At 46.4% G+C, this 143,130-nt stretch overlaps 3 protein-coding genes and 1 pseudogene across 8 annotated transcripts in view; all 4 read left to right on the top strand.

The window, feature by feature from the left end:
• The window catches only part of FRMPD4 (FERM and PDZ domain containing 4), a 683,266-nt gene extending 668,460 nt beyond the window's left edge, over positions 1-14,806 (top strand). For 5 of the 6 annotated variants that reach the window (XM_081793716.1, XM_081793714.1, XM_081793715.1 and 2 more), the window contains 6 exons: positions 1,064-1,153; positions 1,723-1,905; positions 3,792-3,930; positions 8,661-9,725; positions 10,133-11,425; positions 13,038-14,806. In XM_081793716.1, the coding sequence (XP_081649842.1) occupies positions 1,064-1,153; positions 1,723-1,905; positions 3,792-3,930; positions 8,661-9,725; positions 10,133-11,425; positions 13,038-14,362 (4,095 nt within the window). In that variant the 3' untranslated portion in view covers positions 14,363-14,806. Of the gene's footprint in view, positions 1-1,063; positions 1,154-1,722; positions 1,906-3,791; positions 3,931-8,660; positions 9,726-10,132; positions 11,426-13,032 lie in introns of all 6 variants that reach the window. The other variant, XM_081793718.1, reaches the window with a different exon arrangement.
• Positions 14,807-61,119: 46,313 nt separating this feature from the next.
• PRPS2 (phosphoribosyl pyrophosphate synthetase 2) lies at positions 61,120-96,943 on the top strand. Its single transcript, XM_081793369.1, has 7 exons — positions 61,120-61,329; positions 67,930-68,113; positions 84,207-84,305; positions 85,175-85,299; positions 91,000-91,173; positions 92,543-92,702; positions 94,399-96,943. The coding sequence occupies exons 1-7, from the start codon at positions 61,208-61,210 to the stop codon at positions 94,489-94,491; spliced, it is 957 nt and encodes a 318-aa protein (XP_081649495.1). The 5' UTR covers positions 61,120-61,207; the 3' UTR covers positions 94,492-96,943.
• On the top strand, positions 73,347-73,499 carry LOC145714802 (U2 spliceosomal RNA; annotated as a pseudogene).
• A 12,865-nt stretch (positions 96,944-109,808) lies between the features above and the next one.
• Positions 109,809-134,148, top strand: TLR7 (toll like receptor 7). Its single transcript, XM_081794206.1, has 5 exons — positions 109,809-110,309; positions 110,475-110,574; positions 110,933-110,964; positions 110,997-111,033; positions 129,654-134,148. Exons 3-5 carry the CDS (start codon positions 110,936-110,938, stop codon positions 132,801-132,803), a joined length of 3,216 nt encoding a protein of 1,071 aa, XP_081650332.1. The 5' UTR covers positions 109,809-110,309; positions 110,475-110,574; positions 110,933-110,935; the 3' UTR covers positions 132,804-134,148.
• Positions 134,149-143,130: the final 8,982 nt, after the last annotated feature.

The raw sequence follows: 143,130 nt of genomic DNA, 5'->3' as shown, positions 1-143,130 counted from the left end.
GATTTTGAGCCCCCCGTCGGGTGTAGAGATGACTAAATAAATAAACGTAAACCCGAAAGATTTTTTTTAATTTCTGTTCTGATTGGCCCAAAGCTAATTTTTTTTTTTTAACTGGCTTGATATGATTTTTTTCATGCATGGCCCACTGGTTTTGTAATAATTGGGATAACTGCTCTAAGATCTATTCATCACTGTTTTTCTATAAAGGTCAGTTTTTCTGGCCAAGAGTAAGTGGTTTGCTTTCAAATCGATTTGCAAAATGCTTTGGGCTTTTGAAGGAAGTAGGATGACTGAACAGTGCTAACAATTGCATGAAGGGTAGTGCATTTTGGTATAGTTAATATTCCAGTATTTTTTAAAAAAATTTTTTAACGTTTTATTTTATTTTTTGAGAGATGAGAGAGAGAGAGAGAGAGAGAGCACGAGCGGGGGTGAGGCAGACAGAGAGGGAGACACAAAATCTGAAGCAGGCTCCAGGCTCCAAGCTGCCAGCACAGAGCCCAATGCGGGGCTCGAACTCACGAACTATGAGATCATGACCTGAGCCGAAGGTGATCACTCAACCGACTGAGCCATCCAGTCACCCCTACAATCCAGCACTTTTTTTATGATGTGTTCAAAACGGCTCCCCCAAACTCTGTGTACAGGTGAGTCTCCTGGACGGAGCCCGCCCCGTCCCTACCCGCGATTGGAAAGCACCACTGGACTCTTGGAGTCCCCGATGACCGATGGTTCGGTGGGAAAACTTACCATCTTGTTTTCATTTGTTGAGCACCCTGGCCCAGTATGTCCATGCTCATGACCCATGCTCCCCTCACTACCACCCCACCGCCAATGCCTTCCCCCCACATAAAAAGGTTTTAATCTGGATTTCTTGTTGCAGCCCTTTCTCACGACACCAAATACACAGCAATTTACTTTGACTCCTTATGAAGAGGCCTTGTCTCACCCCATCTGTTGGTAGTAAGAGCATCAGGGTTTGCCCTTGTTTTTAGCTGGTCTCCAGCAGAAACAGACCCACCCCCAATGGAATTAACACCTGAGGTTTCTTTTCTCTCCTCAGCTCTCTGCACTGCAAGCCAAGGTCCATTATCTCAAGTTCCTCAGTGATCTTCGACTGTACGGGGGTCGCGTGTTCAAGGCAACATTAGTGGTAATTGCTTTTTCTTGCTTTCTCTTGGAAGCCACAGAAGCCTGCAAAATGTCACTGCCATAGGCTGTCTTGGATGAGCTGCCTTTGATGACAAAAGCAAATCAGCTGTGAATCTTTTCCAGCCTTCATTTCTAATCGACTGCACCACAGTCTGAAACTATGAGAAGAAATGTTAAACCAGATAACGCTGCTGCAGAATGCCCTAGAAAAAGAAACATGAAGAACCGAGAGAATTCATGCACGCTAGCAATGGCCTTGTTTTAAATCATTGGGCCAGAAGTTGCTTTCCTATTAAAAATGAAAAAAAAAAAAAAATCCCCATTTCTAGAAGTGTCTCATGATTACGAAAATATGTGCTATGATAACATTTGCTTTCTACATTATTCATAATTTAGCAGAGTCTCGATGCAATCATAATGTCTGGTTCTTCTAATTGGATGATTTGGTGCAATATCACCGAAAAATCCTGTCTAAAGAAAATGTAATCTTATAAGAACAGATTCTCAGGTTCAACTCTGCGTGGTGCTTTAGAGGTCTAGAACTTTTATATTTTTGTCACTATCTCTCAGCAGGCAGAAAAGCGCTCAGAAGTGACTCTCCTGGTGGGGCCCCGATATGGCATAAGCCATGTCATAAACACCAAAACCAATCTGGTGGCTCTTTTAGCTGACTTCAGCCACGTCAACAGGATCGAGATGTTTACCGAGGAAGAAAGCTTGGTGAGGGTAGAGCTCCATGTGTTGGATGTGAAGGTAAGTCTTTCAGATGTTGACACAGGGCCTCGATCTGAACAGCTCATTTGTGAGAACACCGCTGATATTTACAAAGCAGTCAAAATTTCAGTGCGTGCAAAGGATCGGAAATGTGACAAGGTGAGGGGTGGCAGGGGCGGTAGGGGGTGGGTTGGGAGGGACGAAAATCCACCCAACCTGGGCCTGAGGCCTCCAGCCCTCAGTAAAGAGCTGTGTGATTTGAGGACAGAGTACATGAATCACAGAGAATGGGGAGATTTTTCCCTGCTAACCTTCTAGAATATTCATGTACAGAGAGTCAGGGAGATTTTTCCCAACTTTATTTAGAGCTCCCATTCCCTTTTGTCAGATTGAGTCCGTATGTGTTTATTCTTTGGGAAAAGCTGAGTATTTCAGTCAGTCTGTCTTTTTGTGGTGTAGCAGTTAGTACCGACAGCACATCGGGCCCTATGAATGTCATGGCCATTCCATTTAAAATAATAATCTGAGATTGTCGTCAAAGGGGAGAACTTTATTCCAGAAACAGGAAATTGATAGGAAATAATCCGGGTCCCCTGTCCCTACCTTCTTGTCCCAGTAGTAGACAAGTCCTTGGATTTGGGCCACGGTAACGTGGCTGTGTTTCCATGGAGAAAAGGAAACGGCGTGGACCAGGGGGAGTGCTGTGAGAACAGGTGGGGAGGACCCCCTCCCACCAGGGCTCTGTCTACACAGCAAACTGAGAAGCCTCAGTGTCCTCTGCAGCAGGAAGAAGTGACCCTGGAAGGGAGAGTATGGAGCTCAGTCATGGTGGCCACGGCTCGTGGCATTTCATGGGCTGACTTCAGGTCTCCGGTTGACTCCATGACAGTGGAAGTACAAGAACAGATTTGGAATGCCTGGCCCCGTCTGCGAGCAAAGATGCTAAGAACAATGCCCCGCCCCCCGTGGAAAAAGAGTAGGAGAAAGAGTGAAATCGGATGCAGTCATCACATACCTGATAACGGGATAATCTGGCCCGACGGAAGTAGGTGGCAAGACCCTACCAGTGGTTTCCTGCTTACGTGAAAGAATCGTGGGGTGCCTTGAGGGGAGACCTCCCCTGAAATGGAAAGAGAAGGCAGTTCATCACGTAATATGTGGGCTTTTCGTGGGAAGTTAGATTCCATAGCCAGGGCCATCAGACCTGGCCAGGATCCTCTACCCGGGAATGAAAGCAAGAGCCAGTCGCGGACGTTTCTGTGTGTCTCTGGGTGTCGGCTTTTGTCTTGCTCCCTTGTTCCTCTCTCAAGTTCTCTCTCCTTCAACAAGAACAGACCAGTCGGTCATCCTTTCTAATTCAACGAGAATGAATGCTTCAACTGAACACTTCCTTCACCATATGCCCAGGACTCCTCTCCAATTACATGAGAACCTCATTGTTTCCAGAAGGTTTTAGCAAGGCCTTTTCTTAACTCCCACCTCTGTTTTCCTCTCCTGTGAATTTGCAGTTTCTTTTACAAGCTTCCTTTTCCTGGACCTTTTTGTCACTTTTCGTTCAGTCTTAGAAGTAATTTCCGCTGGAATTTTTACTTCTTTTCAACACTAATTTTCACTATGAACCCAAACTTAATCTTCCTGTGATTTATTTTTTATTTATTTTTTTTTTTTGCCCCCAGATCATGGGTTCACATTTGGTAACTGACTCCTTAACTATCAAGTCTGAAAATGTTAACTATTTGGAAACGAGACCAATGTTACCTTTTTTCCTCCCATTCCCATATTACTTGAAAAGATTCAAAATGCCTGTGTTTTCAAGATGGTGTCACCTAAATGTGTTTCAGTAAGGCTCTCGGCGTGATTTCTGACCTCTCGTGTTTGTCCGATGACACGATTGCGCAGTAACCAAAATATTCTCTTTTGCGTAGCCCATCACGCTCCTGATGGAATCATCAGATGCCATGAACCTGGCCTGCTTAACCGCTGGCTACTACCGGCTACTTGTGGATTCCAGGAGGTCAATATTTAACATGGCCAATAAGAAAAACACAGGGACCCAGGAAACAGGTACTCTCTTCCTGAACTCACAAAGCACTGACCCTCCCCTCCCCCCCCCCACCTGACCACAATAAGGATGTATCTCGAAAAGTTAAAATGGTACTCCTACAAAAATCTAGTGTCCAAATTTAATGCAAAAGCCTTCAGACAATTCTGATATGGTCTAATGTTTTAAATGAAAATGTCGATTTTTCCGTCATATTTTACACATCACTCAGAAGTGCTGGGGAATATGTTTCAAAGGCAGTGATTTTCTTATTCTGAAGGGAGTAAACATCTGTCTTTATGACTGAGTTTTCACTGCCTCGCTCTTACAGAAGTCAGGATGCAGAGAACTAATGGCAGGATGCCCAGCAGGAGTTACGAGCCCCCACCTTTAGGGCTTGTCCCTCCTTAAGGGGCCCTAGGCCTCAGTGTCTGGGCACCTCCTCCTACATCAGACTTACATCCGGGATCCTGGGAGCTCTACCAACAGGACTTGGATATCACCCAGCACTTGGACTTGGGCCTGTAGATGGGACCCCAGCAGCCACCTTAGCTCTGTAGGGGGAGCAGGAAGATGGCAAAGGCCTCAGACAAGTTCAGCCACTTGACAGGATGAGATAGCTCACGAGTGAGGACAAGGAGGGCTGCAGTGTTAAGGGTTGCTTTGAGGGTGGGTGGTTTTCATTTGTTTTAGATTTTTTTTTCTTTAGTGTCTGATTATTTTCCTACATCTACAGTGGACACCCAGTAAATGTGGCTGATGGACAGACACTAGCATTCAAACCAGAGCTGCTGACCCATGACAAACTTAGAATCATGGGGCGCCAGGGTGGCTCAGTCGGTTGAGCGCCCGACTTCGGCTCAGGTCACGATCTTGCAGTTCGTGAGTTCGAGCCCCACATCGGACTCGCTGCTGTCATCATGAAGCCCGCTTCGGATCCCTCTGTCCGCCCACCCTCCCTCTGCCCCTCCTCCACTTGTGCTCTCTCTCTCTCAAAAATAAACATTAAAAAAATTATAATCAGGGTTTCTTTTAAAAGAAAGGGAAATTCTTAAGAACAAATTCCATTGCCACTGTTTCTGAAAGAGAGAGGGGGGTAGGAAAATCCTCTCACCTGTAGCCTTAGCAGAAAACATAAATGATTATTCCGTAAATAGATTGCAGGTTATTGATAGACACACGCAACCCAACAGATTTGTGCCCAGTTTGTGATGATGGCTGGTCAGGTGGAAACACTCATAGGAAAAGGGAAACCTGAGAGAAACAGAGAGAGGTAGACAAAGCATGCCAGAAGGCAACTTCGAATTATAACCAGATGTGATCCAGCCCCACCTAGGAGTGTCATTTATTTGCTTGTTTGTCTGTTTCTTTGTTCATTTATTTCTTTTATTTTATTTCTCTATGTCTGGGTTTTCTCAGTTGTAACATCGGAATTGGGAACCTAGCTTGCAAGGAAAGGGTTAGGAAGAAAGTTCCGCACCACACCCAGAAGGATGCCCAGTACTTCTGTCAACAACTGGCAGGGAAGCAGGAGTGGAAATACTTGAGCGTGAAAGTGACGGGGAAGGAACCAAAAGGTGGTGGCGAGAGGGCGCTGGCGTTGGTGGTGAACATTTGTGGGATCACGCGTTTTCACTGAGCTAGGAGATTGTGGACAATTCACCGCTGGCCTGGGAAATTGCGAAGATCAGTTCAGTGGGGTAACGCCATCCTTTTGTTCGGAAAACCGGTTTTCGGCTTTCTATTTTCAAATCTGCGAGTTTATCTTGAAAGTCAAACCTTTTCCTCATGGACTCTTAAGATTGTCCAGGTGCATGAAGAAAACGAAATCCACCATTTCAAAAGCAGTCACAGGAACAAGGGCTCCTGTTCTGTCCAGTTTATAGTGGCTCACAATGTAATGTTTCATCAAATTTTGAGGGGCAAAAGCTTATCCCCATGGGGAAGGAATGGAACTTCAACCTTTCAGCAATCTCTCCCCATTCTCTACACTGAGAATGAGGGTGAGGGCGTGTGCCCCAAATAGCTAGGGGATTCGCATCCTCTGATGGTGGCAAATTCACTCTCCTCTTCAGAAACTCCCCCTGAGACCCAAAAAGTATAGAGCGTGAAGTCTGTTTAGACCAGTTCATCCCTGGTCCGCACCGCCCCCCTCCCCCCCCCCCCCCCCCCCGCTTTATGGGAAACCAGGCCCTGGTATAGACCCCAGTTCCTAACACACATCTTTCTGTGTCTCTAAAATCATCCCAAAAGCCAAGTCCCTACGCCCTTCTAGAAGGAAGCCAAGATTGAGTATTTTCTTGTCTCAAATTGATCAGACCTTAGTCAAGATCTCTAACAAAGAACAGTAAGCCTGCGTTTCTTCCCCATCTTGAAAATTAATCTTTGATTACTTGGATTACTTTCAAAGTCCCTGAACCCACATATCTATGCACCCCTGTGCATTAGGAGGGTCTGAGTAAGTATCTATTAACTTGTTTTAGCCTGCTGACCTATTCAGCTTTCATGTTATACTGAAGCAGAAGCTGGCAAACGATGGCTCATGGATCAAGTCTTGTTCTTATAAATAAAGTTTTATTGGTACTCGCCATGCACATTGTATTTGTTTCCTAGGGCTGCCGTGACAGATTGGCACAAACCCTGGGGCTTAACATAACAGGAACTCATTCTCTCACAGTTTGGGTGGCTACTGATCCAAAACCTAGGCAGTGGCAGAGCCATACCCCTCCAAAGTCCCAAGGGGAGAACCTTTTCTTGCCTCTTCCATCTTTACATGGCCTTCCCTGCTTTTCTGTGGGGCCCAAATCTCCCTCTGCTTTTCTCCTATAGGGACACTTGTCATTGGATTTAGGGCCCACACGGATAATCCGGATGAACTCCTCTCAAGGTCCATAATTGAATTACACTTGCAAAGGCTCTTTTTTCCAAGAAGGTCATACTCACAGAGTGGCTATATCTTTGAAGAGGCCACCATTCAACCTACTCCATGCATTTGTTTATGCGTCATCTATGGCTACATTCGCGTTCCCATGGCAGAGTTGAGTGGTTGCTCAACTGAGCACTTGGCCCACAAAACCTGAAACGTCTACTACCTAGCCCCCCCTTTACAGGCAAATTTTGCCAACCACAAGTTTAAACCTAGAGCCCTGTCACAGCTTCGCTAAACTACTATCCCTCTCCCAGCAATTTACCTTCCCGACATACACGAGCGTGTGCGTCCACACACACATACACCCCCTGCACACAGTCCTAATCGAAATCGTTCATAAAACAATGCCGAACCCCCATAGGAATATTGATTATAAGGTAACATGTAAATAGGGCTCTTGTGTAGCTCAGTGCCTTCGAAAGTATATCTTTCTTGCTATTCATGAAAATAAATGCGTTTAGCAAATGACTTGGAACAACATTCAGCATTGAGTTTATTGTGTATAACTGGGGGGCGAAGGGAGTGAAAACGTCTCCAGTAAAACTGATTTTTTTCCCCATATGCCTTGTACATTCGATGTCAGTATCATCCAAACTTGGGCCAGGGGGCGATTTGAGGGTACTAATGGGAGATTATGTGGCCCTAACACTTCCTCATTAAATTTCCTTATTAAATTTCAGAGCAAACTCTCCACATCAAAATTCCCTATTGGGAGACCCCTGAGGAACAAACAAAACCATGCTTTTTAAATTAGGGTTTTGCAATTTTCATTCACGGGAACATCCAACAAATCTTCGGGAGTTCTCATGTTCCAAATAAAAATTGAAATCAGCCAAACTATTAACTATGTTTACAAATAGCAGAGAGGCAGGGTGCCTGGGTGGCTCAGTCGGTTAAGCATCCTACTCTTGGTTTCAGAGCAGGTCGTGATGTCATGGTTCATGAGATTGAGCCCCGCGTTGGGCTATGCACTAGCAGCACGGAGCTTGCTTGGGATTCTCTGTCTCCCTCTCTCTCAGCCCCTCCACTGCTCGAGCTCTCTGTCTCTCTCAAAGTAAAGAAATAAACATTTAAAAAAATCTCCTTAAAAAAAATAGAAAGGAGTGCATTACCTGTGGCGTCCCAACTTACGCATCGTACATGCATGCATGCGCCCACACATACAGGCATCCATGCTGACGTTTATACGTGAATATATTAACACCCGCTAGGATATAAAAAGTCTCAAGATAGAGGTTTTATGCTATCATTACAATATGACTACATTATATTTTTATGTGTATATTAGATCATTTTTATTATAACATTATTACATCATCATTGCAATATTTCCTAAAATGTGTGGCAGAAGTCTCAGGCTCCTTGACTTTCTCTTAACTCGATAAGGAAAAAGCCCAACATCTTCCTCTACGAAGTGGGCAACATTAGATCTCACTTTACAACGAAAAGGAGAATCTGTTTTCTGGAATAACAGCCTATTAGACTATCGCCTTTATGGATTTTTAAAGACATGTTATATGTTCCCATTCACAGACATAAATGAGGTCTTCTAATAATAGAACCGAGAGTCACGTGGGATTAAGCTGTAGCTCCCTATTCTCGGATGGTATTCTGTTTGATCAAATAGCGGTTGTGTCTCATGCGCGATCAATTTTGGTAATGTCGGTTCTCATGACCAAGAAATCCTTACACCTGACGCCTAAGTTGACGGGTACCATATCTGGGAAGCTGAATAACGGTATTTACAAAAGTGATGCTACAAGCCATTAAATTAAGAAATCAGGTCTCACAGTAACGTGTCTTTGCCTGATTCTTTCTCTTTAGGAACTGAAAATAAAGGAAAGCATAACCTCCTTGGCCCAGATTGGAACTGTATACCCCAGATGACCACCTTTATTGGCGAAGGGGAACAAGAAGCCCAGATAACATATATAGATTCAAAACAGAAAACGGTTGATATTACGGATGGTGCCTTGTGTCCCAAAGACCACCGGCACCTGTATCTAGACAACACCTATAACCCAGATGAACTCAACCAGCCACTGACCCAGCCGGGAGATGCTCCGTGTGAGGCAGACTACAGAAGTCTCACTCAGCGGTCCCTGTTGACCCTCTCGGGACCAGACGCTCTGAAGAAAGCACAGGAGTCTCCGAGAGGAGCTAAAGTGTCCTTTATTTTCGGAGATCTTGCCTTGGATGACGGTAGGAATCCCCCGACTCTTGGCTACGAAAGACTATTGGAGGAGAGCCCAGAACTGCTGGAGAAGCAAAGGAATCTTTACATCAGCGGTGCCAACGATATGAAGGGCCTGGATCTCGCCCCGGATGCGGAGAGCATCCAGTTTGTGGCAAATTCTGTTTATGCAAACATAGGTGACGTGAAACACTTTGAGGCCGCCGAGGGGATAGAGGAACCCCTCCTGCACGACATCTGTTACGCCGAGAACACCGATGACGCGGAGGATGAGGACGAGGTGAGCTGTGAGGAGGACCTCGTGGTAGGAGCGATGAGCCAGCCGGCCATCCTCAACCTGTCTGGGTCCAGTGATGACATCATTGACCTCACGTCCCTGCCCCCTCCAGAAGGGGATGACAACGAGGATGACTTCCTGTTGCGTTCCTTGAACATGGCCATCGCCGCGCCCCCACCTGGCTTCAGAGATAGTTCAGACGAGGAGGACTCTCAGAGCCAGGCCGCCTCCTTCCTCGAGGACAAGGAGCCAGGCAGGAGTCTGCAAAATGACGAGATCCCTGTGTCCCTCATTGACGCTGTGCCCACCAGCGCCGAGGGGAAGTGTGAGAAGGGCCTGGGTAACACCGTGGTTTCCACGCTCGAAGCTCTAGAAGCTCTGTCCGTGTCAGAGGAACAGCAGACCAGTGACAATTCAGGTTCTTTCACGATTGTTACATTTATTCACTGATAACCCTGCATTTCATCCTCTCAAGCCATTTACCCTTGGAGTCCTGTTATGTGCTGTTGTCCATTTCACACATGTCCCATTTCATAAGTGGGCAGAAACTACCATCGTGGGGTTTTCATGTATGTGGTTTCCTTTGTTACTTTTTTTTAATATGTAGCACATCCCCCCCCCCCCCCCCATTTGTGGAACAATTGTGCAATAAACTCAAAGTCCTTACTGAAAAGGGAGAAACTTGGTTTTTGGTTTTTGGTTTTTGGTTTTTGGTTTCTGGTGTTTTGTGGTTTTTTTTTAATAATAACGAGTCCCATTTTCTTACGTGTCTCCTAGTGCCTCTGACGCCTCCATTAATCGGTTCTTGTTTTTCACGGCATGCAGGTGTAGCCATCTTGCGGGCTTATAGTCCCGAGTCTTCGTCAGACTCGGGCAATGAGACTAACTCTTCCGAAATGACTGAGAGCTCTGAACTGGCCACAGCGCAGAAGCAGTCAGAAAGCCTCTCCCGCATGTTCTTGGCCGCTCACGAAGGCTACCACCCCCTTGCAGAAGAGCAGACGGAGTTCCCCACCTCCAAAACCCCCGCTGGGGGCTTGCCTCCCAAGTCCTCGCACGCCCTGGCCGCCCGTCCGGTGACCGACCTCCCGCCCAAAGTTGTGCCTTCCAAGCAGATACTTCACCCAGACCCCATGGAGATGGAGCCCGAAACCATGGAGACCAAGTCGGTCACTGACTATTTCAGCAAACTGCACATGGGGTCGGTGGTGTACTCGTGCACCAGCAAAAGGAAAAGCAAGCTGGCCGACGGGGAGGGGAAGGCACCCCCTAGTGGGAACATGCCAGGGAAGAAACAGCAGGGGACCAAAACAGCTGAGGCAGAGGAGGACGCCAAAGGTAAATTTGGTACTGTGTCTTCAAGGGACAGTCAACAACACCTAAGCACTTTTAACCTGGAAAGAACTGCCTTTCGCAAGGACAGCCAAAGATGGTATGTGGCCACCGAGGGGGCAGTGGCTGAGAAAAGTGGATTGGAAGCGGCAGCCGGGATAACATTTCCAAGAGCTTCCGGTCTGGGGACGAGGGAGGCGGAAGAGAAGGAGGAAGGGGCTCCTGACGGAGAAGCCGGTGAGGTTTCAGGACTTGGCCAGCGGGACCACTTCTTAACGGACGTGACCTGTGTATCTTCAGCCAAAGACTTAGACGACCCAGGGGATACTGACCCGTCTACCTGTGACCATCCTTCCAAGCTTCCTGAGGCGGAGGAGAGCGTGGCCCGCCTTTGTGACTACCACCTGGCCAAGCGGATGTCATCGTTACCAAGCGAGTGCCATTTTTCTCTACAGAGCTCTCAAGGCTCTTCGGTGGACGCAGGCTGTGGCACAGGCAGTAGCAGCAGCACCTGTCCCACACCTGTGGAGTCCCCCCTCTGCCCCTCCATGGGGAAGCACCTGATTCCCGAGACTGCGGGGAAAGGCATGGGTTATGTTCCTGCGGAGGAGAGAGCCGCTGGGCTTCCCAACCATGGCGCCACCTTCAAGGAATTGCACCCACAGGCAGAAGGGATGTGTCCGCGGATGACAGTGCCCGCTCTGCACACAGCTATTAATGCGGAACCCCTGTTTGGCACTTTGAGAGATGGATGTCATCGGCTCCCCAAGATTAAGGAAACCACAGGTACAGCAATGATGGATTTAGCGCTTTGCACTGCACGCCCGAAGCCTGTAAACCAGATTCACAACAAACCGAAAAATATAAAGTTTGGACGAAAAGTCAAAGTTAGAATTGTTTTTGAAAGGTTGCAGAGCTATGGCCAGGTTAAGTGTCCCTCATCGATCCCCCAGTGTTTAGTCAATACTGAAGTTTCTAGGTCTGGAACAGCAGTGGAAATGGCATTTGCTCTTTAGAACCTTGCTCCGTGCTTGCTTTCAAACACTGAAGGGAGCGATCATGTTTTTTCTAAATCCTAAATGTAGATTTTCAGCAGCGCTCGATGCTCAGCAGTGTCTCTAGTTGCAAGACAGTATTACGTAGAGTCACAAACGTTTGATTTCCTTCTCAACACCTCACATTTCTACTTTTGCCCTTTCGTTATTGAGAGGCAAGGAAGGATAATAGAGCGGGGTTGCAGGGAGATGGAAGGAGCTTGGGAAGACTGTTTTCCTTTCAGCAATACTTAACAGATCCCTCCCTCCTCTGTAAGACTCTCTTAAAGACATATTCTGAAGTATCTGGCACACTTTGGTGTCAGGAAGTCTTTCGGGGTACGCGTGATGAGTTGCCTTGTTTTCTGCGAAATCGTAAGATATAGACACAGGGAGAAACAAGAACACAGTCACCTTCTGTGTCCGTCTACACCATGCTGTAACTTGGTGGGGACATAGTCCTCTCACCGATCCACTTGGCCAGCCATCACGTGGCAAAAACAGATGTTCTTTCATCCTCTCAAATATCAGAGTATATCAGTAATATCTCTTCCGTATTAGGTCAGTAGGTGGTAGTGAGATCTTACATTGGTTCGCTTCCATTCCCCCCCTTTTAAGATTATCTGCTTTCACGACACCCGCCACTGGCGTCACCTGCCTTGGGAAACCCGTCTTTGAATGGCCTTTAAGCACACTGTTTAATCTTTTCTGGTTTACAAAGAGCTTTCACCAAACTTACCTCTTCTCACAAAAATTCTGTGAGACGGAAATGTGTTCTTCACGTGACCACTTTTTTGAGAAAAGTTGAGCAACTCGCCCAGGGTCTCTGCTTCAAACCCCGTACCAGGCCAACCCCTGGGGTCCTCTTGAAAAGTTGACCTTATTTAGTGCACATTAATTAAATTAGACCACTTTAAAAAAAAAAAAAGGTAACTAATACCAGGATTAACCTAACTCCCTTGAAATGAACTTGTATGTCATAAATATGTTGGAATAGTGGAGGTCTAGGAGGTCTAGGATGTGTGTTTTCTAATTATGTGTCTAAGCACTGACAGGTAAATACCGGGGACAAGGAAGTCATGAAATGCCATTGTTTCTGAAAATGATTGTGATGGCTAGACAATTCCAAATAAATGAGTCGTTTCGGAAATAGCAGATTCCTAGTATTTCTTGAAATGTACTGAAATGGAAATCTTAGGAGAGCTCAGGAGGCGGTCCTTGAAAAGGAGGGTGATCCTGACGAATTGTAGCCCTTCTAGAATACATCCTTGGGAAATGACAGCCATCACATAGAGGTTCAGTGAAAATGACCACCCATGAGATGCTTAATGATTCTCTCTGTTTTTCTGCTACCCCTAGTGTAGCTTTGACAGAGCCTGGGAAGGAGAGACGAGGAGGCATGCCTTCAGCTTGGTCTCAACATCCTGAAGCTGATCCCATCCTGCTACCATCCAACATTCACTCGGAATCAAAGGTGCCAATTCCAAATCAAGACCCTAATGATTTCTCCCAAGCAAATCTGGCATACGGAGAGGCTGTGAACTGGCGGCCACTGGATCTGAGAGGGGGGAGCCTCGGAACACCCCCCAGCCAGAGGGCTCTGAGACGTAGCAGCAGTATCCTCTCGGGATCTGTAGGTTTGGAGACCTTCCAGGAGAGAACCAAGGGTGCGGTCAGCTTAAAGTGTCCAGGTATCACAGAAGCACAGGAGGCCAGTTCAGAAAGGCGAGCAGAACTCCCCCTGGGGAAGAAGCTCACCAAAAGTTTTTCCCAAAGCTCGATGTTCTTTAGCTCTGAGGGAAAAGTTCACAGAAGGTCCCCGGTGGCTCACAAAGACTCAAAGCTGTATAGGACATTACCCTTGCGCAAGCTGGAAGGCAGCAATTGGAGATGCCGGGGACCTTTCAGCTACTGCTTCCTGAACCGAGGGCAGGAGGAAGACGGTGATGAGGATGAAGAGGAGGGAGAGGCCACCCGCCGGGTCGCTTGCCTCTTTCGACCACAGATGACTCAAGCCATGCCAGAACCAATCAGCCCGCCCCTGGCTGTTGGCATTCAGAAGCAAGGAGGGGAGCTGACCAGAGGTTCAGTGCTAAAGGTCTGGGCGGAAGAGCTGAGTGGCCCAGACGACGCGGACTTCAGCAACCTGGCCTTTGATGCCCGGATTGCAAGAATAAATGCCCTAAAAGAGAGCACATACGCAATGCCTGATGGGTTCCTCGCAGCCCAAAATGATGCCAATGAGCTGCTCTGCCTCGTCAGGGCAACGAAGGGAAAGAGAGAGGAGTCACGCCCTGAGGCATATGACCTTACGCTTTCTCAGTACAAGCAACTGTTATCCATCGAGTCCAGACAGTTGGGAAGTGCCTGTAGGAAAATGGCTATGGCCGAGAAAAGCCCAGAGGAGATGCTTCTAGCTATGACCTCCAGCTTTCAAGTGCTCTGTTGCCTAACGGAAGCTTGCATGCGATTAGTTAAAGTCGTGAACTCAGAAACGCAGCGGCAGGAAATCGTAGCGAAGATCAATGAAGTGGTCATAAACTACATTTGTCTCCTGAAAGCTGCAGAGGCAGCCACTGGAAAGACCACTGGGGATCCTAATGTTGGACTCTCGGCGCGACATTCAACCACCATGGCCGCCCTCGTAAGCACACTAACACGTTCTCTCAAGATGCTTTTAAATAAATAAAATATGAAAGTCACATCATAATCTACCTTTGCAAAGCCATACATGAACTTTTATTTACTTTATGTGTACGATGAACAGACGTCTCCTTTCTTCTCTCTGTATATTTTGTTATTTTATATAAAATAGGAGATAAAAGTCACATTGATGAAATGTTGAAATGTACTAATCAGATGTATTCTGTTTATATTATACATATATATACGTAAAAGAAATATACAAGAAAGTGATGACATTTGGCTATTTTTCGTATAGTTGAAACTCCAGGTATATGATGTGAAATTTTAAATTCTCAGCAAAACCGTGTTAGAGCAGAACAATGAATCCTCTCCCCTTTCCTTCCAAGCAGATACTTGGAGACCATATCATTCATACTTAGAAGTTAAAAAGAGAGAGAGAAAGAAAGAAAGAGAGAGAGAGAAAGAAAGAAAGAGGGAGAGAGAAAGACCACAATGTATATAAATCAGTACTTATGTTTTAAAATTATGATTTTTAAGCATTGGAAATAGCAGAAAGACATTTAAAATCTGAGAAGCTATTATGAATTATTAGAGAATATATATAATAAATTAATTTTTTGCTCATAGTGTTTGGTTATCTGATGCTTTCTTCCAAGAATCCTACATGAAATTTAATTTTCGCTTATGCCATTTGGGCTAGAAATGGGGTGGGGGCGGATTCTATTGTGTCAATACAAATGCTCTTCATGATGTTTCTATAATTAAAATATTTCCCCAAAAGAACAGAAGTAATGATGGGCAGGTTCCTAGGTAAAATGTCTAGAGTTAGAGATTATCTAATTACGTAAAATGAAAGGAATAATGTCAAAATTAAAATGTTTGATGAAAAGAGAGATCTCCTTTGATTAAATGTCAAAATATATAAACCAAAGACATCATCTTCCTCCCCACCCCAACTCAACCGTGAGACGTAGAATTCCATTAAGAGCGACAGAACATTTAGTGAAGTATTTGCAAAATTACAGAAAGCAACATTCAGTGATCATCATAGTAAGTGCAGATCCAGTCATGTGAGTCAAGGCATAGAACTTCGTGCGTCACCTCTATAGGGGCCGATGCTTCCAACCAAATTTGAAATTCCAGCCTACCACTGGGACAGTTTCAAATCTGGAGTGTTCCAGAAAATCAGGGAGAGATGGCTCCTCTAATATGGAAGCCAGGATGAATAAATAAAGCATTTAGCGAATGTTCTAATTTGGATTGGTAGATTGAAATATGAAAGCTGGGGCGGGGGGGGGGGGGAGTTGTGGAAAGACAAGTGGTAAATTTGACCACTGTAGGCAAAACCGATGGAATGCAAAGGAGTTTTCAGAACTGTCCTCTGTCTAAAAATGTATCTCTGGGTCAAAGCAAAAGGATGCGAAACACAGTTGTCAAAGAAAATTGATATGTACATATGTACTTCATGGGTCATTTAGTGCTTAAGCTATACATACTCCTGTTTATGTAGATGGCTCCTTAAAATATGACGGGAGTATGGCAGGTGCAAATACTTCATTTCTGTAGCCTACCGGGCAGGAGGCATCACAGTCTCTTGTCAGTCGTTCCATAGAGACTCAGTAACAAAAGTCACACATATTTATAGATGGTAGCAAACAAAAGGAGTTTAGATGTGTGTTATTATAAATAATGTTTAAATAATACAACATTATTTTCTTATAATTATAAATATTGGTGTTTGATATTGATAAATATTAATGGTGTTTACTGTGGCAATTTTTGGTAAATATTCTGTGTACTAAAATACTAACATGAATAGGATGTGTGTTGTATGTCAGACAATGTGCTAAACATATCACATATATTACTCGATCATCACAACGATCTTATGGTTTGGACACTATTGTTAATTCCCGACGGAGGCAATATGGTGTAATAGTTAAGGACGCGGGGCCTGGGGTCAGAAACTTCCTGATTTAAATTTGGACTCTGCCATTTCCTATCCCTTTCATCTTGGGAAAGTTGATCAATTTTTTTCTGAGTCTCAACTTGCTTACAGTGAAATGAAAATCGATTTCCACAGGATTGTCATGACTTGGAAGTAAAATCGTGTGTGTAAAGGTTTTGCCGCAATGAGGGCATACCTGGCAGGGTATATACTTCCTGTTAAGATCTTATCATCATGGTCATTACGTTAAGTATATTGCCCGAGATAATGTATGGGGGATGTTTGCTTTATATGCATATCGTCTCCTGCCTGTATATGCAGGGTGTGGTATGTGCGTTGCATGTGTATAAAAGAAGCGTACAAGGAAATAGCCATCCTCGTTCAAATCCTATCCAGTTAGAACAGCTTCCCAGTCCATCCTAGTTCTTTGAGAGGCCTCAGTAAAACAGCTCTGGGTCCTTCCAAACCATCTCCCATGACCTATGGGTGCTCCAGTACGTTTCTGTTTCTTATAGACAACCTCCTTAGTACATAGAAAACCTCAAGCCCCCCCGCCCGTTCACTACACATGGGGCTCCTAAGTGGGGTCCAGGTCCACTAGAGTGTAGGAAGAACATGTTAGAATGATCCTTGTGTTTCTTTTTATCTAGCATTTTTTATGTTTGTGTATGTTTTATAATGGCGTAATAGTACGGTGGTATATGTACATCATTTTAAATAAATAAATCAATTAATAAGCATATGCCTGGTGCATGTATGCAAAAATCTTGTCGCAGGTAGGGTGGCACTGACACGAGTTGCGAGGCCACTGAACTTGGGAATACAACTTCCTTGGACTCGAGGTCCTTTGTGTTTAGTCCCCACCCTGGTTTTCCAAGTGTATCGCCTATCATTTTTATTAATCTTTTATGATAAAACTTTGAAACATATACAAAAGTAGACACAATCACATAATGAATCAATATGTACTTCTCACACACCAATTCGTTTAGTGAGAACTTCCTATAGACGAGAACTTATCAACAGAACTGCAATGCCACTTTCACAGTGTCGTGTTTTTTAACGTGTACGGATTTATTTTGAAAGAGAGAGGGAGAGCCCGACACGGGGCTCTATCTCACGAACCGCAAGATCACGACCTGAGCCCAGATCAAGAGTCAGTCGCTTAACCAACTGAGCCACCCAGGCGCCCCCATTTTCACACTTTTAAAAATCAATAATTTCTTAATGTTATCGAGTAAATATTACAGAAGTAACGAAGAAGGGGGAAATTCCTTCAAACCCAACCCCCAAAGACAGTCCTGGTCAACGATTTAGGGCGTCTTCTTTTGGGTTTATACATACTGATGTTAGTATTACTGTGTGGGTCTATGAGTTTAATTTTGACTCAGAGTTGATCTGACTCCATTCGCCCTTCTACCTGAAAGTTCCGGCATGTTTTAAGTCAGTGGATTGGGCCTGAATTTGCTCTGAATTTCATCTTCCATGATGATTTGTCTTAGGAAAGACAGTCTTCATTTGTTTATATTCCTTTTTCATATATTTCCAAGTGCCGGTTATTCTCTGAATGATACTTCTAAGCTACTGAGGAGGTCACTCTAGTTTATTTCTCCTGGATTACTCTTGGTTTGGCAATGGGAGACGCCCGCTGTCTTTGGTTTCCCATTCGTAATTGTGTTAACGGATTTTTAAACAAAAAATGAGCAAATCATGCATGCTTGGTGATTTTCTTTTCCAAACGCTTAGAAATCTTCATAGGGATCAAAATACAAACATAATACATTGTTTCTTTCTAACCTATTTTGGGAGGTGTAGGGGTACATAGAGGTGGGCGGTGTTTGAGTAGTTGTGTGTGTTGGGGGGGGTGTGGAAGAGTAGTTTTCAGTTTGGCTTTATGGATTCCATTGCTAGTTTCCCCTGTGGCCGTCCAAAAACTATGATAAAACGTCCTGTATATAACATCCCAAGTCTTCCTTTAAGGCTATACTGCGGAAGTAGCTTCTCTGCTTTTGAAAGATCAGAGTCGGAACCTAAGCTTTTGAACTGAATTTTTATTCATAAGAACTTGAACATCACTAAGTTGGATACTTTTTAGTTACGTCACCTGTTCCCGGCCTACCCCTCTCACTTTTTAGTTTCAAAGCCTATACATGTCTTTATCAAATGTTTCCGCCGCACCAAATAATGGAATGAATTAAATCCTGGGTCACTGAGAGAAGCAGATAACCGATTACCCCACGTAGCTCATGTCGCCATTCAGCTTGAAATTAACCTGCTGCCTTCAGCTGAACTGTCTCCAATCTTTCCTCTATACTTACCATTGCACCTCAGTTTTCTGTTACACATTAACTTCAAAGTATTGAGTTGTTTGTGGGTCTGTTTGATTTTTTTTTTTCATTCTACGTGTTCGTTCTCATTTTCCACTCTACAGTCTGGAACAGAATTCCGTTTGTGGCATCATCACGCACAACTTTAGGCAGAATTAGCTCTGACAGTGAAGATATGTGGGATTCGGGAAGCTGAGCCTTCTTGTTAACCTCTAAGCAAGTAAGGTTTCCACTGTCTTCATTCTGATGGGTACCCTTTGCACATTTTGCCCTTTCACTAAACAATCCATGGCTCCTTTCTGTCACCCACTTAAAGAGGCAAGATGAGTCCATTCATTCATTCAAATTACTATTAACAGCTTCTTTGGTCCTTGCCAAAGCTGGAACACCCATTCTAGAATGAGTGATCACTTGTCATCCCTCAAGAAAGGAGGGGCTCCTAGAGGGTCAGCATGGCAGGCAATCCTCACCTCGCATGGCGGTGCAGGGCTGGAAAGATGACCAACAAGACAGAAATGTACAAAGTGATCTTAGGAGTCAATGAGATGGGCTCCCGGTGGCTCAGTCGGTTGAGCATCTGACTCTTGATCTTGGCTCAGGTCTTGATCTTGGGGTTGTGAGTTCAGGCCCCACCTTGGGCTCCCGGCTGGCTGTGAGTCCTGCTTAAAAAAAAAAAAAAAGAAAGAAAGAAAAAGAGCCAATGAGAAAAAAAACTACAATTGTTCCATGACCTATAAAGTATTTTTGTCCAAACATTACTATCTTGCTGTCAATTATAAATAATAGAGACATGAAAAATATGGTAAAACTGCTATTTATTTAGTACACGGTAATTTAAAACATTGGAAACCTTGAGAATTCAAGTGGGCCTTTTTTGTAAAGCCTTATAAAGGATAGTTCGAACAGTGCTTGTCTTTTATTCATCATTCAACTTCTAACATGGAGTGAGCGTCTTTTCTATGCTTTCACAAATTGTCCTACTCCTTTTAAATTTGGATCGGCTTCCCATATTTTATCGTTCGTGCTTTCGATGCTGTGAAATGGCTCCCAGAGTTCCTTTAATGTAAGTGGGTTTCTTTTCCAGCGTCACATCCTCTGGGACAGCTTCGCCCTTTTCGTCACGACCACCGTCCTTGCTCATGGCAATAAATTCGCCTTCGCTGCATTCCTCAGGCCAGTCTCGAGTGAAGGCAGCGTTCGTATTCCCATAGTCAGCTACTTCCTCTGTCGCTCCATTTACATTGGATTTTCATTTCACTTCCAGCATAATCGCTTGCTGCTTCTTTGCTGCACTTCACATCTTTGGCCAGTTCCCTCATTCAGTCATCCATGTTTATAAAATGTTATGTGGCTTCATCAAGCAGGGGGAAAGGGCCATAGCACAACTACATGCTTTGCTGTCTGCACATGAGCTGAAGAGCATCGACTTAGTGATCAATCACCAACAGGCTTTGAAAGACGTAATATGATGTATATAGTGATTTTTGGGTTGAAGAAGCTAATAACAAAAGTATGTACTTTGTGCAATGATTCACAGTTAACATGCCATGGTAACTGACATTTAAACCAGGTTGCGGGGGGACTGATGTCTAGCTAAGCCATGGTAAACTGAAATTCGTGCATATCAGACCCATGCAGAATGAGAACTGCCTATATACAAATGTTTAAAACATTTTTTTAATGTTTACTTATTTTTGAGAGAGAGACAGAGTATGAGTGGGGGAGGAGCAGAGAGGGAGGGAGACACAGAATCCGAAGCAGGCTCCAGGCTCTGAGCTGTCAGCACAGAGCCCGACGGGGGCTCGAACTCACGAACCGCGAGATCGTGACCCGAATGAAGTCAGACGCCTACCGACCGAGCCACCCAGGCGCCCCTATATACAAATGTTTAAAGGGTCTGAAGCCACTGGTGAAAATAGCTGGGTGGGCAGCGTTCGGCATGGTCCGATCGAATTTCCTACAATCATGGACATTTTCTAAATCTGTGATGCACAATATGGTAGCAAATAGCCATATGTGGCCCTTGTGTATTTCCACTGTGGCCAGATGACTAAGCAACTGAATCTTTAAGTTAATATAATTTAATTAACTTAAAATGTAAAACCCACCTGTGCCTACTGACACGTGCAAGTCTCGTGGGCCAGCAGGCAAAGAAGAGAAAAAAACACAAAACTGACAGATTGCAGTAAGTTCTAAGAGGGAATTTGATAGGCTGCTGAGAAAGGGACTATATCTAAGTCAGGACTTTGTCTAGATTTGGAATGAAGGAGCCAATTCTGATCAGTTAGTACACGACACCCATTGCACACAGGCCCTGCTAAAGACATTTCAATGGTATATGCAGGGCCCCTGGGTGGCTCAGTCAGTTGAGCGTCCGACTTTGGCTCAGGTCATGATCTTGTGGTTCGTGGGTTTGAGCCCCGTGTCGGGCTCTGTGCTGACAGCTCAGAGCCTGGAGCCTGCTTCGGATTCTGTGTCTCCCTCTCTCTCTGCCCCTGCCCTGCTCATGCTCTCTCTCAAAAATAAACATTAAAAACAAAACTCTAATGGTATATGCGATACAGTAGCAAATACTCTCCCTCATCAGACCACAAGTTCTGACTTACTCAAATCCTTCCCTCAGCTCCAGGTAAGTCCTAGGTCAAAAGATAACCGAGTACTCCCTGAATAATGTGTGCATGCGTGCACGCGCGCACACACACACACACACAGACACACTTGTTCTTAGCCTTTGGGTGCCTTAGATGATGATGTGTGATTTGCACGAATAACTATTTCTTCCCCAAGATCTGAAAATCTGCTGTAGAATTTTGAGTGCAAATTAGTTCGTGAATGATTGACAAATGCACAGGGGTGTGGGAAGTGTGGTGGCAAATATTGACCTAATAGCCAGCAGAAGCAATCTGTTCCCTAAAACATGTCCTTCCCAGCATAGTCTGACTCCACACTAGCCCTTAGCCCACAGCTGGAACTTTCCTCTGCTTTTCCTCATCTTTCTACCAGTTCTTGGGCCCAAGTTGCTTCTTGGTTGGGTTCCAAGCCTGCACCCAAGTCCACTCAGATGTGACCCAAAACGTTCTGCAGTCTAAAATATACATAGGGTAAGGAATAAAGGAAGATGCACACTCAGAGCTTGATGAAAGCCAATTTAAATTTTTTTCAATGTTTATTTTTGAGAGAGAGACCAGATCGTGAGCAGGGGAGGGCCAGAGAGAGAGGGAGACACAGAATCTGAAGCAGGCTCCAGGCTCCGAGCTGTCACCACAGAGCCCAGTAGGGGGCTTGAACTCATGAGCTGTGAGATCATGACCTGAGCCAAAGTCACCCAACCGACTGAGCCACTCAGGCACACCAAAGCCAATTTAAATTTAATCTTCACTATACATTATTTCCTCCCCTTTCTTTCCTCTCTTTATCTTTCCCCACACTCCCCACCTCACCCCTCTATAATAGTTTTGTATTGCTGTGTAACAAGTTAATACAAACTTAATGGTACATTTATTATCTCACAGTTTCTGGAGGTCAGGAGTCTGGGAACAGCGTACCTGGGTCATCTGCTCAGGGTCTCACAAGGTTGCAAAGTTTGGGCTGGGTTGCATTCTCATCTGAAGACTCAGCTGGGGGTGAATCTGCTTCCAAGCTCATTCAGATTGTTAAAATAATTCAATTTCTTTCAGCTATAGGGCTGGCAAGTAGACCTGGTGTTTTACCGCTGGAGGCTGGAGGCTGCCCTTGGGTCATAGAGGCTGCCCACAGTTCCTTCCTACAGGGCATCTCCAACATGGCTGCTTATTTTATCAAGCCCACAAGGAGAAACTCTGACCTCAGGGAGGGTCCAGCCCCTCTTTTATGAGTTTTATGACCTGATTAAGTCAGGCCAACTCAGGATAATGTCTCTTTTGATTATCTCAAAATCAACTGAGTTGGGGGGTGCCTGGCTATCTCAGGTGGTGGGGCATGCAACTCTTGGTCTCAGGGTTGTGGGTTCGAGTGCCAAGTTGGGTGTAGGGATTACTTAAAAATAAAATCTTTAAGGGGCACCTGGGTGGCTCAGTCAGTTAAGCATCTGACCTCAGCTCAGGTCATGATCTCACAGTTCATGAGTTTGAGCCCCACGTTGGACTCTGTGTTGACAGCACGGAACCTACTTCGGATCCTCTGTCTCCCTCTCTCTCTGCCTCTCCCCTGATTGCTCACTCTCTTTCTCTCAAAACTAAACGTTAAAAAATAAAACTAAAATAAAATCTTTAAAACAAAAAATTAACTGGGGCGCCTGGGTGGCTCAGTCGGTTGAGCGTCCGACTTCCGCTCAGGTCATGATCTCATGGTCTGTGAGTTCAAGCCCTGCATCGGGCTCTGTGCTGACAGCTCAGAGCCTGGAGCCTGCTTCAGCTTCCGTGTCTCCCTCTCTCTCTCTGCCCCTCCTCAGCTTGTACTCTGTCTCTCGAAAATAAACATTAAAATTAAAAAAAAAAATTAACTGAGTTGGGACCCTAAGTACATCTCCAACATTACTTCACTGTTGTCACATTCTGTTGCTTAGAAGCATGTCACAGATTCTGCCCACACTCAGGAGGAGAGGGCTGCACAGGGCGTGAACACTAGGAGGCAGGAATCATGAGGGACCGCCTTAGGTTCTGTCAGCCATGCCCTCTAAGGCTCTTCCCTCAGCTACAAACTCAACAGACCACATATTCCTCTGGACAGAAGAAAAGTGTAGACACTTGAAATACAGACTTGAAAGTCTTTCAGGACCCGCAGCCCTCGGTCTTCTCAGCCCTGGCCCAGGACCATCCTCAAGACATATTTCCCTGTTCATATGCCAAGTTGCTCTGGGGCTGCAAACACCAATAATTATGATGTACTGACCTGTGCAGGTCAGAATTTTATTAGTGCTCAGTCCATAGGTAAGCTTTCTGTGGCAATATGCCTTTTTTCATCGCGCTCATTTTAGAGTCAAGTTATGACTTCAAGATCAGGTTAGATCATATAATTCAACCGGCAGATGAATTATTAAAGATGCTGAACTTTAACCAGTGTAACCATGCCTTTCTCAAGTATTTATGAGAAGGGAAATGAGTTGACTCAGACTCCTTGCTCCTATGTTTTTCAGCTGGGAGTGGAGCCCAATCATTCCAGTTCAACTCTCCACCATGACCCCCACTCGGAACTTCTGGTCAGAGTACCCTGAAAGGATGCTGCCTCCTCCATGTGGGTTCCAGCAGAGATGAATCCAGAACAGGGCCCGTTTCTTTCTAGATTCTGTGATCCTTCTTTTTCTCCCTTTATTTCCCAAAGCTATACTGTTTGAATCAGACTTTACTGAAGTCCTCCTTTAGTACTCCCTGGATTTCTGAGAAGGGAGCAACAAGGCGCACACACACACACACACACACACACACACACACACTGGATCACAAGGTATGCTCAATGTGACCAAGATGGTGGCACCTGTCTACACTCCCACAGGGCATTGGTTGACGTCCCAACAGTGTGCATTATCCAGCCTTCTGACTTTGCCTATTTGATGGATTAATGTTTCTTTGTTGTTTTAATTTGCATTCACTGATTGATAAAGGGTTTGAGCTCCTCTTCGTATGGTTGTTGACCATTTGGGTTCCTTTTCCTCTAATTGCCTTTTCGTGTCTTTTGCCCGATTTGCAATTAAGTTTTCGATTTTTCTATGTTGATTTCCAGATTTTTTATGTATTTATGTATGAGGTCCTCGTTGGTTTGGGACACTGCAAATACCTTTTCCCAATCCATCATTTGTAATCTTTGTCCATAGCTTCCTTTCAAAAACAGAAAGCCTTCCTATGGAAGTAACCAATACGATTCTTTAATAGTATGATGTGTGTCTTAAGGGTTCTGTTTAAAAGTCCTTCCTCAGTCCCTTATGGGAAATGTATTTTTCCATCCTCTTCTATTTACTTTATGGTTCACCATTCATATTTCGGTCTTTAATCCATTTGAAATTCACCTTTTCATATGAGGTCAGGTAGAAATCTGCTTTTACTTTTCTCCATAGATGTAGACCATTTCCTCAACATCAAATCGCTGCTCAGATCCTGGGGGACAAGCAGCATATGCTGGGGCTCAGATGGCCAAGTGTGGACAGGTTGGGGATGGTGATTGGTATCACTTATAAGTTATACACATTCTGCCTCTGGTTTACTTGGGACTCTTTGGAGGGAACACCTTTGGCCACGACACAGGGAGCAGATCACAAAGGGGATGAACCGAAGCAGAAGAACATGGCGGATGTTACACGTTCTGGGCAGAACTGTTCGTCAACGCATGTGAGGTACCATCACGAACTCCCAGGGAAACTGGGTGAGACATTAACAGCAAAGAAAAGCCCTGCATTACGAGGTAGGCACAAGACCAACCAAGCCATGGTTTATTGCTATTAAGTCGATCCCTTCCATAACCACACAGTTGATGGGATCAGGGAAATAGAACAATGTATGTAAATTGCATTCTCTACTGTGTGGTGGGGTGAAACTACCATTTATTTTCAGGTTCATTAAATAAGAATTACATTCCTGGGAGTAAATTGCAGTTTGAAAAGAAAAAAAATTTTATTCTTGAAACCAAAGCTGTATATGTCCCCTATTCACGTTGTTACGAGTGAAAGATGACTCTATATTTTAGAATTATTTTTCTATTACACAATATTTATACTGTTAAAGGCAAATGGATATGAGACAAGACATTATAATTATAACATTTAATCATGTAAAAATATCACTAAATCACACGTGAACGTGTCTTAAATAAAATAGCATAATGGAAAAAGTAAATTCGGGAAGACATCTTTATCTGCCTTTGAGAATACAGACCAGAAGGCGGAGCGGAGGTCACAGGTGCCTGGGGAAACACAAGAATAAGGGCAGATTAGAAGTATAATAATTGATTTTTTTGACAAATACTTCTTGAATTTGTAACTATAATTTTAAGTGACCTTTTTTTCAAGGAAAATAACTCTCCATCTTGAAGTGCTTTCTCTGCTTTGTCCAACTAATGAAGTCCTATTTGTTTTTCAAATCACACCGCAGAGGTCACCTCCCCAGACAGCCCTCTGTGATTGGCCCTCCAACCCTTCTCCAGGGCTAACAACTCCTCTTCTGAGCTCCTGGTGTGGTGTTAATGCTTCACTGCAATCCTCACACAGTATGATTTGTTTCGGTTTCGTTCTTAATCTGTTTAATCTTATTCATATTTTATTCCTGGTGCTTAGAACAAAACAGCAGGCACCATATAAATGGGTTTTCTTGGGGTGGGGGGGGCCTCGCTGCCTCAGTCAGCAAAGCATGTGACTCTTGATCTTGGGGTCGTGAGTTCGAGCCCCATATTGGGTGGAGATTACTTAAAGAAATGAAAAAATAAATGTCTTTCAAAAAAAATTGAACCGAAATGCCAAGGACTTTCTTTACGTATTGACATAAACTTGAACGTGCCTATGAATCACCTGGGCATTCGTTAACGTGCAGAAAATGGGGCGGTCTGGAGCAAGCCTGAGAGTCTGCATTTCTAATAAGCTGCCACGTGATACAATGTTTTTGAGCCACCGGCCAAGACACGAAGTTGCAGGACTCTAGTCCCCACTGCCAATCACATGCATGAAATATATTTACAACAGGTGGACGGCTGATCAAGAGGCAAACGAATGTGAAAGTTGACTTTTCCAACCGTCAAAGACGGTGGTTCACAAACCAGTTCCACCAGCATCACCTGGAGGGCTTGTTAGAGCACACAGGTGGCTGGGCTCAGCACCCAGTGCTCCCGATGCAGTAAGTCTGGGCCGGGCTCGGGAACTTGCAGTCCCAAAGGGTTCTCAGGTGAGGCTGTCGCTGCTGGTCCAGGGACCCCACTTTGAGAACCTTTGCTCTACAAGTCACTTTGAAGCCATCGTAATCAATGGCCAACTCATCCATAATCGTCAGAATCCAATCACTCGCGCAGCTGATATTAGAGGACCAGATTGGAGCGCCTCAGAATCGTGTGTCACGTGACAATGAGTCGGTGGCCCGTGATATTAGAGATCCGTCCGCACTTGGCTTCCCGGGCCGGCTTCCAGGTCTGAGTCTTGAACCTGTGACTTCCATCCCCTTGGGAGATTCTGAACCTCCCCAAGCCTCAATTTCTCCGTGTCCTTGAACACTTAGCTGCGCAGCCCTGCCCTGCCCACCTACCAGAACTCCCCGAGACCATTCCGACCTTCCAGCTCCCTGGCCCTTTGGCCTCTCTTCTCCAGTAGTACCACGGCGGGTCTTTATCTCTGGCAACCAAAAGACTCTGTCTGAGTCCCTTGAGGGCAGAGATGAGTTTTATTTTTATTTATTCTCAAGCATCTAGAGATACCCCTGGCAAAGAGCAGGTCCTCATTAAATGTTTGCTATTGAATGAATAAAAGTAATAAACCCTGGGCTCCAAATGGCCCTTTAGGCCCTGGCTTTATGCTAATTCTCTAATTTTAGCTGCTTTGAAGTATGGCTAGAATGGGATGCCCCACCAAGTAGCGCTGGTAATGAGAGACTCATAATTCAATGCTGAATACGACTCTCCTGAGACGGATCCGTGGTTGCCGAGCCATAGATGATTTTTTTTTTAATTTTCAGATTTAATGATACATAGAATTATTTTTGCGGGCAAGTATTTTTACGGCTGCTCTTCATCACAAGCTTTATTAAGAAAAGTTTTCCTATAGGGCCTTGCTTTTATAAATAAACTGGGGCATTTAGCAGTGTAAAAGTTTGCATTAATAAGAGAAATCCTTTTGCACTTAGGTGTTTGTTGTTTAGGTTTTCGAAGTTATTTTTTAGTTACTTACAGACGTGTTCCTGGTGACTAGAGTGATAAATCCGGATTTCTCTCCCCGCCCTGCCGCGTCCCAGCTGTGACTTTGGGTGACGCCCCTGGGTTTTCTGGTCTCTACGACGGGGATAAAGCAGCCGGTGTGTATAAGTCCGATACGGTTGCAAAGCCCCTTGTTTATGACAAAAATGGAGTTGTTTTTTCTGAGTGAAGCTGTTTTGCTAGAAGAGGGACGTCAGCTGAGACAGGGCTGGCGTCACCTTGTCACCCACCTTGTCACCTCCTCCGCGGGCGGTTGGGAAGCGCTCAGGACCTCAGCCCCGGAGGGGCCCCGCTGGGGCTCGGTCTGGGCCAGGCCTCACTTCTAGATCTAGAAAGCTCTCCAAAGACCTTGGGGCATTAGCTCCTGCTGCTGTAAAGGCGACTGTTACAGGCAGTGGCAAAAGCCGGGCAGCGATCTTCTCGCTGTCACCACCGGGGCCTCGATCCCTAGCAACGCGCTCTAAGCAACGGGGGCTGGACGCGAGCTCTGGGTTACCCCCCAGCCCCCCACCCCCACCCCCCACACCCCGCCGGCTCTGCTACCAAGTCGGATAAGGGAACAGCGCAACTGAAATTTGAACTTTATTCCTTTCATCTCCTCTTGGCTGGAACAATGGTGTGATTAATCTGTTGGTGGTTTGGAGTATGTTATTTCTTTATTGGCTTATTAAGAGACATTATGCTGTATGCTATTGGCTTCTGAAATTCCCGCAGTAAACCTGTGTGAAATAAATTACTGGCAAAGGCAAACTCCGTCTCTGAGCGTGAATTTGCTTCCCGAAACAAAACAACCGCTCCTACCATATGGCTTTCATAAGAAATACATGAGTTAATGGGTGTCTTTAGAAGAGTGTCTGGCTTATAAGTCCTAATAAATGTTCGCTATTATTATTTTAAGATTGAGCAAAACAAGCACATTTGAAGGAAGGTGTGGGCTTTCTATTTTTTTTTTTTAACGTTTATTTATTTGTGAGAGACAGAGAGAGAGCAAGAGCGGGGGGAGGGGGGCAGATAGAGAGAGAGAGAGACACAGAATCCAAAGCAGGCTCCAGGCCCCGAGCTGTCAGCACAGGGCCTGACACGGGGCTCGAACTCACAAACCGAGAGATCATGACCTGAGCCGAAGTCAGGCACTCACCCGACTGAGCCACCCAGGCGCCCCAGGTGTGGGCTTTCTAACCGTAGCCACAGGCGATATTCGTCCCCACCTGGATCCCCCACCCAGATCACGAGCCCGGAGCGGGTCTTGTTTGGGTAGTTGCCCCGAGTGCTTCCAAAGTTGAGCCTCCCCTCCATCATTCAGCTGGTGGAGTCTCTCCTTTTGTTCACGGCTTCAGACACAGTGCTTCTCCAAGTCGGGTTTTTCCCAACTCTCTCTGTCTTAGGAGTTCATGAGATCTGCACCTCCATGTTCGTGGCAGCCCTGTTCACAATAGCCAAGACGTGGAAACGACCTAAGTGTCCGCCGACAGATGACTGGATAAAGAAAATGCAGTATATGTGCGTGTGTGTGTACATGTATGTATATAAATGATGCACACACACACACTGGAATATTGTTCGGTCACAAAAAAGAAGGAAGTCCGGCCCCATCCAACAACATGGATGAGTCTAGAGGACATTTGCTAAGTGAAATAAGCCAATCACAGAAGGAGAGATAACGGCATGATTCTACTTATATGAGGACTCTAAAATAGTCAAACTCGTAGAAGCCCAGGGTAGAACGGTGATTGCCAGGAGCTGGGGGAAGGGCAAATGGGCAGTTTTGCAAGAAGTAAAGAGTTTCAGTTACGCAAGATGAGTAAGTCCTAGAGATCTGCTGTACTGTGCACTTGAAAATTTAAGAAGGTGGTTCTCATGTTGTGCCCTCACCACAATTTTGAAAAATGATCCATTAGGCTTATACAGTGTTTTGATTTACGAAGGGCATTCTCAACTGTCCTCTTTTAGTCTCCCAAACAATTGTTATCTCTCTTTCACGCCAAGGAAATGATCTATAAAGAGGCAGAGAGGTTGAAGGATGTGCTCAGGGGTCTATGAAGAGGGAAGGATGGGAGGCAGAAATGGGGCTCTGGTCTATGACTCAGAGTCCTGAGCTCACATCCCAAAACCACCCCGCGTTACAGCACAAGTCATGACCTGTGGACATATCAAGGCTGTAAACTCATCTGTTTTCCAACATAAAGATTCAGATATTGACTAATAGCCCTCATTGGAATCCACCAAAACTTCCTCTGCTATTCCCTTTGCTCACTGTATAGTAGAGGTTGCTACTCACCGGAAGTATCGCCATTCAGGGGTAGGGGCAGGTGGGGAGAGAGGAGAGAAAAATCAGGAAGCCAGGCTGGGCAGAACAGAACTAAGGATTAAAGGGGGTGGTTTCAGTTACCCTAACAGTCTGAGCCCCACGAATTAAGGACAAGTAGGTAGTCGTAATAGCCCACAGGCTGGGATTTTGGCCACACTCAGAAGCTTGGGCGGGGTTGGCTTCTGTCCTTAGGCACACTGCCTCCTGTGGCTGCGTGGCCTAAGGCCAGGAGCACTTGCCCAAAAGCGCACCAGCAGGCAAAGGCAGGAAAACCAGCTAGAAGCCCAGGTTGCCTGAAAATGCCCTATCAGGAAGCCGGAACTATTTTCCAGAGTCAAGGTGTTGCCATGGTAGATAATGGAGGTAATGAAGAAAAGGTGAAGTTAATGGCAAACCAGGGATAGAAGCCCCGGAGGGTGTCGTGATAATGCAGCAGCCTGGCCCATAGGCTAAACACTCAGCACCTGGGAAATCTCAGGCGAGCCTTCTGGGTGAGGAGAGACGCTTGGCCCTGTTGCCCCAATGGGCGACCTCCAGGAACAGAAGGGCCCTGGTGACCTGTCGCTGACCACAGCTACACGAGAGAACCCAGCTGCCACCGTGCCCAGCCTACAGAGCAAACCCAAAGAACCGTGAGGTAAGTAAATGGCCGTTGCATTAAGGCACCAAGTGCCTTTGGGTGTTTGGTCCACGGCAACTGGTAACGGATCCAGGGAACAATTATGGCAATTCAAATATGGACTAGATATCATATGGTATCGGGACCTTATTAACTTTCCTAAGTGTGGTAAGTTGTGATTATATACAAAATATATCCTTATTTTTAGGAGCTACAGGAGTGATATGTGATAACACCTGCAGCTTTCAAGAGATTCAGCAAAAAATATAGGTCGCTTGATAAGTAGAGCCAACATGGTAAAATGCTGTCAATTGTTGAATCTAAGTGATGGCTAGGGTGACTGTTGCATACTTCTTTTTCAACTTTGCTATATATTTGAAAATTTTCACAGTAGGAAGTTGGAAAATAAACTGTTGAAAAATCACCCATATTCCACACTAAACACATATTTAGAATGAAATCGTTCTTACAATTGGCTTTTGAAGTTGGTTATGAGTAATCATTCAATTACCCTTTGCTTATAATGTCTTGCCTCTTTTCAAAAACACTCAGGAATGCCATGGGGAAGAAAATCTAATTTACGAGTTGTTTTCAAATGCACAGAAATTTCTACAAAATTTATGAATTTTTGTGCACCAAATTTGTTTACCAAATTTAACAAGGTGGCAGATTAAATCTCGCGGCCATTTAATAGAATGCTTATTAGTTGATATTTTTTAATTTGAGAGAGAGCAAGCAAGGAAGAGAGAGCAGGAGAGAGTGAGTGGGGGAGGAGCAGAAGAAGGAGAGAGAGTGAGGGGGAGAAAGGGAGAGAGAGACAGAGAGAGAGAGAGAGAGAGAGAGAGAGAATCTTAAGCAGGCTCCACACACAGCACAGAGCTCAACACGGGGCTCGATCCCATGACTGTGAGATCATGACCTGGGCTGAAATCAAGAGTCAGACACTCAACTGACTGAGCCACCCAGGCGCCCCTATTAATTGACTTGACTTGGCAGTTTGATTTGTCCATTTGGGAGCCGGTCATTTTCCTCAGCCCTAGAAGGCTTATCATGGGCTGTGTACGAATAGTGGGTAAAGGACATGGCCATCAGCTCTGTTCCTTAATCACCTGTGAGAAGAAGCCAAATACTTCTGTTGACAGAGGCCATAGAGAGAGTCATTTCGTGTCAGGGACCAGGGAACCCTGGAACTGTGCTCATGGGAGCCAGACAGACCTGCGTTCAAATCCTAGGTATGCTATTTTCCGGGAAGCCTCTTAACCACTCCGAGCCCCACCCAGACTGAGGTTTAAAATGAAGTTAATAATGACTATGTGACTAGATTGTCATGGTGACAGACTGAGAGAATCGCCTGTGAGGGCCTTGTGTGTTAGTTCTTGAGCCGCCATGGTTTTATTTCCTTGAAATCAAATGAGTGCGGAGAAGGAAGACATCTGTTGGGGTTTTCCGCTCAGCCCGCATGGGTCTTGGTGGGCTTGGGATGGAACCCTACAGGAGGGTGTGCAGCAGCACCTTCCAGATCAGCACAGTCCAACCCAGCAGGAGGGGGGGCCGGTCCCCCGGGGAAGCCTCAATAAATGGCTGCCAAATAAATTAATGGGACTTGGCACTACAATCTACACTCCTTGGAGGAGTATTGCATTTGGGCGATGGTCCGGAGGCAAGAGCTGGGATGTTGCTAGCAGAAGGAGCGAGAACACAGCCACTTAATTAACCCCGTCACCACTAGGGTTGCCATTAGTCCAGATGATATCTATGTGCAAATTAGATAAAGGTACACCTTCCCGGGGACGCTCTACCTTACACGTTGGAAAATTGCTGAAATACAGTGAATCTTTTTTAGGCCAACACAATTTATTATTGTCTGCTAGGAAATTGTCATAATAAATACACAAATTAATTATACCTACCTTGTGAACTATGGGTAGGCATGTTATTTACTTGTCTATGGCAATACCGTGGAATTCACATCATCTCTTCCCTGAGCAGCTGGGAAAGTATAAAGTGTCAGTAAAATGTAAGAGACGGATGGGACCAAACTCAGAAGAAAGGAAAAGCAGAATCGATAAAAATATACATACCCTCTCTCTCTCTCTCTCTCTCTCTCTCTCTCTCATAAAACGATTCCTTCTCAGACCTTTTTGGGCACAGACCAGCATTTGTTCCTGGTTTTATTTTTGACCTTCCTGAAAAAAAAATACATTTTAGTTTTCATTCCTTTTTTTTTTTAATGTTTATTTGTTTTTGGAAGAGACAGAGGGTGAGCAGGGGAGGGGCAAAGAGAAGAGGGAGACAGAGCCTGATGCAGGGCTCGAACCCGCAAGCCATGAGATCATGACCTGAGCTGATGTCAGCCACTTAACCGACTGAGCCACCCAGGCGCTCCATTCATTTTTGTTCCTATGGAGCTGTGACCATTCCCAAAAGACGACAGAAAGCAGCCTAGCTGAATTCAGCAGTTTCCCAACGTGACCCAACCTCACGATCACTTGGGAAGCCATCGGGGAAGAAAAAGTAACAGAGAAAGAAACAACACAGACCCAAGCTTCTCACTAGCTTTGGGATGCAGCGGTCTAAGTAAACAGTCCAGTAGGAAAAGATAAGACGGTGATGTCACCTGGAGGCCCTGAGCGCCTTCCTCTCACAACTCCCCTTCCATTTCCTCTCCAGAACCAGCTGGGCTGCCGACGGAGTCTGGTGGCACCTAGAGCCTCAGCTGGGACAGGGATCTCTAAGCTAGGGGTCTGCAAAATGTGGTGCCAACACTCCAGGAGTCATACAAGACCGTTCACTGGGGTGCAAGAAGAAAACCGTATTTATACTTTCTCATCTTCTAGTGTATTGTACACTTGCTACATTAAGTGATTTATTTGTTTATTTTTAGTTTTTGTTAGAGAGAGCATGCACGAGTGGGGGAGAGGGGCAGAGGGAGAAAGAATCCTTAGCAGGCTCCGTGCCCAGCGCAGAGCCTGACTCGGGGCTTGAGCCCATGACCTTGAGATCTTGAGATCATGACGTGAGCTGAAATCAAGAGCCAGATGCTCGAGCAACTGAGCCACCCAGGTGCCTCACGTGATCCATGTATTTAATTTATAAGTAAATGCATGTGATATTTTTGACTCGTGAATGGAATGGTACACGTATGTAATTTCTAAGTGAGCACGTTGATGTACATAAGTATGTATGCGTTTCTGAGGATGCTGAAATTGTTTTTACAAAGGAAGCTCGTACCTGCCATCCCAGAGGAAAGGATGATCACAGGACTTTGTTTTCCAGTGAACCAGGAGACAAAAGACAGAGCTACCTGGCCCCAAATTAGAACCCTACGTATCCCTGGGGAGGAAGTGTGTTAAGGTTTTCAGAGAAAGAGAACCAATAGAATGTGTACATATGCAGAAAGAGACTTATGATAAGGAATTGGCTCATGCGATTACAGAAGCTGGCCCACGTCCGGGGGCGGGGAGCCCAACGCCAGGAGGCTGCTATCGAGCCAGGAAGATCCAATGTCCCAGTTTGGCCCGCAGGCAGGAGAATCCTCTTAACCAGGGGCGGGTTCAGCCTTTTGTTCTGTTCAGCCCTTCAACTGGTTTGGTTGAGGCCCTCCCACGTTAGGGAGGGCAATCTGCTTTCCTCAGTCTACCCATTTAAATGCTTACCCTCACAGAAACACCCAAAATCGTGTTTGACCAAATGTCCGGGCAGCCATGGCCCAGTCAAGCGGGCACATAAAGCTAGCCACTCCTGTTCCCCGACACCACCTTCAAACTTCCGCATCGTCATTTTTTCTTTGCGCCGCTCCCCAAGGGGCCACGCTGCCCCCTTTCCCCGAAGAGGGAGACCGGAGAGAACTTCTCCATAAACATTGGGTTAAGTTTTCAAGTCACCCAGAGCTTTGGTGTAGCTCAGAGCAAGCTTTGCAGACATTTCACGCAGATTCTCTTTCTCAGGAACAGAAGGCGCAAAATACGTTCTAATGAAAAATGTAGAAGTGATAATAGGAACGAAATCTTCTGAAGTTGCTGACGCATAAATCCTTTCCAAGACGTGTGTTACCTGCCTCTGTGAGTATTAACCTAGGCGGGCCCACTGGCTCTTTCTTCTGCCAAAGGCTTCCTCCCCCAAGAGCTTACCTGAGGGTCCACCTTACCCCATCGGTTGGGGGACGGAGTCTTGCCGCCCCCGAGGTGGGGGTTGGGGGGAGATACCAACAGGATCACCTGACGGCAGAAGACGACCTCTCAGCAAATAGAGCCCAGTAACCCCAGAGAGGGAGACCAAAAGCCCTAGGTGAGGTAGCCTCTAGCGAACGACATTAAATGGAAGAGGCATCTGGCCTCTAACTGAAAAAGAGAATCAAAGGGAAGACTTAGAGAAATGTGATTTCAGCGTCAGAAAAAGATTTTCTGGAGCTAAAGTCAGACGCGACAAATGATTTCTAAGTTTTAAAAAGAGAACATGTGGGTTTTGTTCGCTGGCCTATGTTCCTGCTCGTTACACGCTTACACAAATATTCAGTGGATAAATGAATAGAAGTCAATAGGTAAAACGGAAGAGGCAAGGGGAACCAACGAGAAGAGAATCAGTAGCCTCCGAGTAGACCAAAGATGCCAAAACAATGAAGGAAGCGAAAATCAAAATCCCAAGGAGATACCACTTCACACCCAGTAGTTTGATGGCTATTATTTTAAAAACAACAACAACAAAAAATACAAAAAGAACAAAGCAAAACCAAACATAACGAGTGTTGGCGAGGATGTGGAGAAAATGGAATCCTTCCGCGTTGCTGGAGGGAATGTGAAATGGTGCCACCAGTTTGGAAAGCAGTTCGATGGTTCCTCAAAAATTAAACATAGAGTCAGAAGACCTGGGATTCCCCTTCTGGGTTTACACCCAAAATAAACGAAGGCGAGGATTGGAGCAGGTGCAGAACAGCATTAGCCACAACAGTTCAAAGGTGGAAGCGCCCCAAGTGTCCACCAACAGATGAATGTATAGCCAAAGTGTGGTCTATCCATACAATGGAATATTATTTAGCCTAAAAAAGAAAGGAAATCCCAACACATACTACAACATGGATGAGCCTTGAGGGCGTTATGCTCGTTGAAAGAAGCCAGACACCAAGGGGCAAATACTATATGATCCCGCTTAATGTGAGGTATCTAAAAAATTTTTAAGTAAGCTCTGCATCCAACGTGGGGCTCAAAATCACAACCCTGAGATCGAGAGTCACATGCTCTACAGGCCAAGCCAGTCAGTCACCCCCCCCCTTTTCTTTAATATAAGTTTTTTGTGAGGTACCTAAAAGAGTCAAATTCATAGAGATGGAAAGTACAATGGTGGTGGGGGCTGGGAGAGTGAATTGTTTAATGGGCATAAAGTTCCAGTTTGGGACAATGAAAAAGTTCTGGAGGAAAACAAATACCAAAGCAGAATGTAGGAGGAAGAAGATAGGATACATGAAGACAAGAGGCTGGGGACTCTAGTATGTAAGTAACAGTTCTAGAAGCAGAAAGAGAACAAAAGGGAAGTGAATAATTAAAGAGATCATAAAAGCATGATTTTCCTGTTCTGAGGAAAGACAAGTCTGCAGACCGAAAGGGTCCACTGAGGTGCAGATAGGATTAATGAAAATCAAAGGCCCTTTCTTGGCAACGTCTTGATAACATTCCTGAGTTGCATCCAGAGGCACAGAGACAATCTTAGGAGCCTTGTTCAGACTAAAATTTGTACTTCAGTTACAAAGGCAGAAGAATCAGACAGCCATCAGATTTCTTATAAGCAACATTTAAAATTAGAAGGATGTTAAATAACATCCATAAATGATGGGGCAAGAAAGAACTACAGTTGAAGAACCCAACAGCCAGCCAAGGTGGCATTGAACTGCCAGGCTGACATATACATGGTAATAGGTGTGCGATATATAAACAGCAAACACACCAAGTGCTTACTGTGTTCTAGGTGCTCTATCAGCAGGACAGACAATACTCCTTTAAGCCTCCCAACTACCCGAGGGGTAAATACTTGTAGCATGATCCCAATATTACAGATGAGGAGATACACAAAGAAATGACGACAGATGTCTGCGATCACGCAACCCGGAAGCAGCAAAGCCCAAATTCAGATGCTGGTGTTCACACGTGTACATCGTTCTCCCATTTCTAAAATTAGTGGTCTTCAGGGCGTCTGGGTGGCTCAGTCGGTTAAGCGTCCAACTTCGGCTCACGGTCCGTGAGTTCGAGCCCCGCGTCGGGCTCTGTGCTGACAGCTCGGAGCCTGGAGCCTGCTTCGGATTCTGTGTCTCCCTCTCTCTGACCCTCCCCTGTTCATGCTCTGTCTCTCTCTGTCTCAAAACTAAATAAACATTAAAAAAATAAAAAAAAATAATTAGTTGTCTTCATGACAGGTCGAGAAAGGGCAGGGGGAGGAAAGTGTGCGGGGTGGGGGCTTGGGGACAGAAGAGCGGCCGGTGGGAAAGAATGCATATTGTAATACACATGGGGCACATCAAACACAAAATGCTGTAAAACAGTTCGTTGCAAATATATAAAAATTGAAGGTACATATTGAGAAGTAGTAGAAGGAGCTCACACGAGAACACAAATTTGATCCTGAACAGTCTGGGAGTCACTTTACTCTTGGATTTCTGTTATTTCAACAGAGGGTCTGTAATCGCGCGTTCAAAGAGGACAAGAGTTCTGACTTGGGGGACAAGACTGTCTGGCTTCTGATTCTCCTTCTAGTTACTTAGCCGTTGTGATTTGGGGCGGCTTTGGGGTGTTTCACTTTGAGGGAAAGGAGTTGGGGTCTCCAACCTCTGCCCCCATCAGTCATCAGCTGCGGCCGCCCCAGAGGGATGGGTGCTGTGACCTCTCCTGATGTGAAGTGGCTGTGGCTCCAGCAGCCCGTCAGTAGAGCTCACACAAGGTCGCTGGTGGAACTGGGGAGTTAGCTGCAACACTCACGGGAACCGGAGAAGTAGCCCGTGGAACCAGGAAAGTGTCTCCGAGGAAATTTGGGCAGAACACTGAGACATCCGTATGTTCTTTCTCTCCCCTCACCACAAACACAGAGGCGAGCAGTTGGAAGAGGGAGATCGGGGGATGGTGACGCTACCAAGAGACCTAGCGTGCCGGCTTTTGGCTTTGGAGGTTGAGACGCTGCTCAGGTTCCCGACGGAACATGCGTGTTTCCAGCGGAAAGTGGGAAAGGATGACAGCCAAAAGGTCTTCCCCGCCAGCTTCTGCATTTTTGTAATTTCTTCATGTGGGAAGGGACACTCCCAAGCAAACTTCCCCTTTCAGCTCATCAGCCAGAACCGGAAGAAATGCTCACCCCCCACCCCAAACCAGTCAGTGGCCAAAGGGAAGGAGGTCCCCCATGCTGATTTAGACTAATCAGGAGTCATCCCCTGGTGCTGGGGCTGAGACTCCTTGTATCAGCAATGCCGTGGCTGGTGGGTTGGCTGTCAGCCGTCCTTGCCGTTACCCTGTCCCCTAATTGAGACCATGGGACTAATGGGGGTGATGCCATCTGAGGAGAGAGCAGGTAGGAGTCGATTCAGTTTTATGCCCTAGTCTCAGGAGTCACGAAGCCTCACCGCTGCTGTTGTTTGTTCGAAGTGAGCTGTATTCAATAGCTCTCAACCAGAGCCAAGGTCAAGGATTTCCGGGCCTGCGTTAAACCTACCACACAGGACAAGGATACAATTGCCCGGGAGCTCCCAGGCCAGGGATACAAGTTCCTTCAGTGCAGTTACAGGATAGAAAGGATCCCCGAATAATCTACCCACAGAAGGAGTCCAGGCGCGCCCCCAACTGGAGAGGGGCAAGCTTCACTCAACTTCACCTCCCCCCAAGTCGCCCAGCTGATCAAAGAGAGGAGGAATTGGTCGTGTTTTTCCAGAAATTCATGTTTACCGTTCCCTCTGGGTTTCTCACATTCTCTAGCTGGCATCCCCATGCTACCAAATTTCCTGGAGCCCTACCCAAGCAGGTGCAAGCTACCGCATTATTCCTGGCGTTTACTGCAAACCCCAGCGATCCAAGGTCACCTCTGCGGACTGGTCTCTGCTAGCCGGCCCTGGCCTCAGGGCTGCCCACGGCCCTTCAGGCACCTTCTTCTCTCAAATCTATACCCTGCCTGTTTCCAAAGGCTCTGAGGCTCCTCATGTGGGGTAACTAGACAATAAAGAGACCCAGTGACAAAGGAAACCGAGAATTATTGTGCAGCTCTAAGCTTCCAGGCAGGGACACCAAAAAGGCAGAGCTTGGTTTACATTTTTCTTTTCTTTTTTTTTTTTTTTTTTTTTTATTCCTCTTCGGAAGCAAACTTTTTGCCGAAAGTAAGCTCGTTTACCACAACAGTCGACACACGTTTAACTCCAGTTATGTAACAGTCATTGACTGTCTGCATGATGGATTCTTGAATTGACCCTTTATAAAGATTAAAGATACACTATGCCCATTAGGCTGTCTCTGCCAATATTATGTGTCTTAAGTGAGTCTTGCTTAGGTTCCTTCTCTGAAAAATTTATTGAGTATCTTCAGTATGTTAGACACTGTGCCGGCTGCTAAAATAGCAGTCAGTTCATCCTGGAGCCCTCTAAGACAGTACCTCTCAAACTTGAGTGCACAAAGCGATCCCCTGGGGAGCTTGTTAAAACTCTGGGCCCATCTCTAGGGTTTCTGGTTTGCTAGGTCTGGATCGGGCCCAAGCATTTGCATTTCCAACATGTTCCCAGGTGATATTAATGCTGGGTCCAGGGCCCACACTTTGAGAACCATTCCTCTTTTTTTTTTTTTTTTTTTTTTTTAAGATTTTGTTTTTAGGTCCTCTCTCCACACTAAACACGGGGCTCAAACTCACAACCCCAAGATCAAGAGTCGTACGCTCCACCGACTGAGGCAGCCAAGGTGCCCCGAGAACCACTACTCTGAAGTCACCTGTGAAGGTATGTATGCTAAGACGCGGTTTGAAGTTTGTTAAACACTTTGGATGTGAGATTTGAGAGAGGAGGAGTGGAAGAATGCACGTGCATCCGAGGAAAATTAAAAGGAGGGCTTGGTTTCTAGCTACGTGGAAAATGAATTCACTTCATGAGCAGTGTGGGAAATAGTGGGGCCCGTTACAGGACGAGCGGTGGTTTTTCTCAGCCGAGAACTTGGGATCTTTTTAAAAAATGGATAAGGTCCTAAAGTTGCTGCCACACAGCATGGAAGAGAAGTATTTAGGCTGAAAATCGTTTGAAACATCTGTTTCCTTCGTAGCTTAGTCCGCACGAGAACCCCACTGCTGCCTCTAAGAATGTTCTAGCTTTATGAACAATGTCACCTTGATGGACGTGTGGGGATGAATTAAGTGCAAAATGCACTTCTGCGGTCATCTGATGGGAGGTTAAAACATTCCAGTGCTTCCTTAGCACACGTTCTCCAGGTAATTCTCACGAATCCATCATTTGCTATGCAGACCTCAAAGCAGTTCGTTGAAATACAGAGATTTGGTGCTAATTCAAAAATCTGTGAGTGTATTTATGAAAATGCTTGAAAGGGACCACTAGGGCGAATGTGACTCCTTTTCAAAGGACCCTGGGTACGTTTTGAAAAAAAATCACATTTTTGAATTTGCACTCTCTTTTGATCTCTGCTGAAACACACAAATATCAATTTAAGGAACCAGGTTTCCAGCTAAAGACGGTGCATTAAAATTCAGCACTTTACTCGCTTCCGTTCCAAAGCCCCCTAGGCTAAGAATAGGGATTTTGTTTTCAGTTGCATTGAGATACAATTGACACGCAACGTTGTGTGAGTTTAAGGTGTGTGACGCGATGATTTACGTCACCTCGTTCCTTGGCTCTCTGACTCTCTCTCTCTCCTGCCTTCCTCTTTCATCTGTAAGGACCCTTGGGAATACACTGGGCTCACCTGAGTGTCCGGGGTCATCTCTCCGTCTCAAGGTCCTTAGCCACGTGTGCCGAGTACCCTTTTGCTGTGTAAAAGTGACATATTCTCAGGCTCCAGAGCGGAGGGTGAGGACACCTTTGGGAGCCATTATTCTGCTTATCAGCCATGTCTCATCACTCTCAGTGAAACCCTCGGTTGACAAGCCCCACTCACTGGCTCACGACTTTTGCTCCTCTCTTTGCCGCCGTGTCTTAAATATCAGCAGACAGTTTAGATCTCTAAAGACAGTTAATATGTGTAAAGTACTTGAAAGACTTTCTGCCAGACAGTAAGTGCTATAAAAATGTTAGCTTTTATGATTGGATATTATGATCATCAAAGGAAACCTTCTAATGTGAAAATTCAAGAACAAAGCAATCAGGCAGAGGGAAAAAACTGGGGGGAAAAGACAGCGTAGGAAGATGAAAACATACAAAAAAAAAATCTGCCATTAACATTTCCTCAGAGAGAAGAAAGAAATCGTATCCGGGGCACCTGGGTGGCTCAGTCACTTGAACGTCAGACTCTTGATTTCAGCTCAGGTCATGATCCCAGAATCGTACTGAGCCCCGTGTTGGGCTCCTCACTGAGTGTGGAGCCTGCATGAGATTCTCTCCCTCTGCCCCTCTCCCCTGCTTGCATGTGTACTTTTTCTCTCTCTAAAAATTTTAAAAAAAGAAAGAAAGAAATCCTATCTATGAAATGAGAACTGGACACTATCAAAATGAAGGGAAACAGCCAGAAAATAAGTGTGTGCTTTCAGAAATTCAAAATATCTGAAGCATATGAAATTGCCACTTTTTGAGATCGAGAGCCATCAAATATTAGCCATTTCATATGGTTCAACCTAACATGAACACAGAAACCAAAAGCTCAATAGAAGAAAACGCTGAGAAAATTTCGCAGTAGAACAGGAAGGTAAAGACGTGGAAAATAGAAATGATGTAAAAAGCATCTCTCCACGAGGTCCAACAGATGAGGTCAAAGAGATGCTCACAGGAGCTTCGAGAGGAAAAGTGGGGGTAGAAACAACCTCATGCCAAAGATCAGAAGTTGAAATGCTTGGAGCTTCTCAACAGAAACCACAAAAGCTGGAAGTACTAAGCAGTCCCCTCTTATCCGCAGTTTCGTTATCCGCGGTCTGGGTTACCCAAAGTCAACTACGCTCTGGAAACAGATCCTCCTCCTTCTGATCTATCGGCAGAAAGTCAACAGGAGCCTAAGGCTGCGTCCCAGCGCCCGCGACGTTCACCTGGCTTCATCGCCTCACGCAGTTGTTTTATTATGTCACCTCATCACAAGGAAAAGGGTGAGTACAGCGCGTTCACGGGAATGTGCTTTGATTACGGTATATTGTTAGAATTGTTCCATTTTATTATTCTTGCTTCTCATCTCTTACTGTGCCTAACTTAGAAATTAAACTCTATCCAGGTATGTATGTATAGGACAAAACAAAGCGCGTCTAGCGTTCGGTACTCGGTGTGGTGTCAGGCATCCACCAGAGGTCTTGGAACGAATCCCCTGCGGATAAAGGGGAACTACTGTTTCAGGAACGAAGCCTTTCAAATGTTGGGAGAAAACAATTGCCAATTAACAGTTCTGCAGCCAGCCAAGTTTGGAGTTAAGTGTGAATGATGTATGCTGAAGACATTTTCAGACTGGCAGAACCGCAAAAACTTCTTTCCTATGCGTTATTTCTCAGGAAGTTACTGGAAGACAGGCTCCCACCGCCCCCCGCCCCCCGCTCCAACTGAGGGAGTGGGTCCCAAAGAAAGAAAGATGGGTCCAGGAAAATTCTGGAACTGGCGATAAAGGTGCGGCTAGTAGCAGGAGGACTGGGCTTAAGAGAAAAGCAAACATATCTTAAAACAAGGTTTTACAATACGTTGTAAATAACGTAACAGAGAAAACCCTCTGGAGCGGGGGGTCTCATACTTGCACGCAAATTGCCTGGAGGGTCTGTTGAAGCAGCCCACCCTTCCTGGGCAGTAATCGTTCTGTGTATATGTTGTGGAGAGATTCAGAGGTTCACTGGGGGAAGAAACGGAAAGGTTGAAAGTGGTTGTATCTGCAGAAGAAACTCTGATAATCACCAAAGCCGGCCCTGCCAGAAAAATATCTGGCCCTTTAAACCCTTGGTCAACAATGCTATGGCGGGTGAGCCAGCTGCCTATTGTTGGGAATGCAGTTTTCCTGGCACACAGCCACACCCATTTGTTTGCGTATTGTCTCTGGTCGTTTTTCCACCATGAGGGTAGACTTTGGTCGTTGGGAGGGTCCCTGTGGCCTGCAGAGCCTAAAATATTCACCATCTGGCTCTTAAATTAATCTTTATGTATTTTTGAGAGAGAGACAGAGCCCAAGCAGGGGAGGGGCAGAGAGAAAAGGAGACACAGAATCCGAAGCAGGGTCCAGGCTCCAAGCTGTCGGCACAGAGCCCGACGTGGGGCTCAAACTCACCAACCGCGAGATCATGACCCGAGCCAAAGTCTACTGCTTAACCGACTGAGCCACCCAGGCGCCCCCATTTTGAATATTTCTTAAACATTTCTTCATTTCTTAAACATTCCTTCATTTCTTCTCCATCATGAGCACAGGGACATACATTTTAAAGCTTTTTAAAAAAATTTTTTAACGATGATTATTGAGAGATAGAGACAGAGCACGAGCATGGGAGAGGCAGAAAGAGAAGGAGACACAGAATCCGAAGCAGGCTCCAGGCTCCGAGCTGTCGGCACAGAGCCCGGCGCGGGGCTCGAACTCACGAACTGCGAGATCATGACCTGAGCTGAAGTCAGAGGTTTGACAGACTCACCCAGGTGACCCTACCCTCTGGCCAGCATGTCTATACCTGAAACCAATACAATATTTCTGACGATGATTGAACAAGAATAATTAGAAAGTCAGTGTTCATCAAACTGAAAACTAAAGTAAAGAAAACGCAAAGACCAAAAACTGAATGACTGCAGAGTCCTAAAATCTCAGCCCTGGAAGAGATCACCCGCGACTGCATTGTTTTACACGGGAGGAGACTGGGGTGCGCGCCCCGACACTGGTCCCAGGTCCAGGGATGGTGGGGGACCTTGGAGCACGCCCCCACAGCTCTGTCTTCACCAGGCCGCTGCTATCTACCCCCCCCCCCCCCCCATCTAGCGCTGTGTTTCAGTGGCTTTCCATCTAGGCGGGTCATAAGAAGTCGCTAGAGTAAGGTTTTGGGAATGCAACTTGGTGTGCGACTGGGGTCGCGGGGCGCTGTAATTCAGCGTTCCACGACGCAAGCCCAGAGCCCTGAAAGTCATGCAGAACTGACCATTCCAAACTTCAAGATCACAGAGGATGCACAATCAATGCTCTGTTATAGGCGAACCGCTGTAACGAGTGGATCCAGAATGTAACGGCTCGTGCAGATTCCCAGAACACTTTGTTTCTCATTCCCAGAACACTTTGAAGGGGTAGGAGTGGAGGGACAGGAGGGGGTGCAGCGTGCAAGGTTGGTGGGGACAGGGGAGGGAGGGGCTGTGCTCTGCACAGTCACGGGGGCGGGGGGGGTGGGCCGCGCTGATGGCCGCACGGTCATCTTCAGCATGTGGCTTCCAGCCCCACGGCAGCTGCCACGGTTCCCGCCAGTAGGAAGTGAGGAGGGCCGTGGGGGAGTATGTGATGCTCAATGTCACTTCTGCTCCAGTTCCAGTGGCTAGAACTTGGCCACATTCCCACACCTGGGGCAAAGGCAACTGGGAAATTTGTGCATATCTGAAAAACCAGGGAACATAGGACAGGCTTACTTTATTCATTCATTGTTTAAATGTTTATTTATTTTTGAGAGAGAGAGAGAGAGAGAGAATGCACAAGCAGGGGTGGGGCAGACAGAGAGCAGGACAGAGGATCCCCCGCAGGCTCTGTGCTGACAGCAGAGAGCCTGATGCGGGGCTCGAACCCACGAACTGGGAGACGATGCCCTGAGCTGAAGTTGGACGCTCAACCGACTGAGCCACCCAGCGCCCCAGGAAGGGCTTACTTTAAAACAATATTTTGTATACATTTTCAAATAACACGCTCGATATGTTTTCTCCGACTTGCAAACACCGGTCTTCCCCATTCTTGTTGCTAAAGATGACATTAGCCACCAACGCTGGTAAAGCAGCATGGCCTTGGTATCACCTACCTCCTTCCTCCACCGGAAAGTGGAAATGAGTCACGGGGGTGTTCTGCAGGTGCCTTTTGTCCCGCCTTAACTGTCAAAGACACTGAGTCGTTGCCTTAGAAGGGCAGTTTCACTCGACAACTTGGGGGCTGAAAATTAGCAGGCGGGGCTTTTCGTCGAGACTTGAAAAGGACATAGTCTGTCCAAGGACCCGACCTGATCGGAGGCTAAAACACTAAAGCATCAAAAGCCATATTCACCCGCTAGCCCTGACAGGGAATGGCCGGGGATGAAGCGAACTACTTTTCTCTTCCACACCTGCCATAGTTCAGACGTGGAGACAACCCTGACCCCAGGTAACGCGCATGTGGCTGCCTCCACTGCTCACGTGAGCATATGCGTCCTGGATCCTGCAGCAGAAAACTCGCTGTCACCTCCGTCTTGCATAAACTGGCCGGGGAGGGGCGGGATCCACGAGCCGTGTCTGCTACTTGGTTTGCTCTCCCAGGCCTTGCTGATGACCCCAGTGCGGGGTGCGGTCGGGCGGTTCCCTACAGGCATCACAGATAAATGGCACTTGCCTTAAAATACTGCCTGAGCCTGTCCTGTCCTCATCCAGGGGCCATTCACTCGCTTTTGTAGTAAAAATGCTTTGATTCATCATCGGCTTCGGGGAGATGTTCGCTTTGATTTACAAGTTCCTGCCATCTAGTGGCCACGTTAAGAACCCATCGTCTCTTTGGAACAACGATCCGATCCTTGAAATGTGAGCTGGTTTTTAACTGCCTAATGCACGGTAGATGCTCGAAACTATTTGATGCGAAGCGTAGTTCAACCAAAAGTTTCAAGATATGGTGTATGAAACACACAAGAATGTGAAAGAAAGTGGACGGAATTGGTGGCTAAGCTCTTGTCTGTGTTCTAGTCCAGTAAAGGTCTCTGCTCAGAGAGGTTTGTCTGGAGACCCGGGTGGAGGGGCGGGGGGAGGACTGGACTACCCCAGCGGCTTTGACATCTGTCTGCATATTACCATCACCTGGGACCTTTTAAAAATCCCAAAGCCCAGGCCACATCCCAGAGCAATGTCCTGCATTTACACACACACAAAAATGTACTTTATTTAAAGCAAAACAAAGGCAGGAAAATCCAAATTTTTCTGATTATATGAGGTACGATTATTTACTTTGTGAAAGGCTTCCTCTCTTTTATGAAAAATTCACCACAAGATTTCTTAAGATAACTGACTCCTTTTCTATATTGTAAATTAGTCAGTTAAAAAAAAAAAAACAGTTGTATATTCACCTACCTTGCAACCCTTCTTTAGGTTAAAGCTAGGCACATCAAAATATTTGTCCGAGTCATTGGCTCTTTAGGTTTGTACTTGTCCATCCAGCAGACAAGCAAACAGAAAGAGGAACTTTCCAAAACCCAGAGAGGCTCCCCTCCCTCAGGGCTGCTATGTATGGGTACACAGGTTGTGCACTGCACAACTCCAGGCAGCCCGTGGCACATGGACGGCGATGTGAATCACAGTCCCCTTTCTTTGTACAACATGGTGGGGCTGCTCTGATGGCAGGTGTCACAGAAGGAAGAAGCGGGGTGGGGTGGCGGGCATGCCTGTGTTGACTTGTGTTTCTTACACGAGAGCTGACGCACCACCAGCTCACTTTTGCAAGACCCCACAGCCCAACCCAGGGGCCGTCACTTCAAGGCTGTCACTTCAAGTACCGTTTCTCCCGGGATGGCTTCAGGCTGGTTCAGGCCGTTTCTCCAGGTAGAGGAAGAACGTCTCTTTTCTTTTTCTCCTTCTAAAAACTACTTTCTCTGAGAACATGTTTTTAAAAGACCCGTTCCAGCTCATCCATATTCAAGAGAACTTTGTGCCTTGTGCTCTAAACATGAAAACCTCAGCTAACAGATCTTTACTCCCCGGAACAGACACCATGACTCCTTGTCAACCTTCAGCGTCAATCTTGCCTTTCTTCTTCTGAGCAAATACCGATCCTCCCCACCCCCCCCCCCCCATATCCGAATACAAGTTTAAAGTCTTCTCTCAAAAATATTATCAGTTTTGTGTCTCAAGTGGCCTTTGAAATGGGTTTACCTGTAAGTGTGAGCCTCTCTCAGCTGGGAATCACAGCTTCTAGCCAGTGGTTCCTCTGGCCACTAGATGTTCGGTAAACGTCAAAAGCTGTCTCGTCGAATCCGAAGTCTGGGGGTCCCCCCCATCACGCGTCTCTGGGGAATCATACCCACTCCATGCTAACGTAAGTTCTTCCAAATCCCCCGGGTCTTTGGAATCTCGTAGGTTCGGTTTTGCGCATTTCTGACTCCGAGCCTCTGCGACCTGGTTATGAGCCAGACACCGGGGAAGCAAGAGACCCCCGCTTCCTGCTCATGGAAACGGGGACAGAAACATGCTTTTGCTGGCTTTTCTCTTCGCGCGTGGGAATCGCGGGACACCAAGCCGGAGCAGCAGGCAGGGACAGTGCACGCGATGCTTCAGTTGCCGGGCTTGGGAGACCGGATGCACCCGAGTTCAAACCCAAGCTCTGCCACGTGTCATCTGTCAGTGTCTTCCTCCCTTATTCATCTGTAAAATGGGGATAGGGACTCCTACCTCTTCGGCTTTGTGAAGATTAATTGGAATAAGAAATGCAAACACTTAGCCCAGTGCTTGGAGAAAGCATAATCTGGGCTTAATATATATTATAGCCAAATACGATAAATAAGAGGTTGATCGTTTTGTTTCCCGCAGGAAGCTGGACAGCACAACGTGACCGGCTGTTTTATTATTCATCATTCTAATAGAAGGAAAACCTTATTTCCCTCTTGAGGAGTTTCCCCGGTGTTTTTTTCTGAATTCTGGTATCTCGTAACGTAACTGGACTAAAGCCCTAGTTTAATAAGACAGTTAAAGGTGTGATTCGCATATAGTGAACTTTAGTTCAAGATCATGAGGGGCGCCTGGGTGGCTCAGTCGGTTAAGCGGCCGACTTCGGCTCAGGTCATGATCTCGCGGTCCGTGAGTTCCAGCCCTGCGTCGGGCACTGTGCTGACAGCTCAGAGCCTGGAGCCTGTTTCCGAAGTAACTGCTACTTGGGGAGTGGAGCTAAACCTGCCTTGAGTCGGAAGGGAAAGAAAGATAGCCAACCAAGGTTATCTGAAGCAAAAACCGAAATGGAGACAATTCTGTTACTTTTGTTCTTAGCGATGCGTTATTTGTTTCGAAATTGCGATTACATTTAACGCCCTAAAAGTGCAAGGCGGGTGGGAACAGATCCTGTGTCATCGGGAGCACATCTACTCATCAGCGTGGATCTCCATGCCCCCCACCTCAGCCCAGCTGCCAAGGTCGGTTCAGACGGTGCAGAATCACCTACTTAACAATCGCCTCCACATTAAGGCAACATTTATACAGACCTATTCAAAACACTCTTTGTTGTTGTTGTTTTTCCTTCAACAGTAAAAGCACACTGCCTCCCCGGGACGATGATTAAATTCTCCAGATGCACGCGCGTCCCGAGCTGCGGGTCCAGGATAATCGGAGCCGGGTAGCTATTTGTCCTTTAATTTAAATGGGTCCTAAGGCTTAGAGGTAGACAAGGAGAATCAGCCCAGCCGCCTGCGGGAGCCAAGACAGGGATGGAAATGTGCGACTAGGGCATGGCATAATGACAAACGGACCAGAAAGGCACTAGCCTTGACTAGGGGGTAAACAATTGTGGGTCGATGCCAGAGTAGGACCAGAGCTTCAGATCTCTGGATTTTTATTTTTTAAGAGACAGAGAGCGCAGAGGGAGAGACTCTTAAGCAGGCCCCACGCTCAGCCTGCTGATGCTGAGATCGTGACCTGAGCCAAAATCGAGAGCCAGATGCTGAACTGAGCCACCCAGGTGCCCCCAGACTTCATTTTGAAAGAAACTACATAAAATAACATGTGTGAAATATGTTCGATTAGTTCATTCATAATACACCTATTGAGCAACCGCGGTGTCCGGGAACATCACCCATGGTAAGTGTAGCAAGTAAGTAGGAAGTAAGAGTGAAAACACGGCCGAGTTCAGGCATGGGCTAAGGTAAAAATTCCAGAAAAAACAAGATATCTTAACACAAGCAGGTAAACCATTGTGGGTGGGGCAGAGGGTCTGTTAGGGGAGGATTTTGGTGAAAAGTCTGAAAAAACATGAAGGCCAGCTGTTATAGACCCGGATTCTGTGTGGACAGTAGACAATGGCATCATTCATTTGTTATCTCTTTACTTAAACATCGTTGTTTTTTTTTTTAATGTTTACTGATTTATTTTTGAGAGAGAGAGAGTGAGAACAAGCAGAAGAGGGGCAGCGAGAGAGAATCCCAAGCAGGCTCCACACTGTCAGCGCAGAGCCTGATGCAGGGGTCAAACTCACCAACTGTGAGATCGTGACCTGAGCCGAAATCAAGAGTCGGATGGTTAACTGAGGGAGCCACCCAGGTGCCCTGTTTTTTTTTTTTTTTTAATGTTTATTTATTTTTGAGAGAGAGAGAGAGACAGAGTGTGAATAGGGGAGGAGCAGAGAGATAGGGAGACAGAATCAGAAGCAGGCTCCAGGCTCTGAGCCGTCAACACAGAGCCCGACGCGGGGCTCGAACTCACAAGCTGCGAGATCATGACCTCAGCTGAAGTCGGATGCTCAACTGACTGAGCCACCCAGGCACCCCAGGTGTCCCGTTTTTTTTAAGTAGTCTCCGCAGCTAATGTGGGATTTGAACTCATGACCCTGAGATCAAGAGTCACATGCTCCACCGACTGAGCCAGCCAGGGGTTCCAAATATCGTTTTATAATCACGGTAAGATTTCTTTATCCGTTTGTGGTCTACCCATTTCCTAGCCTATGATTTTCCAGGCCAAGTTAATGAAAACTGTAAGGTGGGTCCTAGTCAAGATGAAACAGATGCTAGATGCCAGTAATAGCCCACAAGTTGCAGGAAACAGAACCGTCTCCAGACATTTTCACGCGTCTCCCGGGGGGGACTGAACTGCCCCTGTTCGAGAACCAGTGGCCAAGAGAGAAGCAAATTTATCTAAATCAGGGAACGTGTCCCACAGGTACACCCAGTACTGCCATTCGAGTTGTTAGAACCGTCCGGTCGAAATGGTTGCATATCAGCAATTTTGTAAGTTTCAACCTGACATTGACATATGTGTCTACTGATTGGCAAATGGCAAAATAGTGACTGCTAGTCGTAGTGAAAATAGTGAATAGTGACCTTCGAATACAAACTGGTGAGTGGAAGGTCATCATCATAGCAGCGGTGTGACTCTGTAGATTGTAGAGATATTAAACGTATTAATATCCCAACTGGGAACAGCAGCTGAAAAAACGTTTTCATCCGTTTGCTGTTGGGTCATCAGAAGCTGAGAGTGAATTCAGTGCCGAGAAGAATGTGGCTGCCGTTAACATGTATTTTCTGCTGATTAGATAAGGAGTCACCAGATAACAGAGCTTACTGGCAGTTTCGAAGGCGGGCAATGGGGTGTTGGGGCGGTGCTGGTATCAGGTACCTGGTGATGGCATTGGGGTGGGGGTGCCCAGAAGGCTGCAGCAAGGGGTATTGGTGGCCCCGTGGTCTGCAGAGCCAGAGTTCGGGTCCACGCCGTGTGGAAAGCTGTGGTATTCACAGGCTCTGCCACCTGAGATCCGGGGCACCCAGCATGGTGGTCCCTGGGCTGCAACGAATCCAAGATCTGGGATTGGGGCCCTAATAACATCCATGTAAGGGGAACAGCACTAGATGAGTTCGAGGTGGTTCCTTGTGTGAAATCACCACTCAGACCTCTAGAAGCATCATTTAGCTGGTCAGAGTTGTGTCAAACAAACAAAAAAATCAGGAATGATTTAGAAATTATTAGAATGTCTAATGAGCATTATGCTAGCGCTTAGATGACTGGGTAAATAGTTAGGGGTTGGTATAGTTTCATTTATTCAGAGTATACAGGGAGCACATTTATAATTTTATGTATGTATTGATTTTTATATTAATTTTCTTCCCACTGTAGTTGTAGATATATTTATTCACCTGTGGCTATTATCAGATGTCTGGAGTCCCACTGGGTCCCAAAGGTGAGCTCACCCTATCCAAGATTGAAGACTGAGCAATCATTTTCCGTGTTTCAACATATAAAAAGGAGGTGCCTGGGTGGCTCAGGTGGCTGGGTGTCTGGCTGTTGATTTCGGCTCAGGTCACGATCTCACGGTTCGTGGGATCAAGCCCCGTGTCGGGCTCTGCACTGACAGCTTGGAGCCTGCTTGGGATTCTCTCTCTCCCTCTCTCTCTGCCCCTCCCCTGCTCTCTCTCTCTCTCTCTCTCTCTGTCTCTCTCTGTCAAATACATAGACTTAAAAAAATATTTAAAAATCAAATGTAGAAACAGAAGACAGAGAAAGGAGTTCAAAGTGTTGCCCACCACTAACCTCGGATGCCTTACTAACCTTCTCTGAGCCTCAGTTTTCTCATCTGTGCTGTTTGGCCAGAGCCAGTGGGCTTGGGGAAAGAGCTAAATGTCTCCAGGTGAAAGAATGTTGCACGCAGTAGGGACTCATGTTCCCTCTGGGGTTTCCATTAATGAAGGAATTAATGAGCAACCTTTTTCTATATTAAACTGAAATGATGTATGCCTAATGCTTTGTATTTCACTCAATAGGAGTGTTTATTAAATGTATGTTATGGACTGAATTCAAGCACCTTATAAGGGTCTAAATATTCCAGAGGAGTGTGTTTGCACTAAAATCCCTGGTCGCGGCTACAGTCTGTCTCTTACCTAAGATCGTGTAACCTTGAAGGAGTGCCAGTGGGGTTAATAATTTACTAAGCATGGCTTTTTCCCCAAAGACACTTGAGCTGAGGCTTTTTTCAAGGCTGAAGAAGGTCACATCATTCTTCTTTTAAAAGATCAAGAAAATCACATCGTGTTTTGGAGAACTGATATGTAGACAGTTGTCATGAGTTGGCATTCAGAGAAATGAACAGTTTTATTTTTGTTAAGAAGCTGTCCTTGTAATTCAAATTGTTACATATGATAAATCTTCAGAAAGTACATTCCGAACTCTTTCTCCCCCTTTAGAGTTCTATGCTGGAGAAAAAGAAAAAGGTTTCAAAAATTATTCGTTTTCTTTGTAAAAAAGAAACACTATCTTTGAAAATAATTTTTCAAGTTTATTTATTTATTTTGAGAGAGACAGTGTGAGCGGAGGAGGGGCAGAGAGAGGGGGAGAGCGAGAGAATCCCAAGCAGGCTCCGCAATGCCAGCACGGAACCCGTCGTGGGGCTCGAACTCACGAAACCGTGAGATCACCACCGGAGCTGAAACCGAGGGTCGGACGCTCAAACGACTAAGCCACCCAGGGGCCCCTCAAATAATGTTTTTTGGCAAACATGAAGAACCGTGGATTTCAACATTTCCCCACTACGTTTGCCGAATTAATTAGGTGGCATAAACGCTTTGTGTCTTTTTAACGGACACCTCTGAGCCTGAGGAACAAAAGAGCTTTAGGACGGGACAAGAAAGAGAAATTGTGTTGCCTTCACAGCCCTGATGACTTGGAAGGCAGTGGGAACTGACCATGGTGGCGTAAGGGACCGAGGCAAGAGTACAACAAGCACAGAGTACCTGGGGGGTCAGTCGGTTGAGGGTCCGACTTGGTTTCAGCTCAGGTTGGTGAGTTCAAGCCCCACATCGGGCTCTTCACTGATAGCCTTCTCTCTCGCTCTGCCCCTCCCCCGCGCACATACACACACTCTCTCAAAATAAATAAATAAACTTTAAAGCAATTTTAAAAAAGAATGAAACCAGCACCAGCAAGAACACGTATACTGCTGATGGGGATGCTGTTCTCATGGTCGCGACCCACTCCTCCAAGGAAAAGGATCTTAGTGTTCTGGAGAAAGAGAAGAAAAGGTTGGGGCAATTCAGGATCCAGGGGGACAGAAAGCCAATGGTAGAACTGGAAAGATTTTGGGGGAGGCGGTGTGTGTCCCTTATGATACAATGATCAGATGGATGTGTTTTGTTATTTGTCGTCTACGATCTGTCTAAGAAGTTTCTAGGGGCCGCTTGATATTACTTCCTATTTTATTACTGGAGTGTTTATGAGAGTGGCTGTGTCTGCACAGCGTAGAGGGAAGTGGATCCTTAGGAAGATGCCAAACTCTGAAGGGGCTTTTGGTTTCTGTCTATATTGAACGGGTCAACTGCAAGAGAACCGCATTTTTATTTAACCAGGTGCTGTGCCCTCTCGGGATGCACATTTAAAGAGTGTTGGTTGGAGAACATTTCTCATTTTTAAGTTCTGCCCGGCACGTCTTCTTTATTTCCAAAAAAAGGAAAGAAGGAAAAAGTTGTGAGAATCTGCCAAGGAATGTGCTAGATGAGGGGCTTGCAAACCACTTATGACCAAATGCCTCTGCACGGCCTTGGAGCTAAGAATGGTTCTTACATTTTTAAGTGGTTGGAGGCAAAACAAAAACAAAAACAAAAACAAAAACCAAAACAAAACACCCCAAAGAATAATATATCATGATACGTTGAATAAAATGACAGTTACATGACAGTGTCAGTAACTGAAGGTCTGTGGACACATAGCTGCTATCTGGCCAACTCCTATGCTGGACTTTGAGGACAAAGCTGTGACCAAGATGGACCCAATCTCTGACTCTGTGCTGCTTACAGTCTAGGGGCACACGGAGTCAACATGCGCATAAAAGCAACAAATGACAGCTACAGATTAAGATAAACGCTATGACGGCAGTTACCGCAGGCGGTGATGAGAAAAAGAGACACCGGAGTTGGGCTGGGGGGAGGAAGGAGACTTGTGGTTTGAGGGGAGATTAAAGAAATGACATTTATAAGCTGGCACCAAGAGATCAAAGGAGCCAAGCCTGTGATGGAGGAGCCAGTGGAAAGAGCTCTCTGAGAGAGGAAGGCGCATATGCAAAGGTCCTGTGGCCGGAAGGTTTGTTTGCGTTTTAGGCAGGAGACTAGAGAGGCTGACGGTCAGGGAGGGAAGGGCATATGAAGCTGGCAGATTAGACATGGGCCAGTTCCAAGTACCGTGGGAAGCCATAGGCGGGTTTTAAGCAGGAGGGTGACATTATACAATTAGCTTTGATTAAAAAAAAAAAAACTCTTTCTGACTGCTGTATGGAAAGGGACGGGAGGAGGCTAAGATACTGAAAATGTTGTAGAGGAGGTCCAAGCCCAGGGTGGCTGGTGACCATGGAGGTGGAGAGAAGAGAACAGGCTTGGATGGAGACTTTGCAAACGGAACCAACAGCCTCAGCACATAAAAAGCAGCGGGAAGGTCAGGATCAAGGATGATTTACATATTTTTGACTCAACTGGATAGTTAGTGGTGCTGTGTACTGAGGGAAGAATGGGTTGTTGGGAGGAGAAGCATTGAGTCAACAGCTAAATGGAAAGCACACACACACACACACACACACACACACACACACACACAACATGGATGGATCTTGAGGGCATTATGTGAAGTGGAATAAGCCACTGAGAAAGGCAAATACTGTGCAATCTCACTTATTATTACTATTATTATTATTTATTTTAGAGAGAGAGAGAGAGAGAGAAAGCACGTGTGAGCAGGGTAGAGGGCCAGAGGAAGAGAGAGAACGAATCCCAAGCAGGTTCCACCCTTGGCTCAGAGCCCGATGTGGGGCTTGATCCTATGACCCTAGGATCATAACCTGAGCCGAAATCAAGAGTTGGGTGCTCAACCGACCGAGCCACCCAGGCACCCCTGTATGATCTCACTTATATGTGGAATCTAAAAAAGCGAAAGAGGTACATGGCCGGCTCAGTTGGAAAAGCATGAGACCCTTGATGTCGGGGTCGTGAGTTCAAACCCCACATTGGGCAAAGAGCTTACTAACTAACTAAATGAGCCGAACTCAGAACGACACAGAGTAGAGTGGTGGTTACCAGGGACTGTGGGGGGAAATGGAGACATGTTGCTCAAAGGGTACAGACTTCCAATTATAAGATGAATGAGCCCTGGGAATCAAATGTACAGCATCGTGATTCTAGTTAATAGCACTGTCTTATATACTTGAAAGTGGCTAAGAGAGTGGATCTTAATTGTTGTTACCACAAAACAGAATGGTAATTACGTGATGTGATAGAGGCGTTAGCACTTTGTGCGCCTTAAACATACAGAAGTTCTAGGTCAATTATATCTCAGTGGCACTGGAGGAAAAAAATGCTTCTCATTGGAGAGGCCCAGCTTCTTCTGTAAAGAGCCAAGTAGTAAATATTTACCCTTTAGAGCCACATGATTTCTGGCCAACTCCTCAACTCTGTCCTGGTGGCACAGAGCAGCCGTAGACAACGGGTAAGTGGGTGAATGTGCAAAACTTTATTTACAAAACAGGCCATGAACAGGATTAGTTTGCCAACCCGTGCCGTGGATTTGGATGTTCAAGTCTAGCCCTGGAGAGAGGGGTCGGAGCTGGGGATATAAACATGTTAAGTCATCATCAGGATTCGGTCATGGACCTAGATGACCGTAAGGAGAGCTTATAAAAAGGACAAAGAGGACAAGAAAGCCCAGGATCGTGCTTGGAAGGCATTCCGACAACGTTCCAAAAAATGTTGGGTGGGTGGGACAATCCTTATCAAAATGGTGTTACTGAGATTACTTAGGAGCGGAAAACATGGTCATGGAGAAGAAGTACTCTTTTTGTGCACCGAGTGATCTAAAATGGAAAGCCTTCTTCAACTGCTCCCACTTACACAATGGAGTGACTTAAGAGGCAATAAATAGGAAAAGCTGCCCGGCTCTACTGTGTAGCTGTGTGGCCTTGGGCAAGTTCCCTAACCTCTCTGTTCCTTAGTTTGAAGGCCTGCCATGTGGTGTTACAGACAGGTACAATATCATTATTCCTTCTCTCAGTGGCTCCCTGATTCTAGAAAGGATTTGCCACGACGTGCTCTTACTGGGCCCTACTTAATTTAGACCCCCCCACTTCTCTGTCACTTTGGCTCATGCTGATACGAAGCTCAGTTTAACTGAACTTACTTTATGTTGCTCCTATCATCAGAACATTAGCCCACCTTCTCACAACATTGCAAATGCCGTGTCCCATTTAAGAAACTTCTAGCTCCACTGTTGTAAAACTCCCTCACGCTCCCAGCTCCACCCTGGCTGCTCACTGAGGGCACCAGAGTCTTTATCTTTGATCGAATTTCCAGAAGTGACGGATCCGACCTACATGGAAAGGGCATTCCTCTGGAAGGCATCAAATGCCGTGCAATTACTCAAGAAATCAGCTAATTCCACCTTCACCTTACCTCTAAAGAAAACTTACTCTTGGGCCGCCTGGGTGGCTCAGTCAGGTGGCTCAGTCAAATCCAACTCTTGATTTCACCTCTGTCAATCGTGAGATCGAGCCCCGCGTCTAGCTCCGCGCTGAGGGTAGAGCCTGCTTTAGATTCTCTTTCTCTCTCTCTTTCTGCCCCTCTCTCCACCGTCTCAAAAATAAAAATAAAAATATAAAAAACAGAAAGCTTACTCCTTAATGACCACTGGATTCAAGGGCAATTTACTTTTGTTTGTTTTGTTCTGGTTTTCATTTAGTTGACTACCATCATAGACTCATTGATTTTTATGTATTTGGTACATTTTAGGCAATTATCATTCCACGAATGGTTGCAAATTGATAAAGGGAAGAAAATGAAACTTTTATCTTGCTTCTCCAGTACAAACTGTATTTTGGGATAACAAAGTAGCCCCAGAGGGTGAAGGAAAGCTCTTTTTTTTGTTTTTTAATTATTTATTTATGTTTCGTTTTTTTAGCTTTTCTTTGCTGAGGAGCTCCAGCTAATGTTTGTAGACAGTAACGGATGATAGAACTAGAAAACTGGCATTTTGCAGAGTAGAAAGCCTTATTATGGAGAAATCAGGCTGTCACCACCTTAAAGCAGTGATCGATCTCAATATATCTTAGACATAATAATTTGTTAGACAATGTCTGACATGTTAATATAGCAGATATGATCACAGTGTTGGAATCATGAAGAAAAATGTCCTTATCTTTTTTATTTAGCGGCTCTTACCGTGATATCACTTACGTACTGTTCAGTTCACCCATTTAAAGTGTAAAATTCAATGGCTTTTAGTGTATTGCCTGTTCCGAAAACGGAATCACGCGACATGTGGTCCTTCGTGGTAACCGGCCTCTTTCACTCGGCGTACTGTTTTTAAGGTTCACGCATGTCATAGCATTGCAGTAGAACCTCATGGCTGAGTGATATTCTATTGTGTGGGCAGGTCACATTTTGTTTGGCCACTCGTCGGTTCTTGGACATCGGTGTTGTTTGTTTCTTTTGACTATCACGAATTGTACTCTATGAACGTTCATGCAGACTATTTACTTGAGTACCTGTTTTCAATTCTGGGCTCTGCCCCTAGGAGTCAAGTTGCTGGGTCACATGGTAATTCTATGATTAACTGTTTGAGGAACTGCCAGATGGTTTTCCAAAGCAGGGGCGCCATTTTAAATTCCTGCCAGCATTGTGTGAAGGTTCTAGGTTCTCTACATCCTCATCAACATTTGTCTTATCTTTTTTTTTTTCATAACTAATTTTTTAAATGACAGACTAAGATTACGTATTCATAGCTTATATGATGGGTAAGAGATAATTGGCCCTTACATACAAAGAAGGCTTATATATTTAAAATGCAATAATTTAATAGAAAAAAATCAAAGGTCATAAATAGGTAATAGATGGAAAAAACATATATGTATATATTTTTTCTTCTTTTTAACTTTATTTTTTATTTTTTTAAATTTACATCCAAATTATTTAGCACATAGTGAAACAATGATTTCAGGAGTAGCTATCTTTAATGCCCCTGACCCATTAAGCCCGTCCCCCCTCCCCCCTCCAGCAACCCTCAGTTTGTTCTCCATATTTATGAGTCTCTTCTGTTTTGTCCCCCTCCCTGTTTTTATATTGTTTCCCTTCCCTTATGTTCATCTGTTTTGTTTCTTAAAGTCCTCATATGAGTGAAGTCATAGGATATTTGTGTTTCTCTGATTGACTCATTTCACTTAGCATAATACCCTCCAGTTCCATCCATGTAGTTGCAAATGGCAAGATTTCATTCTTTTTGATTGCCGAGTAATACTCCATTGTATATATACCACATTTTCTTTATCCATTCATCCATCGATGGACATTTGGGCTCTTTCCATACTTTGGCTATTGTGGATAGTGCTGCTATAAACATGGGGGTGCCTGTGTCCCTTCGAAACAGCACACCTGTATCCCATGGATAAATGCCTAGTAGTGCCATTGCTGGGTCGTAGGGTCATTCTATTTTTAGCTTTTTGAGGAACCTCCATGCTGTTTTCCACAGTGGCTGCACCAGTTTGCATTCCCACCAGCAGTGCAAAAGAAATCCTCTTTCTCCACATCCTCGCCAACATCTGTTGTTGCCTGAGTTGTGAATGTTAGCCATTCTGACAGGTGTAAGGTGATATCTCATTGTGGTTTTGATTTGTATTTTCCTGATGATGGGTGATGTTGAGCATTTTTTCATGTGTCGGTTGGCCATCTGGATGTCTTCCTTGGAGAAGTGTCTGTTCATGTCTGCAAATATTTAGAGCTCTTTCTATATTCAGAGATCTCGGCAAAATGATGTGTGGAATACAGGATGTGAAAACGGTTCGCAAAGTCAAATCGGTGTTTGCTCATATCAGCCCTACTGATGAGTCAGTGAAGGTAGAAGCCAACAATGGAAATCCCTTATCATTCTTATATTCTCCGCTAACATTTTATGTTAGAATAATGAATATCGTCCAACTGCCCCAAATCTGAGACCACATATACACATGGCATATGTTCTCTTCATCCTGAGTCTTGAGTCTTTGTATATGTGTCCCATTTTCCTGAAGTCTCTCTCAACTTCACATTCTGTCCAAGCAATGCACTGTGCTTGAGCACTGGTGGACCATTGGACCTACTGTTGATGCCTGTATGTTGTCCCATACCCTACTGATGCTAGTTTGGCCACGTGACTTGCTTTGGCCAATGGGACATTAGCAAATAAGGTAATACCAGAGGCTTGTGAAGGTCTTGCTCATTGAGGCTTCTCTTCTTGGAACACTCCTTCTGGGAACTGTACAGCCATTCTGTGAGGAAGCTGGAAAAGCCCTGAGGAGAGGCCCACATAGAGGAAAGGAACAGGGGTTTGTTCAGACAAGCCGTTCTCAGTCTGGTGTGATTTTATGCCGTAGGGGACACTTGGTAATGACTGGAGACACTTGGTTGTCACGACTGGCGAATGGGTGCTATTGGCATCTAGTGGGTAGAGGCCTGGGATGTTGCTAAACGTCCTACGGTGAACAGGACAGCACCGTCACAAAGGCTTACCCAGCCCACGTGTCAGGAGCGCCAAGGTTGAGAAACCTGCAAAACACCAAGGTTTCCTCACAACACCCTGGGTCCTTTGGGTCAAGGATAAAGGGGCTTGGGAGACAAAGTGTTCACACTTCAATAAAATCGTCTATAGCTGATCTTTGAAGCCTGTACATTTACCAGTGACAGCTTTCCGGGCAGTCTGCGACTCACGATGATTTTCCATGGTCCCCATGTTACATTTCTCCTTGTTTCCCCTCAGCATCTAAGCCTAGTAACTCATCAAAGGGCTGCGCCAACCACGATGTTGTGGGTTGCCCCAGCCTACATATTGTTTCTCCCTGGCAGCATCGAAGTCATAGTTTGTGAGGATTCCACCCTAGCTTCCAAACCCCTGACCATTAACATACTCAGAGACCAGGGGCTTGCACTCACTTCTGCTGCGTTCGAGAGTGCATCAGTTTTGTTACCAAAGAACCATGGTCCTGCCCTGCTGACAAGAGGCCACTTTCCCGCTGAAAAGAACATGTATATAGCTTGTCTCTGAGAAAAAAAGTTGAAGGACCTAAAAATTACAGCAATATTGTTAGTAGAAAATGTTATTAGGAGAGTTTAAAAATAATTACATTAGCAGACTCATTCAGTAAAAATTTTAGACATATGGTTGAGTATGAGCATAAATCTCATTGCCATGGTAATTAACTGTAAAACACAGAGATAACAACTCACTGCAAGGAGGGCTGGGTTGTTCTTTTCTTTTTTAATAATAGAGCACATACACGTCCCCAGGAAGAATGGAAAATGCTGCCAGAATGGGTGCTTTGGACAACTTTTGGGTAAACAGGCGGATTCAGGAGTTTAAAGAAAAGCACGTGGACCCAGATGAAACATCCCAATTACATGAATAATCCCAAGAATCCCCCAAATCCCAATAATATGAGGTCAGTTTACAGCGGGCTACAAGCTGCCTTCTGTGTGGACGGAGGGCCAATTGTTGGCAGCGAAAACCCAGCCATTTATCCGACCTGTTTAATCTGTTGTCATTGAGAAGCATTAAATTGGCCAGCAGGACTAGCACGTGGGGCCCACATTCTCATGTAATACATTCCTTTCCTCTACATTTGATTTGTGCACAGAGGTTGGCATTTGCTTGAGAAAACCTTTCTTGCTCCCTTCTGCAGGGGGAGAGGGGAAGGAGCAGGCTCAGGGGCTATGGAGAGGGGTGGCTGGGGACCACCTGGCGGGAGCGGGCAGGGGGCAGGGTGAGGTTCCTGGGGTCAGGCCAGGAGAACCCACTGGCTGGACGTTGCAAAACTGGCCTGAGGACTACCTGAAGACGAGGAATCTAGAGGGGCCTCGGTTTGCTCCCATTCACCATCAGCATGCAGAGTAACCCTGCCCCTCCATGTGTGGTCAGGTCTCAGATGGCCACTGGCATTGGCGGCTTTTTTCAAGGGCAGCGGGCAATTTTGTAGCAGTTGAGGCACCAGCGAATTTTGACTAAGGACTAGATAGTACATAATTTAGGCTTTGCGGGCCACGAGGCAAAATGGAGAGGTTATTACGTAGGTACTCACACAACAAGAGAGACAACAAATTTTCACAGTGGTTTCATGGACAAAATACAAAAAATAAAAATAATTTAGTACAGCTTTTTGCAGTACGCACCTACTAAAGAGAGGAAAGGATTTATTTATTTATTTATTTATTTATTTATTTATTTATTTATTTATTTAGGGGATACTATTTTTCTTAACTGGGGTGCGATGGCAGGACAGGTACGATCACACAGATTGCAAATGTTCATGTGTAATTACCATGTTTAGCGCTCCGGTAGAAATAGGCAGCGAGGGGGATCCGGCCCCGCGGGTCAGAGTTTTACAGATCCCTGGAGCTGAACACCAGTCGTCTGCAATGGGTATGGGGGTACTCCGTGTTGGGGGGCCCGCTCCCGGTTGCTAGGTACGTCCACAGCCTCTTCCCGCACCCGCCCGCGGTACCCAGTTAATCGGGCTCATTGGCCCTCCCTCTCGAGGCTGGACGGGAAGGTCTAGAACGGGGCCGAGAGCTCTCCCTCTACAGCCCCTCCTCCCCAGCTCCGCTCCCTCCAGCTCCCCCAGCTCCTCCTCCTCCCCCCGGGTCCCGCCGCGGCGCGTTCCGGCTCCGCCGCCCCGCTCCGGGTCCACCAAGCCCCGCCCCCGCGAGCCCGGCTCCGACTCCGCCCCTGCAGCTCCGCCCCCTCCAGCTACTTTCCACTCCGCTCCTCCCTTGGTCGACAGCCGCGCTTTCCCGCTCGCGTCGCAGCCTCCGGTGCCACTGCCGCCTCCGCCATGCCCAACATCGTGCTCTTCAGCGGCAGCTCGCACCAGGACCTGTCCCAGCGCGTGGCCGACCGCCTGGGCCTGGAGCTGGGCAAGGTGGTCACTAAGAAGTTCAGCAACCAGGAGACCAGGTGGGGGCCGCGCCGGCGGCCGGGCCGGGCCGGGCCGGGGAGGGCGCCGGGCGCGCGGCTGCGGGGCCGGGCCGGGCCCGTCGCCGCCCCCCCCCCCCCCCGCCTCCGCTCCGCACCCCGGACCACTCCGCGGCCGCCCGCTCCCCCTTCCGGGGCGGGACGGCCACGACGCGGCCTCCGCGCCACCGCTGCGGCGCCCAGGAGACGCGGAGGAGGGCGGCCCGGGGCCCGGAAGGGCGACCTCGGGGCGGTCACCAGCGTCGAGGAGAGGTGGGCGCAGCCGGCGGGAACCGCCTGGGTGCAGGGCACGCGGCGACGGACGCCTCTGGGTGTGCTCGCCCGGTGCTCCCGGATCCGCGCGTGGCCGGTCCTCTACCCGGCTCCGCCCACGCCCTCTGCCCGCCTGTGCCCTGCATCCACCTGGGGCCCGTCTGAAAGCCGCGTCCCCTCCCTGACCGGGAGCTCTGATCCCCGCGGCGGGCGGGGCGGGGGGGGGGGGCGTGGGTGTTGTAAAAGCTCCCGGGTGACCCTGCGGAGCAGCCGGGGTGCAGAAGTCCGGGTTAGCCAGAGGGGGTGTCTGTGCGGAGGGCTTGAAGAGCGTGAGAGCTCCAGAGGGCACGTGCTGGTGCCCCTGAGCGTCCTCTTCAGTTTTCTGCCCCAAACACGACACACTTTCATCCTCTTCGTAGGCCTGGGACTCTGCTGTCTCTAGCAGCAAGGCCACGCATGGTTCGGGCGTAACTGCCACCTGTGTCTCAGGTCCAGGAGATGCGGTCACCTCTGTTCAGTGACGTCAGGCTGGTGGCCACCCTCGGAAGCGCGACAGGGGCCCCGTTTTCCACCTGCCTGAGTCCACCCAGCTCTTTGAACAATTTCAAATTGCTCTGTTTTTCTTCTCCCCCTTAAATGCTTAGCCCTGTACACACTAAGTCATGTATCTTTGGCAAAGATCCAGTTCAACCAACACTTTCAGCAAGCGATTCTGGAACAATTGATGCAGGCTGCCAAAAACAAACAAACAAACAAACAAAAAACAAAAGCAAAAAAAAAAAACAACAACAGTCCCCCATCTATACTTCCCACCATGTCAAAAATGAACCTGAGAGGCATTGCAGACTTAAAATGTAAAACCTGGAACTAAGCATTTCTAGAAGAAAGCATGGGAGAAAACCTTGACGGCCTTTGGCTTAGTCAAAAATTTCTGAGCTCCTGGGGAGTTCTGTTAATACATACGGGGAAAATGGTGTGTGTCGAGTCAACTTTTTAGGCTATATGAAGCCCCTTCTTGCGGGTGGGAAATCGCAACACGTAGTCCTGCTGATTCTGTAAGTGAAGAAACGTTTGGGAATGGGTAACAGGTGGCATAAATGCCAGGAGTCCTTCAGCCAAAGATTTCCGCTTTGTGGAGTTTCATACAGAAGCCCTGGAGGGCTCTGGAAAAGGAGAGCGTAGCTAGGTTTGAATGTTGTGATGTCTGGCCAGTCCTATTTAGGTCTCAGGAGCTCTAAGAAGAATGGGGTGATAGTTTCTGTTCAAGAGCTGGCGTCGTGTAAGTAGGGGAGAAATGTCTGGGCGAAGTAGATTTTGAAAGCAAATTTGTTGCCCTCCTGTGTTATCACCGTGCAACGCGATCCTGTGCCGCCGAAGAGCCGCAAATCTAGCTCGGAAGTCCGTCGTGAAGTCATTGTTGGATTTCTGTTCCAAATACTGGATGTACTGTTGGGTGCAACTCATTCAGGCATTGAAGTACGATTGTTTGTATGTTTGTTTTAACTCCGTTTTATTTGCTTTCCAGTATTTTATCACCACCACCTGATAAGTAGAAATCGTGAGGTCTGGAAAACCACGAAACAGGATCTCTGGGAATTGCTTCTACAGTCAGATTACATGTTTTTTGTTTTGTTTGTTTTGTTTTTTAAGTAATCTCTACGTCCAAGGTGGGGCTCAGACCCATGACCCGGGGATCAAGAGTCTCCCGCTCTACCGACTGAGCCACCCAGGTGCCCCAATATTATATGTTTTTAGTACTTAGAATATAAAACGTTAGCTTCCTGACTTTTCTCCTTCCCATAAACTGTCTAGGCCCAGGGGTTGATTTGTACAAACAGTCCTGTCTATACTAGCTGTTGTACTAGTGATCTGGTTTTTACTGTGTGGTCCCAGGGATGAGACACAGGGTAAAAGGAAGAGAAAAATGATTCAGCTCACCTAAGACGCCCCTTCCTGAACGTCTCCCCTCAGCTGGGACCAGAAATCTGCTTTGATGTCCTGCTTATCACTCCTTCTGTTCCCCACTTTTTTTTTTTTTTTTAAGATTTTTTTTTTTGTAAGGAGTCTCTACATGGGGCTCGAACTCACAACCCTGAGATCAGGAGTCGCCCACTCCACCAACCGAGCCAGCTGGGCATGCCCACCCCGACCCCCCACCTCATCGGACACACAGGGCCTCCTGATTTTCCCTTCTCATCTCTGAATCATTTGAGGTACAGCAGAGAGATGCCCGCCCCAGCTTCGCTATAGACCACTGAAGTCCCACCGTGAAGGTGTCTGCGGGTCTGTTCTAACATTTTAGCCCCGGTCACTTAACCTGCCCACAGGGTCGTTCGCTGATACCGAGAGACCCCACATTCTGGTTATCTATTGCTGTGTCACAAGTCACCCGGAATTCAACAGCTTAAGACAGCAATTGTTTATTTCACTCCCACACCCACAGCCTGGGCAGCACCCCGTGTGCTGGCATCTGGGGCAGTTAACTGGGGGTGGCGGGTCCACTTTGAAGACGGCTCGCTCACACGGCTGGTGATTTGGTGCTAGCTTTTGCCTGGGAGCTTGGGCCGAAAGCTCAGTCCCTCTCCACGCGGCTGCTTGAGCTTTCCCACAGCACGGGAGGCAGGAAGTGGCCGCAGCCAGTCTCTTAAGGTCTGGACTCTGAAGTCAGTGCATTGTCACCTCTGTCACAATCAGTTGTCGGGCAGAGTCCTCCCAAATCCAGTCCCCCCCCTTTTTTTTTTAGAATTTTTTTTAATGTTTATTATTTGAGAAAGAGACAGAGAGCAAGTGGGGGGGGGAGGGGCAGAGAAAGAGGGAGACACAGAATCCGAAGCAGGCCCTAGGCTCCGAGTTGTCAGCACGGAGCCTGATGCGGGGCTCGAACCCACAGACCGTGAGATCCTGACCTGAGCTGAAGTCGGCTGCCTAACCGACTGAGCCACCCAGGCGCCAATCCCCTTCTTGATGGGAAGAGTTTCAAAGCATCTCTGCAGCCGCCTTTTCATCAATGAGCACACTCACTCATTGTTGAGTCAGATAAACTCATCTGCCTTCTTATTGGCGGATCGGTGAAGATTCTCCATCTGAATGGCAAACGGATGCTGCCTTCTGGCCACAAGTGTTTGAAATTAAGCCCCTACACTAAAGATTGGTCGTGATCATCTTTAGGAGTAGAAGCAGGAAGAAAAGTTGCCATGGTGATAGGATTTTTTTCAGCCTCTGCCGGACTGCTGGTCATGCGGGCCCTGAGGTTCCCCAAGAAAAATAGGCCAAAGAAGCAGGTCTTTTGGGATAAAGCGTCATAACACCAGAGGGTAGCAAGTTTTTTCTGTAACAGGCCAGACGGTAAGTGGTTTAGGCTTTGCAGGCCCGTGCCCTCTGGGTCGCTGCCACATCTTCCGGTTGTGTGGGGTAGAGGTCTGTCACGGGTCACTGCAGTCCTTTCTGGAAGCTCGAGGGGAGAAGCCGTTCCCTTGCCTTTCTCAGCTTCTAGAGGCTGCCTGTGGCCCTTGATTCCTCCTTCCATCTTCCAAAGCCAGCAACGTAGCATCTCTCTGACGCTGCTTCAGTCCTCGTGTGTCTCCCTCTCCCATCTTCAAGGACCCTTGTGATTGCATTGGGCCAACTGGAATACTCCAGGAAAATCCCCCTATTTTCAGGTCCGCTGATGAGTAACCATAATTCCAACTGCCGACTTGTTTCCCCTTTGCCATGGAACTAACATTTTCAGGGATTCTGGGGCTTAGGACATAGACCTCTTTGCAGGGCCATTCTGCCTACCACGCCGATTTCCAAATTGACTTGATTCCACAGTTGAGAGGATGCTCACAAAGGAATTACATTTAGCCCCTTAGAACTCGAAATAGGAGGGAGCACATAGAATTGTGTCTCTCTCACCCTGGGGGTGGTGTCAGACTGGTTCAACTTGAAGTGGGTCATCATTTTCCACTTACCAAAAGTCATTTTCAGATCGGCTCAACTTGAAAGCCTTCATTTTTGTGTTTCGAGAGCCTGACGCGGGACTCGAACTCACAGACCGTGAGATCATGACCTGAGCCGAAGTCGGGTGCTCAAACGACTGAGCCACCCAGGCGCCCCTGTGTTCCGATTATTCTAGTTGAGGTTAGGTAGAAGCTTCTGTTGACTCAATAGACTACTGCATGGATTCCAAATTTTTTTTTTATTTTTAAGAAAGAATCGGCTCTTTAGAGAAAACAATATGATTGGGTCTAGTTGTCATTTAAAATAAGATTCACGATATTTCTTTTTAGAGGGAGCCCCTTTGCAGCTGGTCTTACTGGAATGCTTTCCTAAAAATCATCGTGCTGTGCAGAGTCCTACAATAAAGACCACAGGGCTTATGGGGGAAATGGGGTTGGATGGGGGTGCAGTGATCAAAACTTCAGCAACGTTTTAAAAAGACGCAAATGTCATAGAAATGGTAAAGCACTTTATACACATTACAGGCTTAGCGTAAGCGCTGTTGCAAGTATGGCCCTTTCCTTGGGGAAATGAGTCCGGGGGGGGGGGTGCTGTAGCTTTGGGGTTCTCGTGAGGCGATGGAGGGAGTCTGAAGTGGTATGTCGAGTGGTGATACCAGATGCGGGCGGGTGTGGCCGTTGTCCTGGGGAGGCGGGGCGGCGGCGGCATCGCGGGAGGATTTCTTGAGCGGCTTCTCCATCCAGCTGGGCGCCATCCAGTTTGCTGCAGTCTTATCTCGGGATGAAAGACGGTGGGCAAGCCAACGCGGCCTTCGCGTCCGGCTCGCATTGTTCCTGAGGTATCACTTGGAAGAAGATTAGGCTTTTCAAACCCAGCATCGTAGCAGAGCTGAAGGTCTCCCGGGCGCCTGGCAGTGCTGTTGAAGGACGTGCCCCGGCACGTGCCAGGGACGGGCTGGCCTGCGGGCGTGTTGAGCGCTCAGGATTCTCCGCCCACAAAACAGAAATTGTCCAACATGCAACTTTCAAAGACTTTTGAAGCCCCTCTTCACTCTTTCTCCAGAAGCTACTGGAGGATGCCAACCAAAGTGCAGCAAGAAAGAGGATACAGAAAGTGGGCAATGATGTGTGGGAGAGGGGTGGTGGGATTCCCCCCCCCCCGGGGGGGGGTGGCATCTGTGCACGGGCAGAGAGAACCTGGCTCAGCCTGCGACGGGACAAACACGGGTGGGCCAGTGACATGGATGTCACTCTTGGGGCCTCTGACACAGTGGGAATGTAGACTGTCAGCCAAGCGTTTAGGCCGGAATTTGGATTCACTACTCAGAAAACTTAGCAGGTGAAAAGGTAGGACAATACACTCCAGGGAGAACAGAGCACCGAAAGTTGTGTGTAAAAGGGAAATAGAAACTTGGATTGAAGTTTACTTTGTGGCTCGGCTCTGAGTAGCACTTACACAGTTAACAGTAGCTGTCGTATTTGGTTGGAGTATTGATCTCCGTTGGGATGGTGGGACCAGAAGGCTGCAGGTGTTACAGGCAATGAGAGGTGGGGGGGGGCGGGATAGACTTCTGTCCTCGTCTTCATAGCACGGTGACCACACCTGATGCTTAAAATGAAAAATCAAAATGAAGCTATACAAACTTACTAGTTGGAGGCTTGAAGGGAAATGCCTAAAAACCATACCAAGAGTCCAAACTGGTTGCCTCTGGAATGTTTGTTACAAGGCTTACAGAATGACTTCACTTTGTTTTGTTGTTGTTGTTGTTTTTTTAATTTATTTTGAGAGAGAGAGACAGAGAATCCCAAGCAGTCTCCACACTGTCAGCGTGGAGCCCGACGTGGGGCTCAACGTCATGAACGCTGAGATCATGACCTGAGCTGAAATCAAGAGTCAGACGCTTAACTGACGGAGCCCCCCAGGCGCCCCCAGAATGACTTGAATTTTTTAAGCAGTGTGTATATGTAACTTTAATAAAAGTAAAAACTCAATATACTATTTAGCAGAAAGAAGTCAATGTAACAGGACTGAGACCTATTTCTAACGAGCATAGTGGACCCTCTCCTACATGAAAAGTTCTGCTCACAAGGTGGTCCTCAGCTAGCCTTTGGGAACTTCATTTTGGAAACGGCTCCCCCCATTCCCAGATACGAACAGCTCACCCTACTAACCTGTATGAACAGTGTGGTTAGTGCGGAACACCTGGGGGTCCGGAACTTTGGTACGTGCCGGGCAGATGGAGCCCGTGTGACCAGCCCCCCGATCGTACCCTGGACACCGATGCGTACGGTGAATCCTGGCCACTTATCATACCTAACGGAGCTCCAGGGGACCTCGAAGACAGCAAATATACTTGGCTATTAACAGATGGCATTTTTCTTTTCCCAGCGTCGAGATCGGTGAGAGCGTGAGGGGCGAAGATGTCTATATCATCCAGAGTGGCTGTGGAGAAATCAACGACAACCTCATGGAGCTTCTCATCATGATCAACGCCTGTAAGATCGCATCGTCTTCCAGGGTGACTGCCGTGATCCCGTGTTTTCCGTATGCTCGACAAGACAAAAAGGACAAGGTAGGAGATTTGGGTCCTGTTGGAGGAACCCGCTCTGGGTGAACATCAGCCTTTTTTCCTCCCCTCCCATAGTAACTCAGAGTATCTGGGAAACATTTGCTTTCTATTTTAAGGACTGTGTAAATATGGTATCTCATCCTGGCTTTTCAAAGGTTTGTCTTTGAACCAGCCATTACGTTAATATTTACAGATCTACGTACAGATAAGGCCTATTTTTGCATGTATTACAATACCATATAGCCCTGGTGACAAAATTGTTGTCTATCTCGATGGTGGTGGGTAGAACTAAATAATGCCACCCGCTGAGCACAGAAAACTGGGGAACGGGAATCACATCGCTGGAGCATATCAACGCCAGTATCTCGGTTGTGATTCTATACTATAGTTTTGCAAGATGTTCCCATGAGCCCAAACTGGGTAAAGGGCACAGTGGGACCTTTGAATTGAGGTGAGTCTACAGCTCTCTCAAGATAAAACATGTAATTTAAAAAGATACACCGTTACCTCTTTGTCACCGTTCAAGAAGAACGAAGGTTAACATCGTTGAATTTTTCTTTTAGCAACAGTAGCACTAGAGGAGGCTGTGTGGGTTTCTAGAAGAAATTAAAGATCTAGACCTTGCCTTTGAGGACAAAGAGAGAAGTTGGAATTTCTGGGGAGCTTTAGAAGGGGTTGTATTAGTTTTCCATGGCTGCTGTAACACATCACACGCTGGGTGGCCTAAAACAACAGAAACGTGTTCTGTCACCATTCTGGAGGCCAAGCGTCAGAGAACAAGGTGTCGGCAGGGCCACGCTCCTTCTGGATACTCCGTGCGGGAAGCCTTCTTTGCCTCTTCCGGTTTCCGGTGGCTCCTGGCATTCCTCGGCTTCTGGAAGCGTCACTCTCACCTCTGCCTCTTTCTTCACATGGCCTTCTTCCCTGTGTCCGTGTGTACTTTTCCTCTTTTATAAACAGACAGTCGTTAGGTTAGAACCCATCCTGATCCAGAGTGATCTCATTTTGATCTTTGCCTTACTTCTATCTGCAAACACCCTATTTTTATTTTTATTTTTATTTTTTTTTATTGTTATTTTTAAATTCTCTTTAAGTAATCTCTACACCCAAGGTGGGGCTCGAACTCATGACCCCGAGCTCAAGAGTCGCAATCTCTTCTGACTGAGCCAGCCAGGCGCCCCTGCAAACACCCTATTTTTAAATGAGGTCACATTCTGAGGCTCTGGGTAGACGAGTTTTAGGGGGATATCACTCAAACCACGATAGGGGTCAACCCCTAAGCATTTATCTGCTTTATATCTTACGAATAGGTAGCTGTTCATTCGGGTTCCGTGTGAATCCTTCCATTTTGCAAGACACATGGCTGTTCTGTGATACGGTGACTAATCACGAGAAGGGTTCCCCCTGATACACCTCCATTTATCACCCTAATTTATTTTCTGAAACAACACAGATTTCCAAACAGCATACAAGATTCTCTCATATATGAAAAAAATCCCTTTATAAAGTTGTTTTTCATGTTTACGTATTTATTTTGTGAGACAGAGGGAGAGAGAGAGAATGAATGAATGAATGAATGAATCCATCCCAAGCAGGCTCAGCACTGTCAGCATGGAACACGACATGGGACTTGATCCCACGAACCATGAGATCGTGACCTGAGCTGAAATCGAGAGTCTGAGGCTTACCCGGCTGAGCCACCCAGGTGCCCTCAAAATTCCTTTATAAATTTGAATTCCCATACTGAGGTCCCCCTAAATTATAATGCCTCTTCAGATGTGGTTCCCAGGCCCCATGCTGAATACAGCTGTCTGTTAATTTCTCACTAGAAATTTGATCTCCAGAACTCGATTCTGCAGTTAGATATGATTTACCCTGTATCGATTAGAAGGGGTCAGCATCGTTTTTCTGTAAAGGGGTGTCTGGTCTCTGTGGCAGCAGCTGAACTTGGGTTGTAAATGGCGGGTGTGGCTGGATTCCAGGGCAACCTTTATTTATGGAGACTGAAATGTGAATTTCATACAATTGTCACTTGCCATAAAACGTTCTTCTTTTTTTTTTTTTTTTTTTTTTTCTTTTCATCCAGCTATTTAGTCCTGTAAAAACCATTACTACCTCACAAGCAGCACAAAAACAAGTGGCTGGTCATGAGAGTGGGTGTGTGTGACGTCGTGACCGTGTGTCTGTATCACTTTGTGATGTAGCTTTAGCTGAGGGCAGTGAGAACCTTAAGTCGCATGTGCTGCTGTGAAGTTTTCTCTGCATCTTTAGCTACTAAACTTCCGTTCATTTTTGTCCCCTAAGTATGATCTCTTGTCTTAGGTATTCCTCCCCTTTGTGCGTTTCCATGGGACTGTTAGCGTCTTCACTTTTGTCCATATCACAAAGGAGCCAATGATGTTCTGCTGTTTCTCGTCTGTGTAGCAAGAAGTTTAGTAAATTCGGTATTCTGCGATTTGCAATCGGGTTCTCCTTTTGCTTTGGCATTCAGTGCTAAGATAAGCAGTGCATTGTATCTTCTCGGGTAAATGATTGCTTTCATTGTTACGCGGCCCCTGTCCCGCATGCACATAGCCCTAACTTTTCCTTCACTGATACCAGTCGAGACTGCTGCACGTTTTGCCTGCGAGCATCCAGTTTGCCGTTACTTCTGTTTCCAAGGTTGTGTTTTTCAGACTGTGTTGCTCACGTTCATTCATAATGAACTCTTTGTCGTGTAGACAGACCGGCACTGCTTGGCCCTGGTCCTTTGTGTGCGCCCGTCTCCTGCTTTCCGGGGGGTGTGACCACACTCCTGGCCTCCGGCCTCTGCCAGTGGTGCCCCCCATCCCCCCACCGTGCTGACGAGGACAGCCCTACAGAGTTGCTCAGACACTAGCGGGTTTACCTCTTCTGTGGCACCTGCCTCACTCTTTACCCTGTCTCCTGGTGTGGGACACTTGGGTGCGTGTTCCGTTTGGGGCCATTTTGCACACCTGTTTCCTTTCATGCCGTCTGCATCACATGGTTGTGTGTGTCTTGAAACAACCTGGTACCTATTTTTAGTGTTTCCTTGTGTTTTTTTAATTTATTTTTAAAGTAATCTTGCACCCCATGTGGGACTCGAACTCACAACCCTGAGGTCTAGAGTCGCATGCTCTTCTGACTGAACCAGCCGGACGCCCTTTTTTTTTTTAGGTTTTTATAAAAGCTGTTTTTAGTTTTTAACCCCATCGGACAGTTCCACACTTGGCCAAGCTTAACTGCTGATGGAAGAGATAAGACGTTCATTGTCAACAACGCACAGGCAGGGATGTGGATAGCCATTGAGAGACTGCACGGAGAGCAGCGGAGGGAGGCCTGAATTCAGAAATTGTGTGGCTTATTGTTAGAGATAACTTACTAGAAAAGAAGAAATCGCGGACGGTTGTTGGCGTCCGGTTTCTTTCGCTGCTGTGATAAATTACTATAAACTGGGGGGCTTAAAACAACCCAAATGTTTTCTCCTGCCGTCCTGGAGGCCGGAGGTCGAGAACCGAGGTGTGACAGAGCTGTGCCGGCTGCAGGCTCCAGGGAAGGATCCTGCCTGCCTCTTCCAGCTTCTGGGGGTGGCCTCGCTCCTTGGCTCAAGGCCACATCCCTCCCACCTCTGCTCTGTCTTCTCTTGGCTTCTCTGATCTCCATGAAACCTCCTTAGAAGGAGCGTACCAAGGGATTCAGAAGTGCCTGAGAGAAGTGGCCTGAGCCCGTGAGCAAACTTCATTTACCAGGAACTGGGCTGAGCGATGAGACCCCGAATGTGGGAAAACCCTTCTCCCCACTTTTCACTTTGCTTAGATCGGCTAGAGGCCCTACAGTGTTTGAATGTGACGGGAAGTCACGGGCCACCCTTGCTCTCTGGGCTCAGAAAGAAAATTCTCCTCAGCCACGGGGGGATCCCTGGGCTGCATCCAGCCCACTGGGTTTCTCTAGTCCTTTTCCTTCCCATAGGACTGTGCTACCCATGATGTCTGAGACACGATGAAATTCTGTGTAATTGACCTATTCAGAGTTATGTGCAAAGAAGCCCGTGTGTGTGTGTGTGTGTGTGTGTGTGTATATATATATATATGTATGTATATATGGGCTGTAGCTTTACATATATATGTGTGTGTGTATATATATATGTGTGTGTGTGTGTATACACACACACACATATATATATTTTAAACGTTTGTTCACTTTTTGAGAAACAGAGAGTGCAAGCAGGGCAGGGGCAGAGAGAGAAAGAGACACAGAATTCGAAGTAGGCTCCAGGCTCTGAGCTGTCAGCACAGAGCCCGACATGGGGCTCGAACTCGCGAACCGTGAGATCATGACCTGAGCCGAAGTCGGACGCTTAACCGACTGAGCCACCCAGGCGCCCCGCCCCAGCCTTTCACCCTAATTCAAAACCTGCTTCATGATGTTTAATGTTCCTGCTTCTTTTGAAGCAAGGCCCACACACCTGTAAAGTTTTATTTTTGGTTTCATCTGTATGTGCAAAAAGCCAGGGACTAGCTCAGACAGTGAAGGAAAACTTACGGTTTCGTAAGCCATTACACATCAGCACAATGAGCTGCTAACACGGAGAAAGGAAGCCGATGTAGTAATTGGAAAATGCCTGGTGTATGGTAGTCTGAGCTCTGGGGTCACAACCTTGGAATCAAGTGGACTCAGGTTTGAATTTCAGTACCACCATTGACTCCTTTCGTCCTTTGTAACAGTAGCTTAAACTCTCAGTTTTTAGCTCGCCTGTATATTAAGGATAGTACTGGCTACTTTTTCTGAAGTACTTAGCATATAATAAACATGTGGGTAGACAGACTTTTTCCAAAAAGAGCCGGGTGTCAAATTTTTCCACTCGGTGGACCACCAGATCTCTTGGTCAGCTCCACCATCTTGGCATGAAAGCAGCCATATATGATATGTAGATGAAGGGCTATGTGTCCGTGTTCCAATAAAATTTTGTTGCTGGACATCGCTCTATGAATTTCATGTGTCTTTCAGACATCACAAAGTGTTCTTCGCTGGATTGTGTTTCAACCTGTTAAGAACGTAAAACCCATTCTCAGCTCATAGGTTGTGCAGAAACAGACCACAGCCTGGGTTTGTCTCCTGGGCCGCACTTGGCCGACGCCTGCTGTGGTGGACACTCAATAATTGCTAGTTTCCTTCCCTGGTAAAAACAGTATGACGTGGGCAAAGCTGGAAATCATTACATCTGAGAGGGCAGAAGATTGCTTCTTGGCCTTTTGGCTAAGATCAAGTGTAGTATCTGAGAGGATAGAGGACTTGAGGCTTTTTTCAAAATCATTTTCAAGGTTATGTTCTCTTTTCAATTATCAAATTGTTTCGATTTTTTTACCTGGAAAAAGTGAGCACAGTTATCTTGATGTCAGTTTCTGTAATCTTGTAAATTTCTACCGCTTGTCAAATGTATGCTTTTAGCAGGGCAGCGTCTGATACGTTGATTAAGATCTGGAGCATCCAGAGAATCTTGGTCATGGCTGGGCCGCCTCACAAAATGTTTGACTTTTCTCCATTTTTCATCAGGGGAGTTGAACGTTTTACTTTTGGTTGCTGTTCCTTAACGCTACCTTTGTTGAAATGCCATGCTGATTGTTCTCATAGTGGCTGTAAAGTCGGTTAACTCGCAAATCTTTCCTGCAAGATTTAGTCGGCTCTTGAGCCAAACTCATAGGACAAAACCCAAATTTGTAAACAAGGTCTGGAGAAGGAAATCAGAAAGTATGAGTTTAGAAATGACCTGTGGTTTGGATCTCAGAAGTAGCAAATGCGAGATACCACGGAGGAATGTTTTTGCCCATTATAAAATTGTAGGAAGAGCCCCACTTGGATTAGCGTCGAGAATCAGATTGTATTACAGAGAAGTCCCGGTGATCAATTTGTTCTTCTAATTATCCTGAAATTGTGTTAAGCTAAATCATTCTCACAGTCATTGAGGCAGATAACTAAGCCTTGAAAACTGGACGTGGTAGAGTTTGTGTTATTAGATGTTTTCACTTTCTGGAAACCTCCACTGTTCACATTTTGAGGTTGGAAAGAATGTATGTGCATGTTATATATGTATTGCTGACCTTAAAAGTAGAACTACCAGTTATTTTACTGCAAAAGGTGGGTTTATTCAAGAATTAAAAAACAAACAAACAAACAAACAAAAAAACGTAGGCAGGGCACCTTGGTGGCTCAGTCAGTTAAGCGTCTGACTTCAGCCCAGGTCACGATCTCACAGTTTGTGAGTTCGAGCCCCGTGTCGGGCTCCGTGCTGACAGCTCGGAGCCCGGAGCCTGCTTCAGATTCTGTGTCTCCCTCTCTCTCTGCCCCTCCCCTGCTCATGCGCTGTCTCTCTCCGTCTCTCGAAAATAAATAAACGTTAAACAACTAAACAAACAAAAGTAGGCAATTCTGGAGGACACAGGAAAGGTACGCTTTTGAAGGAGCAAAGGGGGGTAGTTGGGTTGTGATGAGTTAACAACTTCAAGTCAGTTGGAGAAAACTGGGGGTTTGAAGTATGGTGGCTCTTCATCGGCGGAGCTGTTGTCAGGGATGAGGAAAACATTTCTCCCTCCCGCTGGAGTAGTGGAATAATCAGTGTCCATGTGCAAGGTCGAGTCTGCCTCTTCCCGTTGAGTCTGCAATGAAGAAGGCATATGGAAAGGCGTGAGAGCTCCCCCTCCCGAAACCTCCCGAGTCCATTTTCGTGGGGGTTCCCATTACTGCTGTTCACATTCCCCCCTTTTGATCAGGATCTTTCCTTGGAAGCATCGCAGATCAGCAGTCAGGTTCTCTGCATTTAGTGGTTTTATCTCTCGGTGCCAGGAAGGACCTTCTCTGGTGGTCACGTTCTCACCTCGGAGGGCGGGCGAGTACACAGCAGTTGGAAACCACTTAAGCCACACTGAGCAACAGGGAGGGTTGGGAGGGACAGCCCTCAGGCATTTTCCCATCTGAAGTCTGTACCTTCTCAAGACGGTGAGCACTGAGCCAGCATCAGCTTAGGGGGCACATCCTTTCTGCGGGGGATTGATAGACAGCAAGTGCACGGTCAGAAGCAACGTGACCGTTCCAAAGTGTATGTTGGTTCTAAACCAGAACCCTGGGTCTGAAGATATTTACAGGCCCTGTTTGGACTTAGGGAAGAAGGGTTTCTCGCTGTGAAGGCCATCCCGGGGTCATGTTGCCTCCCGAAAGTCATCTGCTGAGGTGGCTATGCACCCAAATCGTGAACTATTGTAAGAGCACACAGAACCGAGTGCATTTGGGAACCTAGGGCCCACCTGTAACCATGAAGCAGTAGTTAGTGAGCCCTTTTGCGAGAATAGCAACACTTTAAGGACGTTTTAAAACCCTGTTGTTCTCTCAGAAGAGCTGTTTAGAGCCTTGTGTGTTGTCAGTAACAGCCCGTAAAGTTGTGGATTCAGAAACCGTGAATCTGGATAAGAATCCAGAGTCCGTTCCTAGTTTAGACAAAAGAATGGCTTTTGTGGATTCTGAGCTTCCTAACCCTTCGGAAACGCTCACCGGATCGTAATGAGGCGGTTGCTGGAAAGGTCATCATCAAAAGAGGTTTCCCCCTTTGGAAGAGATTGGGAAATGCTGATAAAGGGCATTTTCTTTCTTCAAAAGAAGTGACAGTGAGAAAAAAATACACAGGCCTGGGCCAGACGGCTTGGGAAAGCAGTCTCCCCAGATGTTGTCGGCTTCGGTTCCAGGAAATCATGTCACCAGATGGCATGCAGGTCCCGTCAGGGTTTGGGGCTTTCTTTAGATGTGTCACATGGACCTAAGCGTCGGCACAGGGGTCGGTGAACAGATCCTGATAAGGGCCTTTCCAACGAGTTTGAAGACTCTTCGTGGAGGCGGTGTCTTTCCCCACAGACAGATCCTCCAGGTGGCAAAGTGTGAGGAGTTAAGATCATTGTCTCCTGTGCGCCAGGAAAAGATTGCTCTAGCAGAGCATGGGTGTGTTTCATAGAAGCAACCAGACCTTTACGGTGCTGACGATGTCTCCTTTTATCAACTGTGGGTCAAAGAGGGAGGGGCCAGAATGCACGGTCATTCCTCTGTCTCCAAGGGTGACAATGTATGAGTTCCAAAAGGGGGACGATCTGAGACACAGTCATTTTTTCTCACCAAATTTTAGCCGCAGAAGAGGCACTGGCCTGTCTACAGGGGGCGCTTCGGTCCAGTGAGGAAACATACAAACCGTGACTGAAACATACTTCTATCCATGAGATGGGGGGAGCTGCGTGAAATCCATTTGCCAAACCTCAGTTGGTCCACTGAGACAAGCCAAGTAAACCAGACCCTTCTTGCGGCCTTCCTCATATGTTCCCATCGATATGGGTTCGTGAATGCTATCATTCTGTCAGTACGCCGATGGTTGAATGTGTGCGTGGCGGGACATAGAGGGAGCTTTAGAATTTCCGGGAGGACCGGATCGTGATTTGGTCCAAACCCGAGTTTGCTTTCTTTATTCAACCGATAGTTGTTAGTTTTCCAGATATTGACTCTCCTCTGGGGCTAATTGTTGGGCATCTCCGGTCAACTTTTCTCATTTGTCATTTGAAAGAACGTCCCTTTGGAACATGCCAGAGGTCTGGGTGTCAGTCTCCTTGAGAGCAGCACGTGGAAATACCAGCAAGGTGGTATCCCTTGGCCCCCAGGGGGTCGCGTCTGGAACCCCTGGGAACCTTCGTAGCCAGAGCTACCGGCAAAAGTATGGTACCCAATAGAGGTTGGATGCAGGGGCCATTTTTAATCTCATCCCCGCTGGGGGTAAGGAAACCTTGTTGCTGCCGTCACATTCCAGAATCATGAGCTACCCCAAAGGCATACTGACTATCAGTATAAATGTTTGTGGTTTTGCCCTCGGCTAAAATACAGGCTTGAGTAAGAGCATGTAAGTGAGCCTTGTTGGCCGAAGTAGCTGAAGATAAAGGTGACAGGCCTCAGGGACTTCAAAGGGAGTTGTAGTAGCATGTCCAGCATGGTATTTACCATTTTTACTCTTTTTTTTTTTTTTAATGTTTATTTTTGAGACAGAGCATGAGCAGGGAAGGGGCAGAGAGAGAGAGAGGGAGACAGAGAATCCCAAGCAGGCTGTGTGCTGAGAGCAAAGAGCCCGATGCAGGGCTTGAACCCACGGCTTGTGAGATCACGACCTGAGCCGAAACCAAGAAGTCGGGCACTTAACTGGCTGAGCCACCCAGGTGCCCCTCCCATTTTTATTCTTTAAGAACCCTTAGTAAGCTGGGAAAAGTGTGTATCGGTGAGAGGTGTTTCCTGTAAGTTGTCACCCAGAGTCCAAAGGCGATCTGTCAGCCTTAGGCACTTGGGAGGGGCTTCATCAGGGGAGGGGGGAGAAGGTGGCCCAGGTAAGGCTCTCGCAGTGAGAGTTACTTGGATGAGGAGTAGTTAGCAGGGGTGTCTATTAGGTTTGCTCTTTCTATTTCATCAGTGGCCTGGACTAAGAGGACAGTGGCAGGAATGACCCTGGGGCAAGGGGACTGTCCCCCAGCCAGAGGGGCTGGTTGGCTGTAATACCCATTGGGGTGATGTTGGGGGAGGACTCGAGGGCATCCCCTCACCTCTTGCTCACAAAAAGGCAGGTTGCTAATTAGGATGTCTGAGGGCAGGGGCTTTTGGTGGACTTCGCTTTCAAGTCTCAAGGGGCTGTGTCATCCCCCTCTTTGCAAATAGTAGGGTTAGGTTTGTTATTTTTTAGTAAAGCACACAGAGGCTGAGCCGTGCGAGGGACGTTCCGAATCCAGTTTCGACAATAGCCAGCCAGTGCAAGAAAGCCTTGTGATTGGCACTTAGTTTTAGCTTTGGAGAAATTGAGGATGCCTTAGAGTCTACCTGGATCCAAATCTGGTCTGTGTTCTGGGATCGTGTACCCTAAATATCAAAGCCTGAGTTTGAACAAACTGTCATTTTTGTCTGCGGAGACTTTCATGTCCCTTTAAGGCCAAAGGTTTTAACAGGTGGATGTTGTCTTCCCATGTAGAGGTTTGAGAACGGGGACAGAAGCAAAGGGCCTGTGTATTGTGACAAGATAGTGCCGGCAGAAAACTTTGTGTCATCCAAATCATTTTTTAAGGTTTGTGAAGGGTTAAGGACTCTGTGTAACCCTGGGGCATTACTTTCCTGGTGTCTTTCCATCCTTCCCAAATGAAGGTAAAAAGATACTCGCTATCCTTATCAACTGGCATATGGGAACAGATCCCTGGGAATGGATGTCAGTAGCCCGTGAGGGTTGGGAACAGTGGGGTGCCACGGGACCCCGGTGCTGTTCAGTGCTCGGAGGTCCTGGATAGAGTTCTGTCCTTGGCCGTTGGGTTTTCTCACAGGTAGAATTGGGGTGTTACAGGGACCAGTGCAGGGGATAATGAGGCCCTGAGCCTTGTAATCCTCTGCGGTGGGCATGATGCCTTGAAAGGCTTCTTTGTGTGTAGGCTATTAATTCTAGGGATCAGTTTGAATCTTGATGGGAGGTACCCTGTGGATTCTGCTGGTGTCCGTTGAAGACTTTGCCCATAAAGAGGACGGTAGCTGAGCCAGTAGGAATAAATGATCAGCGATCGGTACCCCCAGCCTCTGCCACAGTGCCATCAGAGACAGAGCATAGGAAAAGATGCCAACGGGTCATCGATTTCCCCCTGTTGGCTGTTTTGGTTACTACTCTCAAATTCTAGAATTATTTTCCTCTTTTGGGAGAGAGAAATTCCGGCATATTTTTCTAAGAAATCTGGGCCCAGTGAATGAGTAGGGAGGGGTGGAGGAACCAGGGAAGAAAGGGTGTATATCTCTAAAAGGGCCTCGACAAAAGGGAGCCGGTTCGGAGATGGGAGCCTGTTGAGGTTGACCAGAGACCCCCACTGTTGGAAGTGTTTTAGCGCTCCGGGGCAGGGGCTGATTTACAGCTGTGTCGGGAACGACAGAGACTTCTTCCCAATCTGGATAGTCGTTGCTGCGAGCTGATCAAGAGGGATGATTGGGAAGAACACCTGGAGCTCCTGGCAGCCCCACTGTAGACAGCAAGACGGAGTCACTCCTGTCCGGCAGGGGCCTGCGTCGAGCAATGATACGAACGGCTGAGGGTACTAACAACGGTGAGCTCTCCCCGAGACCGGCACCGGCTGATGACGCCCCAGAACCGATCAGCAGCAGAAGCAGGGGAGGGGTGCAGGTGCCCAGGACTGACCAAATCCCTTTAAAAGGGGGAGGGCTTTTGCAGTGGTCGGGCCCCGCAGACGTGACCCTGAGCGCCTGAAAAGGGAGCTGCCGCCGAAGGCTCCGGCCGAAGAGAGCGGAGAGCCTCCACCGCTTGAACAGAAGGAGCGGGAGGGCCGAGCGCGGACCCGGCCCAGGGCCTCCTCTCAGCTGTGCGCCCGCACACGGACTTCGCGGCGGCCTCGTTCACTTCCTACCGCCTGTGTTATCTCGATCGTCGCGTGCCTCCTCTTAGGTCCTGCGCCGTGTGCGGGGAAGAGGCCAAGTTAATCACGGGCTCCAATGTCACTGGGTCTGGAATCCCGAACCCGCTTTCTCATTACGTTCACCTTGCTTTAGGACCGAGCACAGCTGGCGCTGCGCAAAGACCCAACTCGTGCGTGCGCCTTCACGGCGTGCTCGCGACAGTTGGCGTGGTCGGCAGGGAACTGAGTCACAGCCGAGACCAGGGGAGATTGCCTCGGAAAGGCACTTGGAAGGTTAAGAAGGATTAAACCGTTTGGGGACATTGCAAAGATAAATGCCACTACTGGCCAAGTTAGCCTAGAACTTGGCAGAAACACGCGAACAGAAAATGTGGAAAAACCTGTATACGCATGCGAGGTATAAGTGGGAAATAGAGCCGCACACGGTTCAGAAGTTGTGAATTGCAGCCAGTAGGTTGCAAAAAAGAAAGAAAGAAAGGTCCGGGCACTTGGTAAATACCTAAAAACGATGGTGAAAAGGGCAAAGCCCTTCGTGTCCCAGGCGCCCATTGCACGGGTACCTACCTTACTGATGAGAACCATCCCGCAGTTAGACTAGGAACAGCAAAGGGGTGAGGAGCTAGCTAATAGACTAATAAGGAAGGACAAAGCCATGAATAGTTTAAGTTTCAAGGACGAAACACCCTTGGGACCCCGGGACCCCCATCCTGAGGACCCAGGAGACCATGATGACCCCTAGGGGGGTGACTATCAAATCAGACTCTGCTTCTGCGGGTTAGGGGCTTTGGGGTGTCAGCTGGTGCTGGTCTTGGTGACAATCTTGTAGCTGCAGTGCCCTTAACTGTTGGCATCATTGCTGGATACAGGCTCCTGCTTGACATGAGTGACTCCATCTTGCTGTCTACACCCATCATGGGGAATTAGGACGTTGGAAAGGAAACGGTAGCAGAAACTACGCTTGTGGTTTTGTTTAGGAGCCTTCATCTGTTGGAGCTGAACATTGAAAATTTTAGCCCTCTTTCTTCTAGGTGACTCACCTAGGCAAGCTAGTTTGCCAGGTTAGTCGAATCTGAAGTGGTCAGTTGCCCATCCCATCCTGGTCATCTTAACGAAAGGGGAAAGATCCTGGAGCAGTGATTCATAAACATGGACTTCAATGTTACCCCGATGGATTCAGCACCTAAAGGAAGACCAGAATTTTCTTTAAAGATAGTTTGGAGTCGATTATAATAATCGTGAATGGATTCATCAAGCTTCTGTGTATAAGCCTGAATTTTGTTCCAGTCAACAGGCTTAGGAAAAGCCATTATAATTGCTTACTGGCGATTTCCAGCAAGTTTTCTAGCATCTTGCCAAAGGGTAGGGGTCTGTTTCTCTAAATCCTGCTCAGGATTTTCCCACTGGGCTAGTTTCGCCCAACGAAACTAAGTTTGAATATTTGGTGGTGGGAGGGTGCGGGGTGGAGAAGAGGCCTCAGAAGCCTTTTTTTCTTTTTAATTGTTTGCCTCCTTCAGTTTATAAATTGTATCTTGGAGAGAGGCAATTTTACATTCCCGAGAGTGTTTGGAAGCTTCAAAATACCAATTAAAATAGAAATCCCATTCAGTTTTGTCATTTTCGAACCATGGTTGTTGTCCAATTCAGCTTTGAGAAAATTAAGTTTGGGGAGATTGAAAGTTCCCCATAGTGGCCATTGGAGTTCTAAATTACTTCTGGTTAAGTCAGTCCATTTATTTATAAATGTGCGTGTGGAGGGCCCATAGTGCTTAAACATAAAACCGGCCAGAGTCCCAGTGGGTGGCAGGGCAGTGGGTGTCCTCAAAGCGCTCAAAACATTTCGGTGACTGGGATCCCATTTCTTAGAGGGTTTTCGGGAGCCAGCCTGGTTCCAGAAGGAATCGGATGAAAGTCCCGCACAGCTCTGGGAGGCGCAGTTCCAGTGGAAAGTCTGATTTTGAAAATGAAATCAGACCGAAGGCCAGCCTGGTTCTGAAAGAGGACTTCAACCGTCTGCATTCTTTCCTCAGTCTACTTTCTAATTAAGTTCTCCTCTCCAGCTTATCTCTTTTGTTTTATTATTTTTTTAATGTTTTATTTAGTTTTGAGAGGGCATCAGTGGGGGAGGGGCAGCGAGAAGGGGGGAGACAGAGGATCCAAAGCGGGCTCTGCGCTGGCAGCAGCAAGCCGGACGCGGGGCTCGAACTCACAAACCGGGAGATCGTGACCTGAGCCCAAGTCTGACGCTCAACCAACTGATCCACCCAGGCGCCCCTCCAGCTTCTCTCTTAACTCGGGCAGAACGCCCTGAGGGCACAGCATCCCCTGATGGGAACCCAAACTTACTGCTCAAGCAGTAAGGACCTCCCTGTGCCAGCAAGACCCCCGTGATGGACCCCAAGACAAATGATTGGTTGCCCTGACCTTCACTACCCACCTGCATGTACCCCCCACCTTTGCCCCGCATTTGCCTTACTTAAACCTAGAAGTGTTCCTGGCACTTTGCAGACAGTCTCCGAGATGCTGGTCTGCTGTCTTCCCAGTGGTGGCTTCGCTCAACTAAATCCCTTTCTTGTTTCACTACCGCTCGTCCCTCTGCCTTTGGATTTTGTTGGTGGCCAGTGGCCGAACCTGCTCCGTGGGTAGTGCGCCTGTTTGCTCACCCGCCCCGCAGCTGTCGGGGGTCCTCTCTGGATCTCCCCTCTGCTCACGAAGTAACGTTAACCTTAAAAATAGACACTGCCAGGGACTCCTGGGTGGCTCAGTCGGTTGAGCATCCTACTTCGGCTCAGGTCATGATCTCACGGCTCATGGGTTCAAGTCCCATGTCGGGCTCTGTGCCGACAGCTCAGAGCCTGGAGCCTCCTTCAGATTCTGTGTCTCCCTCTGGCTTCCCCTCCTCCACTTGTGCTCTCTCAAAAATAAATAAATATACAAAAAAATAGACACTGCTAGTTATTTTACCAGCAACAGATGGGTTTATTCAGGAATAAAAGAGAATTGCGAAGAAAGAAGCTGTGACAAGATTGTAGGCAAGTCCGGGGCATAAAGGAAAGGTAGGCTTTTGAAGGAGACAAGGGGGGAGTTGGGGGGCTCTTAGGAACTAAAAGTCCATTGGAGGAAACTGGGGGTTCAAAGAGTGGTGGCTTCTCATTTTCTGAACTGTTTCCTGGGCACGGGGAAGGCACCTCTTCCTTCTGGAGTAGCAGAGCAGTATCCATGTGCAAGGTCAAGTCTGTACAAGGTCACATCTGCCCCTTTGGTTGTGTCTGCAATTGACTAGGAGTGGGAGGGCGGGAAAGCTCCCCCTCCCAAATCTCCTGACTCCATTTTTGTGGGGATTCCCGTTACGAATGTCCACCATATGTTATTATAAAGTAATGTTTGTTTGCTTTTTAAGAGTATGGTGTGTCAGAGAAAGTACACATGATCTGTTGACATTATGATGTAATTCCTTCCCGTGTATGCTTTTACATGAATCTACTCTATACTCTGTGTATTTTGTAGGGATGGTTCATTTGTTACTATTGTGATTGAAATGTTTTCTTGTTGCCAGTTTGAGGTGTAATTGACATAACATTGGGTGAGTCTGAATGAAATCTTTTAAGCTTATATATATATATATTTTTTTTTTTTGAGGGGTTGGTATATGAGCATATTCCTGTTTACAGTAAAATGCTGACCTCTTTTCCTAGCTTCAGTCTCTGTGTAGTCTTTTATATAATTTTTGATGTAGACAGTTATTGGCCAGGATTTATGATGGCGGAACTACAGCTATGGAGAAGTTAGGTAACTTTAAAGAGGATACAGTGTCAATAAATCACCTTGCATCCCTTCTTGAAAAACCAAAGTTTTAATCACCTGAAGTTGTTCTTTCTTCAGTCTGGTTTTCGTGTAGTAATTCGTGACAGCATTCGGCTTCCAGCTGCAGTATATCAAGTCTTCTTGAAGACCCGACCTTGGCTTTCAGCTGGCCCCTGCCTCCCTTGCCAGCATTCCCTTACACTCCCTCTTGGACCAGTGCCTGTGGCCACCCAGCTTTCAGTCCCCAGATGTGACCTCCTGGCCTCGGTGCCGTCACACGTGCTGCTCTTTCTGGAACACTGGTTTCTCCCCTCTGCTGGCCACACCTTAAAAGCAGTTTCCTCCAAGGGGCCTCTGATGATAACCAGTCTCTCTCTCTCCTTTTTTTGAATGTTTATTTATTTTGAGAGAGAGAGGAAGAGAGCACAAAGAGAAGAGAGAGGGAAGCGAGAAGAGAGGCAGAGACAGAAGTACAGCAAAAATCCCAAGCAGGCTCCACATGGTCAGTGCAGAGCCTGACATGGGGCTCGATCCCACGGTTCGTGAGATCATGACCTGAGCTGAAATCAAGGTTGGATGCTTAACCGACTGTTTCATTGTTTGCTTCTGTGATACTTGTTCTCGCTGCACAGTGTCAAGCTGGTAACATTGGGTGAAATAAATGGAATGAAGAACTTTTGTTGTTATGATGTAAGTTTCTTCCTTGTTATTAAGAATTAATTAATGTAAATGATTAAAGTCTTAAATGACTTTAAGTGGTTAATGCTGATTTTGTTCACATTATCTCTTCCCTTCTCTTCTGCTGTTATGAAATCTATGCCTTTATTTTTTAGAGCCGTGCTCCGATTTCTGCGAAACTTGTGGCCAATATGCTGTCAGTGGCTGGGGCAGATCACATCATCACCATGGACCTGCACGCCTCTCAGATCCAGGTTCCCGCCTTTTCTTTCTTGCCCTCGGTTGTGATCGGGGGCTTAGTGCAAGTGGTTAAATCCTGATTCTGTTCAACTGTTTTCGAGGGAGGTAACGTTACTCGTGGTCGCGTTTGTATACGGTGGCTCTCTGGGATTTTCGTCTTTACTGAACTTGGGACTATAGTTCAATGTAGTTATCACCTGACTCTGCCACCAACCTCTGTCCAAACAGTTTTGGGGCGGTGGGAATGGCTTCTTGGTAGTAAACTGTATAATTCCATCTCAGCTTCTCGACAATCATGAGAATGGCAGAGTTGTAATGTATGTTTTTTAACCTCTTCATAACTGAGTTCCTTTATCTATGAAACAGGCCGAATTGTACTGTACCTACTCTGTAATACAGCAAACGTGAAACATTTAGCTTATAATAAGGTGCTTGAGGCACAACAAATCTCTTCACTCCCTTGCAAAGCCATTCTCCTATTGCTTAGAATACAGGCAGGGGGCACCTGGGGGGCTCGGTCGGTTAAGCGTCTGACTTCGGCTCAGGTCATGATCTCACGGCTTGTGAGTTCGAGCCCCGCGTTGGGCTCTGTGCTGACAGCTCGGAGCCTGGAGCCTGCTTCAGATTCTGTGTCTCCCTTTCTCTCTGACCCTCCCCCGTTCATGCTCTGTCTCTCTCTGTCTCAAAAATAAATAAACGTTAAAAAAAAAAAAAGAATACAGGCAGTCATAATAGAATGTGTCTCCAAACATAATGGATGGGACTGAAGTAGGCTCCTGGAACATATCTGTCTTTTGATTTAATTCTGTTAAAATTCAGAGAAGGGAGTCTGCTGAAAAGGCTTCTTTTGAATGCAAAATTCAAGTTTTACTGCTCTCCGCAGGGATTCTTTGACATCCCCGTGGATAATTTGTACGCGGAGCCCGCGGTCCTGCAGTGGATCCGGGAGAACATCGCCGAGTGGAAGAACTGTATCATAGTTTCACCTGACGCCGGGGGAGCCAAAAGGTAGCCAAGTGCGCGTCGTTTTTCTTTTCCTTTTTTTTTTTTTTTAACGTGTTAGGTAAGGAAGCACGTGTTTTAAATTACTTAACGCTCTATTTTCGTAAATGAATGAGTAAGGGGTCTACAGTCTTGCAGAGATGAGTGCCGTCAACTTTAACATCTCCTCCTCCATGAGAGAAGCACGCACACACATTTGTTTCCAGCAAAGAACATGTTTTACTTGAGGTATTTTTTCAGTTATGTTTTCCTAAACAAATTTCTTTTTAAGGTTTATTGTTGAGAGAGACGGAGAGAGGCAGAGCGTGAGCGGGGGAAGGGCAGAGAGAGGGAGACACAGAATCCCAGGCGGGCTCCAGGCTCCGAGCCGGCAGCACAGAGCCCCATGCGGGGCTCGAACTCCGGGACCGTGAGATCATGACCTGAGCTGAGGTCGGAGGCTTAACCGACTGAGCCCCCCAGGCGCCCTGAGTTACGTTTTTCTGATTATGAAAGTAATGAGCTTCATTGGAAAATAAGGCTTTTAATTAACACGATTGACTAAGCTAGTCCTTCCTACTACAAATACTTGACAGTGGGAGCCAAAGTAGAACAGAATTTTAAAAAAGAAAACTGTGTCTATCGAGCACCGAGGACAAAGGAAGTATCCGGGACCAGGAAGTGAAGAAGGGCTGAAAACCATGCTCGAGTGGCCTGGGGGTTCGGGTATCAGATCCAGGAAGAGGCTGGTAATTTAAGTGTTAGCTGTCCCCATAGAGGTCTCCAGAGAGAAGGGAGGGAGACAGTCTTCACTCAGGCCTTTGGAGGTGGGGGACAAATTAGCCACCCGTGAGAAATCAAACTGAGAGCCTGTGCCGTGTGCAGATACACGTCAAACTCTGCATCCTGCCCCTGTGCCCGCCCCGCCCCCGCACAATGTGGGGCAGGAGAGTCCCTATGTTGAGAAAATTTACACAGAAATTGATCCCAGGCTACAGAGCTCCTGCAGTGGGAGAATCCCACAAGCCCAGCCGCTCTGTAAGCACTCCGCACTGAAGACAACCTCATGCCTGATGATCCAAGTTCAAAAACCGGGAGGGTGCAGCCCACCCAGAGTCAGTGTGTGCAGATAACACGGCGGCGGGCCGCCAGCACCGTGGGGGTGACGGAACGATTACCGGACTGTAAAATTACTGAGTTGGACAGAAATTGACGTGGTGCTAAAAGCACGGTACGGAGCTGCAAATCTCGCGGGCTTTGCAGACTCCGGGAGTTAAGGAGCAGTCGGTACCGAGTTCACGATGAAGGGTGACGATGATAGAACGTTGATTCGGTACGGGGTGCTTTACTGCGGCCTGAGGCTTGCTGACCTTGTAGAAGTGTGCGGCGGCCAACTGGGAGAGGAAGACAGGGTGGCATGGGGTTGAGTGCCCAGGTAGGGGTCTCCATCAGGAAGGGAGAGGAGCAGAAGAGCTCTGTCCATCAGTCCAGTGCAAAAGCCAACCAGCTGCTACATGTGCCGGGAGAGTGACCTGTGACGGTTGACCTTCAGGACGTCTTTAAAATGCAGATGCCTCATTTGGCTCCCTCGTCCACCTGCAGCCCAGCGAGGGGCCTAGAATGAAACTTAAAAGCTTATGAGGAGCCCGGGAAGCTGTCCTAAAGGCCACGCAGGGAAGCGAAGGTCCTAATTCTCAGAAGAGCCTCGATGAGTGCCGAGCTGCTGTCTTGACAGTTCGGTTCCCCGCTCTGGAGAAGGGGACGACCAGGTGGGGCTGGGCCTCCGACAGCAGCAGGAAGTGGCCGTTGACAGGAAGGAGACACAAATACATAAAAGCCAGAAACAGAAAGTTATCTTGCAGAGACCCCAGCCGGGCAGCAGCAGGGCCCTCAGCCGGGACCTCCAGGTCAAAGCTCAGCGAGTGTTGTCAGCTTAAGAACACCGGGGAACGGGAGTGACATTGTGCAGTTCCTCGTGCTGGAAACGCTTGTGGTTTCCTTGGAAACTTCCATTAAGTGCCGCCGTGGAATCTGCGTTCATATACGGGGACTCCTCCGGCCTGATACAGGGTTACAGAGCTGAACAAGTGGCCGCTTTTTTAAGTTTTTTTTTTTATGTTTATTTGTTTTTGAGAGACAGAGAGACAGCATGAGCAGGGGAGGGCAGAGACAGAGGGAGACACGGAATCCGAAGCAGGCTCCAGGCGCTGAGCTGTCAGCACAGAGCCCGATGTGGGGCTCGAACTCACGGACCGCGAGATCATGACCTGAACCGAAGTCAGACACTTCACCGACTGAGCCCCCCAGGTGCCCCAGAATCCACCTATGTAAAGTGCACAGCTCAGTGGTTTTCAGCGTATTCAGGGTATCCCTCACTACTGTCACATTCCAGAACATTTTCACCACCCCAAAAAGAAACCTGTACCCACAGCCAGTGACTCCGTGTTCCCGCTCCCCCCAGCCACCCCTGATCTACTTTCTGTCTTGCCTTCCTGTGTTGCCTCTCTGGACATTTCGTATGGACGGATCGTGTAATACGTGGTCTTTGTGTCTGGCATATTCCTTTTCCTTAAGCAGAGAAAAAAAGACTTTGGCAGCTGATCAACCAAAAGAATAGATTCCATAAATTTGTGTGGCCTTTCCTATCCCAATGCTGTTTTTTATAGAGAGTCTAAAAATACACGTGCTGTTAGCAAACCTTCAAATTGGGTAACGTCCCCCATTTCCTTCTTTAGAGACCTCAGTTCTTCCCAGTTTCAGAATTCTTTTGTTTGCACACGTCTCCCTTTTTATTTGACACAAAGGGTGATGTGCTGTGCACAGTTCTTCAGTCTCCAGTCTCCACTCCACTTCCTTGTTCGGTCTTAGCAGTGTTTCATCGTTCTTTTTTTTTTTTTTTTTTTTTTATGTGTTTGTTTATTTTTGAGAGAGAGAGACAGAGCACAAGGCGGGGAGGGGCAGAGAGAGAGGGAGACACAGAATCGGAAGCAGGTTCCAGGCTCCGAGCTGCCAGCACAGACCCCGACGCGGGGCTCGAACTTGCGAACATGAGACCATGACCTGAGCCAAAGTCAGATACTTAACCGATGAGCCACCCAGGCGCCCCAAATGCTTCATCGTTCTTTAGAGCTGAGGGGTACGTCCTTTGTGTGCATGTGTCCTAATTCCTTTAACATGACCCCCCCCCCCCCCCCACTTGTAGGGACTGTTGTTTTGTACTCTGACGCGCGCTCCTACAGCACGAACTTCCTACCTTGGGTACGCATTTGCAAGCAGGATACGTTCCGAGGGCAGTTGCCAAGTCTTTCACAAAAGATAGACCGGTCGACAGTCCCAAGTATGAATGCCGGTGACTTTATTAACCAGATAGTGATAATATGGCCTCTTTTCCTGTTAATTCTGGTTGCTGTGGATAAGGTCAAGCATGCTTTCTGGCATGTTTATTTTCCAAGATGGCCTATTCGGCCTATTCGTACCTTCCTGTGTTGTCTTATTGGCTGAGGGCCTTTTCCTTTGACTCATTAGGAGTTTTGTGGAGGCAGGATTTCTTGCCTTGGTGCATTTTTATTCCCTGCAGCACTTTTAGAACATTCTTCTGTACTCATTTATCTCCTTTTCACGTTATGGCTTCTGGGTTTAGGAAGAATTCACCCTTCTGTCGATCTTTCTTCTCCCACGAATTCATATATTTGAAAGTAAATTGCCCTTTTCCTTTTTAACGTTCCAGTTTTTCTTCCATCTGGTATTTGTTTTGGAACTAAGAGTGAAGAAGAATCCCTGTTGATTTGAGACACCATTTTATATACCAAATCCCCCCCATCCACTTGCCAACCCTTGCTTTTCAAAATCCAGAATCAACTAACCAGAGTTCATGGCCAGCTGTTTTTTTCAGATCCCCTTTAAACCACCCCTCTTACCTCTGCCAGGAAAAGTCCAGCTTTTGGGGGGCACACATTGTAGATTTTTTTGCCACCTCCTCTCCTTTTCTTCTTCCTATTCTGGACTAAGCTGTTCCCCACCTGGCAGGACAACCGCACAGGTAACGCAGGGTACATGCACTTGACATTATTGGCGCCATCTTTGCGTGATGCAAAAAAGCCATTTCATCGAAGAAAATAATCTAATTGATTATCTGATCAATTAGAACTTAATGCCTTAGTAAAAGCTTTAAAGCCTGACTTGTTGCAGGTAAAACTTAATATTGCCACAAGAGGTCACTCTTGGATTGTCTTTGAAGCTCGATTGGGCCGACAGCTAAGGGAAAAGAAACCTTAGAAGGTAACACCGCCGCTGAGATGGTCTGCGTTCACCTGACACTGCTGTGGGACGTTGGTGAAATGAAATAATTGAGATTTGGGGGGAAAGAAGGGAAAGACGGGTTTAGAAGAAGTGGAAATGAAAATATGTATGTTATTTTTGTTCTAGCTTTTTCTGCCTAAGATTTCTGCACGATACATTGTCTCCACATCATTTGTTAGGAGTAAGTCTTAACTCTCGTATACAAGGCAAAGAAGAGTTGTATAGCAGGTGCCTCACCGATAAGCCTGGCCTGCCACCTTGCCTTTCTCTTGCCTGCTCTGCCCTTTCTGAGGGGATGACTTTGGAGCATTTGCCATAGATGAGCAGAGAAACTCCTGGTTTACAAATCTCAAGGCCCCGAGTGTAGTGAAAGCCATTTGCATAAGCTGACGTGTTAACATGGATTTGTGAGCCCCCTGGCTGCACCCCAGACTGGGCAAACGGCAGTTTCTGAATAACTGCATTTTCGTTGTGCCCGTAATTTTTTGTTTTCACATACACTGTGTTTTCATGCTGGTAAACACACAGCTGTTGTCTTAGGCCTTTTTTTTTTTTTTGAAGTTGTTATTTGAATTCCAGTTAGTTAACATACAGGGTCATGTTAGTTTCAGGTGTACAGCCTTGTAATTCAACACATGCCCGTGATCTCTTTTTTCTTTTTTAAAGTTTATTGACTTATTTTGAGAGAGAGAGAGAGAGAGAGAGAGAGAGAGCACAAGTAGGGGAGGGTCAGAAGGAGAGGCAGAACCCCAAGCAGGCTCCACACCATCAGCACAGAGCCTGATGTGGGGCTCGAACTCCGGACCCATGAGATCCTGACCTGGACCGAGATTAAGAGTCGGACGCTGATTTTTAAAAGGCGGAAGAGGGGCGCCTGGGTGGCTCAGTCGGTTAAGCGTCCGACTTCGGCTCAGGTCATGATCTCGCGGTCTGTGGGTTCGAGCCCCGCGTCGGGCTCTGTGCTGACAGCGCGGAGCCTGGAGCCTGCTTCCGATTCTGTGTCTCCCTCTCTCTCTGACCCTCCCCTGTTCATGCTGTCTCTCTCTCTGTCTCAAAAACAAATAAACGTTAAAAAAAAAAAATTAAAAAAAGAAAAAAAAGGCGGAAGAGTCTTGTGCGCGTGATTTTTAAAAAGTACGCACAAACGCTAACAAATGGCACACCGCTTTCTCATCTGGAACTTTTATCCAGTGGTCCAGGCACCTGGCATTCATCCCCAGCTGCCACAAACACAAGGCCCACTTGTTGCCGTGGTTTGCCTACTGTGCATCCCAGGCCGGGCCTGGCTTTTCTAGTGAGAGCTGATTATCTCCGGATCTTGGGTGTGGTTGGTTCCTAAACTACAGCTTGAAACCGTAAGAGCTTTTGTTAACGCTGACAGTGTTTAACTCCTCTGTCCTCTGTCGGCGTCTCGGTGTCTCGGAGCAGGGTCACCTCGATTGCGGACAGGCTGAATGTGGAATTTGCCCTGATTCACAAAGAGAGGAAGAAAGCAAACGAAGTGGACCGGATGGTTCTGGTGGGCGACGTGAAGGACCGCGTGGCCATCCTCGTGGACGACATGGCCGACACGTGTGGCACCATCTGCCACGCTGCGGACAAGTACGTGGATGGTTTGGGCAAACGGGAGAACGTGTCATTAAGAAAGGAAACGTGGCAGCTTTAAAAAAGATAAAAGGGGGCCTGTTTCTACTAATTCTTGCTGCGGTGGCTTGGGCGTGGCCTTTCAGACCAAAGGATGTTCTAGGCCCATTTATTATTTTGTTTCTTGGTGGAAAAAAAAAAAAAAAGTACAGGCCTTTATGGCCCGGTTTTCACTTTTAAGGATGCGCTTTCAGTGTATTTGAAAAAGGGTCAGAGAGGGCGCTGCCCCTGAAACCGAGCACAGAAGAAAAGAGACCGTGTTGCGGGCGTCTCTGGGCCTTGGCCCCTTCTGTTCCGCCTTCGTTCCAGCTGCCTCAGCTGCTGGCTCCGGAAGGATTGAGAGCAGCGTTGTGGGGAGTGGGGGCCACCCCATCCCCCAGCCACGTGTGGCCCTGGAACACTTGGGGTGCGGCCAGCGTGCACACCAGCTTTCAAAGACAGCACGAAACAAAGAATGCAGACTGTCACAGTAATCATTTTATAGTGACGTGTGTCAAAATGATGGTATTCTGGCTTGATTAGGTTAAACCTGCGGTTCTCAACCAAGGGCATCTGTGCTCTCTGGGGGACATTCGACGGTGTCGGCAGACTTTTTTGGTTGTCACAACTGAGGGGAGGGCGTGGCTAGTGGGGTGAGGCCGGGGATGCTGCTCAGTGAAGAATTGTATGGGCCCAAGGCCAAGGTTGATTATCCCTCATTTAATGGAATACAAAGTGTCTTGCCAGTACACAGCTTAAAAGATTCTTTTTTAGGCTAATACACGTGAGTGAAATTCGTTTTTGGTTTTTGTGGAACGCACTTGTTGCTTTTTTTTTTTTTTTGAGAGAGAAAGAGAGAGTGAGCGAGCTTGAGCAAGCAGAGGAGGGGCAGGGAGAGAGAGGGAGAGAGAGAATCTCAAGCAGTCTCCGCACCCAGCATGGAACCCGATGCAGCTCGATCCCACCACCGTGAGATCATGACCTGAGCCGAAATCAAGAGTCGGATATGTAACCGACTGAGCTACACAGGCACCCCCACGCTTTTTGCTTTTTGTTTGTTTGTTTGTTTAATGTTTGTTTATTTTTGAGAGCGAGAGAGTGCAAGCGGGGAAGGAGCAGAGAGGGACGGGGGCCAGAGGATCCGAAGCAGGCTCCGTGCTGACACCAGAGAGCCTGATGGGGGGGCTCGAACTCATGAACCGTGAGATCATGACCTGAGCCAAAGTCAGACGCTTAACTGACTGAGCCACCCAGGCGCCCCACACCTCTTGCGTCTTAACTCACCCTAAGCGGAGGATGTTTCAAGAATATGTGTGTACCCTTAATTTTTCTGTTTCCTGTTCTACAGGCTACTCTCAGCTGGAGCCACCAAAGTTTATGCTATCCTGACGCACGGGATCTTCTCTGGGCCAGCTATTTCCAGAATAAATAATGCCGCCTTTGAAGCTGTTGTGGTCACAAACACCATTCCGCAAGAGGACAAAATGAGACACTGTCCCAAGATTCAGGTACTTCTACAGTGTAGGCAGAACGAAGCCGCGAGGAACCTACGTCTGATCCCCCAAGATAGCTTTGAGTCCTTCTGCGTGTGACGGCGAGCGCAGGGGGAGCCGGCAGAGGTCACGGCTGCCTGTAACACAGGGCGCGATTCACGCGAGGTCTGGGAAAGGCTGGGGCCGGCGGGGGTCGAGGTCAGAAGTAGGCAGGCAGCCAGACCACCCTGGAAAAGCAGTAAAAAACGGGCCGTGCCAAAGCTAAGCAGAATGACCGTCTGACCCAGTAAGTCTGCCTCTAGCTCCGGAGCCCCAAACTTGAAAATGGGCGTGCATCCAGAAACATGTGCACACACGTTCATAAACCACGCTATTCGCAGTAGCCGAAAGCTAGAAGCAGCCAAATAAATGTCCATCCACGGGTGAATGGGCAACCGAGGCGTGGTCCATCCGTCCAGTGGAATAGTATTCTCCCTTAAAAAGGAGGGACGTTCTGACACGTTGGGACAACGTGGATGAACTTGGAAAACGTTATGCTAAGTGAAAGCGAGCAGACTCACCAGGACACACGTCGTGTGATCCCGCCTCTCTGAGGGGCCTAGAGCAGTCCAGTGTGGAGGCAGAAACTAGGGTGGTGGGTGCCAAGGACTGGGGGGTGGGGCTGGGGATATAGTGTTTACTGGGGACGGTTTCTGTTGGGGATGATGAAAACAGCTTGGAAATGGGTAATAGCCGTGGCTACACAACATTGAGAATGCACTTCAAGCCACTGTGGTTAAAATGGCAATTTCTAGGTTATATATATTTTACCACAACTTTTTTTAATGTGTATTTATTATTGAGAGAGAGAAAGACAGAGTGCGAGCAGGGGAGGGGCGGAGAGAGAGAGGGAGACACAGAATCCGAAGCAGGCTCCAGGCTCCAGGCTCCGAGCTGTCAGCACAGAGCCCGAGGCGGGGCTCGAACCCACGAACCGTGAGATCACGACCCGAGCTGAAGTCGGGCACTTAACCGACTGAGCCACCCAGGCGCCCCCACAGTTTTTAAAAATGGAGGGAAAAAACACACGGCGCTAAGGATCTTTAGAGCTTTCCTCCTTCCTGTCCTTCCTGACTTGGGAGGCCATTAGAGAATTGGTGATAATCATGTTCTACCAACTGCCCTGAGCGACGTTGAAAGGATTTGGGTCCCCGTTTTGGGACACACCCACACTTATCCATCTGTGGATGGTCTGTGGCTGTCGTCACGCTACAGTGACTGAGTTCAGTGTGGCCCGCAAAGCTGAAAATACTTAACTACTGGGCCCTTTACCGATCACTGACCCCTGAGTTAGGTGATCCCAGCCGTGCTGTTAAGGGACACAGTCACTGTGTTTTTGGAAACCAAGAGACAAAAGAACCATCCATGTAACGATTGAGTAAAATGAATCTAAAAACAATCAACACCCCAAGAAAAGGATGTCTCTGATTTACAGCGACTCTGAAGAGCCTCTGAGTATCTGTACTGAAAATCTCGCTTCCGGGGTCCCATATGTGTTTGTAATTTGAAGATAGACCCAAACTGTCTCTCAGAAGAAATGGGTATAGAAGACTGATGGTAGCATGTCTTGGTGGCCTGGAGAAATCCTTTCTCAGCTCTCTGGCTTTTAAGTTTTTAATTAAATATGACTGAGATGTCCCACTGTCCTCTCCCCTTTTCTCTTGGCGTTTAGGTTATTGATATCTCGATGATCTTGGCAGAGGCGATCCGAAGAACACACAACGGTGAATCTGTGTCTTACCTGTTCAGCCACGTCCCGCTATAGATCCCGGATGTGGGGTACGGAGCAGGCCTGTTCTGGCTGCTGGCTTGTGTGCATTTGTCTCTTCTTAGTTTTAGGACTCAGCAATTATAGGATAATGCAAAAAGCATTCGATCTTTGTATACCGCAGGAGCCATGGTTTTTCTCCTCCTCAAGCTCAAGACCATTTATTTCCAGTTTGGGGTAAGGGTGGTGGTTATTTCATCTTGTTAAGTGAACTGTCGTTAGTGAGCTATGTTTTGTCATCCTGACTTGTTCTAGTAGGTGACCTCTTTCTTTGTTTTTTTTTGTTTTTTTTTTTTTCAGTATTTTGAGGCCACAACTCAAAATATATATAATTCCACTGTGTAAGTTCATAGTTTATATATTTTGAGGTTGCCAAAGGTGACTTCAGATTAAAGCCTTCTGTGTAAATAATGATAATGCCTATGGACATTTGGGTAAAACCCTGTTTACAGAATTAGCCTTTTACTTCGGAGTGAATCTTAGAAAATTTATAATACCCTGAATTTTGATTTTTTTTTTTTTTTTAAGTAACCAGATGTCAGATGAACCATTGTGGTTATTGTGCTTAATTTGACCAAATTTTATGTGGCTTAAGATGGCCACGGACACGTTTACCTTCTGATAAACGTTAGCCGTATCAGAGGCAATGTAGTTTGGTGTCTTTTTTGTTGTTGCCACTTCTGAAAAACATGGTATAACTATCACTTACCTGCAGTGTCACGTTCTGAAATTGCAAAATTTGTGTTTGGCAACAGATCTGATTGAGAAAGTGTCGAGATAGACCCTGTGGGCTGACTGGTGGCCCTCACGCTGTGCTCTGGCCATCCCAGGGGGACAGCTCTTTGAGTGGCTCCTGTCCCGCCGTCTTATTTTACGGCCTGTTGTTAGCTCTGGCTTTCACGTTGCCTTTTTTGCGAGAATCTCATGTTGTGGGGTTCCACCAAAGCACAGCCTCCCCTAAGCCCCCTCCAACGCACTAGTCTGATTGTTATTTCGTTTTTAACATAATAAAAAGGTGAATTTTTGTGACAGCCACCAAATGAGTAGTTGAACATTCCATCCTTCGTTTGAATTTCTTATGCCTTTGCCTCAAAAGTAGCAAGTCTCCTAGTCAACTGATTATTTTAACTAAAACTGTTAAATGAAAAATGTGGGTAAGGCTGACGACAAAAAGCACAAATAAGTAAGCATTAGTTGCCCTATTAAGATCATGTCAACGCGGTGGCAGATGCCTCGCGGAGGATGTTGTGACTTTTGCTAGATGCACCTTGGTGCACAACCACCTGAATTTTTCAGCCCCGAAAGAGGAGAATCTGCCTCAGAGACAAAGCCCTGGTTATAGTAACAGTCTCTCCCTCTGCTCAGTCTCAAAACTCAAAGAGAGGAGACCCTCTGCTCTAAATTCTGCAGGTGAGAAAATCCAATCTTTAAGTCATCGAGAGACTTGAAGCACAGTCTTTAAGCTTTCAGACTTCACTGCAGCAGAGGTCGAGATCTAGAAGGATCATTTCGGTCATTGCGTTGTGCTGTACCTTGAAATGGCTTCTGAGAAAACAGCATCAGCCCTACGATATGGACTGGCTCTATCTAGGAAGAGTTGACTGGAGATCTGGAAAGAGCCTATTTCGATGTATGTGACTTTTAGTTTCAATAAACGAGTGCTGTCTCTTTCTGGGAATTTCTACGCACAGGCAACTGAAAATGTAGCCACGAGTGCACGTGGGTAGACAGCCTTGGGATACTAGTGTAGACGTGTTGACGTGACAGCAGAAAGTTGATTCAAAGGTAATCATTTCATCTTAAGATGGACTCTAAGATCTAGAACTAGTTTTAAAATCTTCACATAAAAAAAAAATCTGCATGGTCATTATCATGAACTGATTGTTTCTCTCATTTAGCCTCACTTTTTGTTTTCAAGTACTTCTGGTACATTAACTGATTAGGCTAGACTTGGCCACACACAGTGGCAATGTAGTCCTTAACTGTTTGATGGTTTCACTTCAAGAAGGATGACGAAGGTGACCTCAGGAGTGGCCCGATCCCAGAACTTGGGTATCCCCTGCTGCTTGCCTGGAAACATCGAAGTGATGATGAATTGAAGTGATGATGAATTGAAGTGATGATGAATTGAAGTGATGGATGAATTGAAGTGATGAATGAATGAGTCCAGTAGATTGGTTCTGTCCAACTCTGCTGAACGGGGCTGGACTCCCATATATCCAGCCAAAAGGGGAGTCAGAGAAATACAGAAATACCAAAGCTGCTCATCTTCCAACTTAAATTATATTAATCAGCTTACGGATGCTCGTATTAGAACTTGCCTCTGTTAGATGTCAACTAGATTCAAGAAAAGATCATTTGCAGTGCTTGTATTTTTTTAGAATATAGGGTTTTAAGATTGTCCCAACACTGTACTAAACCACATCAATAAAATCATGCTACTACTTTCTGCCGTAGTTTGTATTGTCATTGCGGAGTGCTGTGTTTTGAAGGAGGGATGTGTTTCGATGGGGGTACCTCAACGTGTTTGCTACTTCACGATGATAGCCTGGCGTCTAAACTTACAGTAAAGCCAGAAGTTCGGTGGAGTTCAGCTTGTCTCCCTGTTGAAGGTATTTCTTTCAGGGCTGACCAGCAGTCTCCTTGTCCCATAGTTTAACAGCTGTGCCACGTAAGGCATCCAAGTTGATAATTCTAGATGTTGCCTGTAAAATTGGAGATCGCACAGTGTGCTTACACGTTAAAGGAGTCATGTTCAGTGTCCATAGATTGGAGCAGACCAAACTTACACTGTATTTCAGCAGGGGCTGAAGCAGGACAGCATCGGGCATTTGGTACACCATATGTTGGAGTGAAGATGGCCAACGAAGATGGGAAGGTGAGGGCTGAAACGTATCCCCATATCCGTCACGTATATTGCACAGAGAAGTCAACAGAGCCCTCCTTTTCACTACAGATCTTCACCTTATGATTTATTTCCCTGTATCTTGGGAATGCATCCCTCCACCTTCTCCTTGCCCTTGCTTCCCAGAGATGCATTGTAAATCGGTTGGCTATACCGCAGTCACTGAGCTGTATTGTCTCCCCTGAAAGCGTGTGATGCTCAGAAACAGACTTCACCACTTAGTAGAGTTAAAACAACAAAAGCTCTTTGGGAGGGTTGCTTCACCTCCCTTGTGCCTCAGTTTCCACAGACACAAAATGGGACAATAGTGCCTCTCGTAGGTATGGGAAGAGGATTAAATGAGGCCTCTGACATGCTTAGAACTGATTGTTTTGGGGGCGCCTGGGTGGCTCAGTCACTTAAGTGTCTGACCGGCTCAGGTCGTGATCTCACGGTTCGTGGGTTCGAGCCCCGCCTCGGGCTCTGTGCTGACAGCTCGGAGCCTGGAGCCTGCTTCGGATTCTGTGTCTCCCTCTCTCTCTCTGCTCCTCCCCCACTCATGCTCTGTCTCTCTCTCAAAAATAAATAAACACTAAAAAAAATTAAAAAGAACTGATCGTTTTGTACATTAATTTCAACTTTTAGAGCAGGCATCTTGCATGTTCCCTTTGAAAGAATATAAGTAGATGGGAAGAAGCAAGATTGTCACGCATTTTTTAGCTGTGAAGCCACGTGCCTGTGATCTGGTCATAAGTGTGACCCCCTCACCCAAGGCACTGTGAATTGGGGAAGAATGCCATACAATAACGGAGACAGGGATCAGTCGAGGCCATTCACAACAACCTGATTCGATTCACCTCCTCAGCATAACGACAACCAAAAGTGGTGCCCGATACAAGCAGTAAGGGCACGGGGCCCCTGGGTGGCTCAGTCGGTTGAGGGTCTGACTCTTGATTTCAGCTCAGGTCATGATCCCAGAGTCGCGAGATTGAGCCCTGGGTCTGGCTCTGTGCTAAGCGTGGGGCCTGCTTAAGATTCTCCCCTCCCCCCCAGCAAAAACAACAGCAACGACAACAAAACCGTGAGGGCCATCTACACTTTTTCCCCCCAGCTAAGGATTTATTGGTGTAAATGCCATCCCCAACCCAGGCCCTAAGACCCCCTTCTGAGTGGGGGAAGGAGGAGAAGGGAGAGCCCCAACAGTGCCCAAGAACACCGCAGCCCCTGGGCCCGTGCAGGGCCGGTTTGGCCCAGGTGGGAGGAGGCAGGTGCCCCTTCAGCAGGTACTGGGACTCGGGGCTGGTGGAGAAGCCCGTCCTCTTGTGGCCGAGAGGGAGCCAGTATGGAAGTAGGTCACCAGAGCGTGCACGTGGTCATTCCGCTTCACTTGCAGGCAGAAGGGAGGGGTGAAGGTCAAGTCTGCCACTTTGACGGTGTGGATGACCACCTCCACCAGGGGCTCCTTGATGGCCGTGTCTTTGATGCGAGCATGTGAAAGCCGTACACGTTCTTCCACCGGTGGGTCTTGTAGTCTTTGTACTGTCGATCTTCGGTGGTCGTCACGTACAGTGTGGCTCGGTGCGGGAAGATGAGAACGTCAGATGCCAGCCACTTGTCCTTGTGCCCGAGCCCACGTCCAGCACCACCTCGTCCTTGAAGAGATGTCGGTTGCGAAACCTGGAGTGTGGGTACGTGAAGCCCAATGCTCCTGCTGCTGAGACTGATTCACGCATTTTGCACTTTAAAGGGGCGATAAAAAGAGACTGGGAAAGCGAACGATGGCATGCAGTGGACAGAATCCTAAATCGGGAGTGTGGCAACCTAGAGTCTGGTTCCTGACATGCCACTAGCAAGCTGTGTGACCTTGGGAAAATGTCTACACCACTCTGGGTCTGAGTATCTCTACAAAAATGAGAGGGTAGCTGATTGCTGAAGTCCCCAGCAGTTTTAATAGGCTATGCTATCCCTTCTAGATTTAGTTGGAGTATCTAGTAACTGAAGGTTGTGCTTCCAAAGAGGCAAAGATGTTTACAGCCCCATCAGGTGAACCACTTGTTTTGGCTTGCCAGAAGTTTCTCCATTTTAGCACTGAAAGCCCTACATTCCAGGAAGCCCCTCAAGTCCTGAGCAGACCAGGATGCTGGGTCACCCTCGTTGTGTCTTCTAAGTAGATGGTTCTGGATCCCCAGCACTGCCTTAGCTAAGGTATCCCATGGGCATGGCTCTGATTTCGTGCTGCAACAGAAAGCAGGCTATGTGACAAGCCCAACAACGTGCCAGTGAGTGACCTGTGGCATCATGGTTCTTATTAAATACGCTGTCACTGAACTGTAGAAGCTGAAGGCTTGTAGGAGGAAATAGGGAGACATTTTGAGAAAATGCATTCGAGACCTGGCTTGACGGCCAGTCCTTTAGCACAGCTGCCCTCAATGCTGTTTTAAGTGGTCTTTAGAGACCCCAGGGCACAGTCCAAGCAGAAGACAGAGTGTCCTGAGCATTCGTTGATGGACATTGCCCTTCTGAGCATTGAGGAGGGGGTCAGAGATCTGTAAGCGCTTGGCCGTGTCTGAAGATAGTCTTCTCTGGTTGTCCCTAGACAAGGGAGCGATAGATTCAGTATCTTTTTTTTTTTTAACATTTATTTATTTTTTGAGAAACAGAGAGCATGAGCTGGGGAGGGGACAGAGAGAGGGGGAGTCACAAGATTCCGAAGCAGGCTCCAGGCTCCGAGCTGTCAGCACAGAGCCCAACACGGGGCTCGAACTCATGAACCATGAGATCACGACCTGAGCTGAAGTCGGACGCCTAACCGTCTGAGCCACCCAGGCGCCCCTAGATTCAGTATCTTCTTGTACTGACACCAAGACTATGAATCACAGAAAAAAAAATTAAGGACTGAAACTGAATTTGTGTTCCTCTTTAAAATCATCAGGGTGATTCGTTGGGGGCACATTTTGCAGTCAAATGCTCTTACCCTGATGTCGGGGGCACATTTTGATGTATATTTGCTATAGAATGAACTCAGGAAGTGCCACCAATATGTACTCACTCATCTGAGTGACCAAGGAACAAACCCTAAGTTTCTTTAAGCCCCAGAATAGCCTCTGTTTAGGACCAGGGCTGCCGAGCAGTCTCTGAAGGTGTTAGGATCCTTTATTGTTTTAGGGACATTCGAGTGGCTCAGTTGCTTAAGTGTCTGACTCTTGATTTCAGCTTAGGTCATGATCTCATGGTTCGTGGGTTTGAGCCTGGTGTAGGGCTCTGCACTGGCAGTGTGGACCCTGCTTGGGATTCTGTCTTCCTCTCTCTGTCCCTCCCCTGCTCACTCTCTCTCAAAATAAATAAATAAACTTAAAAATATATACTTGATTATTTTAGTAGCCATTTCTGGTGTGCTTCTGCTGTTAAGCAATCTTTTTTCCCTACAATGACTAGCTTCTTCTGTTTATCACATATTTTCCTCAGAGCCAGTTTTATCCCCAAGAAGTGTCTCAAGGTCCCTGATGGAGGCATTTTGGAATGGGGCACGGAAAGCCACAGGTGAGGAAGGAAAGCAAGGAGAGGGTGGGGGTTGCCGAGGGGAGGGGAGGGAAGCTCTCTGAGCTATCAAGGACCAGCCTGTCCCTGGGCTCGCACACCTCTCCCCAGGGACACAACCCCTCTGCTCCCTCCTTTTTGTCCCTCTGGCCATTTTCTTTTGCTCCCCCAGAAGAACCGATGTCAGAGTTTCTCCACCTCAGCACTATTGATATTTTGGGCTGAATCATTCTTTGTGGCGGGGGCTGTGTTGTGCATGTGTTGTAACAATCAAAAAAAGGGTCTCCGGGGGCGCCTGGGTGGCTTGGTCGGTTAAGCTTCCGACTTCAGCTCAGGTCATGATCTCTCAGTCTGTGAGTTCGAGCCCCGCGTCGGGCTCTGTGCTGACAGCTCAGAGCCTGGAGCCTGTTTCAGATTCTGTGTTTCCCTCTCTCTCTGCTCCTCCCCCGTTCATGCTCTGTCTCTCTCTGTCTCAAAAATAAAATAAAAACGTTAAAAAAAATAAATAAATAAAAAAAAAAAGGGTCTCCAAACATTGCCACATAGTCCCTGGGGGGAAAGTCATCCCTGGTTGAGAACCGCTGATTGATTCTAACCAGGACCTTCTTCCTTCACCCTCTTTCCTGACTTCTGGACCAATTTCAAGTAGAAAAGCGTTCTGGAACAAGGGGAACAAGGCAATGGCAATCACCAAAATTGTGCGGCAGTGTTTTGGTAGGACATGAAATTAACACTGATCCCCTACATCTGCCATGAACTGGGTGAGATTTGGGTAGGTCGCTAAGTTATTGGCTTTGTCAGTTTCCTCTTACAGTTCCAGCCTTAGAATGGAGCATGGGGTGTGTTTTTTTGTTTTTGTTTTAAAGTTGATTTATTTATTTTTGAGACAGCCAGAGACGGTGCAAGTGGGGAAAGGGCAGAGAGAGAGGGAGAGAGACCAGGGAGGGGCGGAGAGAGAGGGAATCCCAAGCAGGCTCCGCACTGTCAGCACAGACCCCGATGTGGGGCTCAAACCCACAAAATCGTGAGATCATGATCTGAGCCCAACTCAAGAGTTGAACACTTAACCGACTGAGCCACCCAGGCATCCCCAAAATAGAGCTTGGCTCTATTGAAATGCTACTCTTAGGATCTAACCCTATGAATAGAAGCCCATGCTAGCTACGTGGAAAAAAAAAAAAAAAAGAGAGAGAGAGACAAAGGTCACAGCCTCCCGACCTTCCCCACTGGGACACCAGACATGTGAACAAAGCCATCTGACTGCAACCTCATGGGAGACCCAATAGAGACCGACAGAATAGCCCAGCAGAGCCCCATCCAATGCACAGACCTGTAAACAAATGAAACGGTTGCTCTTGTAAGCCAACACGTTATGGAGCGGATTGTTATCAGGAATAGAGAATCGAAACGGGACAGCATCTCCTATGAATATCAATATGAATATCATCATCGATACGGAAAACAAATCTTTAGAATCATCAACTCCAAAAGGACGTTTTGTTGTTATCTGGGTTAAATTGACGAGATGCTGGCTGATCAGATGACAGAACATGGGCAGCAGAGTCACAAAATGTGAATTGTAACCCAGTTTCGCATCTTACTAGACGTACGCGTCCCCCGGGTATCAGTTTCCTTGTGGGCAAATCATACCTCGCAGGGGTTTTATTCTCAAGCGTTGTGAATGACGGTGCTTCTAACCCAACAGAATCATCAGTAGGATGAAGGAACGTACAGATGGGACTTGGCATTTTTATGAGCTAGCGCTGTCCCTCCAATGCCAAGCGAGTGTCTTTCTGCTGTCCCTCGCTACTAACGAATCCACTAGGGCTGATTTTCCAAGGCAGCAGACAGAACTTCCATAAATAGCCTTTTCTCTTTTTAACCACATCATCTCCTCCATTATTTGCATCCGGGGCCTTTTTTCAAAGCACCTGCCCCTTTGGACTCGTCTGGCGAACTCTAATACATACATGGGGATTAGAGTTCAAAAACGAAAGAAGGGTTTTGTTATATGAATTTGCATATCCTGTCAAGGACGTCTTCAGAACACTTTCATTTCCAGGTGAAATGAAACTTACAGGATTAAGCAGAGAGGCACTACATATTTTAGTGTTTTTTTGGGGGGGGCGGCAGTGAGAAACAAAAAAACAAGGTTAATTATGACACTGGGGCTTTACGATGCTAAAAATACACGGTAGACAAAGGTAGGCTGTGTTCTGTTTCCACGTCTCACTTACGTAGAGCAGGCTCACGGTGTCCGCAACTTTCTAACAGAGAATATTATTTTGAAACGGTCATGGTTGTATCTGACTGGAGGGATTAGAACTTCAGACTTGTTGCAAAAATACCATGATGCTTGCCACGAAAGCCTGCTGTTCGTTTTATCAAGCAGACCTTGACTTTCGGCATCTGAGAGGGGAGACGGCAAAAATTGGGGAAGCAGTGGGGTGAATACCTTCCTCTCGCTCACATGCTCACCCAAATCAAGCAACTCGCCTACAGAAACAAGACATCTGACTTCCCTGCGCTGGGAACACAGCATTGGGCAGACAGGAGCAGTTTAACGGGCTTATTTAGGTTCCCATAAGCCTTAGGAGGGTGTGTATGATGCTAAGTTTCTGCAGAATTACTTTGATGTCCGTGTCAGAGTCAAATGGTGGCACTAGGACCCAAACCCGGGGCTTCTGTCCCCGGCTGTCTGCCTGGGCAGGCGCCACCCTGGACGCCGGCTTACGTCTGCACTTCCTTTGAACTTCAGAGGCTCGATCCCGGGAGCTCTGCAATGTTTAAATCGCTAGATTAAAATATGACCCTAAACTGGCGCTGCCAGATAAAATGCAGGATACCTGATTAAATTTGAATTTCAGATAGATTGTTTTCTTCAGAAAGAATTTTTCCAGAAGCACATGTTTAGCACATGCCTGTCCCAGCTTCCTAAACCCTAACGAGCCACCGAGGGCCATTCCCAATCCTCTTTATTTCCACCAAAAAGGAGCAAAAGAAATGCAGTTAGACTGAGAAACCCAAGTACGAGGAATCCAGCCAGTGAGAGGCCTGATCTCACGGGCCAGCTGAAGCGAACTCTTGCGCAGAGCGTCGTTCATAGTTCAAGGTTAGCCACTGCGGAAGGGGTAGAAAGTAACTGTTAACAAAGCATCCCATAGCCGAACCCAAGTTCAGCTGGCCGTTGCCGAAAAGGCCATCACTCAAGAGACAAGTTTTGCCTGGAAAGGAATAGGAGCTTTATTCAGGAGGCTGGCACCTTGGGGAGAAGGCAGACTCTTGTCCGAAGGCCAACTCTGAGGTTTCTGCCCAGCTCAGAGGTTTTGAAAGGGGTTTAGGGCAGTTAATCAGCAGAGGGAGTGCACTGGCCTGCAACATTCCTTGATTTCGTGCGGACTCAATGGTGCCAACTACAAACCTTATCTCAGAGCTCGGGGGTGAGCGAGGGATGTCCTGTTCCTGTTTCGTGATGTTCTTTCTGCAAAGGGGGGCAAGGTCTACAGATACACAAAGGGAGGTTGGTAAAATCATCTGTGTGACCGAAAACAAGGAAAAAACATTGTGCTAAAAAAGTAGCGAGGCTAAACAGAAAGCCGAGGCCACCTCCAACAGACTTGCCGGCTTCTGTGGCCCGGGAACGTTCTGGTCCTTCACTCCCCAAGACCAGTGGTCTGTAAGTCTCCAAGAAATTAAATTAATTGTGTTACAGATCAAGGGCCTGAGGTCAGCAAATAAGGTGTGTGTTACCTTAAAGCAAGTTAACCCTTAAGACTGCTCGGAGTGTGGTTACAATACCTGTGGGTAAAAAAGGAGGGGGCAGGGGCACCTGGGTGGCTCAGTTGGTTAAGCGTCCGACTTTGGCTCAGGTCATGATCTCATGGTTTGTGAGTTCGAGCCCCGCGTCGGGCTCTGTGCTGACAGCTCAGAGCCTGGAGCCTGCTTCAGATTCTATCTCTCTCTCTCTCTCTCTCTCTCTCTCTCTCTCCCCCTCCCCCATTTGTGCTCTCTCTCTCTCTCTCTCTGCCCCTCCCCCCCACTTGTGCTCTGTCTCTCTCTCTCTCTCTCTCTCTCAAAAATAAGTAAAGCGTAAAAAAAACTTTTTTTTTTAAAGGAGGGGGATTAGAATATAAAGAAACTTTGGCAGGACCCATAAGGGTAATCCACAAATAATGGCTTCTTGTATCTTATCTGCGAATGGATGTGTGTAGGTTATCTCTGCGGAAGAGTTAACACAGCAGGCTGGAGACTGCTGGCATCAGAAAGGCCTGTATTCTGGCAACTTGGATTTCTAGTGGGTTCTCACCGTTCCCAGAACAGATAAGGGTGGCTCACTGCAACTGAACTGTTTTTGTAAACGATACGATTTACGTCCAACACCTGCTATCGGTCTGGGAGTCTGGAATTTTGGCCCGTGCTAGGCAGAGGGTGCCTCCATGACCAGTCCCCAGTAAAAACCCTCGTTGCCGCGTCTCTAATGAATTCCCCTGGTAGACAATATTTTACATGTGCCTTGTCGACTGGTTGTGGGGGGAATTAAGTGCTTCCTGTAGGAAGCTTGTGCCTGGCTTGTGCCAGTCATTATTACCCCATGGGCCTTTTCTCTATATTGATTTTGGTTTGTGTCCTTTCACTATAAAGAATCATAGCTGTAGGGGGGTGCCTGGGTGGCTTAGTTGGCTAAGTGTCCGACTCTTGGTTTTGGCTCAGGCCATGATCTCACAGTTTGTGAGGTCGAGCCCCATATGGGGCTCTGTGCTAATAGTGTAGACCCTGCTTGGAATTCTCTCTCTCTCTCTCTCTCTCTCTCTCTCTCTCTCTCTTGCTCTAAATAAATAAATAAATAAACTTTAAAAGAGAAAAAAAATGGAATCATAGCTGTGACTCCTTCTTACGAATCATTGCACCTGGGGGTGGCCTTGGAGACCCCAACCCAATTTCTGTCCCTCTCTCTATCTATAAAAGTTCCAAACCACATACATGTATATTACCTAGGAAAATTTTTAAAAAATCAGAGTCCTTTATATTTGCCTAAAAGCCCCATTCAATCTATCTCCCTTCCTTCCTTTCTTTTTTTCTTTCTTCTTCTGTTTTCTATACATTAGATCTTGCCTCATGAGTATGCATTTTCCATTAAAATTAAAGAAAAGGTTAAAGTCTATTGCCTTGCCTTATATTTACCCAACTAAAAGCCCCAGCCAAAATATTTTCAGAGAGGGGAACGTGGCGGGGGGCGGGGTGGGGAAGAGAGAAGAAACCCAAAAGAAAAGAATACAACAAATTTTGCTGCCTCGATCTCTAAGGGGACAGAAAATTCTTGTAGTTTTTAAATGGGGCAGTGGTAGTTATTTTTTGTTTCATAAAAAAGCTTTTTCAGCTTTTACACGTTCATGTTTCAAAATCTTAGGGCGTTGTTCTGGAAACATTTGTCCATCTTTATATACATAAAACAGTCCAGCCCATAGCTGGAAATACAGCTCTGTCATTCAGGAGTACATTTTTGTCACAGAGCTTAAAGTCACCTTTGGGGATGGTACCACACATTAAAAAGAAAAAAAGCTTTTATATAAAGAAAGGGTGTAAAAAGATTACAGAGATATAAGCAAACTCACTGTGTGAACACTGAGTGACTCCTGAATCAGAAAAAAACAAAAACAGCTATAAAGGATGGCCTGGGGACAAATTGGGGAAATTTAAATGTAGAATCAACATGAGATGGTGATATGGGATTATTGTAAATTCTTTTAGGGGTCATCCTTATTTTAGAAGATACAGGCTTACGTGCTTGGAGCTAAAATGTCATGTTGTTTGCAACTTACAAGTGATTATGAAAACAAATATGTATGTAAATATCCACATACGAAGACAGAAAACCGATGGGGCTCACTCTCACGCAGGCAGCAGGCATACAGGCTACATGGGACAATTCTTCCCACTCCTCTGTAGAGCTGAAGGTTTTCAAGATAAAGTTGGGCAGAAAAAAGAAAGATTTTATTTAAACCAACAGGCTGTTGATATAATTGAAGTTAAAGTAGAATGGTATCGTGTCCATTATTAGAAAATCAATAACCACTCTGCTACTGAATTCACCACACTGATTTAGGGAGGACTTGGTATCTTTTTGAGTAAAAAAACCCCAAAAAACCATGGACTCTCTTTACACTTGACTACTGGACAAGTGGCATTTGAACTGGTTAAACAGCTAGTGAAACGAATCAGATGACTGGTCACTTCAATTGATTAATCTCTTTAACCACCTTCCTCTCAAAATTAACCTAAGGTGAATTCTTCAGCCCCTGCTATGGACAGGACGCTGGGGACAACACATTCCTAACTGTGGGGTCTGTAGTATCACTGGGGAGCTACGAGATACAAATCAAAGGTCAATATAAGAAAGCGTAATCTATATGCTCAATACAGAGTATCATTTCTCAGGATCTCACGGTATGAAGCCTGGTCAGTGTTCACTGATCACAAAGCCTCACCCCTCCGTTACAGATGAGAGAGTAGATTGAATTTTACGTAGTCAGAGTTTTTAATGTTTCCTTTAAGACACTGGGGTTGTTGCTGTTGGGTATTTTCTCGTTGTCATCATCATATGTAGAACAAGTTTCTCCTTTTAAGATTATAGATTTCTCTATGGTTTCTTCTAATACTTTCAATGTTCAGTGTTTTATACTTAAATTTTTGAACCATCTGGGGGCACCTGGGTGGCTCTGTAGGTTAAGTGTCCGACGTTGGCTCAGGTCATGATCTCACAGTTCGTGGGTTTGAGCCCTGCGTTGGGCTCTATGCTGACAGCTCAGAGCCTGGAGCCTGCTTCGAATTCTGGGTATCCCTCTCTCTCTACCCCCTCCCCCGTCCCCCCCCCCCCCCGCTCATGCTCTCTTTCTCTCTCTCTCAAAAATAAACGTTGAAAAAAAATTAAATATTTGGACCATCTGAAATTAATTTTGATGTAAGAAGGAAGGTAGGACAGCTATAAGAAATGAGGTAGAATAGCTTAATTTTTTCTGAACTTTAAGCCAGCTGCCCAACATTATTTTAATAGTTCCGTTTGCCACTGATGTGATTTTATTTATTTTTAAACATACTTTTAATTTTTTAAGTTTATTTATTTCGAGAGAGAGACAGAGACAGTAAGCACCAACAGGGGAGAGGCAGAGGCAGAGGGAGAGAGAGAGAATCACAGGCAGGCTCTGTGCTGTCAGCTCAAACTCACGAGCCATGGGATCATGACCTGAGCTGAAACCAAGAGTCAGACGCTTAATTGACTGAGCCACCCAGGCGCCCTGCTATTGATGTGACTTTAAACTAATGTCCCTGGGGCGCCTGGGTGGCTCAGTCGGTTAAGCGGCCGACTTCGGCTCAGGTTATGATCTCTTGGTCTGTGAGTTTGAGCCCCGCGTCGGGCTCTGTGCTGACAGCTCAGAGCCTGGAGCCTGTTTCAGATTCTGTGTCTCCCTCTCTCTGACCCTCCCCTGTTCATGCTCTGTCTCTCCCTGTCTCAAAAATAAATAAAACGTTAAACTAATGTCCCATATGTGCCTTTACTCAATTCTAATATCCCCTCTCTTTCGTTGACGTGCTGGTACCATGTCACAGGTGATGGGCGTTTTACTGCATTGACACATCGGGAAGCGAAATCCCCCTTGTGTTACTTTTCCATTTAGAAATGACCTGGCTATTCCCGTATGTGGTCTCACCCCGGTCAGCTCCAATGCCTCATTTCCGGAACAAATGTTTACTAAATGAAAGGAGATGACATTGGGGACAAATTGGGGAAATTTGAATACAAAATCAACAGGGATTACTGTTCATTCTCCTAGGTATCATCCTTATTTTAGGAGCTAACCCTAATCTTTGAGATGAACAAAAATGCCCGACTGATTTCCAGATTGCCTCCCGGTTTAGAGTCGATCTGGCAAGCACCCCTTGAAATCCTGTCGGTATGTGGTTGGGATTGCACGGCACTTACAAATCAACTTAAGCACAATTTCCATCTTTTACAATGTTGTGGACTCTAGCCCAGGCAACGATGTTTTTCTCTTCATTTATTTACTTCTTCTCATGCATCTTCGCAACCCCAGGCCTACGACGGCAAGGGGAAGGAGCAATCAGTGAAATTCAGCAAGAGTGTTCCTGAGGAGAGTGGCACCTAACAAGGGCCTCATCAGAGGCTCGCAGCCAACCCACAGCCTTGCAAGGGGCGGGAGCCAGGGGCGTAAATACCCTGACCCCTCTCCACATCGGCCAAACCCAAGCGTCAGCCTTTGGCACCAACCAGTTGGTCAAGTTCATACAGCTCCGCCTCCTGGGACACGGAGTGGAATGCAGAAGCTTGCAGGGCGGACCTGGGGTCAAGTGGAAAGCCCACAGCAGCGGGCAGGGTAGAGCGTTAGAGTCTCCTGCCTTTCTACTATCTCCTTCGTTCCTAAGCATTCTCCGCCGGTTTCCTTCCCAGGTAGTTCCTATTTGTGTTGCTGTTTTCGATAGGATCCCCCTTCCTATCACCACTGCGTCAGTTGTCGTCTATACGTGAGAAAGCTATTGATCCATACCGATTGTTTGCATAGCAAATTGGCTCGATAAGAAGGTATTTGACGTTTACTGCCTGTGTAGCTATCACTTACGTGGTATGTGCGTTAATTCCATTACTTGTAAAGAAATAATACCGTTTTCTTTGTTTTTTTCTTTTTTGCTTTTTTTTTTTGGTACTTAATGAGATAACACATACAAAGCAGTAAAAACAGTGTTTGGCTCCTAACAACCCCCTCGGAAAGATCTCCGTTTTTATTCTAATAGGTTTATCAGCTGATCCGGGGTACCAGGGACTTTTCAGTATATTAACCCTGATCACTCTCAGCTGATTTCCCCCACGCCCACCTGCATTTTTCCAATTCTCTCCGGGTCGACGAGGTGGACCGAAGAACTTTAAACACAACTACGGATGTTTTGACTGTCCCCGCAAAAGGACCCAATAATCCGTTAAGAAAGGAACAGTTCTCGCGAGGACCCCAGTTCCAGAAACAGGGCTTTATGTGACACTAGACTCCAAATGCAGCTGACCTTTCCTCCTGAAGTGAGTCAACCAGCCGGCAGATCTGTCTCTCAGGGGGGCCTAAGACAGAGCAAGGTAAATTTAGACCTGTCTCTCAGATATCTATCTACAGAACAGTGGTTCTCAACCTGGGGTGCCTTAGCTCCCCAGGGGATATTTCGCAACGTCTGGAGACATCTGTGGTTGTCACAACTGGAAGGGCAGCACTACTGGCATCTGGTGAGTATAGGTCAGGGATGCTGGTCAACATCTTCCAACACAACAAAGAATTCTCTCACCGAAAAGGTCGACAGTGGTGAGGCTGAGAAAGTCACCTACAAAAAAGGAAGGAAGGTTGGTCAACCGGGTTGTTTGGATTTAGACAAGGCATTGCCCTGGGTATGGTGGGAGAAGTAAGAGGAACCTGGTGCTTCTGCAAACCTCATGTCTCGGGTGGTTTAAGTAGTTATGCTCCTCCCCTAACACCCCCAACTTTGTCTTTGCACTTGGAAACTCTAGGGCTGGCAGCCTGGAGCCTCTGGGACTCCATGCTTCCTGAAGACCATCTCTTCATCTCAGAAGCCTCCGGACATAGATCACTCCATGCAACCAAAAAAAGGTATTTTGAGCATAGGGACAAATTTGGATAATGTAACTAATTAGGTGTATGAGCCATTCTCAGTGGGGAAGGGAGGGGAGGGAACCCAAATCATATGCCAAAAAAAAAAAATCCTCTGTAAATCTAAAGAAAAATTTTGGTAGTCTAAAATGCCAGTTCCTTGAAGATAAAGCCAGATATTTAATAATAGAAATGGTTTTCTGGAGCGTATCTCTAGTTTACATAACTCGGAGGAAGGAAACACCATTGATGGCTGTTTGCGACAGCACGTTTTAGAGTGATGTCCCCAGCATATTTTGGAGTTACAGTATGTTACCATCTTTGAAATGCACAATTTGGTATTTTCTCTTTATCTTAGTTGATGCTTTTGGGTCCATCTCAGGCCGATCGTGACACCTTTCACGCTCTGCTCTCTCCAACCGGACTTGTAGATTTCATCGTGGAGGAAGACTGAACATGGTAAGACCAGCCGGGAGATTCCCTAAAGAAGTGTTATCTGTAATCCTTGGGGGAAGTACTGAAACCAGCTGGCAAGAGAGATGTTTAAGAATTTGTATTTTGGTTATTGGCGGAGGAAACTTCTTCGTGGTATTTCGTAATCAGGATTAATCATGGGAGCATTTCATAATTGCAGATTAATCAAGGCTAGGTCTGTCCAACTTCCTGCAAGCGTTCAGGCGGGCTGTAGTGAGGACGAACAGATGTTTGAATTGGGGAAATCACTTCTGCGGGTCTAATTTGTTCATCCTACGTCGTTGGCTTTGAAACCGTACAAATCACTGAAGTTACTGGACAGCCGTTACGGCTTGCAACCACGGGTTTTGTTCAGGAACAAATGGAACTGGGGGAAAAGAGGCCTCGGTACAGAACTGGACTCCATTGCCAGCATAGCACGGCCATGTGGGGATTTATAGCCAAGGAGCAGAGTGGGGGTCTGTGGGTAGAAAATGACTAAGACAAAACATCAGGGGTGGGGGTGGCTTCTGGATAAGTGGACTTACCAGGATTCTTGCGGAAGGCAGGCCAGGGAGATTGGCTGTCACCTGGAGGATGTTAGGGGATGAGGGACTGTGTCCGATACCCGGGATGATCAGAGATCAATGGTGAGGGATTCTCGTTAAATGGACCTAAGAGGATTCATGCTAAAACTGGGCAGATGGACGCAGAAACACGAAAGTCAAGGCCTAGTGACTGAGAGGTGTGTTCCAGGGCTGTCGTGAGGCTCAAGTAACAGGCTACGTGTTTGAGTTCTTCGTGGGCAGCGTGAGCTATTAGGGATGCCAAAAATTAATCAGAAAAGGACATCGGTGGCCTTTTGCTGAAATGATTTTGTTACCCAAAGTAGATATGATGGCGTGCATTCAGTGGGAGCCCACTCTGGCTTCTAGATCTCCATGTTGGCGTCAAGGCTCATTTTGTGTCTACGGTCTAATGAAGAGTTAACCACGGTGCGAGGGGAGGGGAACTATGTTACAAAGGAAACTGCTGCTTATAGTTTCATTTCCTAGAAACTCAGAGGTCTGTTTTTATGCAAACCCCTGCCCACATCTGCCTTTGCCCCTTGAGGGATGGAATAAGGGGACTGGCGATAATGAAGACCGTTCACGTTTACTGACCACTTACTAGACATCCAGTGTCATGCTAAGGGTTTGATGTCTGTGGATCTGTTTCAGCTTCAGAGCAGCCTTGTGAGGCACAGATGAGGGAACTGGGGCTTCAGGAGGTTTGAGAGCTTGAGTGGTCTTGGCTGGACGGCCTGATTCCAGGAGCCACGCTGTAGCCCCATAAATGTGAACTTCCATTATGATACCTTACCGCTGAAGAGAAAAAGAGAAACTGGTATATCTTTTGTAAGAAAAGAAGTGGAAACAATTTGCAAAAGAAGACCTACAAAAGGCCAGAAAGCCCCGGGGAAATTTATTCAACCTTATTAATAGTTATATGTCCTATCCTTTGATCTGGAAACTCCACTTCTAGAAACCCTTCTTAAAGACATGATCAAGGAGGTGGCAAATAATTTATGAAGATAGTCTATGCAGCATGGCAAAGAGAATATGTCATGCCGGATGTTGAGGAGGGGTTACTTAATCGTGGTCACCCATTAAATGGAATGTTGTGTAACCACCAAATCATGTTTTTTAAAAGAACACTGAAAGACCTAAGAAAGTACTTATAATATAGTGGCAAATGAAAACAGCAAACTAGAAATTGATAAGTAGCATATATTTCTCATGTTTTTTTTTTTTTAATTTTAGAGAGAGAGAGCAGGGTAGGGGCAGGGGGCAGAGAGAGAGAGAGAGAGAGAGAATCTCAAGTAGGTTCCATGCTCAGTACTCAGCTCGGAGCCCAACGCAGGGCTTGATCCCACAACCCCAGGATCATGACCTGAGCCAAAACCAAGAGTTGGACGCTTAACCAATTGAGCACCCCCAGGCACCCCTTCCTGATGTTTTTAATCTGTGCACACTAGATGCTTCCTCACTGTTGGTTAATCTGTGAAGATGGTTTACATGAACACATGTGTTACCTATTTGTCTTAATAGTTTCACAAAAGAGCCCTGCATTCTAACCATTTTACAGTTGAGAAATCAAGAGGCTCTTGAGGTAAAGTGATCCACCAAAGTGAGAGGGCACTCATGTGGCTGAATAAGAATTTAAAATCCAACCTTTCAGGAGCTCATGGGGCGCTCAGTCAGTTAAGCATCTGACTTCAGCTCAGGTCATGATCTCCTGGTTTGTGAGTTTGAGCCCTGTGTCAGGCTCTGTGCTGACAGCTCAGAGCCTGGAGCCTGCTTCGGATTCTGTGTCTCCCTCTCTCTCTCTGCCCCTCCCCTGCTCATGCTCTGTCTCTCTCTGTCTCTCTCTGTCTCTCTCTCTCTCAAAAGTAAATAATAAAATATTTAAAAATTTTCAATGCAATCTTTCCACCAGAAAAGCTCTAGCTAAGGCTGGAATGCTCCTCACTCTGTGTAATAGACACAGGACACGGAGAGCAGTATTAGAAAGACATGTGCTGATATGTAACCATAGTCCGGCAGTTTTACAAGTAAAAACATTATTCCACTCTTCACTGTAGCAAATTTCTTCGTGCCCAAGCAAAGAGGTAACCAGAAATTTATTTACTAAATTAAAGAAATCTCATCATTTAGAAATTTGAAAGATTGTGCTAAAATTAAAAGCAATCATTACAGATTAACCAACCAGTGTCTTCACACCCCAAGAACAGCTCGCTTCTGTCTCAGAAGCTTGCCAAATCTTAGGGCTGGGCGGTGCGCCATGGCTGGTCCCCAGCTTGCCGCCTATGTCTGTACAGCCTACAAGCTAAGAAAGCTTTTATGTTGTTGTTTTTTTAATGTTTATTTTTACTTTTGAGACAGAGAACGAGAACGAGAGCGTGAGCAGGGGAGGGGCAGAGAGAGAGGGAGACAGAGACAGGGGATCTGAAGCAGGTTCCAGGCTCTGAGCTGTCAGCACAGAGCCCGACTCGGGGTTCGAACCCACGAACCGTGAGATGGTGACCACGGACGCTCAACCGACTGAGCCACCCAGGCGCCCTGAAAATTTTGATGTTTTTAAGTGATTGAATAAGTCAAAGGAAGAATAGTATTTTATGACCCATCCTAGGTATATTAAACTCAAACTTCGGTGCCCACAAATAGTTTTCTTGTTTGTTCAGATATTGTCTATAACGGCTTTCACGCTGCAATGGCAACCTACTCATTGGTTGAGTGGTTGTGACAGAGACCATACAGCCTGCAAAACAGAAAATACTTGCTAACTGGCCCCATACAGGAAAAGCATACTGTGGTGGATTCTGGAAAACAAGTGGATAGAGTATATGATCAAATAAGACTTAATATCTCCTGGTCTTTAGTGCCTGTTGTAACGTGTAATAGCTGTTGAGTACCTAATTTATGTAAGACTACTATATAGCATTTTATTCTTTTATTTTGAAAACTAAGTCTGTTGGGCTAAAAATGATAGGAACTAAATGATGAAAAGTCTATTTTTAAAGTAGGTGGGTTATATCCTTACACTTACTTTGTTTTGTTTTGTTTTTGGTTACATAATGAGACTTTGGTATTTAAGATAATTACACTTTCCAGAGATTAGCCTACAATGAGAAATGTTTTTGAAATTTGCAAAAAAAAAAAAGGGGGGGGGAGGGGGAGCTATTTTGTCATAAATTTATTAGGGAAATTCCAAGTGGAGGCTCAGTCTACCAAACAAATAGAAAAACAAGGAAATCAGAGGCTCCTGAAGTAAAATGATTCACCAAAGAAGTAACTTCCTTGCTCATGGTGTTTGGTTAGCACCCAGGGTGATGTCCATATCACTCTCCAGTTATCAAACAATTCAGTGCCCTACCCAGTTAATGGGAGTTCCCTCCTTGGTGAGTTACAGATAGACTACACCAGGTGGTGTGGTCACACTAAGAAAACTTTATTTGCAGCAAATAAGGAGACTGCGGGGAATGACTTTCAAAGCCCCTAAGCAGATGTGAGTGGGTTCCTTTTACTTAGGGTTAGGATGAATATTCAGAAAGGGGAGCTTTGTCATCACAGGTCCAGGTGGGCACAAGGTTGCAAAACAGGTGTACTTAGAAAACAGGCGTACAGGAGCATCTTATGTTAAGCGTGTGCTCCTCCTGGGATGGAGACTTTAACACTTTAAGGAAGCAGGGGTAACTGTCGGACACGGGGAAAGGGCTGTAGAAGTTGCGGGTGTAAATTGAGCAGGGTCTTGGGCTCCTGATCTCCAGCAAGGAATACAGGGCCTTGCTGGTTCACCGGCTAGAACCACATCACTTGACCTTGAGGAAAAAACAATTGTCTGAAAACAAGCTTTAGACTTTCTGGTACTTCCAATCCCACGGCGCGGTTTCAATATCGACAGGGCAACAGGTTAGTGACTTCAAATTCATGGGTGTCCAACGACTGCTCTTCTACTCACTCCTTGCCTCTCCTGTGTCCCTTTCCCATTATTTTCCAGCTGGCCATCAGCTCTGGTTCAACCCAGCCTGGCCACTCACAGGATCCCCACTGTAATATGAAGTCCTTCGCTTCCCCAGCTTGCCTTCAGCACCCCCACCACCAGAAATGCATGTTCCAATAATTCCTTTTCAACTTGGGCCACTTGGCTCTTTTCCTGCCCGTGTGATCTTGCAGATAGACCGGAGGAGCAGGTGAACCCATGGAGCTGTTGCCCCCGAAGCCTGGCACCTAGTAGCCCCCAGGGGCACTCAGTATGTTGGCCTTCAGATGGGTTGGCTGGTAAAGGTGTGGCGGTGAGCAGAACAGTAACTGTTCCCAGGCTTCCAATATTCCCATCTCAAGGTGGATTTCCTTCTGAGAGGAATTTTGCTGAGAGGAATTAAATCTAAGCAGAGTGTAGCCATGCAGAGTGTGTGAGAAAGACCCCAAGGGGAAGGCAAGTTACCTGCAAAAAGATGAGGTGGTTGGGGGTGGTTCCTTGTTGCCAGCAGGTAATCACACTGATTTCCTCGTGCAGTGTCTGCCTGGGCCTCCAGGAGGGTCCTGTCCTCCTTCTCCTCTGTCTTCCACATCTGCTGTCTTCTCACTCATAGCTGCTAAGCTTGCTTCCCACTTCACCGAGAACACTGCAGCCATTGGAAGAGGCTATCCACGTGTTCCCTCCTCCTTGTGCACCTACCTAGAGCTTCTGTACCTGGATGTCCTGCCAGACCACCTATCCAGTTCCCCGTCGCTGCCTAACACATCACCCCAAAATGCATTGGTGTAAAACAACCACAATCATATACTTTTTTTTTTGAAGTTTATTTACTTATTTATTTAGAGAGTGAATGAGCAGGGGAGGAGCAGAGAGAGAGGGTGAGAGAGAATCCCAAGCAGGCTCTGCGATGTCAGCAAAGAGCCTGATTTGGGGCTCGATCCTATGAACCATGAGATCATGACCTGAGCCAAAATCAAGAATTGGATGCTTAACCAACTGAGCCACCCAGGCATCCCATAATCATATACTCTTATGTGTGGTGGGCTCAAGGGCCAACTGAGCTCAGTTAGGTGGCTCTGATGCTGGGTCTTTCACACTGTTACAGTCAGTGCCCAGGGCTGGACTCACCTGAAAACTCGCTCCCTCACAGGTCTGTGCCCAGGCAGGGAGACTCAACGGCTGCCATCTGGGGCTGCTCAGGGGGGTCTCTGTCTCCATGTAGTCTCACCAATATGGCGGCTGCAGTGTAGCCAGGTTTCTTACAAGGCTTGTGGCTCAGGGCTTTAAAGAAAGTGGGGAGAGAGACAGAGAGATCAAGAGAGAACGAGCACTAGGTGAGGGGGAAACCCTATCACCTTTTTTCTGTCCTAGCCTTGGAAGTCCTGTGGCATCACTTCTGCTGCTCTCTGTGCAAATTCTCACAAAAACCTCAAAGGAGGACAGGAGATTTGTCAACAAATGTGTGGACTCTTCTACTGAGGATGAGAGTTTTTTCTGTTCCTAGCTAAGACCAGTCTCCATGCTGGTGTGCTAGGTGTCCTCCCTGCTCTCCTGCTCAGGATCAATGTTTAAGTACTCATCATCATCATCATCAATGCTTTTTGGTGGGTTTTTTTTGTTCTTTCATTCTCACCAGCATCACAACGTGCTATTATTTCTCTTGTCCTAAAATAAATCCTCTTGACCCTCCTGGCCCTGGGAACACCTGCCAGTGTTTTTGTTCCCCTTGGCAGGAAATTTCCCAGAAATGTTTGCTGTTTCCAATCCATCATCCTTCTAAGAACTTTGAAGTCGTATTTTCTTTGGCTTCACCTTCAAAATATAATCCAGTATCTGGCACGTTCTCACCACCTCCACCCTTGCCAACTGGGCCTTTTGCTTCAATTGCTGTCATAGCGTCTTGACTGGTCTCAGTCCTTCCACCTTCACCCCCTCATGGTCTCTTCTCAACACAGCACAACAGCACGGATCTTCTAGAATGTAAGTCAGGCCACATCACTCTTCAGCTCATAAGCTTGACACGGAACCGCATTCCACTCAGAGGAAAACCATCATCCTTGGAATGGTTGGCAAGGCCCTGCGTGCTTGGCGAGAGGCTGGGGGCCCTCCCTCTTTGACCTCATCTCCTATCATTCTTCAACTCCCCTTGCTCAGGGCACACCAGTCTTGCCATCATCTTTTGAATATTCCAGCATGTTTCCACCTTGGGGGCCTTTGCATTAGGCTTGTCCCTCTGCCTGGATTGCTTCCCCCCCCCCTCCACCCCTAACCCCCTTAATAGAGCTGCTTGGTCAACTTCCTCCTTTCCTTGAGATCTAGGCTCAAATGTCAACTTCTCAATGATGTCCCCCCAAACTACTGTATTTATGGCCACAAGCCCACCCTGCTCTTCCTTTTTCTATAACCTTGTCACCTAACATTGATATGATGATTATAGTTCTATATTTTTTGTTTATTATTTGGAGAATGTAAGCTTCAGAAGAGCAGGAATCTTTTCTATTTGGTCCACTGATGTGACCCAACACTTAGAAGTGGGTACCTGGCACATAGCAGGTATCAATACATACTTGTTGAAATTTTCATTTTTCACAATTTACTTTCACATTATTATAATAAGGTTTTATTACATGCTCTGCAATCTTTAATTTTTTTAAATGTGTATTTATTTTTGAGAGAGAGAGAGAGAGAGTGTGAGCATAGGAGGGGCAGAGAGAGGGAGACACAGAATCTGAAGCAGGCCCCATGCTGTCAGCACAGAGCCCAATGCGGGGACCAAATTCACGAACTGTGAGATCATGACCTGAGTCAAAGTCGGACGCTTAACCAACTGAGCCACACAGGCGCCCCTGCTATGCAAATTTTAAGATGTTTTTAAAAATAAAAGGAATACCTGTTCTTTATTTAAAAACTCAAAGAATAGAGGATATAGCATGTTCTTTCCTACCCCGCAGAGGCTCCCTTTCTTACCCCTTCCCAGAAAATATCACTGTTGAGTTTCTAATGTGTCCTTCTGTGCTTTTCGCTGCAAGCACAAATCAAATATTTGTATCTTTATTCATCATAAAGGGTTCATATGCTATATGTTATTTTCATGCTGCCTTAAAAATTCATTTTGTTTATAACTGAATAACATATCTTGTGCAGCTTTTCATGTCAATACCTATAGGTCTACCACATTCTTTTTATTTTTAGTTTTTAAAGTTTATTTTATTTAGAGAGAGAGAGAGCACGGGAGGGGCTGAGAGAGAGGGAGAGAGAGAGAATCCCAAGAGGCTCCCCACTGTCAGCACAGAGCCTGACCCAGGGCTTGAACTCAGGGACTCTGAGATCAGGACCTGAGCCAAAATCAAGAGCTGGATTCTTAAGTGACTGAGCCCCCCAGGCGCCCCCACATTCTTTTTAAAGAGATGTTTGGTGTTCCGCTATGGGTGGTTTCTCAGTTTTAACCATTTCCTCCAGTTGATAGATCCTCATCCAGTTCTTCCCAGCCTTACTGTTTCAGAGAGCTGAATAAAACTCACAAAACAGTGTCACCTGAAGACATATAAGGCTTATTATAAAAAGATGTGCTAGTTGTTGTTTTCTCATCTCTGTGGAATCCTTAGGAGGCTCATGGTGGTTGGAAGCCTTGCTTAGATCATTTTGAAACGGCAGCAGCCTGAGCTTCCGGGGGGCTAGGAAGACTCACAGCTGAGATCAGACGCAGGCAGATAAGTTTCAGGGGGCTCCAGGCCAAGGCTCAGAAGCATCGAGTAAGCACAATAGAAAAGGAGCGTGGAGGTCCGTTAGCTCAACCCACACAGTTTGTGGATGAGAAGAAAGTCAAGGTTTACGAGCATTTAGTCAGTAGCCCTGCAGCAGATTGAGAGGCTGACTCCATTCCCAGCTTCCTGGACAGCATGTTTCCCTATTCGCCATCCTAGCCTCCAGCCTTAGACCTGCGGGTGGGAAGCAAATGTGGGTCTCAGATCAGGAGAACTCGGTTCTGAATGCAAGTTCAAGTCCTGCCAGGAAACGGATGCAGCCACAAGGATGTGTTTTGGCACTTTGAAGGGTTTCTTCAAGCTTCTGTTTGAAGGGGAGGCAGGCAGCATTATCTTTCGGCCTGACTAGCCTTTGTCTGCAACATTGTTTGCCGCACCTGGATTGCCCCGACAGCAGAGATCTCCCAGCTCAGGAGACACACATGGCCTCTGAGCGGCAGTAGTAGAGGGATTTGGTTCCTAGCTGGGCAGGAATGGTGTCTGACTCCCCAGTATTCCCCTCCTTGGCCTAGCACAGTCTTTTGTGTAGGTTACATACCCAATATGTGTGTTGGATAGCTGTGTGAGCATATAATTCTTTTGTGAATGTAAACCTGAGCATGCCTGTAAGTTTACAGATTCATGAACTACCCTGACCTAGCATTGCTGGACAGCAGATGGAATCCATCAGAAGTGTATCATCCGAAAAGTCTCTCTTTTTCCCTCAAGTTGGTCCCACTCAAATTGTAAATCCCTCCTTTTGGTATTTGGCAGATTTCTTTATGAAAACTCTAAGTAGCACAATATGGACACATCACAGTGCTAAGAATCCTTGAACCGAAAGAGAAATACACTGCGATACAGACACAGGCCAAGTGCGTTTGCTGTAACTGTGTGAAGCACCTTGAAGATGATTGCTCAGCATATGCACTTGGACGCTTGGTTCGAAGTTGCTTCTCTGATCTCTGCCTCTCCATCAGTGAGATGGGAATATTTATATGTCCTTTCAACCTTATTGTCAGGGCTTAGTGATGTCCTAGCAACACTGTGTCTCCTTCAGCATCTGGCACGTAATAAGCACACGAGAAAAGGCCACGCCATTGTTTAAAAAAAAAAAAAAAAGCAAATTGCCGTCTGGTGACTGTTCAGTGTGAATTCGACATTTTCCATTTTCACAAGAAGAGGCGATTTACTGAGAGAATAGAACACCTGTGCATACAAAATCAAACATTCCCTTTTTGACCAGTTAGCTCGCTAATTGAGCATCCAGATTTACCCAGTGGATTTGCATGTGTAGTTAGCTGGGATTTGCAGCCGAAGCTGAGCCTGGTGTATGTCATGGTGTATTACGTTACTTTACAAATCACGTTACTGAAAGGTGCATGTCTTTAGGCAATCGTGGCCCAAAAAACCAAAACAAAACAAAATAACGTGAATTATTTGTAGCAGATGAAAATATAGGGCTGGCTCAACACTGAGTGAGCTCTGTTTGAAGACTTTTACTTACTTACTTACTTACTTACTTACTTACTTATTTTAAGTAATCTCTACACCCAATGTAGGGCTTGAACTCCATGACCCCGAGATCAAGAGTTGGATGCTCTACGGACTGAGCCACCCAGGAGCCCCTTTGGCACTGAGCAAACTCTTATATTGAATTTTGTTGAAGCTAAGGTCCCCACTTTCCTGTTAAGCAGGTAGTTCCAAGTGGTTTGAAAGGGGACATTTCCACTTAAGGAATAAAGGAAAACTTCACATCTTTCAATCATCTTCTCAAGAATATTTTTTAAATTTGGAAGCCTCAAAAGGTATTATTTCTCTTTATCGTTTTAAAAAATACTTATTTTATTTTTGAGAGAGAGAGCATGAGCAGGGTAGGAGCAGAGAAAGAGGGAAACAGAGGATCTGAGGCAGGCTCTGCGCTGACAGCGGAGAGTCCGATGCGGGGCTCAAACTCAGAAACTGTGAGATCATGACCTGAGCCGAGGTCGGATGCTTAACCGACGGAGCCACCCAGGTGCTCCTTATTTCTCTTTAACACATTTGGGAAGGTTTTCTTCCTTGAGTCAATTTTCCCCCCTCCTTTGCTTCTTCAGAACCCAGCCTGTCACTGTCTATCTGCTATCTCTGAGTTCCAAGCTCCTGGTACAGCCGGCACAGAGAGCCAGGAGACGGCCCATCTGCCATAGAACATTCCAAGGGCCAGCTGGGCTGAGGCTCAACTACTGAGCATAGGACAGGGACAGTCCCGTTCCGGGTATGCCTGTTCCCAGGAGAGACAAATGAGCTCGCCATTCTTACTGGGGTTTCAGGTTCAAGGCGACAGAACTGAGAAAGGATCAAGGAAGGGGCCTTCTGCAGTTTCACTTCCCATGCCTTCCTCTGACATTGTCCTCTTTCCTTCTGGGGTACTTTCCCACTTCACCCCTTCGTTTTAGAGGTGCCAAGCCCTCCTGGCGTCTCCTCGCTTCCTTGTCAACAGTCTGACCTTTGGAATACTTTACCATTTATGATCATTCAATGTGTGTCTTCCATGGGATTTTAAGAAAGTTCAAAGCCTTGATTTATTCAGCAAATACTTATGTCATGCTCACCATGTGGCAGGCCATCGTAACGATAGAGTACATGTAAAGACAAGCAAGGTTCCGGACATAAGAGCGTTCACCACCCAGAGGGAGGATTGCATGCCTTGACATGGAGCCTTCTAGAAAAGTAGCATAACAAAGCAGCCAAGAGCACAAGCTCTGAGCCGTGCCCTCTGCTTTACACTCTCTTCGTAAACAAACCTAGTTCTTAGCATTGGAATGACGAGGAAATCATTCGCTAAATGCCATTGGTGGAAATTAGCGGTGTGTGAACGTGCTTAACAGGCTTTCGAAGCAGTATAATTTCTTTTAATATTTGGCGGGCTTGGGTTAAATTTGCTTAGAGTTAATTCTATGCGTGAGTTTCGTACAGCCTAAGATTTTGTCTAGGCCAGGGGTTTGCAAACTACGGCCTTTGGGCCGACTCTGACCACCTGTTTTGTATTGTTCGTGAGCTAAGGATGGTTTTTATAACTTTAATGAGTCACATTCTTAATGGTAATTGAAGTACCCACATGATCGCCTCAATTTTGCCTAAAATATTTACTCTCTAGCCCCTTCTGGAAAAAGTTTGCCATCCCGTGGTCTAGACCAGTGTTCTCTAATAGAATTTTCTACAGTATGCCTGCACACTCGAATACTGTAACCTCGAGCTTACTGTGCCTTTTGAGCACCTGAAATACAGTTAGTGTAGCTGAGACACTGAATTTTAAAATTGCATTTAATTTTAATTAATTTAAATTCAAATGGCCACACATGACTGGTGGCTATCATATCAGACCGAGCAGCTCTAGACCATTTTATTTATTAGTTTTTTAAATTTCTTTTAAGTTTATTTATTTTGAGAGACAGAGAGAACAGATGAGAGGGAGAGAGAGAAACCCAGGCAGGCTCTATGCTGTCAGCGCAGAGCCCGATGTGGGGCTCGAACTCACAAACCACTCACGAACCGTGAGATCATGACCCGAGCTGAAACCAAGAGTTGGACGCTTAACCGACTGAGCCACCCAGCTCCCCTAGACCATTTTAAGTGAAAAGATTCTGTATTCTGTCAATGTTCCTCATTCTCAATTTCATCAACTCCCCAGAGGCTGTAGGAGTCAAGGGCAAGGCAGCACTGCTAGTCAGATTCTTGCCCTGGACTGACTTTCATTGTCTGCTAGAAAATACTTAATGGAAAGTGCTGGAAAAATGCAGGTGAGCACTCGCGCTCTCTTAGGGCTGCTCTTGATTCTGTCCATTCATCTGCCTTCATTTGCGGTAAAGCAGTGGGCTTTTTCAACCCTGCCCGGCCCCAAATTAAGGAAGGCTTAATCAACTTTAGAGTTCAGGCTGCCGGCAGAGAAAACCTCACTTCCTTCCATCACTGCTCGCAGATGCTAACTTCAGCCATAGCTCATGCCTCTCCTAAGACTGCTAAAAACAGTAAGAAGCCATCAACACGCATCATGAATATTGCCAAACCGTTTCCCCTAAGAGTAAAGCCACAAGTCAACAGTTGGCGTTCATGGTGACTGTAGTTCACAATACTGAATTGTATTTTGGAAAGTTGCTAAGGGAATAGGTCTTAAACGTTGCCATCACAAGAAAAACAGCTGTCACGATGTGAGGTGATGGATGTTCACTAGACTTGTTGTAATCATTTTACAATATACACATATATCTTGCTCATAGCCTGATACCAACATCCCATATTTTAGGTTGTCCCACGAGCAGCAATTTACTGCCAAGTTCTGAATTCCACAGTGGCTAACAGTGGGTTTACACTGGTAGAGTAGAAAAGCCAACGAACACGGGCTTAGTGTAACAATTTTGTGATTTCTCAGAAGCTCCTAGAGGTTAGCAGCTCAGTGTCCTGATTTGTACTATGCTCTGGGAGGTCATGCAAGGATCTGGCGACTCGAGATCACCTACCCTGTTGCTTCACCACCCCCGTCATGTTGTCCATGGAGATTACTCAAAAAATAAAATAAAATCAAGGGTGACTGGGTGGCTCAGTCAGTTAGGCATCGACTTCAGCTCAGGTCATGACCTCTTGGTTCACGTGTTCGAGCCCCGCACTGAGCTCTCTGTTGTCAGTGCGGAGCCCTCTCTGAATCCTCCATCTCTCTCTCTCTCTGCCCCTCCCCTGCTCGCTTGCTTCCTCCCTCTCAAAAATAAACGTTAAAAACAGAAGTTTAAAAAAAAAATAAAAACTGGGGCGCCTGGGTGGCTCAGTTGGTTAACCATTCTGACTTCAGCTCAGGTCATGATCTCACGGTCTGTGGGTTCGAGCCTCACATCAGGCTCTATGCTGAACAGCTCAGAGCCTGGAGCCTGCTTCGGATTCTGTGCCTTCCTCTCTCTCTCTGCCCCTCCCCTGCTCATGCTCTGTCTCTTTCCATCTCTGAAAAATGAATAAACGTTAAACAAATTTTTAAAAATCTTTAAAAATAAATAAAATAAAATAAAATAAAATACAATGTGGAAATATCATTAGTTCTTTCCAGACAAGATGCTGACACTTCTATATGTGTAGCTTAATTGTATGTTCTTATTCCATGGGCTATTTTTTGATACTCGCAATTAATTATTTTTATCATCCTCATCAAGTCCAGAGATTGTTCTATATCTCCCAATATCTTTTTCTTCTTTTTTGTTTTGATGGAGAGAGAGCATGAGCTGGGGAGGGGCAGAGGGTTGGAGGGAGGAAGAGAGAGAGAGAGAGAGAGAGAGAGAGAGAGAGAGACTCTTAAGCAGGCTCCATGCCCAGTGCAGAACCCAATGTGAGGCTCAACCGTGAAATCATGACCTGGGCCGAAATCAGGAGTCGGAATCTTAGCAGACTAACAACCCTGGGGACCCCTTCCCTTTCTTTCATCTCATGCTGATAGAATCGCCATTTATAATTGGGCATATACCACTCAGAAAAAAAAGATTATATTTCCCAGGCTCCCTTGCAGCTAAACATGGCGTGTGACTAAGTTAAAGCTAATGTGATGTGAGAGGAAGTGAAATAGGCAATTTGGGGGGTGTATCCTTAAATGGTGGGGCTGTTCCCCTTCTTCCTATCTGCTTCCATCTGGCTTCTTGTAACATGGATGTTGTAGCCACCTATCTTGAATGATGCAAAGGCAGACAATGTGGCAAGGGTGGTGAAGTGACAAGGTAGATCACACAGTTCTTCCAACCGTCGATCCAGAGCTGGGTTAATCTGGCCAGAGTTGGTACTTCTGTCTGGGTTGATCCCAGAGAGTGTCCTCAAGAACGTGGGTTTGAGCTTCTTAAACCTTTCTCCCCAAGGAATCCCCGGGCAAATAGAAGAGATAGAATGTTATCCCCTGGGGAGTCTGGGGCTGTAGCCTAAAGCAGTTGACTCCAAAGGGAAATTTCTTTGAAATATTTTGCTTTATTTCATTCATGCATGCATTCACTCTTTTATTCATGTGTTTATCAAACATACTGCAACACAAATTAAGTGCCAGGCATTGTTTTACACAAGGACACACAAAGCCCTGCTCTCTTGGTGCTTATATTCTCATGCAAGATAGACATTAAACAGATAAGCACATAAATTATCAGCAAGATAATTGCTGATTGTGTTAAGGGCCATGAAGGAAATAAAGCAGAGTAGTCTAGTACAGAGTATATATACCTCTCTGTGCCTCAATGGACTCATCTGAAAAATGGAAATAATAATAGAGGTCTGTAATTCCAAAATCTCCAAACTGAAAGCTTTGTCCTCACTCAGTCAACGGCAAACATATGACTCGAATTCATTTGGAGGTGAATCTTGATCTGAACTTGAGTAAGTTAGTTTTCTTTCTTCCTTCCTTCCTCCCTTCCTTCCTTCCTTCCCTTGATTTTTCTTCCTCCCTTCCTTCCTTCCTTCCTTCCTTCCTTCCTTCCTTTCCCACTTAGTGTGGATAATTCTTTGTTTCACTGCACAAAATTTTAAGTGTTTGGTGATGGGATACTGCCCCAGGCCCCAGTAGGAACATTACATAACATGTGGATCCATATATCCTATTACCTTCTAAGAGCCGAAAAATTTTTAGTTCCAAAACACAACTAGCCCCAGAGGTTTTGGGTAAGGATTGAGGGTCTGTAGTACCACTCACATGTGGTTCTTATGAGTTAATATATCGAAACATTGAAAATGATGCTCAGAATATAGCAAGTGCTGCCTACTAGAGAAAGCCTGACTGAGTGTGTGTTATTTATGCAGACACCTGAGGGATGAGAATGACCTGGCTGTGGGAAGAGGAAGGGAACGATAATTTCAGGAAGAGGGAACAGCAGGTGCCAAGACTGGTTCGAATGCGGAACAGAAAATAGGCCAGATGTCTGGTGTGTGGTCAAAACAGGGGAAGGATGGTTCAAGGTCATGGAAGTAGGGTGGGAGTCAGAACATGCATGATATAAGCAATAATAAGGATTCAAAGTGTAATAGGAAGTCACTGTAGTTGATGTGACTCATATTTATAATGAATGCTTTCATGCTGTTTGATGAATGGCTTGTAGAGGAGACAGAGAATTGGGGGACCATTTTGGAGCCTCTTGTGGTAGTCTGGGTAAGACCTAATGGCTAATGGGGGTAAGGAGGTGGCAGTAGACATGGAGAAAAGTCGACGAGTGCAAGAAAAAGTTTAGAAATATGGAAGGATAAGAGACTTTCTGATTAATTTTCCATTCTAGTTTATACTATGTCCATATGTAGAGTCATTTCACGGTCATTGTCTCAGGTATGTTAAGGTCAGGGTTTGCTGGACCCAGCTCATACAGGCTTGCCAGAGCAATTCTGCACATCCCTCCCCAACTCTGCACTGAACGGCATCACACTGGCAGTTGCAAATTGGCCATGGTGGGAGTCTTTACACTATGGGAATTTGCAAATGCTGCAGATCAGGACTTAACAAATCAGAGATGTGGGCGGGGGAAGGACAGCGGTTGTTAAACCACTCTTATTATGCCTATAACTCAACTGCCTTCATCTTAGAGCATTCGTTTCCCCCCCATCATAGAAATACTTAAACTAGGCATATTCCGGAGAACTCAGTTGATGGCTGTCACTTCATGTTTTTAACTCGCTAATTTAGGGATCCCCCCAGTTCTTCCCAGGATCTCATCTAGGTTCATGGGAGTGGGCTCATAAGAGGGTACCTGGTTCACAATTTGTCCTTTATTCATTTGGCCCCATTTAGAATACAACTCACCTCCCAGGTCAACAGTAACACCCTTCGCAGCATTACTTATTACCTTCCGATAGTGGGGTTCACGAACTCATCATGTCTTCTGGCAGAAGCATGGCTGGAGATGGGGTCCAGGGTCTGGGATCCCATAATCAGGGACCATAAAAATAGCTCCCTCTGCATCTCTCCTTTTCCCATCTTGACTCAACCCCTCCTCCCTGAGTGATGAACATTTCTCCTAAACCTTTGAGTAAGATTGATGCTCAAGGGAGATATACCACGTTTATCTATGAGCTTCCTATAACCCCTGGCCTATTGCCATATCTCCCCAGGGATCTGAGTGCTCCACATTGGGGAGTATAGCCTGAAAGGATAACTAGAATTTTGATGGGTGGAAATGGTAGAACAGACTAGTCCAGGTGAAAAGACTTGCAAGTCAGGGAGCTACACATTGGGCTTGGGGTTAGTGACTAGAGAAGCTGAGAGGGGCGTTGTATCAGGTGAGCCTAGACAAGTAGGTATAAATAAAGCCAATTACTGGAAGACTTTGGATGCCATGACACAAAGTTAGGGCTCATTCTGTAAAAAAAGGGGGGGAAAAGAAAATAATTTGAAAGACTTTAGAGTAATGTAATCTGATTAATCTTTGGGAAACTTAATAGTTTGGGTGGATTGGAAGAGCAAGAGCCTGAGATCAAGGATGAAGTTTTAGCTAAAATGGCAAAGCAAGGAGGATGTCAAGGAGGTCAATGAAGAACGTCAACTGGACTCAGTGAATGGTTTTAATGAGGAAGAGGAGGAGACAGGGTGGTGAAAGAGAAAAAAAGAGACAATGTTGTACCTCTAACTTCAACTCTAGGCATCTCAAGATGCATGAAGAAGCTCTTTGAGATCTTTCTGAACCATCTTTCATTAGAGAAAAAGAAAGCTGGGGGGAAATTTGCTTATTTACCTTGTATTAGAGGAATTAAGGGAAGTAGGCATTTGGTTTATTAGATATCAACATATTTGGTTGATTCAGTCAATGGGGAAGACAAAAGCATTAATTGATCTAGAAGCTTGTTGTAGAGACACAGGCTACATCATTCCATAGATAAGCACCTGTTAAACTAAAACCAGTGTTCTGGAGTAAAATATTGATAGAGATCCTGAAACTTGAGGGCAAGTCCCTGGTTAAACCACCCTCTAAGGCAGGGCAAGTTCAAGTTAATATGGTGATGAGCAAAGCTCTTTAGTACTTCCCATACTACCTTTTAAGGTCTTTCTCCCCTGGGTCCCAGTTTCTCCCCTGATAAATCTGGATGCCCAAGAATCAGCATTATGGGTAGGTTTCCATATGTCCCAGTTTGCCTAAGAGAGTCTTGGTTTTCTGGCAATAGTCTTAGCGTAATTATATATTTTTTTCTTAAAGTTTATTTGTAGAGAGAGAGAGAGAGAGAGCAAGCACATGAGTGGGAGAAGGGCAGAGAGAGAGAGGGAGAGAGAGAATCCCAAGCAGGCTCTGCATTGTCACCACAGAGCCCAACGCAGGGCTCAATTTCATGGACAGTGAGATCATGACCTGAGCCACAATCAAGACTGGGATGCTTAACTGACTAAGCCACCCAGGTACCCCTAGTCTTAGCATAATTCTTAATAGGTCTGCCTTCCTTTCACTCTCATAAGTATCCTCTTTTTTAAAATTTTTAAAAATGTTTTATTATTTATTTTTGAGACTGAGAGAGGCAGAGGGCAAGTGAGGAAGGGGCAGAGAAAGGGAGATACACAGAGTCCGAAGCAAGCTCCAGGCCCTGAGCTGTCAGGACAGAGCCCGATGCAGAGCTCCAACTCATGAACCATGAGATCGTGACCTGAGCTGAAGTCAGAAGCTTAACTGACTGAGCCACCCAGGCGCCCCCATAAGTATCCTCTTTGATCAATCAGGAGTCACCCAGACGGTTCCCTGACTGTCTGCTCTGCTCTCTCCTTTCCACATTTCTGTAATGTAAACCCAATGTGTATGGGATTCTGTGTATCTCCCTCTCTCTGCCCCTTCCTCACTTGTGCTCTGTCCATCCCCAAATCATCTTGGATTTCCAAAAACAATCCAAGAGGAAAGCCAGCTCATAGAATGGCAGTGCTACTTAGGATATTGAGAGCCTTGAATATTGTGACGTATAATGTGCAATGTGTACCAGAGCAGGCTTAGCACGCAAACAGTAATTGCACTAAAGTCTTAATGTGTTATTTGTCCCAATGCATTTTCATTTTAATATTCTTTCATCCCCAAATTTCAGACTTTGGCAGCTAGTTGATAGCTCTTCCACTGCACTATTTTTAAATAATAGTGAATAGGAAAGTGTGCGTCTATCACTTTGAAAGCTATGTAACTGAAAGGCTAAGATGCTAAAAGCTAAAAATGTAACTAAATTATTATGAACCTTAGTAGTAGACAAACACAGTCACGGAGTGGGAGATGTCGTCCAGGCAATGGAGAATAAGACTTGATTTGTTTATTTTAAACTGTAGCAAGACAGAGGCAGCAAATAGGAATTTTCAAATCTGATTCTTGGTATATTTTAGAACGATTTAGAATGATGGTGATTTGTTCTTTCTTATACTTTCAGGTGTTTCCAATGTGGACATTGAAGCGACAGTCCCTTATCCTTTTTAACATAATCCTAATTTCCAAACTCCTTGGAGCTAGATGGTTTCCCAAAACTCTGCCCTGTGATGTCACTCTGGATGCTCCAAAGGCCCATGTGATTGTGGACTGCACAGACAAGCATTTGACAGAAATTCCTGAAGGTATTCCTTCCAATGCCACCAACCTCACCCTCACCATCAACCACATACCTGGTATCTCTCCAGCTTCCTTCCACCAGCTGGACTATCTGGTAGAGATCGATTTCAGATGCAACTGTATACCTATTCGACTTGGGCCAAAAGACAATATGTGTCCCAGGAGGCTGCAGATTAAACCCAGAAGCTTTAGTAGACTCACTTACTTAAAATCCCTTTATCTGGATGGAAACCAGCTTCTGGAAATACCTGAGGGTCTTCCCCCCAACTTGCAGCTGCTGAGCCTTGAGGCCAACAGTATCTTTTGTATCATGAAAAATAACCTAACAGAACTGACCAACATAGAAAAACTCTACTTGGGCCAAAACTGTTATTTTCGCAATCCTTGCAACGTTTCATTTTTCATAGAAAAAGATGCTTTCCTGAGTCTGAAAAATCTAAAATTGCTCTCCCTAAAAGATAACAATATCACATACGTCCCCACTACATTGCCATCCACTTTAACAGAACTCCATCTTTATAACAACGCCATTGCAAAAATCCAAGAAGATGATTTTCATAACCTCAATCAACTGCAAATTCTTGACCTAGGTGGAAACTGCCCTCGTTGTTACAATGTCCCATTTCCTTGTACACCCTGTGAGAATAATTCTCCCCTACAGATCCACATGAAGGCTTTTGATGCATTGACAGAATTACAAGTTTTACGTCTATACAGTAACTCTCTTCAGCATGTGCCCCAAAGATGGTTTAAAAACATTAAAAAACTTAAGGAGCTAGATCTTTCACAAAACTTCTTGGCCAAAGAAATTGGGGATGCCAAATTTTTGCTTCTTCTTCACAACCTTGTCCAATTGGATCTGTCTTTCAATTATGAACTTCAGGTCTATCGTGCAACTCTGAATCTATCGGATGCATTTTCTTCACTGAAAAACCTGAAAGTTTTACGGATCAAAGGATACGTCTTTAAGGAGCTGAGCAGCCATAACCTCTCCCCGTTACGTAGTCTCTCCAATCTTGAAGTTCTTGATCTTGGCACTAACTTCATAAAAATCGCTGACCTCAGCATATTCGAACAATTTAAAACATTGAAAGTCATAGATCTTTCAATGAATAAAATATCACCTTCAGGAGATTCAAGTGAAGTTGGCTTCTGCTCTAACACCAGAACTTCTGTAGATGGTAATGCACCTCAGGTCCTTGAAACATTACATTATTTCAGATATGATGAGTATGCAAGGAGTTGCAGGTTCAAAAACAAAGAGACTCCCTCTTTCTTGCCTTTTAATAAAGATTGTTATGTGTATGGGCAGGCCTTGGACCTAAGTAGAAATAATATATTTTTTGTCAAGTCCTCTGATTTTCAGCATCTGTCTTTCCTCAAATGCCTAAACTTGTCAGGAAATACCATTGGCCAAACTCTCAATGGCAGTGAATTTCAGCCTTTAGTGGAGTTGAAGTATTTGGACTTCTCTAACAACCGGCTTGATTTACTCTACTCAACAGCATTTGAGGAGCTACGCAACCTGGAAATTCTAGATATAAGTAGTAATAGCCATTACTTTCAATCAGAAGGCATTACTCACATGCTAAACTTCACCAAGAACCTAAAAGTTCTGAAGAAACTCATGATGAACAACAATGACATCTCTATGTCCACCAGCAGGACCATGGAGAGTGAGTCTCTTAGAATTCTGGAATTCAGAGGAAATCATTTGGATGTTTTATGGAGAGATGGTGATAACAGGTACTTAAAATTCTTCAAGAATCTGCTAAACTTAGAGGAGTTAGACATCTCTGAAAATTCCCTGAGTTTCTTGCCTGCTGGAGTTTTTGATGGCATGCCTCCAAAACTAAAGACTCTCTCCTTGGTCAAAAATGGGCTCAAGTCCTTCAACTGGGGAAGACTCCAGTATCTGAAGAATCTAGAAACTTTGGACCTCAGCTACAATGAGCTGAAGAGTGTCCCTGAGAGATTATACAACTGTTCCAGAAGTCTCAAGAAACTGATTCTCAAGTACAATCAAATCAGGCATCTGACAAAGCATTTTCTACAAGATGCTTTCCAGTTGCGATACCTGGACCTCAGCTCAAATAAAATCCAGATTATCCAGAAAACTAGCTTTCCAGAAAATGTCCTCAACAATCTGGAGATGTTACTTTTGCATCATAATCGGTTTCTGTGCACCTGTGATGCTGTGTGGTTTGTCTGGTGGGTTAACCATACAGAGGTGACTATTCCTTACTTGGCCACAGATGTGACTTGTGTGGGGCCAGGAGCACACAGGGGCCAGAGTGTGGTCTCTCTGGATCTGTATACCTGTGAGGTAGATCTGACTAACCTGATCCTGTTTTCACTTTCCGTATCGGTGGCTCTTTCTCTGATGGTGATTACAACAGCAAACCACCTCTATTTCTGGGATGTGTGGTATAGTTACCATTTCTGTAAGGCCAAAATGAAGGGGTATCAGCGTCTGACATCACTGGATTCTTGCTACGATGCCTTTGTTGTGTATGACACTAAAGATCCAGCAGTGACAGAGTGGGTTTTGGATGAGCTGGTGGCCAAGTTGGAAGACCCAAGAGAGAAACATTTTAATCTGTGTCTTGAGGAAAGGGATTGGCTACCAGGGCAGCCAGTTCTGGAAAACCTTTCCCAGAGCATCCAGCTTAGCAAAAAGACGGTGTTTGTGATGACAAACAAGTATGCAAAGACTGAGAACTTTAAGATCGCATTTTACTTATCCCATCAGAGGCTCATGGATGAAAAAGTAGACGTAATCATCTTGATATTCCTTGAGAAGCCCCTTCAGAAATCCAAGTTCCTCCAGCTCCGGAAGAGGCTGTGTAAGAGTTCCGTCCTTGAGTGGCCGACAAACCCACAGGCCCACCCGTACTTCTGGCAGTGTCTGAAAAATGCCCTGGCCACAGACAATCACGTGACCTATAGTCAGGTGTTCAAAGAGACGGTCTAGCCCTTCTTTGCCAAGCGTGACTGCCTGACCTACCAAGGAAAAGCTTGGCTGTCTAGATTGTCCCATGAATGCCTCACTAAAAGGGTGTTGTTAAAGTCTCCAAGACCTGGGATTGTCCACATCAGAGAGGAGAGTCACAGTGTATGACAAAGGAATTGGAAAAATGGAATTTCTATAATGCATCACATCATCTTTCCGATCTCTCTGTGACTCCATTGGCACTTGAGTCTCCCCTCTCTGTTTCTGTATAAGACACGACTGGGAGAAGGGCGGCAAGGAGAGGACATAAGGCTCTGATTCTCCTGTCATTCTCTTGTGATTATTAAATACACACGCAATCACGAAATTCAGAGGAATCGTGCTTCTACTCCTAAGAAGTACCGCTATGTATGGAAATAGGGTAAAAGATGCTCAGGGCCTACGTGTATGACATCACAATGTACTAGAGTTAGTGAAATGAAAACACAGGGAACGCAACTGATTGCTTCTGCATCACTTAGCGCCCCCTTCTGCACAGATCGACTGTTGCCCTCTCCAGAACCAGGCGGCACAGGCACTCTGACCCTGGATGTCTGTCCTTTGGAACTGTGAGAAAAAAGTGTTAAGTCATCCAGTTTATGATATTTTGTTATACAGCATCCTGAGCGGACTCAAACAAAGATCTTCATCTGCATTGCAAAAGGACTATAGCCAAAGTAAAATTGCCTCATCCAATGGTCTTTGAAACTGCTTTGCTGACTAATATTGTATATCTGTAATTATCTGCCAACTTGATCCATCAACATTAGGTGGTTTTTATTATTATTATTATTTTTAACATTGGATGGTTTTGATGGTAAACTCTGAAGGAGGACCCCCAAGAACATTTATTTATTTATAGTTATCAGGCAGGGATGACAATTCTTTGGATTGCTTTAAATTGCATGGGGGAGGAGAAGCCAAGGTTTACAGACCTCAGCACTCAGAAAGCTTCAGTCTTGAACCCCAGCTTTCGCCCTCAATGGCAGCAATAGAAAGGACCAAGACATTCTGAAGACACACATACTTTCAACTGGGTATAAAGCCACATGAGCTCAAAGTTTGAAACCTGATCACTTTACTTTATTTCAGGAAAACAATGACCTACCGAGGTGTCTGTGCCCTTTGGAAAATAGTGTGCATGGGTTCAAATCTCAGAGCATTAGTTGGGAGATATCGTATTTTCCTCATGTATCAAAATGCCAAAGGTTGTAAGTATAGCTGTAAATACACAGTATATGAATTATTTCCAAAGGACTTGTAATCAATAAGGGTCACAAATTCCCAAATTAATCTCTGGATGAGATGAATAAAGACATAAGCTGCAAGAACCAACTGTTTGTCAATGTCTTTAAGCTTTATTGTACTTAACAGATGCCTTTCTTCTTCAGTGAAAACAAAGGTAATATCGTAACAATCGGCTCTTGGCCATCATAAAGTTTCTTCTATCAAAACACATCTACACATAATGTTGAGGTTATTTTGGTGATTTATAAACCATAAAGCACTTGGAGACAACTTAAACATCTTCTGAAATGGATTAAGAGGAAGGGAAACTGAAAATCATGCATCTCGGAAACCACAGCACATTTTGACATGAGGCTATGTACAGGGTTGATTGTAGAAAACAACAGAAAGGACATCAGTTACATTCTTTGTAATCTTGGTTAATCACTCTTAACCTTCTGAGAGCCCTGTGTGGAGTTCTGTACTGCCAGGTGCCCTCCAAAGCTCTGAATGTCCTGCTTCTCGGCTGACACCCGTCTGGTTGGCTCCATTCTGGAAAGGACTCTGGACTCTCCATAGATCCCACACCACTGTCAAGGCTTGGCCCCCAATTCCTTTCACCCCTGGACTTGCGAGGTTGTGTCCTTCCTCCTCAGATGCATCCCGTGCCTCAGCAAGACTTGGGCACTGGCGGGATCCAAGCCAAGGGGGAGCATTTGGCAGGGCAAATATCATGGCTGACAGAAGGCAAAGCAAGTGTCTGTGGTCTCTAGAGGAGAGAGGGGATCAGTGTGACCATAGCTCTGTGTCTGCGTCAGGTCTCCTGGCCCCATCCTCACGTCTATTTCCAGCTCTGTTTGGACGCTCTTAGGCCTGCGTAGATGGTCTCTTAAACGTAGTCAGAAAACATAGGGTACATGAGGAGGAAGGTAACTTGAGAACCTGGGCGTGTTGCTCCCCAGGCTCACAGGAAACTAATGGGCCTAGCAAGAAACAGGTTGCACATCCTGCGAGGTATTTTATTTTTTATTTCTTAATAATGTTAATACGTGTAGTAATGCTTGTTAATTTATTTATTTTGAGAGAGAGCACAAGCAGGGGTGGGGGCAGAGAGAGAGGGAGAGAGAGACAATCCGAAGCAGGCTCTACGCTGTCAGCGCAGAGCCCGGCTCGGCAGTCGATCTCACGAACCGTGAGATCATGACCTGAGCTGAAATCAAGAGTCAGAAACCTAACCCACCGAGCTGCCCACGAGGCACCCCTATGGCTCAATTTTAACACAGGGGTGGGGATAAGGTTCGATTTGTCCTCTGCCTCTTCTGCACGTGCTAAAGGCAGATTTACCAGACAGGCTTTGGGGTGCGTCCCTCCTTGGAGCTTTGGGCGTCAGTACTCAAGAGCAGTTGGTACATGGGACACACCACCAGTCGCATCTGCTAGAAGATGGAGCTCTTGACCCTAAAGAACACTGGGAACCACTTCGGAGAACACCAGGCCCGAAAATTAACCCATCTGACTGAGTTCATGTGATGAGGGAGAACAGGGGGCTGACCAACCAACCAACCAAGTGAAGGGGAAAGTGGAAAAGAAAAAGTCATGACGTGACGGTACGCAGTGGCCGGCTGACATGGGGGTCACGCGTGCACCGTGCTGGCGACAGCGTGATGACCACAGGGCAGGCTCACGCTGTTTTAGGTTTTACGTCTCTCTCATCTTTCTGCTTTTGCTTCTCCCCCACCCCCCTCTCAGTTTCCTTTTTGGCTTTAGACGCCCACGGCAAGCCTCGTGGAGCGCACAAGAACAAAGAGAAAGAGCAGTGGTTGCAGGTGGGGATCTTCGGTTTGGAAGCAGTGGTTTTGTGTGTGCTACTGGCTTAAAACCGATCTCTTTCCCCCACACACCCGGAGTCAATCCCCATCTGTCTCAGTGAGCACGGCCTTCCACCATCAGCTTGGCAAGACCTTCCCTGGGTCACACTGGCCGGACTCTGCTCTTTGCCACCTTCAAATTCATATTCTTTCTACTTCTCTCACATTTTAGCCACGCGAGTTAAGAAACGGGATAAGATCCGGTACTATGCCTTTCAGATTACCTTCATCTTGGGTTGTAACCAATTTCTTTTTTTTTTTTTTAATATTTATTTATTTTTGAGAGAGAGAGTATGTGTGTGTGTGTGTGTGTGTGTGTGTGTGTGTAGGGCAGAATGAGAGGGGACAGAGGATCAGAAGCAGGCTTCGCAAAGACAGCAGAGAGCCCGACATGGGGCTCGAACTCGGGGCCATGAGATCGAACCATGAGATCATAACCTGAGCCGAAGTGGGATGCTTAACTGACTGAGCCACCCAGGTGCCCCAGGTTGTAGTCAATTTCTAACATGTTTGTTATACAGTTCAATGGTTTTATTTCTCCCTCTTTCTCTCTCTCTCTCTCTAGATAGATAGATAGATATCTATGGGGGGGGAGAAGGGAGATATGTATATATCTCCCTTGTCCCTCTTGGAGATTTATATTAATTAAATGTTTTAGGGGAGCCCACACTTAAACTGGCTGAGGAGGTTGGAGTTCTAGTGTCTTACAAGGAGCTTCGTCTAGAAACAGCAGTCTGGTAGGATCTAGAAGGAAAGAGGAAGTCCTGGTGGCCCCGTGGCAGTTTTCTGACATCCCTAGAGCCCACCAGTGGGCAGGCTGAGGTCGGCAGCTGCTTCCACACACGGAAAACGGTTCTTCGTGTGGCAAGGCCCGAGGGCCAAGGCCAGACAGGCACAGCCAAGTAGGATGCCACATTTATCTTGTATGATACACATGACTGCTTCACGTCTCACTGGCCAAGGCGATGCGGTGGGTCGTAGATTCCAGGGGTTTTCACCACGGCGAATTGCATGAGTTGACATCTTGAGCAAAAGTGTAGTAACACCTGCATGAACCCCACACACGAGGCTCGTTGTCTAGGGGTCCACACTGCTAAGAACAGTACTTGGCCTGTCTTGGAAATTAGAACCAGTCTGCTGTCCTGCAGTCACCCCTGGGACCGTGGGGAACACCCCAGGGCCAGGTCCAAATGGAAGCCCACCAAGCAGGACTCTGTTACCAGGGATTATGTTAACACATTACTCTTCTCCGTTAACACATCATGATGGATTCATTTGCGAGATAATCAACTCTCCAGAGCAGGCCACCTAAGTAAACAGAACACAGGAAACTGAACGGAGAGCGCACGAATCTGAAATAATCACAAGTTTGGCTCCTATTTGTGAGGGCAGGTCCCCAAAGGGGATGATAGGGCAAGGAGAGAGTGAGGAGGATCTTAAGAAGAACAGTGTAAGATGAAGTTACTGGGACCCGGACAGTGTTATGGAATGGAGTGTGGAGGAGGAAGAGGGGGAGGAGGGAAGGAAGTCACATTTCTTAAGCAGCAAATGCAAACTAATGCTTCATTCATTCCCTTAAGTCTTCACATCGCCTCTACGAGGCTGGTATCAGGAGCTCCATCTTGAAGATGATGGGGTAACTCAGAGAAATAGGTGAGATCAGAGGGGTTAGGTCAACTACCCAGGGTCACAGAGGAGGTAGGTGGTCCCCCCCAAAACTGACCCAGCTCTGTCCAAGCAGTTCAATTGGTTCTCCAATTTTACCCGGGACCAGAATCAGTCTCCGGAGCTTGGAAACCACACCAGAGAGCCTGATCTCTGGGACCCAGGAATCTACACTTCTACAACTAGCCCGCGTGCTTCTGACGCAGCTGGTCCACAGAGCCCAGTTTAGGAAGTACCACAGACTGTTAATAGAGGGCTCACTTCAGCAAGGAAAGCCCGAGTTGCCCCAGGTATGCTCAGTGTCTCCTTCTCTACAGAACCCTCGGTGCTCTTAACCCACTGCTAGGGAGCGGAGCTGCACTTAAATTGTTCCCCCCAGGCACCTGTTTTGGAGGGGTATAATTTACATTGGATTGGAAGTTCTGTTCAAGGCTAAAATGCGAAGACAATTTGGACAAGCACACTGGACGGATTTAGGCAGAGACAAGTAAGTGGCCAACTGATTCGCAGTCCCTGAAGTCCTGACAAATAGAGGTGCTGCTTACATTCGCAATTTAAAGGTGTCTTTAGTCCAATTTTCCTAGCAACTTACTGAATTAGTGGTTCTATGCATATGGCGAAGAGTGCCACCTAGCAGAAACTCATGGCTGTTGATGTTCATTTCCTGAGACCCTTGGCTGGGTCTTCAAAGCGAGGTGTAGGAAGAAAATATAAAAATAGATACAGTCATCTTTTCCAAAGTGTGTTTGGGGCTATTTTATCATATACCCATTGTATTAATACAGAAATATGTAGGGGTGTGTGTTCACTGTTGTCCATCGATGAGAAGACAGTATAAAAAATGTGGAAGACCGTAGATGATCGAATCTTGGTTTGGACCATTGATTTCCATTGCTTTGGCTTGGTGTCTCAAGATGGAGCCGCTCGTGCCTTTTCCTTTGCCAGTGCAGGCGAAGATGAAAAACCCGAGTTAACTGGGTGAGCAGCCCTCTTTTCCCCGTGACGCATTTCCGTTTTTCATGGAACATGGCCCCCAATGTTACGCTGTGGTTTAAGCAAAGATGGAATCCCTCTTAGTATGTCTCCCGCTCTCTCCCTCTCAACCTCTCTCGCTGAGTGCCCCCACTCATATTTCTGAATCATCTAACCACTAACCGTTCTCTTTTGCCACTGCTCCTACCCCACCAGCCCATAAATGGCATCTTTGAAGCCTGCTGAGATTTCATAGTTTGAGGGTTTGTTGTCTTTTTCATCCTACTGAACTGTGAGTTCGTGAAAACTGTCACTGGGTGGGCATGACACTGGGGTCATATATGGGGTACGGTCATATGGGGTGTATATATATATATACACACACATATATATATCCATTCATATATAATGTGTGCCTTTATGTGTATATGCATATATATGCATGGGTGTGTATATTTGTGTTTATGTGTATGTATGTGTGTGTTTTAGAATTGCTAAGTCTAACTTGTACATAGGTTAGTTGTAAAACGAAGTGATATAATCCGTGAAAAGTACTCAGCATGGGGTCTGATATCTACCAAGTGCTCCATAAATATTAGCTGATATTATTTTTTTATTTTATTATGTTAGATATATGATCAATTTTATATGCTTGAAAGACTAACTCTATGTTCCTCATATGGTGAATATTTTTAATCCTTTGCACACACAGTATCTGAGAATTTTCTCGCACTAACCATTTCTGCTGTGCAATAAGGTTTATGCTCAACATTTCATGTACTATATTCATATAGCATTTAAAAAATTTTTTCACGTAAGGAACAACATTCAGTTTGTTAGCTCTTCCATTCATTACCTATTCTCAATCACTGTTTGGTCTACTCTTGTTTTCCTTGGCTATGAATTCATCAAACTTTCCAGAAATGCCTCAGACACCCAGAGCTCATTTCTGTAGGCTTTTTAAAACATGTAATTTCTCATTTTCCATAATATTCTTTCTAACCATGAGAATGCTGACCACTTCCTGCTTGAAATTTATTTGAGGAAAGTCCCTTTTTGTTGACCCAAGTTCCGATATTTCCCCAGTTCTGCTTTTTCCCATGATCCTGCAAGAAGAAAAAAAAGAAAACCCAAAAGCATGGGGTGGTGCCACATGTTGGTTTGCATGAAGCCCTGTGATGGTTCTTCACTGTTAAGAATCAGAATCGAGTTCTGATATTTGCCCAGACTCTGGGTATAACTGGTCTTCTCCATTGTCGTGCGGGACTCGACATTTTTCCTGATAGAATCTGTTTTCGTGAAACTTCACATTCACAAAGCCTTCTTGAGAGAGACCACATCCAGGCTTAAATCCGAAAGTCTAAATAAAGTGCTTTCTTCCGAGAACGTGACGTGCAGGGTTTAATCTCTCCCGAAGAGGCGCTGGTCGCCCAAGTTGAACGACACGCAACCTTGCTGAAGCTCCCTTGGAGGGGTAGAATTCCACTCAGGAAGTCCGCAGGTTACAGAATTGCTGGGGCCTGGGGGACCAGGCCACTCGCATCTCTCTGCAGCTGAGCAACACGCCCTGCTGCCAGGTGGGGTTAAGATCCAGCATTTGTCAAATTTGTCGAATTTGTCAAGTCCATCGCTTGGACTTGTATTGCGATGCTCCAATTCCCCGACTCAGGTGGGTTGGCCCACGCAGGCGCAGGTGGAAAAACAGAAGTGCGAGCCTTTGGTCCAGAGTGAGGGCTCCCTGCCACCCAGAGCTTACGGGAGGGCAGCAGAAGCAAAGACAGGGTCTCAGCAGCGTCCCACGAGACCAAGAGCTGGGAGACTGGAGCAAACACGAGCTGTGACCATTCCCCCGCTGTGGCCAACCTGACCAATCGCTCTGTCTGCCGTGACGAGCAGAGGGAGGGGTCAAGGACAAGCAGGACGAGTTCCCACCCTTCACGGTGATTTTGATTTGCACTTCCCTGATGATTAGTGCTGTCGAACACCTTTCCATATATATGTTGGCTGTTTCTAGAGCTTCTTTGGAAAAAATACCAGTTCAGTACCTGTGCCCATTTTTAAATTGTTTTTTGGTTTGCTTGTTTTGTTGCGTTGGGTTTTGTTGTTGTTGTTTTGCTGTTGAGCTATAGGAGTTCCGGTGTGTTTTAAATATTAACCCCTGATCAGATATACAGCTTGCAAATGTTTTCTCCCATTCTGTAGGGACTGCCTTTTCGCTTCGTTGCTCCCTTCGCCTCGCAGCAGCTTTTTAGTTTGATGGACCCCCGCTGGTTCACATTTGACTTTGTTGCCTGTAATTCTGGTATCATCGCTAAAAAAAAAAAAAAAAATCATTGCCAAGACCAGTGTCAAGGAGCTTTCCCCCTATGTTTTCTTTAAGGAGCTTTAGGGTCTCGGTTCCTCCATTTAAGTCTTTAATCCATGCAGGCCCACAGGTGGGAGATGACTCTGGCCCATGGATAACAATGGTTGCAAGGGCCCGAGATTCTCAGGCTGCGGATACCAGGATATCTCCGCAGGGAGGACGTGTTTATTGTGAGATGGTCCCAGAGATTTAGGCCTCCCCTCCCCCACCCGCCGTACGTAGTAGGTTCTTCATCTTGGTTGCACCTTGAAATTAACTAGGGAGCCTTAAAAATCCCCGTGCCTGGGCCTCACTTATGCAGACTGTGACTCAATGGGTCTGGGGTTCAGCCGGGGCTTTGGAGGTTTGAAAGCACACAGGTGATTCCACTGCTCGGGCCAAGTCGAGAACCACCACTTTCGAGTAACTGCTCAATTGCAATTGGTTCTTAGACTCCAGCATGCATCAGAGTCACCTGGGGGACTGCTGAGACCTCAGATTGCTCAGTCCCGCACCAGTTTCTGATCCAGTAGGTCTGGACCTAGAGCCCAGGAATTTGCATATCGAACAAGCTGGGCCCACGGGATGCTGTTGCTGCTGGGCCGGGAACCGCGCTTTGAGAACGCGGGCTCTGCTAAGTGATTCCCAAACGTCATTGGCTTCGGTGGCCCTGCCCTGGAGCCCCTGGGTCAGTATATTTGAGTCCCGACAGCCGCATGTTAAATAGGAGCCAGGTGGTCCCCAAACAAGTGATCTAAAGACAAATCTGTGCAAAACCACGCTCTGGACAGAGAGATGACACTCCTTTTCCTTTGCTCCCATCCAAGCCGACCTTCAGCTCTGTGCTCGTTGCCCTGCGGACACGTGTGGGGTAAGTTATTTGGATTTTGTCTTCTAAAGGCCCAATGTCTTAGGGGCGTTTGTGGAGGTAAAGCTACAGAAGGACACCTGGGCCTCCCGGAAGGGCGAGGGGAGAAGGCTGCTTCTCACCTGGTTTGAAGAGGGAAGGGAGGGAAGGGGGTAGGAGGGCCGGGGAGGCCCATGGATTCTGAAAGTGTGAGTTAAGTTTTGGGAGAGTCAGTGGGACGAAAGCTCAGAGACGAAAAGAAAACAGCGCTAGAGGGACGCCCCAATGGCTTAGCTCGTTGGGCGTCTGACCCGTGATTTCGGCTCGGGTCATGATCCCAGAGTTTGTGAGTTCTAGCCCCACGTCGGGCTCTGTGCTGACGGCACGGAACCTGCTTGGGATTCTCTCTCTCTCTCTTTCTCTCTCTGCCCCTCCCCTGCTCATGCTCTCTCTCAAAATAAATAAATAAACGTACAAAGAAAAAGAGTCCTAGAAAATCAAGTTCTCTTTCTGCATGCTGCGGTGGGGAGGCGGAGATTCCCTCCAGACACATGAGCCATACGTTCAACTGCTTGAACATTTGCCAGCTGGCTACATTTCCTACATAACCTGGTTTTGTTTTCTCAAAATCTCACTTAGTAAGTGGATTTAGAATGGATATTGGGACGGGTTAGCTTTGTCGCCGATCGTTCGTGATTTATGAAATCAAGCCTTCTCTAGGTCATTGCTTAGTCGACATTCTCTACCTCTTTCCAAATGGGGGAGCAAAAGCTTGTTTCACGGTGTTTGCTTTTCTTCACTCACAAACCCTTTTGAGACCCATAGGCCACATGACGAATAAAAATTCTTTTTACTTAGAAATTTGCATTGCTGTCCCTGAAACTGCCCGCGGAACTAGGAATAAAGCTTTTTTTTTATACGTGTGCAGATTTTTACTGACTTCATTTTTAAGTTTATTTATTTTGAGAGCGTGAGAGAGAGAGAGTAAACACGAACAGGGGAGAGGCAGAGAGAGAGAGAGAGAGAGAGAGAGAGAGAGAGAGAGAGAGAGAGAGAATCCCCAGTAGGCTCCACCTTTCCAGTGCAGAGCCCAACGCGGGGTAGATCTCACGACCTTGAGATCATGACCTGAGCCAAAACCAAGAGTCGGACGTTTAACCGACTGAACCTCCCAAATGCCCCCCGATTTTTATTAACTTTTACAGATAGTTAACATTACATACTCCTTTGTATATTATCCTACCAAAATGACTCCCCTGGCCCGGGGCAGGAAGGCCAAAATATTGGGCTTGGAGCGCCACCTGGTGGCAGGATGGTTCTGAACTCCTTTGCCCTGGGCTGGATCTTCCAGAGGTAATTTCTGCCCCCTTGAAGGTGTTTCTGCAG

The sequence above is a fragment of the Panthera onca genome, chromosome X, assembly GCF_046562875.1.
Source record: "Panthera onca isolate mPanOnc1 chromosome X, mPanOnc1 haplotype 2, whole genome shotgun sequence".
NCBI lineage: Eukaryota > Metazoa > Chordata > Mammalia > Carnivora > Felidae > Panthera > Panthera onca.
This window is presented reverse-complemented; position numbering and strand designations above follow the sequence as displayed.

What these genes read in the sequence shown, in the direction of transcription:
- TLR7 (XM_081794206.1), top strand. Translation starts at nt 110,936, where the DNA reads ATGCTTTTGGGTCCATCTCAGGCCGATCG. An exon ending in GGTCCATCTCAGGCCGATCG is followed by an intron (nt 110,965 to 110,996) that starts TGACACCTTTCA and finishes TCTCTCCAACCG; the next exon opens with GACTTGTAGATTTCATCGTG. An exon ending in GTGGAGGAAGACTGAACATG is followed by an intron (nt 111,034 to 129,653) that starts GTAAGACCAGCC and finishes TTATACTTTCAG; the next exon opens with GTGTTTCCAATGTGGACATT.
- PRPS2 (XM_081793369.1), top strand. Translation starts at nt 61,208, where the DNA reads ATGCCCAACATCGTGCTCTTCAGCGGCAGCTCGCACCAGGACCTGTCC. An exon ending in TGCACGCCTCTCAGATCCAG is followed by an intron (nt 84,306 to 85,174) that starts GTTCCCGCCTTT and finishes TGCTCTCCGCAG; the next exon opens with GGATTCTTTGACATCCCCGT. An exon ending in GACACTGTCCCAAGATTCAG is followed by an intron (nt 92,703 to 94,398) that starts GTACTTCTACAG and finishes CTTGGCGTTTAG; the next exon opens with GTTATTGATATCTCGATGAT.